General features: G+C 42.2%; 6 protein-coding genes across 8 annotated transcripts in view; 2 read left to right on the top strand and 4 right to left on the bottom strand.

Annotated features, from left to right (window-relative positions):
- The window catches only part of rab3gap1 (RAB3 GTPase activating protein subunit 1), a 30847-nt gene extending 30173 nt beyond the window's left edge, over nt 1-674 (bottom strand). For all 3 annotated transcript variants that reach the window (XM_054601306.1, XM_054601304.1, XM_054601305.1), the window contains exon 1: nt 587-674. The gene's annotated coding sequence lies outside the window, so the exon portion shown is untranslated. The remainder of the gene's footprint in view (nt 1-586) is intronic.
- Nucleotides 675-4770: 4096 nt separating this feature from the next.
- On the bottom strand, nt 4771-42386 carry fasn (fatty acid synthase). The gene is made up of 42 exons (XM_054601860.1): nt 42166-42386; nt 36834-36969; nt 32587-32739; nt 32281-32454; nt 31276-31476; nt 30616-30738; nt 29532-29647; nt 29272-29406; nt 28461-28923; nt 27710-27897; nt 26955-27144; nt 25817-25911; nt 25125-25259; nt 24640-24843; nt 24386-24501; nt 24107-24282; nt 23806-23997; nt 23629-23709; nt 21196-21381; nt 20888-21067; nt 19943-20146; nt 19351-19667; nt 18826-19227; nt 18477-18641; nt 18158-18273; nt 17641-17795; nt 16780-16983; nt 16455-16605; nt 15924-16102; nt 15718-15837; nt 15426-15548; nt 13866-14089; nt 13456-13657; nt 12924-13075; nt 12086-12177; nt 11580-11974; nt 10453-10644; nt 10109-10336; nt 9526-9737; nt 9201-9299; nt 8219-8470; nt 4771-7455 (listed from the first exon to the last, which is right to left on the bottom strand). The coding sequence occupies exons 2-42, from the start codon at nt 36958-36960 to the stop codon at nt 7318-7320; spliced, it is 7557 nt and encodes a 2518-aa protein (XP_054457835.1). The 5' UTR covers nt 36961-36969; nt 42166-42386; the 3' UTR covers nt 4771-7317.
- Nucleotides 42387-45235: 2849 nt separating this feature from the next.
- ccdc57 (coiled-coil domain containing 57) lies at nt 45236-78401 on the bottom strand. Its single transcript, XM_054601886.1, has 19 exons — nt 78165-78401; nt 76820-76983; nt 74671-74793; nt 73697-73819; nt 73052-73160; nt 70949-71050; nt 70464-70621; nt 70226-70300; nt 68347-68547; nt 68077-68235; nt 66819-66981; nt 65890-65982; nt 62830-63112; nt 51595-51695; nt 51088-51325; nt 49342-49442; nt 48840-48977; nt 48400-48565; nt 45236-46533 (listed from the first exon to the last, which is right to left on the bottom strand). The coding sequence occupies exons 1-19, from the start codon at nt 78165-78167 to the stop codon at nt 46316-46318; spliced, it is 2718 nt and encodes a 905-aa protein (XP_054457861.1). The 5' UTR covers nt 78168-78401; the 3' UTR covers nt 45236-46315.
- A 50-nt stretch (nt 78402-78451) lies between these two features.
- Nucleotides 78452-98691, top strand: LOC129093335 (monocarboxylate transporter 4-like). Its single transcript, XM_054601333.1, is given in 7 exon segments — nt 78452-78522; nt 95990-96256; nt 96346-96489; nt 97190-97788; nt 97996-98176; nt 98342-98568; nt 98570-98691. Coding segments are annotated over 6 exon segments (1485 nt in total). The 5' UTR covers nt 78452-78522; nt 95990-96033; the 3' UTR covers nt 98681-98691.
- Nucleotides 98692-100543: 1852 nt separating this feature from the next.
- Nucleotides 100544-113197, bottom strand: csnk1db (casein kinase 1, delta b). Its single transcript, XM_054601125.1, is given in 10 exon segments — nt 100544-102324; nt 105423-105562; nt 106026-106127; nt 106130-106193; nt 106355-106503; nt 106617-106787; nt 106909-107137; nt 108484-108632; nt 109821-109931; nt 112964-113197. Coding segments are annotated over 10 exon segments (1242 nt in total). The 5' UTR covers nt 113040-113197; the 3' UTR covers nt 100544-102273.
- Nucleotides 113198-119127: 5930 nt separating this feature from the next.
- Nucleotides 119128-142044, top strand: c1qtnf1 (C1q and TNF related 1). Its single transcript, XM_054601829.1, has 4 exons — nt 119128-119214; nt 134559-134698; nt 138125-138243; nt 141485-142044. Exons 2-4 carry the CDS (start codon nt 134559-134561, stop codon nt 142033-142035), a joined length of 810 nt encoding a protein of 269 aa, XP_054457804.1. The 5' UTR covers nt 119128-119214; the 3' UTR covers nt 142036-142044.
- The last annotated feature ends 2135 nt before the right edge of the window (nt 142045-144179 follow it).

Below are 144179 nucleotides of genomic sequence, written 5' to 3'. Positions count from 1 at the left end.
CAAGGGAATTGTAGTAACTTCCCAAAATATACAAAACCTCCTTCTCTGGTAGTGAACACATTTTCCTTCTGTTAGTAAGACATATTTGGATAATAATTACTGTATATATGTTAGTATATATACTTTAATATTTTTGTATAATGGATATCATTTAATTAGTGTCTGCCTCAGAAAGATAATGGAAGAAGTGATGTTTGATTTTTGTTCGTGGAATACCTGAAATAAGCCCCAAACAATCAATGTAAATACAATAACGTATTCGAACGCAAACAATGCAAATACAATAACTTATTTAAAGACAATAAATGTAAATACAATAACGTATTCAAACAAACTATGTAAATACTATAACGTAATCAAACACAAACTATGTAAATACTATAACGTAATCAAACACAAACTATGTAAATACTATAACGTAATCAAACACAAACTATGTAAATACTATAACGTATTCAATCGCAAGCAACGTCAATACAATAACTTCTATTCACACACACTTTATAAATAAAGCGTTACAACCGTTTCCAAAAATCAAATAACAAAAACATAGTATAAGTTCGACAGCCTGATTTCAATTGCATACCTAACTGTGTGTGGAAGATACAGTGTGTCTCTTAAGCGGTTAGGCTTGATTGCATAAAAAAAAAAGTTGATAAAATTTGATTCATAAAAAAAGTACAACCTGTTTATGATTTTATAATATATTTATTTTTATATATATATATATATATATATATATATATATATATATATATATATATATATATATATATATATATATATAGCTCTGGAAAAAATTAAGAGACCACTCCAAATTTTTCTTAAATCAACATCTCTACGTGTATGGCAGCCATTCCATTCCAGTGTCTGTTGAATTCCAATACAGGCACACCTGATTCTTCTTAATGAGGTACTGATTAGGTGATCACCTGAACCAAATCTTATTTAATGAAGAAAAGTATAAAAACCAGTGCTGTGGTCATCACTATCCTCTTGCAATAGGACCAGCTGGATGGCAGAAACAGTGCTAGTAGTACCTAGAAAGTAATTGGAATAAAGAAAGTGACTATTGACCATGCCAACAGTTTTGCGTGAGGAAAAGACGGGTTCAATTCTGGTTTTACTGGGAGAGGGATACAGTGAGCGTAAGGTTACTTCCATCCTTAAAATTTCAAAGACGGCGGTTCATAAGAAAAAGGTCAAGCAGCAGACATTAGGGACTACAAAGCTACTGACCAGCAGAGGACGAAAATGACTCTCCACTCAATGGGATGACCGCCAACTCATTTGAATGTCACTCAACAACCGTAGGATGACATCAAGTGACCTCCAAAAAGAATGTCAAACGGCAGCTTGGGTGAAGTGCATGGCGAGGACGGTTAGAAACAGGCTCCTAGGGGCAGGGCTGAAGTTGTGCAAAGCTAGAAAAAAGCCCTTCATCAACGAGAAGCAAAGAAGAGCCAGGCTGAGGTTTGCAAACGACCATAAGGATTGGACCATAGAGGACTGGAGTAAGGTCATCTTCTCTGAGTCCAATTTTCAGCTTTGTCCAACACCTGGTTGTCTAACAGTTAGACGGAGACATGGAGAGGCCTACAAGCCGCAGTGTCTCGCACCTACTGTGAAATTTGGTGGAGGATCGGTGATGATCTGGGGGTGCTTCAGCAAGGCTGGAATCGGGCAGATTTGTCTTTGTGAAGGACGCATGAATCAAGCCAAGTACAAAGTTGTCCTGGAAGAAAACTTGCTTCCTTCTGCTCTGACAATGTTCCCCAACTCTGAGGAGTGGTTTTTCCAGCAGGACAATGCTCCATGCCACACAGCCAGGTCAGTGAAGGTGTGGATGAAGGACCACCAGATCAGGACCCTGTCATGGCCAGCCCAATCTCCAGACCTGAATCCCATTGAAAACCTCTGGAATGTGATCAAGAGGAAGATGGATGGTCACAAGCCATCAAACAAAGCCGAGCTGCTTGAATTTTTCCACCAAATATTGATTTCTGACCTCTTCTTAAGTTAAAACATTAGTATTGTGTTGTTTAAAAATGAATATGAACTTGTTTTCTTTGCATTATTCGTGATCTGAAAACACTGCATCTTTTTTGTTATTTTGACCAGTAGTAATTTTCTGCAAATTAATGATCTAAATGACAATATTTTTATTTGGGAGAAATGTTGTCAGTAGTTTATAGAATAAAACAAAAATTGTAATTTTACTCAAACACATACCAATAAATAGTAAAACCAGAGAAACTGATCATTTTGAAGTGGTCTCTTAATTTTTTTCCAGAGCTCTCTCTCTCTCTCTCTCTCTCTCTCTATATATATATATATATATATATATATATACACACACACACACAGCGGGTAAAATAAGTATTGAACACGTCACTATTTTTCTCAGTAAATATATTTCTAAAGGTGCTATTGACATGACATTTTCACCAGATGTCGGTAACAACCCAAGTAATCCATACATACAAAGAAAACCAAACAAATAAGTTCAGAAATTAAGTTTTGTGTAATAAAATGGAATGACATGGGGGAAAAGTATTGAACACATGAAGAAAGGGAGGTGCAAAAAGTCATGGAAAGCCAAGACACCAGCTGAAATCTATCAGTAATTAGAAAGCAATCCTGCCCCTTGTCAGTGCAAATTAATATCAGCTGGTTCAGTCCCAACTGATGGCCTATAAAAAGGTGTCTCATTACCAAGGTGTCACACAAGAAACATCTCATGATGGGTAAAAGCAAAAAGCTCTCTGAAGACCTTCGCAACCTTATTGTTGCAAAACATACTGATGGCATTGGTTACAGAAGGATTTCTAAACTTCTGAATGTTCCAGTGAGCACTGTTGGGGCCATAATCCGGAAGTGGAAAGAACATAATTTCACCATAAACCAGCCACGACCAGGTGCTCCTCGCAAGATTTCTGACAGAGGAGTGAAAATAATTATCAGAAGAGCCAAGGACCACTTGTGGAGAGCTTCAGAAAGACCTGGAATTAGCAGGTACAATTGTTTCAAAGAAAACAATAAGTAATGCACTCAACCGCCGTGGCCTGTATGCACGCTCACCACGCAAGACTCCATTGCTGAAGAAAAAGCATGTTGAAGCTCGTTTAAAGTTTGCTGCACAACATTTAGACAAGCCTGTGAAATACTGGGAGAATATAGTCTGAGACCAAAATTGAACTCTTTGGATGCCATAATGCACACCATGTTTGGAGGTCAAATGGCACTGCACATCACCCCAAAAACACCATACCAACAGTGAAGTTTGGAGGTGGGAACATCATGGTGTGGGGCTGTTTTTCAGCATACGGCACTGGCAAACTTGGAAAAATGTCAGACATTCTTGATAAAAATCTGCTGCCATCTACCAGGATGATGAAGATGAAACGAGGGTGGACATTTAAGCAAGACAATGATCCCAAACACACAGCCAAGGAAACTCTCAATTGGTTTCAGAGAAAGAATATAAAGCTGCTAGAATGGCCCAGCCAATCACCTGACTTGAATCCAATAGAAAATCTATGGAAATAACTAAAGATCAGAGTTCATAGAAGAGGCCCACGGAACCTTCAAGATTTGAAGACTGTTTGTGTGGAAGAATGGGCCAAAATCACACCTGAGCAATGCATGCAACTAGTTTCTCCATACAGGAGGCATCTTGAAGCTGTCATTACCAACAAAGGCTTAAATAAATTTCAGTAAGCGTGTTCAATACTTTTTCCCTGTGTCATTCCATTTTATTACACAAAACTTAATTTCTGAACTTATTTGTTTGGTTTTCTTTGTATGTATGGATTACTTGGGTTGTTACCGACATCTGGTGAAAATATCATGTCAATAGCACCTTTAGAAATATATTTACTGAGAAAAATGGTGACGTGTTCAATATTATTTTACCCGCTGTATATTATATATAGATGGTAGCAAACTAAAACCATATTGGGCGATTATCTGCCAACAAAGGTATACTTAGGCAGGTTTACTGGCCCGACTCAGCAAAGCTGTCAACCAATGCTATATGTGTAACCAAGTAGTTATATGAAAATGTCATTGAAATACACTGCACAGCCTTACAAAGCGCCAAAAACAAGGCCAAGCCCTACTCCAACAATTCCAATTTACAGCATTATCAAATGTTGAATGAAGAAATGTACATCACCCTTCTGTGCACCGTTTCTATAAAACCTCGGTTTTATTAGCTTTGCATCCCCTTCATCAATAATGTGTTCAATCATGTTCGATCAAAGCATACCCTGCTTTATGGTCCATTTGACTCTGAATGGGACCATCATTTACTAAATGAACATCATGCTGTATTGAAGAATACTTTAAACTAGAGATTGAGACCATAAACTCATGTTTACCATGTTTACTGAGGGAATAAATCAAGAGAGAAGTAGTCATTTTATCATATACTTCTATACAACCAGAGGAGTCGCCCCCTGATGGACATTAGAAAGAATGCAGCTTTAAGGCATGTCAGCAGTAGCTTCAGTTTTTGGAACCAGAGGTCGTGAGGGGCAAACTGGAAAAGTACAAGGTCCTCTACTGGAGCAATAGTGTGATGGGAGAGTGATTAAACGTCTTTGATGTATTTTCCTATGCTGTCACTAGAATGAGTCGCCTGTAAGTCCCATAGTGTCTCACCCATCCAGGATTTACTGAGCTGTTTTCACAGTATACATACCGAGTGACATTCTTATGTGTTTGTTATTCCTGTTTAACTAATGAAAAAAAAAAAAATCGTCAGAATAAAGTGATTAGCGAGAGACCTTTATTAGCAATAACAGTACATACTGGAAATATTACAATACAAGAAGTGAGCATACGGTCTCTTCCTTCTCCTTTTCACTGAAATCAATCAGCACATTTGCCTGGAGTCAGCTGACTCTTCATAGACCAGATCAGAGGTCTCAGAGATCAGGTGGGCTATGTTGCTGCTGCAGTGAGGGTCATTGGAGTCAGAGACAGCTCAGCAAGGATCCCAGGAAAGTTCACATCAGTTATGTCCACATACAACTTAGTAGTCATTCACAACCTAAATGCTGATTTGGGAAAGGATGCAACATTTACAGACATATTTACGTACCAAACCTATTCAGTTTATCTCTATGTGTCTAACTAAACACTGGGACTGTCACTAGTTCTTGCCCTAAGAACACCTTGTGTTCACAAGAGAGCCGGTCATTTGTTTCGGGGCAGAGCAACCAATAAACTGAATGTGTTGGGCCTGGACTCTGTCACCTATCAGACTACCTACAGTTTATCAGTGGAACGGTTCCTTATAATTCAGAGTAAGCCCTGTAACAAGTTCTCTGTCTGGCAAATGCAACATCTTCCTCTCTAAAAATGTTAATTGAATTACTGCAGGATACTTATAGTAACTGTTGGTTACAAACATTAATAATTAGATGTTATTAGTATGGGGGTATTTTTGTGGTTTTGATAATTCTTAAAATTTAAAAATAAAAAACGTTTCCCCATGTCCTGTAAACAGCATCTTTTTTATAGATCAGTGTGGTCTATAGAGGTCATTCAGCAATATTACTCTTAATTATACTACATTGTGATAACACATGTTTTATGACATACTGTGTTCACAGCTGTCAGAGTTTTGGTTTGGCTTGGCTTAGGAGAAAAGAGTAACAACAGTTCCTGCTTCGCCTCGAGGCAAAAGATGATGAAAACAAACAAAAACTAAAACACAAAGTGATTGCGTCCCCTGATACACAGGTAAACAAACTTATTTTTGACAAAACAAATAATAAATACAAAATTAAAACAAAACTAAATCCAAATAGTCATATTACCAATACTATCAGGTTAACTTATGCGACAGTGCTAGGTCAGGAGGAATTTCACCACGGCAGTTTAACAGGTGCGTGTGCGTGCGTGTGCGTGTGTGTGTGTGTGTGTGTGTGTGTGTGTGTGTGTGTGTGTGTGTGTGTGTGCATATACAGTAAGAGAGAAGCCTTCACTGGGTAAAGGACATGGACAGGTCATTTAGAGTAGAAGACACAAGCCCTCCATGCATTAGTGTGCCGTTATGAAATAACCCTGTCTAACGGCTGAGTAGCACGGATGTGTACATTGCTGAGAAAGAGTCTGCATTTCATGCTATGCAAAGCTACATTATTTTTCTAGTTGTCTAGATGTTAGAAGTACAGGTGGAACATGCTGTGTCAGACATTCTATTACAATCTAGAGATGTGAATCATTGATAATAGTTAATCATTGAATTGATCAAAACATTTACTGACGCAGCACCCTCATTTATTTCAGTTAATGCAAAAATGGAGGGCTCCGTAAAAAACACGGTCATAGAGCAACAGATAAACCTGGCTCTCAGTACAATGTCATCCAGCATATCACTCCTAATGGATACTTTGGAGCGTGGACTGGGTATTTGTTCCGTTTACCTGGTGGTCAAGTACCAAGTTCACTAAATAACTAACAGAAGCTGATAACCGTCCTTACTTCACTAGATGGAAAACCCATTTACTCTCAGAGGGGAATATCAAAGATTTCCAGGAAAAACACAGTTGGCTTTACATGATTTAGACATCTGTGGCAGACTGGTTCTACTTGAGCAGACCATGTAGCAAATGGACTAGCTTCAATAAAACCAGTTTGAGTGTTATTGGGACACTGAACTACTTGATAATGTTGCTTGCTAACAGACTACAGATACAAGGGGGGGGTTAGCTTTTTTCAGAGTAAATTAGTCTAATCTGTGTGGACATTGAAGCCTGTCAGTTTTGAATATTGCTTGGTCATTATTTGAACACTGACAGATGGAACGGGAGCATACACAAGCAGCTATTTTAAGTAATGAATCATTTTGTGTTCTGTAATTCATAGTGCAGATGTTTTACTTCTATTTATTCTTATATACCTAATGAATATTGCCCATGTAAATATTGAAAGATGTTGCCTTTTATTAATGACCAATATTAAGGAACTACGGGGCTATAGCTGACTTTTGATTGGAGAGATTTCTTAAACTGGGATCCCTACTACAATCCAAAACAAGGCTGAATGAAACATGGTAGCATAATGAGACAACTTTGAAGAGCACATTTCATTTAGCAACAGGAAGACGCCAGCTAAGAGTTCTGATAGGTCAGGGAGAGAGTCCATTGCTTGAATTGACCAATGAACTTAAAAGAGGTGCAGTAAGGTGCATTTGGGATATCAGGGCAAAGTGGCACTGAGCGTAAACATGCTGTGTATTATTCTCTGCGTATAAAACAAAGTTGGGAATGTTGTGATGTTAGTGGGATGTTCAGTGGGACATGTCTAGCCCTCCCTTGCTGTGACCCGAGGCTCAGCCAGTGAGCTGTGGATGATGCTGCTGATGGACTCCACCCCCTCCCCTTCCAGGAAGGTGCGGTGGTCTCCCTCGATGACGTGGACTGACACCTTGCCATCGCAAACCTGAAGAAAGACACAGCTCATTCAGCATTTAAGTACACAGAGATCCAAAGGTCATATGAGGGATGGGATGGTCCAGAGGATGCAGCAATGATGAAAAAAAATCCAGTAGAGGGATTATTTCAGTTTGGGAAAAAGCAAGAAACCTCAAAACTCTCAAATTACCTTAAAAACTCATGCAGTGATACAAATAATGGCTCAGCTCTAAGTGACCGACTGTTGGTTGTCACTAGCAACAACACAAAGATACATGGAACATACTTTTTACCTTCCCTTTCTGGACATTTTATGATCTTTAATACATGAATTTAGCATCCTTTTTATCCGTTTATTGCAATGAAATGACAGGAAAATCTGTGTATTTTGGGTTCACACAGCTGTAGTAAACCAGCAAAATTCACAGAGGGCCTCCTGAGGACGTTATGAACCCAGACATGACTCCCTATGTGGGACTTCCATAATAAATAGTTGCTATTTTGGCCCCTCTGGTGTGTCTAGTGCGAGTGATGCAAATAAACACCAATGATCCCGCAGTCAAACTCGGGAGAGTAAAGCAATGCTACAAATACGCTTCATGTTTGGTGTGAACACAGCATAGTCTAACTATAACACAAGGATTCTTGTTTTCGGATGATTATACACTAATGAAAACATAGTTATGAATTTATATTCCATTTCTGCTAACAAACCTCCCTTAATCCTAAACACTGAACATAAAAATAATCTTAAAGTCACGTATGTGTGAGAGTATTCGTATGGACGTTACCTCGCTGAGCTTGTAGTCAGCTCCCAGGTTCTGCTCGTATTCGCTGCTGGTCTTGGCACGCAGTAGTGTCACGTTGCCATGAAGCTTTGACGCGGGCACATAGCCGTCAGCGGCCTTCAGCTTGTAGTAGAAGGCGGTGGCTGCGAAGTGCAGCGAGTCTCGGCTGATGTTCTTGTGGCTGGAGGTGATCAGGTCCACAGCGGCGTTGACGCGGGCCTCCAGGTCCGGCAGCGGTAGAAGAGTCTCCAGAAGCTGCAGAGTCAGAAGACACTTGGATGGAGAGCACTATAGGAATGTACTAGTAGATCAACATATATAGTGATGAGCAGACCAGGATGTAAACAAGGACAAACCACATCGGAGGGTAGCACATGTCTGCTTTCCTTCCTCTGTCCTCTATGTTGTACTCTGGGATGTCGGAGCCTTCTAATAATATACTAATTTTAATCTATATTGTAGTTTATTATGCTGTTGTACAAGCAAACCCGAAACTCAGTCAAACCCTTGGCCATAGCAAACGTCAAGATGTCAAATTAAATTCGCTGCCATTTGAGTTCATCCAATTGTTTGATCAGAATTTCAATGCCAACTAGAACAGAGAGAGACTTCCTGTACGTAGTCGAGGATCTAAACCAGAGGTCGGATTCAACCATCTCTCTTCATTTCAGGTGCAAGGGATTTTATGTTTCCTTGGAAGTCACATCAGTGTTCAGAGCTACACTTGACAAATGTGTGGTGTCATCAGGTGTCACACGAGGCTGCAACTAACACATGTGAGTAATGTTAAATGATCACCAGGACTCATAACTTTAAAACCTCCAAAGTTTTCTCAGCAAAGTAGTCCTTGTGGATGTTCAACATTCTTCAAGCTCATGGAGCCTGGCTAGAATGTAACGTGTGTGTGTGTGTGTGTGTGTGTGTGTGTGTGTGTGTGTGTGTGTGTGTGTGTGTGTGTGTGTGTGTGTGTGTGTATGGGGCGTACCTTGTTGTATGCGAGGCCAGTGAACTGCTGGATGAAGGCACACAGGGCTTCGGTTTCAGCCTCAGACTCTTTGCCTGGTGTCAGCTTGGCCCTGTAGCTCTGGAAACCAAATACTGAGTTAACTTGCCATGACCCAATCGAGTTGTCCCCAAACTACATCATTCAATGCACATGTTCACCTTTTTATTTAGCTGTGTTCTTAAACATCAAATCACAGTTGAGCTAAACTACCCTGATGCAATAACATGTGTAGTTAGTTAGTAGTAGTAGTAGTATGTATGTATGTATGTATGTATGTGTGTGTCTGTCGGCTCTTCGCTCTCACCTGCGTGTACGCTGCCACATAGGAGTGTGACCCATCGAACAGAAAGAGGTACTCCACAGGTAGATTCTGGGTCTGAAGCTGAGAGCACATTTCAAACGCTACGCAGGCACCAAAGGAGTAGCCGGCGATTCGATAGGGCCCGTCAGGCTGAACCTGTCTGATACAGTCCACATAGTAGGCTGCCAGGGACTGGATGCTGTCCAGAGGAGCAGCTGGGGGAGAGACAATCTCGGTCATTGTATAATCACTTCAGTGAAAACACTCAGCTTTATGTTTATTATGTTTATTTTGTTGATATATGTGTATATACACACACGCACACATTAGGTCAAACCAGTCAGCAACAACAAACACAAATAAGTATGATTCTGAATGTAAAATATGAAAGAACAGTATTACAAACAGTAAAGACCAGAGTCAAAGCATCTGTGACTCTGAGATATGTGTCTCAGCACAAAGTGATATTCAGGACTGAGCATCAGCAATTCAAGGACTCAGTTCTGTTGCGACGGCTCCGAGTTAGCGTGCTAGTATACTGGCTGTTATCTTTGAGCCTTCATGAGTTTGTTTGTTCACACATTACCTTGGGTGCACTGCAGTCCGTAACAAGGCATGCTCAGCTTGAAGGCGAGTGTCTTGAAGGCGGAAATGGAGCCCTCGATGGGGTGGACCAGGAACAGGGGCCTCTCCTGGCTCTGGACCTTGTTGAGGGGCGTAACCGTGGGGCCGCTGGGGTTGACCAACAGCTGAGTCAGATCAGACTCCAGCAAAGAGCGAACGGCGTCCCTCTTAGCTGCAGCGCTCTGAGACTCTAGATAGTTGGAAGTAGAAGAGACAAAAAACTCATTCCTTGTGTAAGGAGTGTCTCTTAAAAAACCACATCCTACAGAGAAGCCTCAACGAATCTAGAGGCGCCTTCTGTCATACCATTTGATCCGCCTGGCTTGCTGTTGGCCAGCTCTCGCAGCTTGTTGATGGTGATCTGCCGGATCTCCCTCATGGCCATGACGATGTCGTAGTCGCGCTCCAGAGTCTGGCGAACCTCAACACCCATCAAAGAGTCCAGGCCCAGGTCAGCCAGGGAGGCATCAGCGTTCAGGCTGTTCACGTCACGCACGCCTAACAGAGAGAAAGGCACGGTAAACGTTCTGCCAGCTCATCAAAGTTAAAAAAAATGCCTCTCTCTTGCTGACAAACAGAGAAGTGGCATGAATGAATGAATGATCTATAACCATCATTTACTACAGTTCAAAATGCTATAGTGTTTTATAATACATACTTATAGGCATATCAAATATAATATACAGTAGAATGTACATGTACTAATTTTAGCATATTAAGCAACCTCTGTAATTTACTATTCATCCTGGAAAGTATGTTCCATCTTTTGAAAATAGAGACGTTTGACATTGGAACTCTTTAAGTTATTTATTATATTATTACCTCTAATCTCAGTGTTACCTAGTGAGTCTGTTAGTCAGTAAACAGCAGCTCAGCTGCAGTATCAAAAGTGAAGATTGGCAGGAGAGCGTACAGTTCAACGTGAATATGAATACTACATTAATAAAATTAGCAGCAAATTAATATTTACTTTTGTTTAAATTGAGCTGTTCTTAATTCCTCCGGAATTAAAAATCCTGGTTATAACCTTTTCCCTTTCACAAGTACCAGACTACGTAGTTCTCTTCTGGTGGTTTTAGAAAGACATTGATTTAGATACAAATTAGTGAATAACATATACCTTTAGCCGATATCTGCTGGGCTCAATAGTAAACTAAACAAGGTCCAACACATGTTGAGAGTTCAGCATTTTGAAGCAGACATGACATCCACGACATCAACAGGTTTGTTTAGGTTTTACACCATCAGCCATCACCTTGTTAAGTATACTGGCACTAAGTGTTTTCGGTCTATGTACTTTAACTCCTGTATGCTTTACAACACCTTTTCCATTCATCTCAGTACCCGTCAAAATCCACTTCAGGTCTCTTGAACTGAACTTATCTTTCACAATAAAACAGCCCTGCTTTTCCTAAAGCAGTTTGACAGCTTACCAAGAATGTGAGCTACAGCGTCCACCAAGTCTCTCCGGCTTCCTGCCTCGCTCTTTACCGTCACCCTCTCTGCCAGCACGAAGCTGGACATCACCGGCCGCTGCTGGCATAGGAAAAGGTCGAGCACATCCAGGCAGGAAGTGATGCGCTGCGGCAGGGTGCCGCCAATCACAGCGTCGTTTCCGCCCATGGTCTCCAGCACCACGCCCACGTCACCGATGGCACCCCACTGCACCGCCAGTCCAGGTAAGCCGTCGTTGTGGCGCTGCTCACACACGCGCTCCATGGCTGAGTTGGCGTAACCGTAGTTACTTTGGCCAGCATTGCCGCGGCCGCAGCTGACTGAGGAGAAGGCCACAAAATGGCTGAGGTCTGGACACGACTCTCTTGTCACTCTGGAGAAGGAAAGGACATGAGTGCATCAAGATCCAGAGATAAGCAAAGTACTCTAGTACTTTGTCCCAGTCCCCTGATTCCAACAGAAGATAACTGAGTGTGTGTCTTACTTGTCCAGGTTTATGGTGCCATCATATTTAGGTTTGTTAACATCAAGGAAGAGCTGAGGAGTCAGATTCTCCAGCATGCCGTCTTTTAACACCTGAAAACGACATATCGAACATGCTGATTAAATTTAGATCAAAGTGAATTTAAATGAAGAAGCAGTTTAAGAGGTGCGTCTCAACTGGGACAGCAGTGCTGCCATGGAAACAATCCCAGTCAGTGGTACCACATTAGTGTCATAACACACGTCTATAGCCATGCTGTGAGGCTGCTCCTAGAGACAGTGGTGCTTTGAGTCAATGAATGGCTGATGGACATTGTTTTAGTTGTCAAGACATTTAACTTAAAAAAAAGGACAAAATATGCCAAGTCAGCAGGCAAATAAATAAACAAAAACAAATAATGGAAATCCATCCAATAATTACAGAGATATTTCAGTTAGTCCGTGTTAGACAGACAGACATCGCCATCAAGCCACGATGCTAAACTTGAGTCACTATTTGAGATTTCTGTATGGGAAAAAAATTATTTGTATTAGTTTTGATCCATGTGAATCTTGGACCTTAACAGTACCTTTAGCAGTGTTAACACACTGATGATTAATCATTACATTTCTAAGTCATTAGGAGGAACTTTCTATTTTCACTTCAGTTTACCTGAAACAAGGATGACCGCTCAAAGTGAAACACAACGTATCCATAAAGCTCAGCTTCACGCTAACCCTGAGAGGTTTTAGCACGGTTTGATGGTAAATAAAAAAACACTATATAGCCAGTATTTTCTACATTTGAAACAAACAAAAAGTTTATGATATCAGATTTAGTGGGTGTGATGATGTGTTACCATGGCAAGGTGGAAGACACCTCCCACAGGGCCCAGAGCGCAGGCCTCAGCGAGGAGTCGCTTTGCTCCCTCCAGCGTGCTGACATCGTTGGTCGACACCAGCACCTCCACATCTCGACTCTGCCATTCACGCACTCGCTTCGCCTGGTAACCTGGCAACAATTACAAAAGTAAAAACTGTAAAGATGATAACTAGTCACAGCACCAAGAGACAAATTACTGCCACATAGTATACAGATGGATGGTTCATGATTCCAGAGCAAAGATTCAGGTTTGTATTGTGTACAGTAAAGACGGAATGATCTTTTAAAAAGCTGTATAAAAATACATTCGTAAGACAAAGCATTAAAGATTGTGATTTTCACTTGAGATCTGCCAACACTTCATATCACACTGTGAAGAGGTTGCCCCTCTCCTTTTTACGAGGCTATGTTTCCAGACAATACCGGGTGTGTTTGTGTGTTAAATCCTTGATCTCAGTCCAACGTGTCACTGAGCAGCTCCTTCTACCGATCCCGTTATTGTGCCTCACCGTTTCTGATGCCGGATCTGGAGGTCAGCACCAGTTTGCGGGCTCCTCTCTCTGTCAGCCACTGAGCAAGCTCCAGACCGAAGCCCCCCAGCCCACCGGTGATGATGTAGGAGTGGGAGGAGGGGCAGAAGGTGCGGCAAATGGCTGGAAAAGACAAAGGGGGAGCAGTTTGGACTGCTGAACCCCTCTCCTCCTGACAGACCTGTGTGAAGAGATGCATGCTGTAGTCATAGTCACATAACATTTATGTAATCTTAATCAGAAACAGAGAACATCTAGGATTATTCACTTTTCATTCAACCATGTTTTATTCATTTATTTACAGGACTGAGTTATTAAGCCTTTTTTATGAACAGACTAGAAGCCCCTCACACTGACATCATGGGCTGAAGCTCAGATGTTATACTGACCTGCAGGAGGACCTTGCCAATGTGTTTGCCCTGAGCCATGTATCTGAATGCTTCCTCCACTTGGTCCCTCTCAAACACTGTGGTCTTTAGCGGCTGGACCACACCTCCCAGAATGCCTTCCTTCAGAAGCTGGGACACTTCCTCCCACTCCCGGTTGCCCTCTTCAAAGAGAGCATCCAGCAGGATGCCGTGGAACGCCACGTTCTTCAGGAACAGAGCCATGCCTGTAGAGAAATAGATCAAAACAACATGATGCTGCAGATGAATCACAGCCGGGAAAATCTACTGTCATGGCAACTGTGGCCATGGTAACACTTCAATGTGTCGTCTGTAATCCGATCATGCCGGGATGCATTAACTGTCTACGCTGTGAGATCAGATCTCGCTCATTGGGATCCGATTGGCCAGACCACATGCCTAGTTGGCCCGGCACGCACTGAGTTTGGATCTCAGTGAGGTGTGGACAGCATGTGGACACAAAAGGGACAATTCATCAAAACGTAGGTCATCTTCATCTTCCCCCCACACAGGAGTTCCTCTCCTGAGGAGTGCCAAAGGGAAGAGAGGAGGAAAACTAGACCTGCTGTCTGAGTCCTGTTCAGGTGCCACTGATGAAAACACAACATTTCCTGATTCTGCTGTACCAAAATAAAAGCTTTTAACTAACTAAATAACAGAGGACTTTAACTGAAATGTTTTAATCACCTTACTAACAGAGCTTGGTTAGCGGCCATTTCTCATCAAAACAAGTCTTAAATACTGCAGGGAGTAAGCAGCAAAAATAAGGCGAATTTACAGGAAATAAAACGTGTTTATCCATCATTTTACAGCTGCACATTTGTCCATGAAATAAATCCATCTTCAATCCGATCAGGCAGGTTGCGTTGAAGTCAAGTGTGGACACACACTTGCTGACCATTGGAAAGACAAGTGTAACCACAGAGCATAGAAGGGGTTGTGGTATGAAATGATGCCCACCATGAACACTGACACAGGCGCACTTATTATTTGGTGTGCAGAGCTTCAGCTTTTGTTAGCACAAGTCTTTAATTTGAACAGATTTTTCTTTTTATAGTATTAGTAACAACCCTTGTTACAACCTGAGAGAAATAATTTGTTAAGACTAATTGTTTACAATGAAATCTCTAACTCCTTCCTCAATCTTTCTATTCAGATTTGACTGAGTTCTGACTCAAGAGTGGTTCTCAAATGGTTATTTTTTATTAAGAAGGGCTTTCTCCACCCTATTTTAGTAGAGCTGTACATAGACGGGAAAGGGGACGAGAGACTTGTATTAAAGTGTATCAGTTAATGACTTTATTCATTCTTTTACCTGATCACAAATTGAAATAGCTGCAATATTTCCCCCAGAAACATTTCTGCTATTCCTGCTTTTTCCTCTGCAACTAACTATAATCAGGATAAACAAGTGGAATGTTCCTTCTGATGTATAGAGGAACATGCAATCACTTACTTTTATATATTAGTTAGTCTATTTCAGAAATGAAAGGAGTAACTGACACTTGCACTGAGTGTGTGAGCCTGAGGCCTCCTACTGACCCAGTGGGGAGTTGTTGGACAGGTCGAATTTGCCGATCTCCAGGAATCGTCCATGTCTGGCCAGGCAGCGGATACTAGCCTGTAGCTTCTCCTCAGCCAGAGAGTTCAGCACCACATCCACACCTGAAACACACACACGCACACACAGAGTGTTCTTGAGGGGTTATGTCAAAGCTGTTGTGTTTTGTTTTTTTCAAGAGGTGGCTCTTATTATAGAAATCCGACAGAGAGAATATGTTGAAACTGTGCGTTTGTCAACCGCAACTTGATGCAACAGAGAGAGGAGTCTGACCTTTGCCCTGTGTGTGTAGCAGGATGTGCTGTTCAAAAGAGGCGTCTCTGGAGTTCGCAAAGGACTCTGCTGAGAGCTGAGGGAACCTCTCCTGCAGGTAGGCCCTCTTCTCTACTGAGCCTGGAGATACAACACAAAGGTCAGGGTTAAGGGACAGTGACTAAGAAACCCATATGACAGTGTGTAATGTGAGTGTTAATACTTACCGACGGTAGTGAAGACTTTACAGTTCTTGCTCAGTGCTATGGCGATGGCAGCCTGGCCGACTCCCCCTGACCCTGAGTGGATGAGAACAGTCTCTCCGGGGCGGAGCCTGCCGCGCACCACCAGAGAGTAGTAGGCCGTGGCGTAGACCACCGGCACTGAGGCTGCCTGCTCCAGTGTCCTACACACACACGAGAGTTATCGCCTTTAGTTAGTAGGGAGTCAATATCCTTCATGCACCAATGCAGAAACTTAGTTAATTGGTCCTTTATTGACATGATGCATTCCCTAGCCCCTTGCCCTAACTGTCATAACTAAATGCCTGAACCAAACCCTTAACCTATCTCAAACCTAAACCTCATTCTAACGTGTCCCTTCAAACCAAGTCTGAACCCTCAAACACGACTTTGAAGAGTTTAGGACCGGCTCGTTTTACGAAAGTGTCCTCACTCTGAAGGTCTATAACTCAAACAATCTGTGCTCACAGATAGATCTAAAAGTACACACAGCATATTTAAACACGTGACACTCACCAGCTGGAGGGAACATCCCAGAGAAAGCGTTTGTCAGCGTCCACACTTGTTGCAAGGCCTTTGGCCGGCAGCAGCCCCATCACACGTTGACCCGTCGGGTCACGACCGGAAAACTCCATACCCAACATGCACTGCTGCAGAGCTAGGTCACCTATGGTGTGTGATAAACAGAAGTAAGGGAAGGGGACCAAGTTGGCCGCAGTTATTTCACATTCTGTGTAGTTTAGTGCAACAACGGCGACCTACAAGATGTTGAGGGTTACTTTTGTAATAAGAAGGAAGATTGAAGAGCTAGATTTATTGCTGCGTCTTCTACAAACTCTACCTGGAATAGCGTCTGGTGGCAGTTTGCCGGTGGCCAGCATTATATCTCTGAAGTTGAGTGAGCTGTAGTAGACGCGACACAGCTGCACATTGGGGTTGCTGGTCACAAAGTGGCGGAGCGGGGAGGCGATCCAGCGCAGAGAGGACAGGTCACCTCGGGTCAACACATTGACGTAGGCCTGCTCCGTCAATTCCTCATTTAAATCTGACGAGCACAAGACACAGACAAAATCTTCAGTGGAACCATAAAGCTGTGAGCACATCAACCATTCTGAGGGGAAGTTAAACACATTCAGCTCCTCTGGATAAATATATTCTGTCAAATACTAACACACACAACATCTCAGGGAAAACCAGTTAGTGTTTTTTGGAATTATGCGAAACACAAAGTATATCCATTTATTGTTGTCCACAATCAAAAACACTGCATTCATCTTAGCATTTAGATGGCCCATGGCCTGACAACTGAGACTGTCACTGTTTATGCTGCGCTGCATTAGGCCACACAGTGGGACATGTGCAGACCAGTACTGCTGCAACAGTTATGTCCCATGTAGTGTGACTGATTGTAAGAAAAACCTGAAAAATATAAAGAAATGAATTCCAAAAAACCCATCTGCTATCGCTCCACTAGCACTCCTAAGACAGAGCTTGGTTCACCACACAGTTGGAGTTTGACAGGTGAAAAATGTCCCCCTCCAAAGTTGTATTATTATTTAGTTAACTTTATTCATGTCTTTTTATGCCACCACTGTTGCACTGTTCTACAACATGTCTGTAATCAATCAGATATAACAGACTGCAGCGTCCACCACTTCAGTTTAACTACATCAGAATGAGGGGCCGTCTGATATTTCGGTACCTTGAGTAATGAGCTGGTGCCTGAAGACGCCCCAGTGTCCGTCTCTGAACACGTTCATGACCAGATCCCCCTCCAGCACCGACTGCATGGACTCGTGGGCCGGCTGGAGGCTCGGCGCTGATGAACACTCGTTTAAATTGGACACGAAAGCACAGCTGGTAAAATAAAGAGGAAACACGGTACAAAAAACATTACATTAAGCCAACACATGGCAAAATAAGTAATAATAACAAGAGGCTCACACAGTGAATGGTGGCATGAATGATGTAATGATATAATACCAAAGTATGTACTGATGATGATAGAATACCAAAGTATTTACTTCTCAGACCTGCATGATCCACAATGTGAGTGAGGCACCACTAACGGACTAAACTGCTCATTAAGCAAAGCTTAACCAAAGCTAAAGAACACTTGAAATCAGTAAATAAAAAAATAAAAAACTATTTCACATTTCAGTTAAGTCTTAGATTTGGAACACATTGGGCTGTGTGTTATTAAACAGGATGTGTCCTACCGTATTCGGTTGCCACCTGACTCCTGCCGTAGACAATTGACCAGTCCCACAATGCCACAGTGGGCCTTAGAGGCAGTCAACCACACTGGAGAGTCTGATGACTCTGCCATCTTCGCCTGCAGCACAGAACAACACAGGCACACACAGTTAAGACTAATGCGACATTTGTAAATGATGACCGGAGTAAAAGGAAACTGTATTCTGACACATTCGTTACAATACAAACTGTTACCTGTCATTCTGACTGGGTGAAAGAAAAATGATTTTCAGGACACTGTTGTACAAAAGCCACACAAATACAGAAGAATATGGAATTCACCTTTAGTGTTTCCACCCACTTGTAGTCGGTGGCGTCCACAGGTAGGAATATGGGCTGTTTGCTTGGCGGCTGGCAGCGACACAGAAAAAGGGCCGCACCATAAAAGGACTTCCTTAAAGCCACCAGGCTGAGGGAGGCCTCGGAGAACACCTTCTGCCACTCAGCCTGGGGAGAAGAGGGAGACTGTATCAGCACAACATCCCCCCTCACCAACATATTCAACGTGGTCAGCTCACTTCACAGATAAAATGATGCTTCCATCAAACTGACTGTCTATAAAAGTGGCACAAGAAGGATCACAAGTGTTTAGAAGGGTAAAACAGGTCATTTGGATGCTGTCTCCACTGACCTGTGTGAGCAATCCTTGCCGGCTGCTGCTCTCAGTGGTACTAGAGAGGAAGGCAACCGTTTCCCCCAGGGTCTCTCCCTTCAGCAGTGTGTGGAGGAGAACAAAGCCCCCTTGTTTGGCTCCGGAAGCAAGGTTGGCCACCAGGAGTCCAGGGTCCGTCCTTAGAGGGCCCCAAGCGTGGTTACACACCACAAGGTCTGCTCCGCCTAGAACGCCTTCGGGAGCCGGGCCCGTCGCAGGGTCCCACTGAGCCGAGGAGACCGCCAGCTCCTCCAGTGTGGCCTGGTGGGGGGTCAGAAGGTCCAGGTTGGGCGCCGTGGCGGTGTAGTCCACACGCAGCATGGGCTGGATGTTGAGGAGCGCTACCATGCGAGAGAAGAGCTGGCCATCGTTGGAAAGGGCCTGGTATTGGTCAGAGAGGTGGGGAGGGTTGAAGACTTTATGTATTCTGAGATTTAATATTGCATCCTGATTAAATTTGCCCGATTTCTTCTGTTGTGATTTTATCTAGTTTTCCCATCTTACCTCCAGGACTTTGATCTTGCCGGGCGTGCTGTTTTCTATGGTGGTGTCCAGGCAGTGTCTGAGGGCTGGGCTGTCTAGCAGGCCCTGCAGCAGGCCATCCTGCAGCAGACACGCCCTTTCCTTCTCCACAGTCTGTTCCAGTTCAGATCGAAGGTTCCCGTTCAGCTCCAGACCACAGAGCAGGGCCAGCAGCCGCACCAGGCCCGGCTCCGAGGGCTCGGGGCTGGGAAGAGGGCCTTCTGACTCCCCCTGTAGCCCGGGGATGGAGAGCTTGACACCATGATGGGCCAACTTTTTCTGCAGTCTTTGGGTTAAACCTGGATAGAGAGAGTGGGACAAACACTTAGAAGGACATGGGGATGCAGATGGAATCTCAAAATTATGCACACACTCCAGACACTCAGAATCCAGCCTCCTCCAGTATACATGTATCTTCACTGTATTAAACTCACAAATATGTTCATGTTTTTTTTTTTTTTTTAAATCAAACAGTCAAAAAGAGTGCACTAAATACCTATTTTAATTAGCTTCAAAAATGATTTAATAAAAAGGAATCCGTCAACTAAAGCGATGAAAAGTGAGTCAGTTGTACCTTTACAGAGCCTCAGCTGGTCTGCAAGTTTCCCATTAGCTGTCAGGCACTCTGTGTCCACATAGGGAACAAACACAAACTCCTCCAGGGTGGGGGGACTCTGCTGCTGCTGTCGACGGGGGGCCACAGTGGCGTGAAGACCGCAGATCTGGACCCCACCAGCAACAATGTTGTCGAGGCAGCGGTTTACGTGGACATCCATGGCTATGGGAAGAGGAGGTGAACAGAGGAGTATTCAATGAATGCAATCTGCATCGTCACCACTAGATGCCACTTAATCATACAAACTGCTCCTTCAAAGCAGGGGGTTGATGGTGGCTGTGACTAGTGGTCAATAGAGCGGCTGTCAACGGTGGAGAAACACATTGCATTTCCTTTAAATTGTCACAATAAAAGTCTCCCGTTATTTTGTTATTTGAAAGCTTTTATTATGAAGCAGCAAAATGCAGGAAATGGTAAGTTTTCATCAGCAGCAACTTAACACCACTCCTATACAGCTGAAAGCAAACATAAAACCGTAAAATTAGGCATAGACCTTAAAAGTACAACAGGGACGCAGGAGAGAAACTAAACTTCAAACCAGAGAGATTCTGAGCCATCTCGGTGTCGACACAACTCGGTACACTTAAACTGGTAATGGAAACGCCAAACAACGTATCATGGTTTTACTCTGCGTCGCCTTAAGTGCTAATTGAATAGGACTAACGTTCTATCATTAGTGTGATGGTGAATATATATAAATATTCTGTTTGTAAAACATCATCAGAATTTGATGACATATGATCCCTTCATCAACATGTGACCCACTAAAAGTTAACCAATGATTATATAGCCACATAAGGCTGACACTGAATCAGCTGTACTAGAAATGATGATAAACAGGAAAGTTTGTCCCTGTACATTTATGTGCAGGGAATGTGTTTGGACTAGAATGATAACACAAACCTGGCTGTCCATCAGTGTGCTGGCAGACCTTCTCCAGATGGACAGCCGGATCAACACACACTGAGCGGATCCTGGTAGGCAGACGCAGACTACGACCCGACAGCCCGACCACGATCATCTGCAGCATGTTGTCCAGGAAGGTCACCCAGTTCCCTGTCCACTGAAGTTTGCCCCTGTCTCCTGGGAACAGCCAATCACATGACAGCAGCTTATCAGGAAAACACTGTAGAACCCCAGTGATGTAGTAAAAAATTAGCGATGCAACAGTAATACCTGACAGACACATGCACACAGACAAACTATGTTACCTGCATTGTTGGACTCCAGGATGCCTTGGAAGGTCTTTCCATAGTCATAGCCGCGCAGTCGCAGCTCTTTGTAGACATCATGTGCTGTAAGCTTCATTTTGGGGTCTTCATCGTTGTTTGCAACATGCTGACCTATCTGAGTATGGAATGAATCAAGGGCTGTGTCCTCCAGAATGCTCACCTTACCTGAAAATCACATGCGGAACAAGAGTCTAGAGTTAGTGGGACACTCGACTGGGGGCTGACGCTAACGATCATATCGTTCATTTGAGCTACTGACACTTATTTTGCTGCATGAAAGCCGGTTACTTATGTTCCATGGAAACATAATAATGTGATCCACGCCAGGATAGAACTCGTACCTGTTACCGGCAAACAAATATTATGCGCTTCACCAATTATAATGTAAGCCAAAAGAATGCACCGTCAAATATGTATAATACCTGCACCTCAGCACAGAAAAGACATAGTCTGGAGTGTTGAAGCACTGATTATCAGAAACCTGGATAATGTAGGAATCTTCTTATGTTTCTTATTATATCCCACATTTGATCAGGAACAGGACAACTCACAACAGAGACTCTGGTGCTGGTAAAGTAAGGTTTGTGAAAATATTGATACACTTGAGTATCACGATATTATGTTTTGTGAAATTGTATACATTTAGATACTTTGTATTTTTTAATGATTCAATTATATGCAAAGCCTAGTGGCAGACAGAGGCTCAGATTGCACATAAAGTGGTGCTGTGATGTTGTGATAAATGATGTTGTGATTAATGATGTTGTGATAAATGTACAGTGGGGCAAAAAAGTATTTAGTCAGCCACCAATTGTGCAAGTTCTCCCACTTATAAAACAGAGGTCAAACGTTTTCTGTAAGTCTTCACAAGCTTTTCACACACTGGCCTGGTATTTTGGCCCATTCCTCCATCAGATCTCCTCTAGAGCAGTGATGTTTTGGGGCTGTCCTGGGCAACACAGAAACTATCCACAGATTTTCTATGGGGTTGAGATCAAAATGAAATGCTTCTTAAAAAAATCATTGTCCTGAAAATCACATTGTCTGATTTTTAAAGAGTTGTCCTGGTCCCCTTGCAGAAAAACAGCCCCAAAGCATGATGTTTCCACCCCCATGCTTCACAGTAGGTATGGTGATCTTTGGATGCAATGCATTCTTTCTTCCAAACACACGATATATTTGCAAATTATGGAGGAAAATAAGTATTTGGTCAATAACAAAAAATTTTGGTTCATCTGACCATATGACATTCTCCCAATCCTCTTCTGGATCATCCAAATGCTCTCTAGCAAACTTCAGACGGGCCTGGACATGTTGGCTTAAGCAGGGGGACAATGACAGATTTGAGTCTGGCGGCGTAGTGTGTTACTGATGGTAGCCTTTGTTACTTTGGTCCCAGCTCTCTGCAGGTCATTCACTAGGTCCCCCCGTGTGGTTCTGGGATTTTTGTTCACCGTTCTTGTGATCATTTTGGCCCCACGGGGTGAGATCTTGCGTGGAGCCCCAGATCGAGGGAGATTATCAGTGGTCTTGTATGTCTTCCATTTTCTAATAATTGCTCCCACAGTTGATTTCTTCACACCAAGCTGCTTACCTATTGCAGATTCAGTCTTCCCAGCCTGGTGCAGGTCTACAATTTTGTTTCTGGTGTCCTTTGACAGCTCTTTGGTCTTGGCCATAGTGGAGTTTGGAGTGTGACTGTTTGAGGTTGTGGACAGGTGTCTTTTATACTGATAACAAGTTCAAACAGGTGCCATTAATACAGGTAACGAGTGGAGGACAGAGGAGCCTCTTAAAGAAGAAGTTACAGGTCTGTGAGAGCCAGAAATCTTGCTTGTTTGTAGGTGACCAAATACTTATTTTACCGAGGAATTTACCAATTAATTCATTAAAAATCCTACAATGTGATTTCCTGGATTCTTTCCCCCCACTCTGTCTCTCATAGTTGAAGTGTACCTATGATGAAAATTACAGGCGTCTCTCATCTTTTTAAGTGGGAGAACTTGCACAATTGGTGGCTGACTAAATACTTTTTTGCCCCACTGTAAATGCAGATATCACTGTTCTGATTGCATTACAATTGTTTTACTCTGATGTAAAGCACATGGTGGTGTCCTCTTTATATTATGACAGTTTTCCTAAAATTAGATAATAATCTAATATAATATATCACCTCGCTGACAGTATCACAATATATTGAATGGTAACCCCTGTATAACAATAGGTTTTGTGTCACTAGGTTCTCTCCAATACGCAGCCCTGTTGTAAAGGTACTAAATGATGTTGATGACATTACTCATCCCAGAAGGAAAGTTGAATTTAAAATTAAATATTATGAATTCTAATCATTTCTATGAAACATTACAATAAAAAAGGGGTGGATACATGTCTGTCTGTATAAAAACTACCTACCACTGACAGCCAGGTTTCCATTCTCTGAAACTTCAAACCTGTTGGTGGCAGGCATGAGATGCACCTTCAACTGGACAGAGCCTGAGAGAAGGAGACAGACAGAAAGGAAGTCAGAGAGGCCATCAGAGGCTCAACACCCCCCTCACCCTGCTCACAGCCCTGCTGCTCAGCTCTCACCACTCTTCGGCAGGATGGTGGCCCTGTGGATGGTGACGTCCTCAAAGATCACAGGGGTGCTGTCCATGACAACCCCCAGACTTCTCACCAGGGTACGCCAGGCCAGTACCAGGTAACCCGTCGCTGGGTACAGGACACGCCCATCAATGCAGTGTCCAATCATGTAGTAGTCTGTAGACTCTGGGTTTATGTCTGTTGGACAAATGATAAAATGAAATGAGAAAGCACTGCTCACTGTATCTTAATATGACACAAGGGGGCAGATGCAGAACGCCTTTTAATCCCAATGGGAATTTCTTACCGATATTATACACAGTGGCAGAATTGGATCCTCCTGAGCCACAGGAAAAATCCTCTACCTTGGGGACATCCCAGGTCTGGGCGTGGTCCCACTGCATCAAGGGGGAGATCAGAGGGGTACCGACTGGTACGGGGTACTTCACCACTGGGCAGAGGCCGTTACCATCCACATTGATGCTAAAGAGGTGCATTAATAAAATAATTTGAATCTCTCTGAAAGTGCTTCCAGAAGCGAAAACATAACGTCACCAAATGCATAGAGCGTGAGGCGTTTACTGACCCGTTCATGTAGATTTTGCCAATGTTTGAGAGGAAGAACTCAAGGTTGTTGGTGTGGCCTCTCTTCATCAAGGGCAGGATGGAACATGTGTGCTTCAAGCTACGCTTCAGGATGGCCTGTGCAGAAACGTGAAAAATATCAAGTTGATAACATGCAGGATCAGTTTTAAACACTGTCATTGAGGTTCCCTGTCATTAAGCGGTCACAGTACAGTTCAGTAGCCAGGATGTGCTAATGTGCTTAGTGGTGCGTACCTGCAGCAGAGCATGAGGAGCTATCTCCACCACCACGGCGTTTTCAGGCACCAGACTGAGCCCCTCGTGGAACAGAACGGGGCTCACCAGGTTGTTGACGTGGTAGTCGGCCGAACTGTACTGAGCCAGAGGAGAGTCCCACTGAGACTGAGGGATGCTGGTGCTCACCCAGCGGGGAGAACGCTGTCGTGGCTCCTTGATCACCTACGCACAGCATGACATCAATATTCAGAAACGTTATGAGAATGATGAGAAAGCTGCCAAAATAGAGTTAGACCCTTATAAGAATATGTGCAAAAAAAAAGAGAAATTAATTTAATAAATAAGCCAATAAAAATAACACCCCAAAAATAGTGCATGTCATATATAACTACACCAGATGGAAGTGAGAATGTGTTTCCCAGTCTCCCCAGTAAGTGTCACTGTAACAGCAGGAGTCAGAGCCACACTGCTGCATGCTGTAGAAACAGAGCACAGCTTCGTACCTTCTTCAGGGCAGCCAGCAGGGTTGGAGCGATGGAGGCCATGTAGTAGGAGTGGAAAGCCACACCAGCACTGCGCACCTCCTTTGCAAACACTCCCTGCTCTTTCAGCTCGGACACAAATGTACTGATTGCCTCCTGATGAAACACAAACACCCACACACCTGTCAAAACACAACACCCTGCACCTGAAAACACCACATGCTTATATTAGATGATAGAGCTGCTATTGTGCTGCTACAACCCGACATTGTTTTTACATCGTTTAAAGCATCCTGTCATCTTTTGTGTTGTTACTGCAATGATAGTTCACAACTGACTACATTCTTCTTCCTGTTGTTCTCTCTCAGAAAAAGTTACAAATGTAATCTAACAGTGAAGCTCTGGTAGGTTTGCTAATCACCTAGCTATGTGCACAATTATTCACCATAGCGTTTCCAAACCTGCAGCGTTCAGTTAAAGCACCAGGAACATTTAAAGTCTTCTCATGAAAGCCTCACATACATAACAAAGTTTCCCTAACCTTACAATTTCTAGGATACAGATAAAAATCCTGAAAAACAAGCATAAGTACAAAGCAGACACCATGTGAGCAAATGGAAATGAAAGCTTTGAGTTCTGATTGGTCAGACTGTGTGAGACGCAGGTCCTCTGTTTGTTAACAGGACTATAAAAGACAAAGTTTGATGTTTGACCTGAGGACCGGAGATGGTGACGGTGTCCTCAGAGTTGTGGCAGGCTGGGACCACTCCCTTAGGACACTGAGCCATGCACTCCTCCCAGGTCAACCCTGGAACACACACGCACCAAGGGAAAAGATATCTAACCATGCTTCAATCAAAGAATTGTGTTTTGTGTAAATGAGTTTATGGTAAATGAGGCAAGCGAAGAAAAAAATGCAGAGGAAAAAAAAAAAGAGCTTCCGACTATGCTTCACACATAAAAACATCATTTTATTTTATGAAAACACAAAATAATGAGTCCTATCAACAGAAAAATAAAAGCTTGACCGATACCATAAGCCAGGCCGATATAACTGGAGTTGTTCTGATACAGACACGAGTATCAGAAATTCCACTGATACAGACTACAATGCTGTATCTGGTATGGGTGAGTACCTAAGTGTCTGCACCGATCAGACATCATGTTATCATATCATTCATCGGCTCATTTACACTACACAGAAACAACAACAACAACAACAACAAGTGTCACTCGTTACCCGATTCTTTAATTCTGCCTGATAGCTACTGCACATGTGTGGTGGAGAGCTAGTTAAAGTTAGCTGTTGGCAGCCGGTGGCCAGCACACTGCTGGGCTAAATAACTGAGCTAACAGCTAACATTAACGCTACATGATGATGTGTTCAAGCTCCATTCAGTAAAATAAGTATTGCGTGAAGGTAAATTACAACGTTATGTGTTCAAATGTAGTCCTGTAATATGTAGTTTTGGTGAGAAACTTGAATAAATCCTTTTTTTTTTTTTTTTTTTTTTAAAAGAGATGTTTTCAAAGCAGCATAAAAAGATTTTAGAGAGAGAATTAAGAGTTGTTTAACTGGAATCGGATCAGTACTGGAAGGAACAAATGTTAAAAAGGGTCATCTTGGACATAACCTTTTCACTGATCTCCATAACAGCTTTATCCTAGACATGGTCTTTCTGTTGTCTCAAAGCTTGAACAGGTCAACATAACATGTCAACTGTTAACCCTTATTCCCAGGCAATTTAAACTGAATTCAACTCAGACAGACAATTGACATACTTAGTTTCTAAAGGTTTTCATTCAGATGTCATGATAGCAGCTGTTGGAACACAGTAAAGAATCTCTTACCAATAGCAGCCATGCCTCCAGGAGGAAGGTTGGCTTCCTTGATGCAGCGGCCTCTCCAGTAGGCAGCCAGGATGGCCTCAGTGTGGCTGAGGGAGCCGTCAGCGTAGCCACAGGCCAGCTCTCCCACCGAGTGGCCCACGATGCCGTCGGGCTGCAGACCCATCTTAGTGAGCAGGTCAATCTCAGCTATCTGGAATGAGCCATATAACACGCATGTTATTAATGATTTCATAATCACACTTCTGTTAATCGGCTTTTGCTTTATGTTGTTTGTGTGTAACTCAAAGTTATTGTTGCCTCTCTGGGCCATGAAACACTTGAAAAGTGAAAAAAAAAATTGAAATTGAATTTGAATCTCAATGAGGCTTAAATAAAGGCTGTAAAAAACAGCTAATATGACAATGCCTCAAAATGAATGTGATAGGGATTGATACATGCTACACACAGCACTTTTAAAGATCCCAGTTAGTAAATTAAGTTTTAGATAATAAGAGGGAGCAGAGGAAAAATAATATAAATAAGAATAAAACAGGTGGCAAAACCCTTTCCCCTAATGTTTTCCTCTCACACATCCCTTCATTGTGGTTGATGTAACCGTTGAAACAGAAGAACATGCTTTTTGAATGGCTGTATATAATTATATTATTTCCGGATAAAGCCCTTGATGATAAATAATCTCTGAGGTGTAGCGGGATATCAGTAAGCTGACCTCTATGGCCCAGATTCCTACACTAAACAGGGCGTCCGTACTCTACCTGTATGGCGGCGAGGCCGACAAAGGCGTGAACAGTGTCCTCAAAAGTGGCTTCGTCTGCGTCCATGAGTAGGCCAGACACAACAAGGCCAGTGTCCCTCAGGGCTGCGTCTGACCGCAGGATGGACTCCCTGAAGTCCGGCAGCTGCATGAGACTGCGGCCCATACCGGCCCACTGTGTTCCCATACCTGTGAATGCAACACATTGTCACGCACACGCACCTTCATCCAGCAGCAAGCACGCCCATCTGTCTGAGGAGATCTGAATTCATCAATAGTCCCATTGCAGAGCTCAATAGTTATCATTGTCTGAGTGGCCAACAATCGCAACAGACAAATGACAAATAGAATGCTTGTTATTCTACTCAGTTCTACAGAATCGTTTAATGGGTCCGTTCACCCAAATGCTTATCATCCCTTTTCACTGGTGGTACGAATGGCTCCACGCAGACAATTTGGTTTTATGTGTCCAGATTTGAGACATTGGTCTCTGGGATTTATGCTTTCCCTACAAAACAACTGAGGTGAATGGAATTTCAATTGTGTTACTAACATTATAAAAAAATTAAGAAGTAAATACAGATACTATGGATAACTCACAAACTGAATGGTTTACAGTTTTCATCGGGAAATCTTTCTTCTGAATAAAGTCCTCATAAAAACAGAAGCATCTTGCTCTACAGATGATAAAACCCCAACAACAAACTGGAACGTGTTATTCATCCACCTGTTTAGTTTGTCTGATGACTCACCTGAACAGACGTACCAGAGCGGCCTGGCGGTAGCCTGCACCTGCTGCACCTCCTTGACGTCGCTCTGAGAGCCAATCAGAGCGTAGCCCCGGTAGGGCATGCTGGCAACAGGAGCTCCTGAAAGCTCATTCAGCAGAGACAGGAAGCTGTCGTCTGATGCGTGTTCCTTCCCCTTTTGGAGCATGGCCTCCACGGCGGCCTCTGTGCGCCCACAGGCCTGGAGCACCCTCGGGAGAGTCCTGGGCAGTGCGGGCGCTTCAGTTGGTTTCTCAGCCGGACGAAGGATCACATGAACATTTGAACCTCCAAATCCGAAGGAGTTGATGCCTACGATGCCGCCTCGGACGGGAATGGGCCGGTCGACCACTTGAACCCGCCCATCGGAGAGGGCTGGAATGTCAGGGTTAGGACAGCTGAAGTGAAGGTTGGGAGCCCAGAGTCCTCGCTCTAAAGAAAGCAACACCTGCATGTGGGATGAAAAAACAACCAATAAAGTACGAGAAGACAAAGTCGAATTTTAGTAAGGCAGGAAGAACTAAAGCTGATCATTATCAGCCATTATTTTTCTCTTTAGTCGCATCATCTCCTATGAAGAATTAAGGAAACACTTGGACTTGTGTATTTATGGGGTTTAACCTCCCTCTCAAGTTCTCCTCACACATCTACTTATGATTTTTTGTTTGAATGTCTCCCGGAAAGGCAGTAAGAAAGTGTTTCCCCAACTCCAGTCACAACATATCAATAACAATTACGTTGCAAAAGAACAAAAGAGGATGTTGTTGTTCTGAATCTTCAGAGCAGCCACTCTCACCTTAGCCACAGCAGCCAGACCAGAGGCCGGTTCGGGATGGCCCATGTTGGACTTGGTGGAGCCCATGAGCAGAGGCTCTCGCGCCGATTGACAGAAGACACCGACGATGCCGTTCACTTCCTGGGGGTCGCCAACCTGCATGTAGAGAGCAGAGAAGCCACAAAGGTAAGACCCTCCTGGACGGTGACTTCGTCATCTCCTTATTGTGTATCCGAGCAGCACTGAACACAGGCTGAACCTGGACCGCTGTGAGCACTGACCTTTGTTCCCGTGCCGTGGGCTTCCACGTATTCCACCTCCTCGGGTGATATATTGGCCTCCTGGTACAGAGAACGAACCAGCCTCTGCTGCATCTCACCTGAAGGGAACGTGACACCTGAGGGGCCGAGAGCAGGGGTCAGGTCAGATGTGCTGCACCGTACCAGAACTGTTACTGTACCCACACGTTCACACCACAGACCTGCTCTCAGATCACGGTGTCTCACATGGAGCCCGATAGAGACCTTACTGGGATGTTACAATAATGTGTGCAACTCAAGATGCTCATGTTTTCTTTGCAGTGATATTGCTTTAAGGAGAGAGTGAATTTTTTTACAACATGAAGTTTATTTGAATCTCTGGCTAAGTTATTTGCATCAGTAAAATTAGGGCCAACAAGTCAGGAAACACAACAGTCCGGTGACCAACAGTTTATCTAAATGACTCTGGAGATAAACTGGAGGGGAGTGCATGACACGTTGGTAATAAATAGAGAAGGTGAAGGCAGCTAAGCGCCACAAGGGAGCGATCACACAGAGGAAACCAGAGAAACCAGCAGCTGAACTCCACCCTTCCCTGTGATGCTGGGGTTCATACATAGCATAAGAGTGATTAGGAAAGTCAGAGGAGGAGTAGCGTTGGTTCAATTTATCTGGTAATGATAAATCTCTCATCCACTTGAAGCTCTCCTCTATTGCCCAATGTTAATCCATTTTGTGGATAAAAAAAAAAAAAAAAGGTGATAGCATGGTTTGTGTGTACAAAGCATTAGGGTAAACGTTAGTGTTACCTCCAGCTTGAGACTTAATTATTTAATTGGCATTCATTTCTCTTTTTGAAAGGCGGTGCCCAAGTTGAATTGAATGTAAGTAAAGTTGACTTGTGTTACTCAGTATTAATCCTGATACAATCACTCCACAGTCTTTTGTTATGCTACATAATGACCTAATTATTAAAAGAAGATATTTGGCAATCTCAAATTGAAGCATTAAAAATAATTCTCTCTGGATCATCACTTCTCTTACTTGACTATCTCTGTAGCATACAGTACTCTACAGGTTCTGTGCTGGATGTCAGTGTCCTCACCCTGCTCTTTGTATCCGTCTGTGTTGTTGCCAGCATTGACCACTGTGGCATAGACCCTTTTAGCCGCCGATCGCTTGGTCAGCAGCACCGCCACTGCAGCCTCAGAACGGCAGTATCCATTTCCTGTCCAACAACATAATACAAGTATAAACCATATATAGGTATACACACACATATGTACACACATAGAAGCGTAATCAATAAAATCAGTATGACTCTATGAGGATGGTTACATGAAAGAAACACTGCTCTTGATTTAAAAATAGTGAGGCTAGTTACACATTTCACTAACAGTGCATTACAATATTTTAAAGGGGACCAAAAGCAGAGATCAAAACCAGAAAAATGCCAGCATTATTTGTCAGTTTTAAACATATATTATGTGTGTTTAATAATAATAATAATGTATTCATGTTAATGAAACTAATCAGCCAGCCAGTATCGATCCAATTCGAGGACTTGGTTCTCAAATTCATTAAATAAATATCAATTTTATACAAGATTATAACCTAAGCCACAGATCTGAAAACAAAAGCCTTATAGATAGCAAGAGACGGTGGAGAGATGACAGTAGACAGGAAGAGACCAAGGGAACTTAGCGTACATGGCTGGCGTCTTAAACCACAAAGCAACGCGGGCACCCTCGCACTCTTTTTTTACCTGATGAGTCGAAGGACTTGCAGGTCCCCTCAGGACTGAGCATGCCCAGTTTCATGAACTGCACCGAGGTGTTGGGCTTCAGCAGCAGGTTGACCCCCCCAACCAGTGCTGCATCACAGTGGCCCTGGCGAATGGCGTGGAAGGCGTTTTCTAAAGCCAGCAAGCTAGAGGAGCAGGCTGTGTCGATGGCCGTGCTGGGGCCTGGAGGAGAGGAGAGGAGGTCAGGAGAGGAGAGGAGAGGAGAAGAAAGAGGAGAATAGAGGAGAAGAAAGAGGAGAGGATGTCAGGAAAGCAGGTCAGGAAAGGAGAGGAGAAGAAAGAGTAGAGGAGGTCAGGAGAGGAGGTCAGGAAAGGAGATGAGAGGAGGTGGATTAGAGCTAGAAAGAATACACAGGAGTAGATGAGGGCATTCAAACTGTGGAATGGAAAGTTGACTGGATAACATTGACTTCTAACTAGTGAGCACTCAAACAGGGGATGTCACTGCTAAAGTTTTACCACATGGTGGCAGCGTTGGATCCAGGTGTGCACTGATGCAGGAGGACCATCGCTAAACACGGTTCTAAGCTATACAACAACAAATTAAAAACAACGGACACTGGGAGAATAGCAGATAGAAAATATTCTAACAGTTCATATCTTTAAGAAGTACTAGTTGATAGTACTACCTAACAATACTAACAGTGAGTAGTCATGTGTCTGAGGTAATGTCAGTGTGATGAGGAGAAAGAAAAACATGAATGCACAACATGGAATCAAACCATGAAGAGAGATCTCTTAAGACATAATGTGCTGGGTGAGAGAGCAGGACTCTCTTTGAGTCTGCTGTCTAGTTCTGATAATATATTCCTGATTTGAGCAGAAAAAAGGTGTCAAGACACCCTTTGACATCACCACGCTTAGTCTTCTGGTGTGTGAGTGTTCCAGAGCGGGGCCGTTACTACACCAGCATCAAACTAACAGCCAGAGAAGGAGTGTGTGTTGGAGCTGGCTGTGTGAACGTACCGCTGAAGTCGAAGAAGTAGGAGAGTCTGTTGGCCAACATGGCGCGCTGGCAGCCGGTCATGCTGTAGCCCAGCAGCTCCTCCGGATCTCTGCTGAACGCCTCGCCGGCCTCCGAGCCGCTCACCCCAATGTAGACGCCCGTCTTACTGCCACGCAGAGCGGCCGGGTTCAGTCCTGTGTCACAACATGTCATCGCTTTTCAACAGTGTTGACTCAGATAATGAGCTATTCTTTATTCTTTGCTTTCCCACAGTTTCTACGCATTGTCACTCGTACAGGTGGAACTATACTCTCCAGTTTCCTTACCTCCATCCACGATGGACTCGTAGGCCACCTCCAGCATGAGACGGAGCTGGGGGTCCATGGTGTTAGCCTGTTTGGCGTGGACTCCAAAGAAGGCTGCATCAAAGTGGCTGATGTCCTTCAGTTTACCGTTCCTCTTTGGAAGACCGTGAAGACCTAGAAAAGAGCAAGAGTGGAGAAAAGGCTTTTTCAAACAACAACAACAACGAACAATTCTAGGTTTTGTTTGAGGTCTATAAATGACTTTAACATAAGGTGGAGTGGCCCGTTTCAGACGGCTGTCACCCCTGTTCACCCCGCTGAAGTAAGTCACAGGTAGACAAATCAGTGTTGAATGGAGGCACTTTTTAGTGCTTGACAGATATTTGTGAGGATTCGGGACACCCAGCTTAAAAAAAAAAAAAGAAAAGAAAAGGGACAATCCCAGGGATCCGGGACATCTGGTCAGCATACTCACTGACCTCCTGCACCGACACACTCCTACCCACAACCTCCTCACCCCTCTCACCTGGCCAAAGCACCGGACCTGGGGGAGAAAGGGATTTCTCAATTGCTCCCCCCTCCCTCTTAAAACTCTCTCCCCAAACGCCTCAGATATCCTCCCTCTCTCCCCTCCTTTAGAACCACTTCAAAACTACCTTTTTAAAACCATTTCCCCTTCTTCATTGTTAAATGGATTGTTTTTATACGGTTACTGATTTGACGGTTTCTGCCCTTGAGTACCTTTTAGAGCGCTATACAGGTGAAGATGTGTAATTGTTATGGTCATTAACAAGAGTTCTTTCCAACCAACATTGACTCCAGCTCAAAATATAGACAGGACAGCTTCTCATGTCTCATCTCACTTTCAGAAAGATGGTGAAACATTCATTTCCCGGGAGGTTGAACAATTTATTTTATAATATTCAAATTATGTTTTTAAAGAGCGATGGAATGAGGGTGATCTTCTAATCTACACAATGAACCTGTCATCTTTAAAAACAATGTTCAACATAGTGAGGGATCACCATGCACACACTTATTTTACTGCTACGTTTAGGCCACGCAAAATCTCCATTTTCTCACTGAGCTGCACACTGAGCACGTCCTGCCAGTTACTCTTCTACTGCTGTTCAAATAGACAGAGAAGCAGCTAATGAGAACCTCAAAAGACTAGCATTTCTTCGGAGTGGGAACTGCCTCTAGTTACACATAGGCAGCTTGCTGTGCGTCGGACCCTAATTTTCAGTTTGCAGGGACTCCGTCGGGCCATGAACCTCTGGTTGCTTTCTCCGTTTCCTTTCTATTGGCTCTACTCTCCCATGATGCCTGTGTGTGGTCTGAACTGGCCCAGTCCAACTCTTTCAGCACATGAATGTGTGCTCAAGATGGTTGCCGGGCAATGAGGGACGGTTATATTCACAAAGAGGGAAAAAACTGCAAGCTAGAGAGGGAGGAATAGAAAGAGTGGGACAGCAGAGCAGGAGGGAGAGAACAAAGCTATGTGAATAATACGTTAAATAGGAAAAGGGTGAAATGATAGAGAACATCAATTTTTTCAGCATTTTTTTTTTTTGCAACTTTTCTTAGAGAGGCCAGTTCAGTTGCGTGTGAAAAAAGTCAGCCCCCTCATTCATATGAATGAGTCCGGTCCGGTAACAAAGGGCTCCAGGCCTCTGGCTGGGCGCCGCACTGGCCTATCAAATCCATGCAGGCACACATTCCTGGTGGATCACTTTGTAACTTTAACCGCAGAAAAAAAAATTATTTCTCTGGTCAGCCATCTGATATAAAACGTCAGTAAATCACACACTCAGCACATCCACACACCACCAGCTCTCTGAGAGCATCAGTGACAACATGTCGCCTTTTGTTCCAATTCATTCAGCTGTTTTTGCACAGAGCCACCTCTCAATGTGAGTGTCATTTCCCATCCAGAGCAGCCCTGCAGCTAAACACACCATTGGACAAGTCTATCACAGACGCCATATAGGTTTACAACTTCTCCTGCTAAGATAACAGTCTCAGAGACACAGTTAAAGACTCTTATCTTCATAAGTGAGAAAAAGAGTTTAATCTTATCAACGGGACCAAAAGAGGTAATCAGTATGTCACTGATTAAAGCTTAAACCATGACTGATGGAGGAAACTGCACAGAGGTACATTGTGGAAGGATACTCTGAGTTTGAGTTACGTGCCGTCATTACTTATTTCTTGATAAAAAACAAAGTGTTAAGAAATGAGATATATGGTGTAAATGAGTCAGCAGTGTTAGGTGTATTGTTTAACACTGGACAAGTTTCCCCATGCTTCCCGTCTCTATGCTAAGCTAGGCTAAACTTAACCTTACTTCATGCCACTAAATGTTTCAGTGTACATTCAGCGTTACTCGACGAAACACACTGTGTTTTCTAACAAACCTGTTGAAAGCATTTCTTTTATCATAAAACACGTGCACAGACAATTTTTTGGAACGTTTCAAAACATTGCATCCATGTTTATCATATGTGTTCCAGGAAGAGCGTCAGGCTCATCGTTATTAAAGCATCAAGCAACAGTGTGTTACTGATTTCTACACATCCAACAGTTGAGACGCTGACCTTCATGAGTGGTTTACTGTCGCCTCCAAATGATGCTGGAGTGAGGGAGTGTGTCCTGTTTGGTAAATATATCCATGGCTGCTCTGGATTTAAGGACAGAGATTAAGGAAAGCTGTCTAACGAACTACTTTTAACAACTTTATGGACGGTCCATGCTGGCTCCTGCAGTTTAGTACCCCACCCTGTCCAGCCTGCATTCTGCCGGTACTCTTCACTGGGGGAAATCAGAGGCCTCTGCTAGGAAGCAGGATTTGGGGTGAGCACGGTAACGTCAGGGTTAACTATGGGTTTTTCAGTCCTACGAAGGAGGTTCAAGTCTTACCGGGTAGATCGCCATGGTAACTGGTAAATGCTCCAGGGCAGGTTATGTTGGAATTGAGAAATGAACTCATATAAAAGCACCTACTACTAATCAAAGCTTGATACATGGTTCGTTAGATAATATTACACAAATATGAAGAAGTTAAAACACATAATCCAGACTGAAAGAAACACAGTTTAAACTGACAAATGCAGGAAGGACAACTGGCAATAAATCACGACTGTGTGAATGTGTAAAATAAACATAATATTATATATATATTATATTATGTATAATTCCACTGCTTCATCTAGAGCACCACAGAACTGACTATAGATACATGTGTGTGTATTATATTAAGCTCATGTGTTGCGGATCTATTCTTATGGTGTGTATTATGATATTTTATCCTTACTCTTTCATCGGTTATATTCACTTATGTGTGTCAAATTGTTGAGCTGTGTGTTGTAGAGTGACATGTAATAGCTGTGTCTAACAGTCAGACTGGATACAGCTGCGGTTACGTTTGCAGTGGGTGACTATAGGTTATGGAAGGAAACCTTCTTACCATTTAGAATCATGTTTTTACATTTATTCTTTATTTGCCCCAAGTCTGTTTCACACCGCTGGAGTAACAGATGAATGAATAGGGCTAAAATATTCTCACTCTTTTTCTTGGTTTGTTAAATGCGCTGCTCTGCTGACAGCAGACAGCAGGAATTGAGAGCCCTGGTTGACTTGCAGAGTTGCTAAGCAGTGAAACCAGTGAACCAGCTTCGTAGTACAGGTCTCTGGTCGGACTGATCCTTCCAGGTATTCTATCTAGCATTGTTGGTTGCTCTTTGTAAAGACACAGCATTTAAAGTTGGCTCCTCCTCCCCGGCTCAACGAGCAAGAAAGAGAGAGAGAGAGAGAGCACACCCTCGACTCTGCACAACCATGAGGAAAGGTGCAGCATTGCCAGATTTTTATTGAATGCAGCCAAAGTGACGACTCATCCTGTGTGAGTTGTGTCTGTCTGCTGTGTGCGTGGCTCCTCTCCACCAAACTGACACAGATGGCAGCACACAGCAGAGAGAGAAGAGCAAAAACACACTGAAGCACATTTTATACCTTTAAAGTAAGAAGTCGCTGAGCGGAGTGATGCAGACTCTGCTACTCTACCGGGACTTGGATAAGAAAATCAATGCTTCCCTTGGACATCTTGGACGGTTAAGACGCCCACCGTTAACCACGACCAATGGTGGGCTATAGTGTATCTTATATCTAATTGCCATTTAGTCCGAAGGGTCATTCTCTGTTTCATGCAGCACAGAAATGCATTTCTGACCTGAACAATCAATCAAATCCAGCTGTATGAGGGGCCTCACCTGGTGTCCACCGCCGGTCGTCCTCCGTCACCATGTCCACACCATTGATGAGGTTTTCCCAGAATTCCTCCAGGTTGTTGGACTCGGGCAGACGGCCCGATATCCCTGCTATGACTATGTCATCCATGCTGAATTACTGTGAACACAGAGAGAGAGAGAGAGATGTGAACAATAAGAGTGGTAGACACACAGACATTAGCTGGACCCCGTCAAGTCCTCAATTCAACTAGGCATGCTTTTCTATACCATCAACATTTTCTACCATCAGTGTACATCACTGGAACAAAAATCAGCTCAAAACCAAATGTTCCACTAAACAGCATGCTGGAATGTGGGAAATCCTTATTTGAATTTCAGACAGAGTTACTTCTATAAATTCCTGGGGCCTGTCACCAAATCTGTAACAAGCAAGCATCATTAACTCTCTGTCACTGATAAAACAACCCATGCCATGTAGGACTCACTCATTTATTTGCAATTTGTAACCCAGATTCATCTATGAAACACACTGCCGTTACTTGTTTGGGGTGGGAAAAAAATCTTAAAGTATCTGTATAATTTGTTCAACATATTATTGATTTTAAATGTCTGAATTGGTATACCTGCCTCATTTTAGCCGGTGCAGAAGTTAGCAGTTACTGATTATATTGTTTTAGTTCTATGGGCAACGTGAGGTCATATCCAAAGAAGCCAGATAGCAGAAAATAACAGACGGTCTGAGATCAGCAGGGATACAACCTTCCTGCACGCTCACATTTTAAATCCAAAGTAAGTTACCTATTATTATTATTGTTATTATTATTACTACACACACACAGTAAAGTATAGGGTTCAGACACTGCCGGAAAAAGACGAGTTAGACATCATGCCTAAAGCACACTCTGCCATGTACAGGTAATATTATCATAATTTCGAAACGGATATGTCTTTATTCTTTGTTTTTTCTGGATACGGGAAAAAATAAATCAATAATTCCTGACAAAAACTGATATGTTTGACTCCCGGAAATCTAACATTTTTCTGAATAAATCAGAGATTTCTAAAATAACTGTAGGATTCAACTTCTTGCCATCCAGTGTTAAACAAGCAAATAAAAATGACAATGAATAGTAATAGTAAATTATGATACTTCACAATGCATATTGAATCGGCACATAAGGACTATTAGGGCTATTAACACTAACTAACTAAATGATGTTTGCTCCAATGCAACATTGAAGAAAGATCACACTAAACTCCTCTACTTTACCTTAAATCTCTGATGGTTCAGTGTTACTGAGGACAAGCTTTTGACCAATACCTTAATGTTTTTCTTGGCCTCCTTTCTAGAATACCCCTATTTTGTAGGATAAATATGTAGTTTGTAAAAAAAACAAAAACATTAGATGTTATAATAGCTAAGGTTTTTTATATCTGCATCTAAATGCTTGGAATTAAAAATAAATAAATAATTGAATTTCGGAAAGCATGTGTTGCTTTGCAGTGAGCTGAAATTGAGGCGAGCTGGTTCAGTGAATGCATACTGCCAGTCACATTTTATCAGTGCAACACCAAATGCTCTTTATTAGAGCAAAACATGAAATTTAAGAAAAGGTCCCTGTGGCAGTAATCCAATATTTCACACTATACATGTGTCCCTATTGAAGCATGTGTAATTGTTGCATGTGTACAGATTGTAAAGCCCTGAGGCAAATTTGTAATTTGTGATTTTGGGCTATACAAAATAAACTGAATTGAAACTGAATTGAATTGTGTTGCCGTTGATTGGCAGGTTTGGGGATGAGGAGTCCATCTGAGCACGCATGAGAGAGCACGTAGAGCAGACAATGTGGTCTGCTGATAGAATACTCTGTGTACATGAGTGAGCATACCCATGCCGTATGTATGTGTGTGTGTGTGTGTGTGTGTGTGTGTGTGTGTGTGTGTGTGTGTGTGTGTGTGTGTGTGTGTGTGTGTGTCTTTGTTCTGGTTTCTAGGCCAGGGACAGACCTGTGGACCAATGGGATAGCAGCTTGGGACAGAGCCACTCTGAATGAAAGTGTGTCACCAGCTCAGTGCGTAGTGCTCAGACCCCTCCCTCATGACATACTGTACACACTGCAGCCATGAGCACCAGTTAAGTCCCTAGTCTGGTGTTGTCTGAATGAATATCCAACATGTCCTTAATCTTTAGTACAATCTTCAATACATACAAACTGGTTACTGACAGTCAGGCTAGCTAGCTTAAGATTCTACTTAACATTAGCATTTGAATGCTGTGCTAGTTTCGGCCCTCTCCCGTCTCACCTGTACTACCTGTTTTCCTGTCTGATAAAGGAATGCTTCAAGTGAAGTACTAATATGATGCAACCTACAGGAAAGTAATCAAACAACTCCTTCTGGGCATTTTCACATTTCACAAACAGGAGACACAATACCCGCCTCCCCTCCTCCTTCATTCTAGCCACCCAGCCTCAGGTTCATCATTGTGTTTGTCAGCCTCTCTTGTCCTTACCAATCAGTTTACCAAACTCTATAACTTAACTAACCAGCCAAGTGTACAGGGATAATGGGGAAAATGTGTGATATGTCCATTGTCTCAATGGACACTGCCAACATGACCCATAACAGACTGTGATAACTGTCTGCTAAACATGTAGCTGTGATGTAACATTCAAAAGGCCATGAGAGTGAGACTGTGAGCCCAGGTAGAAACAGGATGACCCCAGTAGCTGAAGGGATTTGGCCTCCAGGACACACAAGCCAGGGATTAGAACTAATGTAGCACCTTCAGGACAACATCTAGCCTCACCTGACCCAGATCACACACTAACACCCTGCACACTGTTTGTCAACACGCATACAGTAGTTACTCAGCACTCTATAAAAGAGTCCGCAGCCCCATGCTGGACTCAAAGTCAGCCCCAGTTATATTCAATAAGGATGAGTGACTGCATTGTCTTCTACAGTTAGTACGGGCCAATTCAGTAGATGGTCAGCGGCTCACATCTGGCCCAGGAGTAACCTGCGAGTGGCCCACAACACATAAATCTGATCTTGAATTTTGACCACGCTTGGTAGATTTAAGAAACATCTGGCTACTGACAGATAGAGATGGGGACGGACGGACTGGTAGAGAACGAAATGGAGTGTTACTGTCACCACTTTTTTTATTTGCACAAGTTTGAAATGTCTGTTTACAAAATATCCGGCTCATGTACATTTCCCACGTTTAAAACCTGGCCCTATTGAAATAGTTAGTGAATAGCCCTGCCTTGTTGCATTCAAGTGAGCCCTGAAATTCTGGATGTCAGACCGCTGAGCTCAACCTGCAGTGCTCAACAACAAGACCTGACTCGTCACACCCTGAGGGTGAAAAGACACGGAGACACATGCCAAACTATCGTTACTCTGCAGGCAACTGTATGACCCTCTTCCTCGAAGTTACAAAACTACGAAAACAAATCCTTCAAATCACTGACATGAGATGAATGTCTCTTCTACCAGGTCAAATTTGAATTTACTTAAACTTAACTTTTTCAGCAGGATTGGTAGTAAGATGTTCATAACAAAAGATGGAGACATCAGAGAAATACCTTTTAATAATAACATCTGATTATTTATTCAAATCTCTCCAGTCATAATATTTTTTAGCTGATTATGAGGTTTTGTTGTTTAGATGGAGGTCTTTCTAAATGTTTTTATTATTAATATCAAGCCTCTTATCTAAGTTGACAGAGAATGATGGTGGACTGTCTGGCAGACCTCTGCCCCACACACACAGTAAATTCCTCAACCACATGGAAAAGTTAGCAAAGTACACTCAACTTATTCTTGTATTCATATCATCATTCATTTCCTGCTTTGTCTAAACCATGTCATAGCTAGAGACTCTCCTTAACCGGTCAGTGCCTATACAAGAGAGAATTCCACATTCTAATCTCAATACAATGGCCTTCATTTGGTTCGTTTCTCATCCAGCAGCCATGCCCCTGCTGTAACACACAACAAGAGAAAGCCACCTTCAAATCAGAGGAAGGCCACGGTGAGTTCAAAGACCGCCATTCATTCTCACTTCAGTTTGTATGGCTGAGGTCCAGGCTGGCTGCTGGCCCCAGAGACCTGCAAGTCCTCATCCTGGACTAAGGCCTTGCAGCAGAGTAACGTTCGTAGTCATGACTTATCATCAGGATGTCACTGCTGTGACAAAGTGGCAGCGAGGCTCAGCATCTGATTGCAACAATAAGACAATAACACAGAGCGGCCCTGATGACCTCTGAGCTGACTGCTGCGCTGAGGCAAATACACACCAATCTTTTTGTTTTTAAGTGGGCAATTCAATTCAATTCAGTTTATTTTATTTTGTATAGCCCAAAATCACAAATTTGCCTCAGAGGGCTTTAAAATCTGTACACATGCGACATCCTCTGTCCCTGAACCCTCACATCGGTACAGGAAAAACTCCCCTTTAAAAAAAAAAAAAAAAGAAAAAAAAAAAGAGGAGGGATCTTTCTCCCAGGATGGACAGAATGCAATAGATGTCATGTGTACAGAATGGACAGCATAATAGAGATACAACACATTCAATGTATTTGATATAAATGATTCATATAATGAGAGTAGTAAGCAGATTAATGATGTAAGAAATTAAGACTACTTATAATAACAGCAAAGATTAATATAGTAGAATAATGATAGTAAGAGCAGTAATGGTATTGGGAATATTAACAGTAATATGACTAATAATAATAATAATAATAATAGTGGTAGTAGCAGTGGGTGTCAGCAGGGCCACAGCAGGAGGCACGACCACGGTCCAGATATAACCACGACTCATGGAAACCTGCGGCCTTTATCACCGAGAATGGTTTCTATCCCATAATGCAATGCATTCTATTTGGGGGTAAATAAATAGCAGGCAAAACTCTTGTATAATCGGTTTCCATTTGGGTCCGAGTATGATCCATCGCCATAGATATCATCTCCATCAATAGGACGCAGACAAACTATGCGAAACCCCTTTTGCAAGTTAGAAATCCACGCTGATACAAATGTAACGTCACGCTGAATCACGTCGAATACTTCGCTAGGTTAATGTAGAATAATGTAGAAAACTATAAATATCATACCGCTTACGAAATGAGTATCTTTTTTTTGGGGGGGGGGCGACGACGACATAACGCTGCCATACACCGGTGTTAACAAAGAACAAGGACACGGCGACCGGGAAGTCGTTTTTTGGTTGGTTTTTTTAACGGAGCCTACTATTGTTCCGTCTCGATACAATTAAGTCACGCAAACCGGCAGCGACGACAGCGCTCAGCTAATTAGCCCGTTAGCAGAGTTAGCTTACCGGTGTTTCCCAGGTTGAGCTCCTCTTTACTGTAACCGCAGCGGGGAATGTCAGCCTCTGTCGTGTCCGCTGCCTGTAGGGTTAACGCCAGCCTCCCAGCTTCTTTGAGTCTCTTTTTTTGCCTCTGGTGAATTTAAATGTCTCACATTCTGCCTGGCCACGCCACATGGGCTGACAGTTTGGCTTGGCCGCGCAGTCCAATGAGAAAGGAGGCAGGGCTGTCGGATCCAGCCAGTGATGGAGCAATCCGTTGAGCGCCCCTTAGTCACACAGAGAGAGAGAGAGGGGGGGGGGAGAGAGAGAGAGAGAGAGAGAGAGAGAGAGAGAGAGAGAGAGAGAGAAAACGAATGAGTCGGGGTTACTGGAGTTCAGACCGAATCTGTAGCCCCGCCCCCCCAGGCCGACCACTCTGAGAAGAGCTAATTTGCTTAGATAAAATAGTGAAGTGTGCATGCATTAAACTGTGCAGTTGTAGGCTATGTAGTACTATTGTATAGTGTTTTAATATCTTTTTTAACGTGTTGATTTGAGAGTTAGTGAATTGACAATCCCTGGATGCATCCTCGGCCAGCTGCAGCAGCAGCACCGTAAACCCTGGATGGGTGGATGGATGGATGGGTGGGTGTTGGGTGTTGAATGCTGCTCACCAGCATACCACGCAGCACTAACCTTTCCTTCTCTCATGTACTGGCACTTCAAATGTTCGTGGAATTCACAGTACATGTTAGCAGAAGTTGTCCTAGCAATGTTAGTTAGTTAGTGTTTTTTATTCAAGTCTTCACACATAGGTAGTAGTTCTATTTTTCCTAAATCCGTACTGATGTTCACTCAATAGTTTATTTTTTACCAATTGTTGCACAAATCATTTCTCTAATTTTTTGGGAAATTGAGGAAGAAGGGATACCGGTCTATAATTATCCATGTGGTGTTTATCTCCATTTTTAAATATTGGTATTACCTTTGCGGTTTTCATATTATTAGGAAAAACACCTTTTTGAAAAGACTGATTACATATATGGGTCAAAGATCCTACAATAAAAGCAATACTTCTTTAATAATTACCATGTCAATAGAATTTATGTCAGATGATCTTTTGTTTTTGATTTTTTTACAATGCCGATTATATCGACTTCATTTACTCCACAAAGGAACATGGAATTGATATTATCCTTAATAAGGTTATCAAACAAATCTTTTTTGATATCAGGCACAACAATTTTGCCGGCTAAAGTAGTTCCAACACCCACAAAATAATCATTAAAATCATCAACAATGCTTTTTAAATCATCCACGGTGTCATCAGAGCTGTTTAGAAAATCATTTGGAAATTCAAATTTGTCTATTTCAAAAATCTATTTTGAGTGATATGATTAATTACTTTCCAAGTCCTTTGAATGTTATTTTACTATCCTCTAGTATTTTATTCTAGTATTCCTTCTTCTGTGATCTTATAGTGGAAGTCAGCTTAGTTTTATACAATTTATATTTTCCTTCGCTTTCACTGATTCTCAGTTGTAAATATTTCTTGTAAAGTACATTTTTCTTTTTGCATGCCCTTTGCAGACTTTTAGTCATCCATGGCTTTCCTATATATTTATCCTTCACCCGGCAGCTCCTAATCGGACAATGTTTATTGTATAACTCTAAGAATGTGAACAGGAATGCATCATAAGCCTGATTAGGATCATCAACATACACCTCACCCCAGCTGTAATTTTTAAGTTCCATCTTTAAAAGCCTCAATTCTCTCAGGTGTTCTTATTCTTACTAATTTACAGGTGGGCTCACCTACGCCAACTGAACAGTTAACCTTTAAATGATGTAGGATCACAAAAATAGGAAGGTTCATGTTCAAAGACTTCCTGTAAGTCGCTTTGGATAAAAGCGTCTGCTAAATGACTGTAATGTAATGTAATGATCACTGATGTTGACCATCTTAGTTTAGTGTGTTAACAATGCTAACATCTGCTAACTAGCACTAAACACAAAGTACAGCTGAGGTCTGTGGAAGTGTCATTAGTTTGAAAAGAATTCAGTCATAAATCAAAGTGAGGGGCAACATGAAATTTAACAAATGCACTATGTTAGAGTTGATCATTAATTATCATTAGAGCACTGTCTGGAAAAAAACAGAATATCTGTACATGATTTGGTGCCATCCATTAGTATAAGATAGTTTAGTCCCCAAGTAGTGGACTGACTGACCAACATCTCTAGAGCCATGCTACCGCATCATGGATAAAAACAAGTCCAGGTTACTTTGTTCAGATTGGTTAACTGTAGCATTTTATTTTGTAATATTTAATGTATTTGTGTTGGGACCCCTTCTGGTATGAATATTATCTTACTTTAATAAATACCACTATCTTTGGAGCATCTAACTGGTCATGTAAAACACACAGTCATGGTGTGCTTTATTGTGCCATCCGTCAGCGGTTATATCAACATCGATATGAATAAACTCTGCCTTTTCTTTTTACCCTCAAAGTCTACTGGGCTGTGAACCTTTAACAGGTTCATGTTCAAATCTCCTGACTTAAAAGTGAACGTGAACTTGCAGACCGGCGTCAGCACACGTGGGTACACACACACACCAGAGCGTTCTGTATGACATGCAAACAGGCCAATCGAAAAGCGTGGGTGTGAAGCGTCGTCCAATCACAACAGAGGGGAGGGCGCTTTTCGGAGATAGGGTGATTAAAAGGCGGGACCCAAGCCATGACGTAGCCAGGAAAGCTCGTCTGACTTCTTGGGGGTTACTCGAGTTCATTATGTCAGATAGCATGATGTTCTCAGGGTAGTTCTTTTTTCTACTGCCCTACTGTGGTATCCGTGATAAGCTTTAATAGAATCAGTGACCTAGGGATCAATAGTGAAATAGACTGATGGTTTCTTTGGCTGAAATGAGGTAGCCTTTCTTTTTTTATGGACTGGCACATTAATAAGAGATAAGATAAGATAAGATAATCCTTTATTAGTGCCGCAGCAGGGACATTTACAGGATTACTGCATACCAATAATGCATACCAATTAAAACACTTGAGTTTATAGACATAGTTTTGAATTTGCTAGCACATTGGAAATTAATTTATTGCCCATGTTGTTTCATATAAATTCGTAGGATGGCACATTGTTTATAGGCTATGTGCAAAATAACAGAGCAGTGGATTGAACTCTGCAGCATCATTTCAGTATGACAAGAGTCAGATTTCTGAGACATCACACAGCTTTAACAATGTGGAGTTTCTGATAATATTAGTGATACCTACAGTCATGATCACTTTCACCTTGCTGGTTTTATTTCAAAGGATTCCCATGGTATTTTATGTTTTTATTGGATAGTTCAAAGAAGATAGATGACAGCAAATGAGTGGAGAGAGAGAGCGATGGGGAATGACATTCAACAAAGGTCCCAGCGGGGGACATTGCAATTCTTGGCCGGCGCTTTAACTGTGAAACACCAGGGAGCACAAACTTTGGTCAAGACCCCATTCACAACTTCATTTGACTTAAGGGGCAGCTCCTATTCTCTGGTGGGTCATTTACTTTTGTTGCAGGCGAGTTAAATCATACAAGAGAGAATTTGACAAAAAAATCTTTGAACTGTTTTTAGGAAAAGAAAAGAAAAACTGTTAGTTAACTACAATGCGATGACGCATACAGAAGGGCCTTTAACAATACATACATCAACAAGTTCAACTGAGAATAACACACAAGATACTTGAAGCCGATATGTCTGTTTTTGTCGTGGTCCCTTAACTGCTCAGACAGGTCAGTTCTGATGTTGAAAGGAGCAGTAGATTTTAAGAGCATGCTCTTACCATAAGTTTTATTTATGTAATGAACAATATTATATTTTATTTTTTTGAAGCCGATTTTGATTTGGAGTGCTTTTACTCGTGTTTGTACTCATGCCACCAGGATTATTATGAAGAAGCTATAATTAAATACACATTCTAAAATCCTTCTCCTCATTAGACCCTCCCCTCCCCCCCTCATTTGTGATGCAGGCTCTCTGCTGTGAATCTGTGTCTGAGATCATCCTGATGACATAATCAGGGTTATTTTCTCAGACATGACAAAGCGTTCTCACAGGCTGACTTGGACTCCCCATGAGCAGCACACTGACACATTGTCCTTTATGTTTGTGTCAGTCTTTAACATTGTAGTTTCTGATCTTGCAGGTCCTGCCAGTGGATCCAGGTCTGCTGGTCTTGGTATTGTTTATTGGGTTTTTAGAAGGGCCCCTCCTCTGCTGGGCCTCGGCTGGGGGCTGGCCATGGATGGGAGTGCTGCTACGGTGCACCTTCATCTGGACTCCAGCATCACCAGACTCAGCCACATCCTTCCTGCTCAGCTCACCCTCGCCTGTAGGTGCAGACAACAGAGATACCACTTTAATGGCCATTAAGATCATATGCTGATGTCTTTAACCAGAGGCAGGTTCAACTTTATGGGTGTCCACGTGGGGAACTATGTCTAGTTATGTGTGTCGTAATAATTGAACGACAAAGATGAACATAAAAGGTGAAGATGTGCCAGGATGCATCCGGAACTATCGTCATTTTCCTTGTTAGACTTGAGGCACGGGCCGAAGTTTGATTTCCATGCAGATGTGGATGCAGGTGTGGACCCAGTACTGTTTTTCAATACGTTAACATCACAGATATTTTCTCATTAACTGCTGCACTTACTTGAATAAAAGAAAATCAAGAACCTGAACATAAACCCATGTTTGCCTAACCCTGTGTGCAAAGTAAGGAATAGAGATGGAAAAAGGATACATTTATATATCACTTTTATCCAAACACTTTACAAGGCTAATGCAGCTCATTCAAACACACACACACACACACACACACACACACACACACACACACACACACACACACACACACACACACACACACACACACCACACACACACACGGCTATCACCATCAAGAGTCATTTGAGGTTGAGTTTCTTGTGGAGAGAAGGAAGTGGAGATCAAACCACTAACCCTGTGATCAGCGGACGATACAGCTCTAGATACAGATCTAGATACAGATCTAGATACAGATCTTGATACAGATAGATAGTTTTGAAACATCTCTTTCTCTTGCTCAGTTTCCAAGTTGCAACTGTAGGCTTTTTACATGCTCACAATGACATGAGAGGAACTTTATCCAACCTTTACTCATACTGTTTAATATCTGTAATGAACTATTTGAACCCAGTAAGGACTGTTATCCTGAGTGTACTGAAACCTTGTGCAAGGTTTGTCTGGTTTCACAATTATCAGATGGCATGAAGCTGATTGCTGCGAGTGTCTGAGCCTAATCGGGTTGAGAAACTGTTCCCTGGACACCTGACAAAAAATACAGCCACAAATTGGGCAACAACCCTCCCTCCATCAGTCCATCGCTAATCCAACTACTGCAACAGTGTTCATACTGGAGTGAGAGTTTGATTTTTTGGACAAAGTGATATTGTAAGGATGTACTGTCCCTAACACAGGGACGAATTATTGAATGCAGACACGACTATTAAATCCCTGTTCACACAGGACTCCACTGATGACTTCATGTATGAGGCTGGGTGAAGGGTCTTTAGGATTCAGTGCAGCCAGCCTGAGACTACAGGAATAAGCAGACATTGCGCCACTTCTTCTTAGATGGATGAATACCAACCTTAGTCTCTCTAACTCTGCTAAGCGAAGTCCGACTATAAGAAAAAAAATCCTAATGATTAGGCCTATGTATACTGTGTAAGGCATTACCCTTTCAACCATGAGCTTTAAATTCTGCTTAAAGCCCAAAGAAGACTTTTAGAGTAATAAGTTATAAAACATTGTACTAGTTATCATATTATATTTGTACAATTTTGTTCTTTAAAATGTACCAACGTGACATTTACTGTAATAAAACGTCCTTCATGTATATTCATGATGGTTGAACCTGCAGGAAGTTTTATTAACACCACTGTGCCCTTGAGAAGGGGCTAACAGATGAAGCCAACTTTATGAAATAGTTGGGATAGTTAGGATTAGTTCAAGATGATAAGATTTAGGTTTTTGTTTTAGCACACTTATCAAAAATCATCCCTCAACCAAGCCTTTGATCTCACTTTGCCATGACAACATGTTGTATGTCATGTCATTATTTAGATTTAAAAAACAATCTGATATGCAGTTGTAACATACATGCAAACAGGTTATTAGAAGTTGAGCTCTAGTTATTCTTGTGGGGTTACCTTCTGAGAAAATGGATGGACTGAGTCCATGGTCCAGTATCTCCCACAGCTCTTTTAAGGAGCGCAGTGACTCCTCTGATGACAACTGAGTCCTGGACAGAACTGAGTGGGTCTGCAGCCCCACGTCCATCGAGCTCTGTGACTGGCTGAGCATGTTCTCTTTGTTCTGGAAGGACAGAGATGTTTTACTTTCAGGGGTGAGAAAAGTCTGGAATCATAGAGATAGCTGGACCTTAATTGAAAAACAAGAAAACCTTTTTTTTTTTACTTTGTATACTTTACAGTACATTATTATTATTATAAATATAAAAATATGAACAATTTAGAATGAACTCCGTAACAGTTTTGCACCGACAGATATCCATTTAATGTGGGAAGTGAAGTAAGCAGCGGAACCTACTATCGCTCATCAATGAATGCAATATTTAGTCTGCTGTTACCTCAGGCCTGTCTGTGGTTTTGTGCCCCTGGGACCAAGGGTTGGCGGCCCCTCTTTTGGCAGGAGCTGGGTTGTTGGTTTCAGGTAGGAGTTGTTCAGCCAAAGTGCCAGCTCTCTGCCTTAGTGCGTACTGCAGCTCCTGAAGGCACAAATACATTAGTGGACCTACAGCGCTCTCTGGAGGAGGCACAGAGAAGTCCACACCTTTCAGACAGTGTTCTGAGTGGCTGTCTGTGGTTTTGGACATGGGTGTAGAGGGCCAGAGGTGATTCTGGTTGCAGGTGCATTCCCTGTTGCTCATACACAGAGTTTGCCACAGTGGATGCAGCTTATCACATACAAAAGGTTAGTGGTACCACTCGGGTACTAAAATGAAACCTCTTTCCTCGTGAACCTGAGGAGGTACAATATGAGGGAGATAGGACTGTGTGATGTAGAGGAGCCTCTGAAAGAAGTGGGAGGAAGAGCAGTTTATTGATGGGAAACTGAGTTGGAGCAGATACCTGTGTGGTGAGCTGGTACTGCAGCTGTTCCAAAGCAAACAACCGGTTTTGCTGATCTGCTGGTTCCTCTGTAGAGGAGTCTCTCTCTGGCTCCACTGGTTCTGTTGGACACACAGAGTTGTTTTCCATTTTGCTAATCATGCTTCTTACTTCCCTAGCTCCTCCATCCTCCGACCAAACACGGAATCTGATCTAGGTCTGATATCATCGAGGATGTTCCAGGAGATGTCTGATGTGGACGTTTTTTATCAGGTGGCAATACCGGAATGATCGGAAATTGTTGTGATTGGTGATCTTTTGACGCAGTAAAAGGAAAGGCCGGCTCGTGGAAATGGATTTACTCTTATACTATTTACTGTTATTATGTTTGTATGATCATGTATGATCTAATAATATAAGCCTGAGCCTGAAATGTATGTTGGACCTACTGCACCTTAAATCTTTGACAAACAAATGACTAAAGATTTTATTTAGAATATTGATAGCTGTTTTTATTGGTCCCTCCTGTACATTCTGTTCTTTCATATTATGAATATTTGAATGGTCTCTTGGTTTACTATCGGAGTGACGCCCGGATACATGCAACAGATCCATATTAGGTCACAGTACTTAATTCTTTCTACACATTTGGCAGCATGGTGTGAGTTTGCAGTAATTTGCTGTCTGTTCAAAATGACTGAAGAGTGAACCAGCCTGTCCCATTGGGTAAATTCAATGCATGCATCCTCTCTGAACTTAGCTAGGTATACCTAATAAACTGGCAACACAGAGTCATTTTTCATGTGGTGGTTCTTCTTGTTATTGAGTGGAGGAGGATCAAGGGAGGAGGGCTCTGCAAGCCTGGGGGCACTCTGGGCCGACGGGTACGAGTGAATGAAGTGGATGATAAGGACTTGGACTTAAGACCAGGACAGGACCAGAGGGGACATTCATATCCGATGCCAGAAACTGGCTTTGCGTTCCAGTACCCATACTACCATACTAATTAGTATGCCAGAAAAAAAGATTCAGTATGTCCCAGTAAATAGTATGCTAAATGCAGTATTGTAAAATACCAGGATGACTTTTTCAGTATGAAAGCCAGCAAGCTTTTCTGACCCACAATCCTCTGCACAGTTCAAGGTTGACTGTTATGAGGAAGTAGTTTGTTCCAATTGAATGCATGCTGCAGCTGCAGAAAAAGTATGCGAGGAAAAAGTATGCGAGGAAAAAGTATGCGAGGAAAAAGTATGCGAGGAAAAAGTATGCGATTTGGAAGGCAGTGCATATTTAAACAAAGGCAGGGATTAACATCTCTCTCCACATATACGACCACCTGTTATCATTTGACCAAAATCTTACATTTAGAGAACTCAACTCCTCTGTTGGATCAGTGTGATAATCAACTCATCTCCGATTCCAGTTCAGCAAAATTCTCGGCTAGTGTATGTGTAGTGTAAAATGTTTCAATCGACTCTTACATTTTCAATAATGTTAAATTCTGTGTCCGTTTCATTCTTTAGTTTGGCATTTGAAGGATGCCATTTGATTTGTTCTAAAAATGGAGCTCGTTAACATTTCAAATACGATATATCAGGCTTTGGATAGAAATATAATTAGATACTTGCTGGAATATTTTAAAAGATATAGAAATGTCAGCAAATGTGTGTTTGTTTTTTTATATATGTCAGCTGGGATACTGTGCCAATAAATAAAACCAAAAAAACAAACCCAACAGATGGGTCATGTGTGTGTCTGATGTTGTACCCTGTGGACCAGCAGTGGTGATCTGGGCTCGGAGGCGGTTCCCCATCTCTATCAGCTGTTGTTTCTCTCTGCTCAGACGGGCGATACAGGACGCTGCCTGCTTTAGCCTGGTGCGCAGGAGAGGAGGGTCACTTCTAGCACCCTGTACATTTTCAAACAAACCACCAGACATCAGACCTGAGACCTGCTGACGTCGCAGAGACAGGTTCTCCTCCTGGAGCTGCTGCAGCAGTGCACTCTAGAAGGAAGAGGAGAGGAAACTTGAAGGAACTGGGTTGCTGCAGCATCCTACACAAAATCTTCCCATCATCTCACATAACTGACTGGTGAAGTGACCCTTTTATGAACTACCATTGTTGCTGGGACAAAGTTATACAGTACAGAGATACAATAGGAGGGAATTATCTATTCCCACAGTCAGCACTAAAGAGGACAGTAGGTTAACTCCACATGACTGGTCCAAGCAGCCACTAGGAAATGACCTGACAGGTAAACTTCTTTCAGCACCTGTTCCATGAGTTTGGCCAGAACAGACTCCTTAGGTTCCACTCTGACCTCCTGCTTCACCAAAGCAGAGGTGTTGGCACTTTTCTCCAAGCACAGACCGCCTGAGGATAACACAAAGACCAATGAGCACAAAGTTACTACAAAATGCCTTTTTTAAAAATACATCTACAGGTTAAAGTTTAAGTAATTAAAGCTAACACTAACTTTCCAAAGGACTTCTTTATAGCTGTAAAGCATTCAGCCACAATGCTGATGTGTGTGTTAAAATTAAGAAAATTAAGTAAAATATAAACAGTTTTGTTTTTTTTAACTGAAAGCCGAATCATGCGATCATTTAAAGTGTCACTGTGGGTGTATCCCAGCGGAAAAATGTATTTTTTAGTAACGTAAAAAAATCCAAAAGATTACAATAGCTACATGTGAAGTACTATATTGGAATCATGCAAATGTTTCACAGTAAAAGCTTGTAAGAATTGAAGGTATTCTGTCACTGATATGCTGCTGACATTTTACGATTACATCACAAGACACTTTTGAATAACCACCAAAATCCCCCTTAAAAAAATAAAGCACTTTATTCATAGTCAATTAAATGTAAATGTAAACGGGTACACATAATGCAACGTAATGTTGCATGTCCCATGCAAAGTAGCAACATTAACTTCCGTGTAAATAGTCCACATAGTGTCCTCCATTAGAGTAAAGGGTTTCATATACACAGAAGAAATAACATTTATTTTTACAATCAACACTTGAAATGATGGAGGCACTTGCAAATGACAAGGTAGTACACAATGTAAACAATACTTTGCTGTTTCATTTTTACTTCTTTACTTAAGATTTCATTAAGCTTTTTTTTTTTCTTTTTACAAAATGTACCAAAACACTGGCAACGAGAAAGATCTTGGGTAAGCTCATGTATACTGAAGTCAGCTAGTGATGGAGCTCTGAGATCACAGCGGACATTCTGATGTGTCTCCTTCGGGATACTGAGACTTTCTTGATGCTGCTGGTAGCTGACTTGTCTTTATTCTCCTGTTTGACTGAAGCATGACACCTGTCCAGCAATAACTTCCTCCTGTGAGGGTTCTCATTCTGTGAGAAGAGTCACCTCATCAAACAGGAGCTTCAAGGACCATGTTGTAAATTCATGTTTTATCAGGAACAATCATCTACGTTTGTAGATACATTTTAATGATAGAGAAGCATGTATTTAACATGGCGTTTGGTGATTAAAGTGTGAAAAGAAAATTTAAAGTGTGAAAACAAAATTTATAGTTTACTACAAATTTATAGTTTACTACAACTGGGTAGATAAACACTACAACTCGAAAATGTGACTCTGTGTTTATTGTAACGCAATACGAGATAACATGGCTGCACAAATAGAGACCAACAGCTTCAGACAGTATTCCAATAAATGTTACACTGGAACTGCAACAGAGCTGCTATACTGACACTAGTTTTATAGTAACACTATAATCTGTGAATCATAACGGTCATATAGTCCTCAGTGTACCTTACACACACTGTCCAGCGGGCCAATCAAAGGACTCAATGTTTTTGAATTCCTTACAATTTGAAGAGTTCAAAGTCTGTTTTCACACAATTATAGTCAGGGCAGGTCTATCAAGTAAATCTACATACACACAATACAGCGGGTAAAATAAGTATTGAACACGTCACCATTTTTCTCAGTAAATATATTTCTAAAGGTGCTACTGACATGAAATGTTCACCAGATGTCGGTAACAACCCAAGTAATCCATACATACAAAGAAAACAAAACAAATAAGTTCAGAAATTAAGTTATGTGTAATAAAATGGAATGACACAGGGAAAAAGTATTGAACACGCTTACTGAAATTTATTTAATACTTTGTACAAAAGCCTTTGTTGGTAATGACAGCTTCAAGACGCCTCCTGTATGGAGAAACTAGTCGCATGCATTGCTCAGGTGTGATTTTGGCCCATTCTTCCACACAAACAGTCTTCAAATATTGAAGGTTCCGTGGGCCTCTTCTATGAACTGTGATCTTTAGTTCTTTCCACAGATTTTCTATTGGATTCAAGTCAGGTGATTGGCTGGGCCATTCTAGCAGCTTTATTTTCTTTCTCTGAAACCAATTGAGGGTTTCCTTGGCTGTGTGTTTGGGATCATTGTCTTGCTGAAATGTCCACCCTCGTTTCATCTTCATTGTTATGCAGATGATACCCAGTTGTATCTATCAATTAAGCCAGACTAACCAGTTCTCTAGACTTCAAGCATGTCTTACGGACATAAAAACCTGGATGACCTGTAACTTTTTAATGTTAAACTCTGAAAAAACAGAAGTTATCCTACTAGGTCCAGATCACCTTCGAATTCAATTATCTAACGATATAGTTTCTCTAGATGGCATTGCTCTAGCATCCAGCACTACCGTTAAGAACCTTGGAGTTATCTTTGACCAGGATCTGTCTTTTAACTCTTATATAAAACAGATCTCAAGGACAGCCTTTTTTCATTTACGTAACATTGCGAAAATCAGGCAAATCCTGTCTCAAAGTGATGCAGAAAAACTAGTTCATGCATTTGTTACCTCTAGACTAGATTACTGTAACTCCTTATTATCAGGCTGCTCTAATAGGTCTCTTAGATCTTTACAGTTGATCCAGAATGCTGCAGCACGTGTTCTAACAAAAACTAAGAAAAGAGATCATATTACTCCAGTATTAGCTTCTCTGCACTGGCTCCCTGTTAAATCAAGAATAGAATTTAAAATTCTTTTACTTACCTACAAAGCTCTAACTGGTCAGGCACCGTCTTATCTTAAGGAACTTATAGTTCCATATTACCCAACTAGAGAGCTGCGCTCAATCAATGCAGGGTTACTTGTGGTTCCTAGAGTATATAAAAGTAGGATGGGAGCCAGAGCCTTCAGTTATCAGGCTCCTCTTCTGTGGAACCAGGTTCCAGTTTCAGTCCGGGGGCAGACACACTCACCACTTTCAAGAGCAGGCTTAAGACCTTCCTTTTTGATAGCGCTTATAGTTAGGGCTGGTTCAGGTTCGCCTTGGTCCAGCCCCTAGATATGCTGCTATATGCCTAGACAGCCGGGGGACTACCTAGGATACGCTGAGCTCCTCTCTCCTCTTCTCTCCCTCTATCTTTATGTATTAATCTCCTATTTATGCACATTACTGATTTTGCTTCTTCCCCGGAGTTCTTGTGCTTTCTCGCCTCGCAGGTTCCCAGGAATCGGGGTTATATTTGGACTGTCATCGTGCCACCTACTGAGGCCCTGCTGACACCCACTACTACTACCACTATCATTATTAGTCACATTACTATTATTATTGCCTGTACTATTACGCTTATTGACTTGCTTCTACCCTGGAGTCTTTGTGCTTTCTCGCTTCGCAGGCTTCTATAAATCGTGGCTGTACCTGGACCGTGGATGTGCATCCTGCTACGGCCCTGCTGACACCGACTGCTACCACCATTATTATTATTACTAGTCACATTACTATTACTATTACCTGTACCATTAAGCATTTTAGCTTTACTTCCACCCTGAAGCCCTTTTGCTTTCTCGTTCTGCAGGCTTCCATGAATCGTTGTGGTACCTGGACCGTAGTCGTGCCTCCTGCTGTGAGCCGACTGACACCCACTGCTACTTCGATTATTATTATTAGTCACATTACTATCCCTATTTTCATGGCTATAATTCTACTGTAATAATTGCTGCTGTTATTATAAGTAGTCTTATTATATGAATCATTTATGTCATATACAGTACATTGAATGTGTTGTATCTAAGAACTGTTATGCTGCTCATTCTGTACACATGACATCTATTGCATTCTGTCCATCCTGGGAGAAGGATCCCTCCTCTGTCGTTCTCCCATAGGTTTCTTCCTTTTTTCTCCCTGTTAAAGGGGTTTTTTAGGGGAGTTTTTCCTGTGCCGATGTGAGGGAAGGACAGAGGATGTCGCATGTGCACAGATTGTAAAGCCCTCTGAGGCAAATTTGTGATTCTGGGCTATACAAAATAAACTGAATTGAATTGAATCATCCTGGTAGATGGCAGCAGATTTTTATCAAGAGTGTCTCGGTACATTTTTCCATTCATCCTTCCTTCAATTATATGAAGTTTGCCAGTGCCATATGCTGAAAAACAGCCCCACACCATGATGTTCCCACCTCCACACTGTTGGTATGGTGTTTTTGGGGTGACGTGCAGTGCCATTTGACTTCCAAACATGGTGTGTATTATGGCATCCAAAGAGTTCAATTTCGGTCTCATCTGACCAGACTATATTCTCCCAGTATTTCACAGGCTTGTCTAAATGTTGTGCAGCAAACTTTAAACAAGCTTCAACATGCCTTTTCTTCAGCAATGGAGTCTTGCATGGTGAGCGTGCATACAGGCCACGGCGGTTGAGTGCATTACTTATTGTTTTCTTTGAAACAATTGTACCTGCTAATTCCAGGTCTTTCTGAAGCTTTCCACAAGTGGTCCTTGGCTCTTGGACAACTCTTCTGATAATTATTTTCACTCCTCTGTCAGAAATCTTGCGAGGAGCACCTGGTCGTGGCCGGTTTATGGCGAAATGATGTTCTTTCCACTGGAAAGAACAACAGTGCTCACTGGAACTTTCAGAAGTTTAGAAATCCTTCTGTAACCAATGCCATCAGTATGTTTTGCAACAATAAGGTTGCGAAGGTCTTGAGAGAGCTCTTTGCTTTGACCCATCATGAGATGTTTCTTGTGTGACACCTTGGTAATGAGACACCTTCTTATAGGCCATCAGTTGGGACTGAACCAGCTGATATTAATTTGCACTGACAAGGGGCAGGATTGCTTTCTAATTACTGATAGATTTCAGCTGGTGTCTTGGCTTTCCATGCCTTTTTGCACCTCCCTTTCTTCATGTGTTCAATACTTTTTCCCTGTGTCATTCCATTTTATTACAGATAACTTAATTTCTGGACTCATTTGTTTGGTTTTCTTTGTATGTATGGATTACTTGGGCTGTTACCGACATCAGGTGAAAATGTCATGTCAATAGCACCTTTAGAAATATATTTACTGAGAAAAATGGTGATGGGTTCAATACTTATTTTACCCGCTGTATACCGGAAGAGGCCTTCATGTAACAACAAAGCCAGCTGAGCTTGTTGCAGCTCAAAGTTCCACAAAAAGCAACATGAAAGAACAGTAACACAAATCCAACCTACTATTGTAGATATTTAAAGGTGCATAATACCAAATTGGGGGAATTTCTAGTGCCTCTTAATGGCTCCCAAGATGGCGATGCGGCTCGAAGCTAACGGTGCTAACATCACTAACAGCGCAAACAACGGCAAAAGTGCTAACAGATGTCGTGGGTCGGAAAGGTGTTATCAGCTGTAACCACTGTATGATAGCAGTGCAGAGAGCGGTGGCCGTGAGCTAACCAGCGGGGAACGCTCACATGCACGAACATCAAATAATAACAATGGTACAGACTGCTATGCTAATATTAATATATATAATGTATAATAAATAAATAATAGCACTCAAAGAACAGAAAAGCTCTGATAACAACACACACAAAGGAGAGGGAATTCATTCTCTGCTCAGGTAGTAATTACACTTCTCTATCTTTACATAGACAGCAGCTGTTTGATGCTCTATTAATGCTCTGAAGCTCATATATTGCTCCTTTAACAGTCTTAAAGCAAGGCTTAACGTTCACACAGTCTCTCTTAGTATTATATAACTGTTTCTTCAACAACTGATCCAGCGTGTGGTCTGACAATCGAAGCTAGTCACATTAGCAACATGCTAACACTAAGTTCAACAGGCTAACCTGCTAAATAAACAGTAAAAGAACATAAAAATGGAAAAAACGTACAACTTCCAAGTTTGAAGATGGATCACGGACAGTTGGTATTGATCCATCTTTGAGCTTCAGTTTGGAAGTGAATCCTGCCGTGTGCTAGTCCTCATTGAGAAGGACTTCTCCAGTTGTTTTGGTAACATGTCAGTCAACAACAAATGTCTTAACCTCACTATCTTCAATAGGGATGCAGCGATACTGATATCAGATATCGGTCCAATACTGACTCAAAAAGCATAATCGGGCGTCAGATCTCAAATTTTTTGTTGCATACATTTTTTTCAAAGCTTGGAAAGCAATGGTTAAGTCAAGCCTGATGTTGCCTAATACATAGAAGACCTGTCTATTCCACACAAGCAGTGGCGGTTTTAGACACGGGCCACCCGGGCGGTGGCCCGGGGCGGCACTTTTTCAAGCCACGTGGGGGGCGGAACGACCAAGTAAATAAATAAATAATAATCTGGGCTGCGAAGCGGTTTTCTATTATCTATCATATCACTGTGGGGAATTGGCGAATTGGCGCCCCCTGCGGCTGCAGGCGCTCCTGCTTGCGCCCCTGCTTGCTAAGAAGGTGACATCTATGTGTGAAAACGGGGAAGGGGAGGGAGGGCGGGGGAAAAGTTCACCTTGGAACAGACAAGTGGGGGGGGGGGGATCCACTGTAGGCTATAGAGCAATACTATAATACAATAAGTGGGCGCAAGTCAGTCACACCTCGACTTTCTTGCAAAAAACGCACATTCATAATATTATAATTACAGGCCTATAATTCCTGCACGTTTTTTGTTTTTCTGAATTGTGTGAAATGTCTTATACAAATATGTAATGCTGAACGATTAAGTGTCACCAAGGGCAAGGTGAATTGGTTTAGTCTAAACTTCTGTACGAGTGACAGTGTTGGGGGATGGGAAATTTGTTGATTGTCGAGTGCAAAATAAGCACAGAGATGGATAGAAAAAGGCAAAAGCCATCAGGAGCGCAATTTCGAAAAAAAAGAAAAGAAGAAGAGGAGAAACGATCAAAACAAAAAGGTATGCCACTATGTTCTTTCTGTATGATTATTACAGTATCCATGTCATGATGAATGGCTAATGTTAATTGGTGGAATAACTCTTACATTTGTTAGCCTGCTAATATGCTGCCTATGATATGATTATACAACAATAATTCGGTTTTAACTCAATAAACACGAGTTCTAATTTCACGATAAGATTGTGCTTTGCAACAAAACTGTTACACGTTCAGTTATTATTTATTTCCATCATTTCGGTTGACGTTGGGCCGTGTAATAAGCCAACGGAATGTTCATCTTCTGAGGGCAGTTTCAAAGACGGAACATTTGCCATTCGCTCCATTTCGTGACAAAGTATAGTTTACCAGTCATAAGTCAAATCTATAGAATTATATGCAGTAATCAAGCAGCTAATTGTTCCTCCCTGAAAGATAGGTTAATATAGCGTCTTATGGCAGATATTTAGCATGTAGGCAGTAAGGGCATGTTTATTTAAATTTGTTTATTTGAATTCATGGATGTTTTGTATAGAGTTATATTGTAGCCTCCGGTCTTTTGATGTCAATTTCAGGGGCACTTCTAAAATATTTTGGAGCATCCTCTGCCACTGGTGGTCAGGATGAGCCACCCACCTCCCCCGCTAGACAGGACTCTGCTGAAGATCAGGATGAGGAGGAGCAGCCATCTACCTCATCAGCTACACATTCTGGAATGGTCTTGACCCTTCAGGATGAGCCACCATCTATGTCGTCAGCAGTGTCCCCTCAAATATCTGACATTGAGGATGAAGACCTCTTTGCCTCTAGGCCTACTTCTCCCCAGCATGAGCCTTCAGGTTGGTTTTTGCATATCTCTCTTTGTGTGTGTGTGTGTGTGTGTGTGTGTGTGTGTGTGTGTGTGTGTGTGTGTGTGTGTGTGTGTGTGTGTGTGTGTGTGTGTGTGTGTTTATTTGTGGAGGGGTTGCGCCCAGGCTAGAAGACAACTGGACAATGCTCGGGGACATTTAATTTAAAAATAGATATGTGTTATGTTCCACTGGCTTGTGCTTTGACTAATGTGCCAATATGCTGTCTGATAGAAACACCTGGAGCTGAACCCCCACTGAGCCCCACTGAAGATGAGCCTCTGTCTACTGACCCTGCTAGCTGGCCCTCACCTCTGACTGACAGGATTCGGACTGAGCTGGTTCGAAGAGGACCAAGTAGGTTGCCACCTAACTTTGTTTTTCGGAAGAATGAGAGTGATGGGAGAAGTTGCCACCACCAATATTTTACGAAAACATTAGTTAGTGGTGAAAAGATGGCAAGAAGTTGGCTGGTGTATTCAATGAAGAACAACAGCCTCTTTTGCTTCTGCTGCAAACTGTTTTCAAAGAGGCTCACTAATTTGACAATGTCAGGAATGTCAAATTGGAAACATGCAAGCGCAAACCTCACAGCACATGAGGGTAGTCCAGAACACCTCAATTCCATGAAAGCATGGAAGGAACTGTCAGTGAGGTTAAGAAGTGGGGAAACCATCGACAAGCAGGAGATGGCATTTGTGGAGGCTGAGAGGATGAGATGGAGAGCAGTGCTGACCCGTCTCATTGCTATTGTGCAGTCACTGGCAGTTCGTAATTTGGCTCTCAGGGGACACACAGAAACACTCTTCACCATCAAATGGGAATTTCCTCCAAGAGGTTGAATTGATGGCCAGGTTTGATCCCATAATGAAAGATCACCTTAACCGTGTCACAAGAGGAGCAAGTCACAACAGCTACCTTGGCCAGCATGTGCAAAATGAGCTCATTGGTTTATTGAGCAGCAAAATAACATCTACTATGGTTGATGACATCAAGCACGCCAAGTTTTTTTCAATTATTCTGGACTGCACACCGGACATTAGCCACACAGAACAGTTATCAGTGGTAATTAGAGTGGTGTCACTGATGGAGAAGCCCCATATCAAGGAGCATTTTATGGGATTTTTGGAGGCAGAGGAGTCCACAGGCCATCACTTGTCATCCATGATCCTGAAGAGACTTGAGGAGTTGGGAATTCCTTTTGAAGACTGCAGAGGACAGTCATACGACAATGGAGCCAACATGAGGGGCAAAAATAAGGGAGTTCAAGCCAGGCTCTTAGAAAAGAATCCCAGAGCTCTGTTTGTGCCATGTGGGGCGCATACATTGAATTTAGTTGTGTGTGATGCTGCAAAGGGATCTGTTGATGCCATGAGCTACTTTGGTGTCTTGCAAAAGCTCTACACACTATTTTCAGCCTCCACCCAAAGATGGTCCATATTGAAGAAATATGTGAGCATCACCTTAAAGATGTGGGCAGAAACAAGGTGGGAGAGCAAGATCAAGAGCGTCGAGCCCATGAGGTATCAGGGAGCTGCCGTGAGAGAGGCTTTGATCGAGGTGAGAGACCACACCAAAGACTCTGCTATAAAGGCGGAGGCCCAGTCTTTGTCTGAGGAGGTGGGGTCGTACCGCTTCAGCATCTGCACGGTTGTTTGGTATGACATGCTATCTGCAATACAGCATGTCAGCAAACTCATGCAGTCTCCTGGTATGGATGTGGACATAGTTGTGGGTCTTTTGAAGAAGACTGAAAGAGGTCTCCAGAGCTACAGGGCAAGTGGCTTTGTGACTGCACAGATGGCGGCAAAAGACCTCTGTGAAGATATGAATGTGGAGGCTGTTTTGAAACAGAAAAGGCTCAGGTCTACAAAGCGCCACTTTTCATTTGAATCGCATGATGAGCCTATCAGTGATGCACTTAGGAAGTTGGAGGTTGAATTCTTCAATGTTGTTGTCGATTCAGCCATGTCAGCCATTAAGGAGAGGTTTTCCACATTGGAAAATGTGGGAAACAAATTTGGATTTCTGACGAACTTCCCAAGTCTTCCAGGTGAGGAGCTGGCAGAGCAATGCGAGGCACTAGGCACCACACTGCACTTTGAAGGGCACTCTGATCTGGACAGTAGAGAGCTTGTTCAAGAAATTAAGAACTTCCCTGAACTGCCATCAAAATCAATGAGCCTCCTTGAGCTTATCACTTTGATGTATGATAAGGATCTAACGGAGATCTACCCCAACTTTTGGACTGCCCTCAGGATTGCGCTTACTCTGCCAGTCACAGTGGCTCAAGCAGAGAGGAGCTTTTCAAAGCTAAAGTTGATTAAGACCTACCTTAGGTCAACCATGTCTCAGGAACGGCTGACTGGCCTTGCTGTCATCAGTATTAATCACTCAATAGGGGAGCAAATTTCATACGATGACATTATTGAGGATTTTGCATCAAGGAAGGCCAGAAAGGTTAAGTTTTAGTTTCTTAGTGTTTCTTAGTTTGTGTTTTCTGTTCTTAGTGCAATAGTGTAATAATTAGATTTTCTTAAGTGTGTTTTTACATGTGTGTTTATTTATTCTATTTTGTATTTGTATATTATCCTTAATATTTTATATTATTGTATCTCTGCTCTTTTTTGTATAGTATTCTTAATGTTCTCTGCTCTTCTTCATTTTTTTCTATATCTGATATTTTTTCCACTTGTATGTTGTAACTTATACTGTGTTGTGCATAATTGTGCACATTGATTCCCTATTTAAAGTTCTATAAAAGGTTTTTGCAATTGTGCACAGTTTGTCTTTAATTTATTTAGTAAAAAAAAAAACGCGGGGGGGGGGCGGACTCGGAGGGGTCTCGCCCGGGGTGTAATTCCATGTAGAACCGCCACTGCACACAAGGAGGCAAACAGTTCATTACACAAAGCCAAGGCAGTGCTATATGTGTCAGGCATTAAAAAAAGTTTGAGCGGAGCATCCCTAGTCTTCACATCCTCAGTTGATGAAGACTTTTTTGGTGATTCTTGCAGCAAACAACAGAATAAGTAGAGTGCTTTGCTTTTTTGAAATCAAATGGCAGACAGCGATATAGATTCACTAAGTACTCTGTCAGTGAGGATGGACACCTGCAGTAGGTGGTTCTATGGTACAGTGATCCTACAGGACCTCGTATGTAGCTACAAGATTGACTAGCTGATCGTTACACATGTTTTCTAATAGAAGGAGCAGGAGAAAAGGAGTGATACTTTCTCATACTTTGGGGGTTTGTAGACACAGTGGGGACACGTTTCTATGTTGAAAAGCCATGAAAAAGTGAATTTTACATAATAGATCACTTTTAAGATGGTCAAGAACTAGACAGAGTTCGAAATCTTTGAGAAACTGGTCCCCAGAGCTAAACAATAAAAGGGTCAGTGTAGCTTGCCACAGTACAAGCAGTAATAAAGTTTTTTTTTTTTTTACTGAAATTTGCTGTATGATGAAAAACATCAACAATGTTAGTGTAGACAGTTGCTTTCCACACCTGCTGGGCTGATTTTGAAGGAGATGTTAGGGGATTGGTCCGGTGGTCCGGTGGCCGTCTGAGTGTTAGATGTAGGTGGGATGGAGATGGCTGGAGGGGCTCCTGGATGCTGAACTGGCTGAGGAGAGGAGGCATGTGGCTGGACCTGAGGGTGGGGTAGGAGATGGATGAGACCCTCCATGTCCTTCCTCATCTGAGCAACCACAGCCTGCAGGACGCTGTTCTGCTGCTGCAGACAGTGGATCTCCTCTGATGCCAGAGAATCTACCTTTGGTGTGAGACCCTGTGGGTAGATAAATACAATCAGAGTGGTGTACTGTATACAGTACAATTTGTACACGGTTTTGTATCAAGTTACTTATGTTTTACTGCATATACCACATTTATCAGGACATATGGCCTTCTGTCATTGTTTGCTCATCTCTGTATTCATTGCATTCATTCATTAACACATTTTTTCTTTTTCTTTAGTATGTTTAGTAGTCTTTAGTTGTGTGTGTGCGTGTAGGTCACAGCTTAACAACCTTTCCTATGTAAAGAACTTGCGTGTGTTTTGCATGTATGCAAATGAAAATCTACTTGTACTGCCACATATAGTACACAGCACAGCACAGAATGAAATTTAGCCTCTAGTATTAGGAGCAGTGGGCAACTACAGCGCCCAGGGAGCCGTTATAGATTCACAGTGCCTGGCTCAAGGCGAACTGGCACCTCCTTATTATACTACAGTCACTGTTCACGAGACAACAATTTAGTAGCAACCTCCAGAATTGAGATTGAATGAATTTATGGTGAATAAATTCATTCAATCTCAATTATTTTGAGATTGAATGAAGGTGAATTTAAGGCATGTTATGTTTGAGTGGTTTAATCACTCCACTTCATTCGTTTGTACCAATTAAAATTGTTTACAATGCATATTTTTGGAGTCTCTTTATGCTCATTATTTTTGTATAATACAATTTTGTCAGGTATTTAATTTGCTAGATTAACCAAAAGAGACATTCCTATCTGGTTATCTTATCCATAACTGTTTTTCATATTATTTTTCCAGAAAAAGAATATATCACAATATACATTGATGTCAGGATATAAAATAACATATATGGTGATAGAGGATTTTATCCATCATTCACTCCAATTAAAAAATAAAGCTTTGATAAAAATAAAATTTGTGTAGCAACTAACATTTATCTGAGCTCTGTGCTCACACTCTTCTCTTCTCTTCAGGTACAGGAGGTTTAGTCCTTTTCAGGAAGCTGTGATCACCTGATGGATTATGGTTCTCTCACTTAAGTGTTCTGCTTCAACCTCCAGTTTCAGTTACAATGACCGTGACATCTGATGAACAAACAGACATATACAGTATGTTCTCATGATAAATCTTTTCTGCAGAAATACCAGCTGTGAGACTGTGTGTATCTGATGTTTGTGCTTTAAAACGGTCACTTTGGTTCCGTTCTCATTGTAACATGGCGGATTTGCTGCAACATCCAAATCAGTATAATTTGAACAAGGCAGATGAAATGTTTGAATATTATCACACAAGGTTTGAACATGCAGCCTAATGTCTTTAAATAATATGTCAACAGATCTACCATGCCTTCTAATGCAGAGCGTCATTCCAGGTATTTAACTTAAGAGTTTTTGGAGTCATTTGAGAAGGTTTACACAGACAGGAACTTGATACGTGTTTCCTCGCACAAAGGCTGGCATGTTGGCACTGAGCCAGACTGAAAGGCCATGGTACCCCTCAGGATGCTCTAGGAAAAGGCCAAAGGCCTAAAAACAGGACAGCTCTGAGACACTCTTAGAGAATTTAGTATAGCAAATACTCCCACGTTGTATATGGTTGTAAGGGAGGTTAACCTGTGAAAGGTCAGTTAACCCTTATGAGGAGGATTAAAAGGGACCTCTACCCAGCAGTACTATCTCCTCATACAAAGTGAGAAACATCACATGCAGATATTCTTTAAAGGAACTGCCTTTGCCCAGAGATCTACAACATGGGCTCCCCTGTCCTGAGATCACCAGAGTGAAAATAGTGCATGACTTTAAACCAAAGCTGGTATTGCTCCTTAAAGGAACACATTCTGTGGTGGCTGCAGGAACACATTAGTGATGGTATCCTGATAAGTAAACCTACAGAGTAGAGAAATGGGAGGATGGTGTTTCAGTCAATGAGCAGAATGTCCTATGTGCTAAGTAAAGCTGGTTAGTCAGCTTTTCACTGAGATGTCCCAGCAACTGGATTATGTCTCATTTTACCTATGCAACGGATAACGCAATGTGCAGAGGTGACATTTTGGAAGTGGGACGGTCATGAGTTCGTCATGACAATCTGCCGAACCGAATATGATATTTATTTTGATCATGTGGAACTTTCAGCCTCATATCTCACCTCACATCCTCTGTAGAACATTCAAAATAAATTTCAGACCAATCCAGGACTCAGGATTATTTTCTCTGGACCAAAGTCCACGCTCAAAAAATGGCAGCACAGACGATGCTGAGATGGCTTTTCAGTTAAGAATTATGCTGAACATGATTTGACATGTAGCTGTGCCATGTATAATTGACTTTTAATAGAACTGATAATCAATGATGTGGACTCAAAGAGAGACTCAGAACCATTTATGGACAAACAGGCCAAAAATGTCACTTTCTGATAAAACCCCTATTTTAGACATGGAGTATGTAACATCATCATCATCATCATCATCACCACCATCATCAAATATTAAACAAATGTTTTTTTGTCCTGCAGACATACATGTCTGTAACATGAATGTAGGTAGGAGGAATAAGGGGGTAATACTGTGAGAATGTATATTGTAGGTATTGTTTAACCACTGGTACCTTTGCTAATATTACGGTCTACAGAATATAACTACTGAGCACCAAACTGATTTTCATCAGGGTGTTCTTAACGACTTGGTGCAAAGTCTTTTCCCTGGGCCTCTAAAAAACACAGAGATTCTGTGTGTTTCTGTTGGTGTGCCAGTGTGAAAACGTAATGGTTCTATCAGTCTGCACAGTGTGAGGTGGACGTTTTCTCACCTGTACCGCCTGGTCTCTCTCTGTTTTTACAGAACGTAGTAAGACAGTCAAGTCTTGCAGGTCTTGTTCTCTCTCCTTCAGCTCTGCTTTAGCCTGAAATAAACCACAATAAACATTAGTGTTCATATCATTATCCACTAAATCATCAAACCAACTTAGCAACACCACTGGCTCGATTTCTGCCATTTTGGGATAAAAGTAAACATCATCACATGAGAGACTTGGAAAAGCTTTCTAGCTCCATATCATGGTAGAGAAGTGAAAAATAGAGTTTGATTTTAAGAAATATAGGAAGCATCATGTCAGAAAGAAGAGACTCACACAATGTTTCTATTTTGTTATTATCCTTAATTTATGCCGGAGAACTTTATGACTGACTCTTGCAAAGTGTGATGACTTCAGTAAATCCAGCTGAATATATAACTTTCAATTGTCATATACATACAAGTACATACATGAAATTTGACCTCTGCATTTAACCCATCCTAAGCATTAGGAGAAGTGGGTTGCTGTGAAGGGCACGGGTTCAGTGTCTTGCTCAAGGACACTTCGACATATGAACAGTGACCCGTTCCACCCACTGAGCTACAGCCGCAGCAGGTGGTTATACACCTGTATAACCACCTGTTAACCACCTGCTATCTGTACCATCCTCCCTAATATGCATAATGCAATAAGTAGAGAGCTGCACCTTGCAAACAAACAAGCTGTGACTCCACCTGTGTATGCCTCGTAGTATACGTATATTGTATAATGTGTCACATTTGACCTGTTTCCTGTGAAAACGCAGGGTCTTTGTCAATCAGCAGCAGTTTCAGAATACAGGCAATCTACATACACATACGAACACCCAGAGCAGGTGAGCACTTGCACCGCTAAAGCCACATGCACTGAGCAGAGGGGGGTCGTGTGGTGTATGAGAGGCTGACCTGGTCTCTAGCCTGGGTCAGGTCTTGAATAAGCTGCTCGTTGGCGAGGTAGTGTTGGGCCTTCGTGTCCTCGCAGCGTCTCTGCCAATCCACCTCGACCTGGACTTGCATCTGCTCTAAAGCCCTCTCTCTCTTCAAACCAGCACTCAGCTGCTGCTTGTACCTGATATAAAACACACACAAACACACACACACACACACACACACACACACACACACACACACACACACACACACACACACACACACACACACACACACACACACACACACACACACACACACACTTTATAAATCATAAGGGAAACTCAGACTAGGTTGCATAATCTTCAAAGATATTTTTTTTTTCACCCTCAAATGTCTTCAATGTACCGTATTTTCCGCACTATAAGGCGCACTTAAAAGCCTTTAATTTTCTCAAAAAACGACAGTGCGCCTTATAATCCGGAGCGCCTTATATATGGATTAATTCTGGTTGTGCTTACTGACCTCGAAGCGATTTTGTGTGGTACACGGCGCTTTGTCAAAATGTTTTAGTACGACTTTGGTAAATTACAAAGCCGCACCGCTTGCAGCATTACGGCCACCGTAGTCAGGAGCGTCGCGGAGTAATACATACTGTGCTTCACCATAATATTACAGTGTGTGTGTATAAGGACCCCAACATGGCTCCTGTCAAGAGACACTCTTACGACGCGGACTTCAAACTCAAGGCTGTCAGTCACGCAGTAGAACATGGGAATAGAGCAGCTGCGAGAGAATTCAACATTAATGAATCAATGGTACGGAAGTGGAGGAAGCAAGAAGATGACCAGCGCCAAGTAAAGAAGACCACACAGAGTTTCCGAGGGAACAAAGCGAGATGGCCACAGTTAGAGGACAAAATTGAACAGTGGGTTATTGAACATGATTTAGCGGTTTCATACTGTTTTTTTTATGTGTTACAACTGAACAGGGTTGGGAGTTATTGTGAATACGCTCATTAACGTTTGAACAATGTTGAGAGTTATTGTGAACACGTTTAATAAAGTTTGACTGACTGACTGTTTTGTTTCGCTTAATGCGCCTTATAGTCTGGTGCGCCTTATATATGAAAAAAGATCGAAAATAGACCATTCATTGACAGTGCGCCTTATAATCCAGTGCGCCCTATAGTGCGGATAATACGGTAACCTCTTTGTTCTCTTGGTACTAAATGAATGTGTCTCCCCCTCTTCATTTCTTACTATCTACCTCCATGCCCCTGCTCTCTACTCGCCTCTCCATCTCCTCCCTGCTCTTCTCCCGCTCAGTATTAAGTTTGGTTTCTCTCTCGTGCAGGGCGATGATCTCTGTATCCTTGACAACCATCTCACTGGAGATCTGACAGATGTATTTGTCCCAGCCAGTCTGGGTTGCTTCCACCTCTGTGCGAAGCCTTTGAAAAACACACACAGACTCACACACTGAGTGAGCAGCAGCATACACCAGGTCTGTTAATGTCAATAAGATGATTTTTGTTTTTTTTCCTTCCGTGTGTCTGTCTCACCTCTGGATCGTCTCATCTTTCTGTTGCACGGCCTCCTGTTGCTTCTTCTGTATGCAGCGTAGCTGTGCAGCCAGAACTTCTACTTCCCCCTGTAGTTTGACAATGTGTTTCTCAGCCGCCTGCAGCCGCTCTGTGTGGGCCTGATGCTGAACCTCCAGCTGAGCATCGCACTCCTTCAGAGCCTGGACCAACTCCTCATATCTGTCCACAAACAGCCAAATAGACATTTGGAGACATTTAGAGGACCGATAAGGTCGTCTATGCACAAGGTGACTTGAAGAGTTATTGTCACTGTAGCTGAATGAGAGAAACACTGTAGCTGAATGAGAGAAACAGGCACAGCTTCCAGCTGTGTGAGGCAGCAGAGGAGCTTAAGTCTCTGTTTGTATAAACAATAAAAACAATTACTAATGAGATCAGCAATGTTTTAGCCTGATATTTTATTTTGATTGAACCTTTATTTATACAGGATTTATACAGGAGTACGGCCTGTAACAAGTACAAGGATGGACAGTCACACTAATGAAACAGAGATGGGTGTTCTAAGGCCAGATGTCAGACTAAACCAACAGTGTGACATCTGAGTCACTAAGGTAGACCAGTTGGAGACTGAAATGGGACCGTTTCCCTCAGAAAGCTGTGTCAGACAGTTCATCATTGCATATGAAAACACAAGTTAATCATTGTGGGTAAATGATTACAATCACTGCTCACTGGCTCACAGGAGAGAGGGAGGCAGCAGCGTTGCATCTGGTGATGTGATGTGATGTGGTTTAAAGCTTGGTGAAAAATGATGCAGTCTGGAGATAAAGCGCTCAATCACTCATACCTCTAAATCACACATCACACCACATCTATTCTGTTTAAATTTCTTTCACAATAAATATCAGAAGGGAAGAAAATAATAAAATATATAGGTTGACAAAAAGCGTAATGATTCTACTTGCTTTCAACCAAAATACAGACAAATCTTCCTCAAGCAAATCAAATATAATGTTTTCTACCATGCTGCTGTCACAGCGATATTTTCCCTGTTTTCGCACAGATATGCACATGCATACACATGAAAAGGTCAGGTGTAAATGACCAGGAATTCAGCTTTAACCCAGTAGTTAATAAAAATTAAAATGCACTGAATGGCCTTCTGCAGAGTACTCATAAACCTGTTTTGTTGAGACTAACCTTGTTGACTTTCTGTGTCTGTATATGTAAACCCTATAAACCTAAACCAGCCATGACGCATTGCACATTTTTCAATGTGGCAGAGGACACAAAGCCTGGCTTCAAAAATTGTCTTTGACAGATGTGGCACCACTGGAGGATGAAAAAAGCTAAGGCAAGATGTTCAATTGTTTTTTTTGATTTGCCAACAAAATGCACTTGTTACAGGAAGTTAGACAGAGGACGAGTTGGAGTTACTGTGGTAAAACTCCAAGTCCCAATTACACAGAGGATGCCCCAGTCTCCAGGTCCTGTTAGAATCTGATCCCTGACCTGAGATCATCCTTAAAAGCACTCCCTGGCTGCAGGTAGGATGTTATTGTTGCTGTTGCTATGGTGATCATCTCACAGGATATTTGCTAACCACGTCCGATCAGCACAAATAAAGCTGGGGTTTGGACACAGCCGAAGCATCTTTATTTTTTATTTCTGCTACTAATAGCTACAGGAGTTTCCTACATTCTACAAACACGTGTAGATGACACTACTGATAACAACCAGAAACATAATATTTGATAATTAAGACCTTTTTTTTCTCTCTCTCACTCTCTCTCTCCCTCCCTCCCCAGGCCATGTGTGCTCCTATATACAATACTAATAGCCTAGCAGCTGTCACTGACTGACCGACAGGGAGGAGCTTGTCTTATCAATGACTCACTTCGTGATGTTGTCTTCCTCCTCTTTCTTCAATTTGGTCTCCATCCATTTTAGCTCGTCCTCAAGCTCCTTTATACTGAGACAGAAGATAGTCACAAAATCTTACAGACACACACATAGACACAGACACACACACACACACACACACACACACACACACACACACACACACACACACACACACACACACACACACATAGACACAGACACACACACACACACAGAGTACAGGTGCATACTTGTGGTCCTTGACAGCAGTGATGTCTTTGAGCTCCTGGTCTTTGTGTTGCAGCTGGGTTTGTATCTGCTGACAGAACTCCTTAGAAGCCTTGAGAGCCTCTGTGGACTGATGCTGAGCCTGGAGGTGAACTTCAGTCTCTTTAGACAGCAGCTTCACCTAATTATGACAAATTATGATGATAACATAAGGTGCGAAGGACTAGCCATGGGAAGATTGAAGGTCAATAATAAAATGTTATCTGCTTTCATTATTTATATGGATTACTTAGATTGAGAATACTTCTATACTATATATATACAGTATGGATACGTATACAAGTTGTGAATTTTGAATAAAATAACTACTCTGTTTACAGTATATGTTCATGAGAACATGAGTTTTTCTGTCCAACTTACTGGTATTTATACAACACAAATGGACTTGTCCCTAGAGTAAGAATACATGTTTGTTTACAGCGAAACACTGTTCTTTCACTCTCCTCACCTTGAGTTCACAAGACAGCAGCACAGCGCGCATCTCATCCATTTTCAGATTGAAATCTTGTTCCCGCTGTCTGAGCTCACGGTCAGAAGCTGCTCTCGTCTCCTGATGAAGAGAGGAGAGTGATTACAGATAACACCATTCCATTTGTAATGAAATACAGGTCAGAACTCAACACAAATACAACATGACTAAGCGTAGTTTGGTCCTAACAGCCTCCTCTTTGTATTTTTTTGTTGTGTGGTACTAATTGAGACTCTGTTTTGTTGCTACACAGTGCAAACTTAAATTACTTTACAGCACAAATCAAGAGTTCACTGCTCTCCAACATTTCCCAAGCAATGACAGATAGTGGATGGAGTGTTGATGAAAACTACGTACACAAAACACTCCTCTTTGTGTCAGGAAGGAACAGAGTATATAAGAAATGACACTTAACCGACAGCAGTTTTTGTTCCCCAACTAGTAAGTTATTACAATTAAACACATTTTATTATATGTTTTTAATATCAGCTAAAATTGTGTAATTATAATATTCACCTAAAGGACACTAGAAATGAACATTAATCAGAGTTATAGCAATAACTGGAAGGGCTCTTTTTTTTTATATCAGAACATAGTATCAGATCTGTTGGGTCAGTGAATTCATGATGAAACAGTTGACATGCCATTCCCACTAATTTTGTCAGAGTGACATTATTTATTGATATAAGTTATTTGCCGTGTCAAAACAGTCTCATTCTTTGCTGTTATTTTATAGTTGAGGAGAGTGTGCCTCCAATGCATCTATAACCTCTGAAAGCAAATCTACAACCGTAGTCAGATCAAGCTCATGTGAGTAGGTCAAGAAAGCAAACTCGGGTTGAATGAAGGTTTACTAGAGCGTTTTGTACGGTAATGAAAAAGATTAAACAGCTGATCTATCCATCCATCCATCCATCCATTTTCCGTAACCTGCTTATCCAGTTAAGGGTCGCAGGGGTGCTTTATCTCAGCTGTCAATGGGCGAAGGCAGGGTACACCCTGGACAGTTTGCCAGTCTGTCGCAGGGCAGACATATAGAGACAGACAACCACTCACACTCACATTCACACCTACGGGCAATTTAGAGTCTTCAATGCACCTAAGCTGCATGTCTTTGGACTGTGGGAGGAGAGAACCCACGCTGACACAGGGAGAACATGCAAACTCCACACAGAAGGTTGTCCAGCCCGGGAATTGAACCCCGGCCCCTCTTGCTGTGAGGCGACAGTGCTAACCACTACACCACCGTGCAGCCCCACAGCTGATCTAGTTCATCACAATTTGTTTGCCCTAAAAAAACATGTTAAACAAACTTGTAAGCAACAAGTGATGAATACACTGCGATTTAAATAATTGTACACAATGAGTCATTCTACATTAGTCCTTTCCAGAATAACCGAGCTCCCTCTTTATTTTGGACACAGTAAAGGGAGGATGCGAATGAATCTTTTACGCTGTAATTTAATTAGTATCAGAAAAACAGCAGATTCATAGAGGAAACACTATCCCACAATATTCCCTCCTATTTATCACCTGCTCATCTCACCTGGCAGCCAGATATGTAGCATCACACACACAGACACTCATTACTGGACATGTACTGTACGCATGATAACAAAGGCAGCGTGTGTAACAGACACCAGCGAGAGTCAGAGCTCTTTTATCTTGGTTCATCCTAAAGGTCTGCTGTAGATCCCCTCTGAATGTCTGGCTGCTCCACCAGTTAGTTCAGTCCTCTCCACTTGACACAAAAAGAACTGTAACACAAGATATAGAGTTGCTCTCTGGCATAGCTGCCCGTATTTGTCAGTCGCCCTATGTCATTTCTACAGAGTCATATCGATTTTTATTCCGGAGAGAGCTAGCAGAGGCCGAGATAGTTTTATTCACAAAAGGGTACAACAGATATGGTCATGGCCAACTTTATATGTATATATGTAGACATGGGACATTCAGTCCTTCAGAGGGGTGACAGAGAGTGAGTGTGTGTGTGTGTGTGTGTGTGTGTGTGTGTGTGTGTGTGTGTGTGTGTGTGTGTGTGTGTGTGTGTGTGTGTGTGTGTGTGTGTGTGTGTGTGTTCACCTGTCTCTGTAGGGTCAGCTCTTGTTCCACCTCTTGTATCCTGCACTGCAAATCCCATTTCATCCTTTCATACTCCTCTTTTTGCTTTTGAATTTCACCAGCCATAGAGCTACCATCCAGTAACGACACGCACGCACGCACACACACACACACACACGCACACACACACGCACACGCACACACACACAGTTACAGTACCATGACATTGATCAGGTAGGAAAAAGGCTCAATGTTGATATCAATTACCATTTGAATCCACTACGGCAATATACACACACTCCGCTATTATGAACAATTACTGTATCAAAACGTTACTTCAGTCGGGTGGTCCTAACACTCACAACACTAGTGCCATAAGGCCCCGCCCCCAAGGGAATAAAACACAGACCTGTCAGAGACTTTGTGCAGAGTTGGAGGCTACTGGTATCTGAAGCAAATACAGTCTCCAACTTTGTTAGGTTGTCTGTTTTTACGTTTTATTTAAAACAACAAAACTACTGCATTAAGCTAAGGCATTCCATTGCAAATTTCCCCTTCTTATCTTATTATCTTTAGTGGCCATGTTATGATGGTAAATTCAGAGTGTGCCATCACTAATCACAGCGGTGATGGTTTCGTATTATCAGTTTCTTCCCTCTGACTCACTGCTTGAGCTCCTCCAGCTGCAGACGACTTCTACTGAGCTGCTCCTGCCTCTCCTCAATCTCTCTGTCTCTCTGCTTCTCCAGCTCAGAGACCTGCATACGGAGCCGCTTCAGCTCCCCCTGCCTGCAGATAACACAGGTATTTCAGTATCAGTCCATTGAGACAGTCGCTGTGTCTGCTGGGGACATTACTGTAGACTCTGGATTTATTAAAATGCATTTCCAAGGTGAGCTCTGGTTCCAGTAAGTCACCCCACCTGCATCTTATCAACACAAACTGAATTATTGCTTCTGCTGAAATCTCTTTACACATAATAATAATAATAATAATAATAATAATAATAATAATAATACACTTGATTTGAAGTGCATTTCACATGACCAGAACACTTTCCATACAAAGAACAAAGCAAAAAGAACTTCACTAATGTAAAACTTGACAAAACAATGAAAAATCTTAACTGTATCATTAAATACACATTGTCATACGTCTGGATTGGCTGTTCTTTTTGTTAGCTTTAAATATTTTCTTTACAACTATTTACAAGTATCTCTCACTCTTCACACACTGTCCTCTTTACCAGCATCAAGCTCAGTTAAAACAGTTCAACAACACACACACACAGACAAATCACTTTATACACATCTCAGCATCCAGTATACCTATAAACTAGAACTATAAGAGCTCACTGTTGTTTGACTACATCAACCAGTCAAGTTGCAGTTTGCATCCATGTCTTTCAGTAATGTCATCACTTCATAACTTTGTTCTATTAGACATTTGTGTCACGTTGTCATAATTAGAATAATTAGAAAATTCTTGAGTTATGTTTCTCACATTTTTCTCAAATGCTTTTTTCTACTGATATTTGACATGCAAATATGTTCCTTTTTTTAATTTCGCTGTCATATAAATGCTACACATGAACTAACTTTTCCATGAATTTTGACTGAAGAGGGTGAGATGAAAAGTACCTGTCGTGCTCCACAGTCAGAGCTCTGGCCGTCATGACATCGTATCTCTCCAGCTCTCTGTCTCGTTCATCCAGGATGGCCAGGTTGAACTGGAAATCTTCCCTCAGTTGCTGGTAACGTTCTCTGACAAATTAAGCATTACAAAATAATTCATAGGTCATCACTGTACTCAAAAAGAAAGACATCACCTCATGTAAGTAAGGGTCAAGTCACTTTTAGTACAAAAACAAAAGGCTCCACTAATCCAGTCTGGATGACAGGAACACACTGAGTTCTTTCCTGTGGGTAAGACTTTAACCACGCAGGAGCCAGGCCAGAGACAGCAAATTGATTTTCCAGTCAGTCTACGAGTATACAATGATCAATGGTGTCAAAAGCTGCACTGAGATCCAGTAATAGAAGCAGTGGAATCTGAATCCAGAGTAAGCACAAGTTATTTTACCACTTTAGTAAGTGCAGCTTCAGGGGAGAGCACGCCCTGATGGCACACTGAAAAGGTTCAAAAGATTACTCTTAAATATATGGGCTAAAAGTTGAAGAGTTAAAAAAAATGAATGGAAGGTTAGAGACTGGTCATTAATTATTTAGAGTCCATGGATCTAGGTGTGGTTTCTTAAGTAAAAGTGTAACCACAGCAGATTCATGGCTGGTCGAAATGAACTCTATTCTGAATTTTAAGAAATGACCACAGATGTTTAAAAAGTTAAGCCTGTAGGGGTCAGGGAGGCAAGTGATTGGTTAAGAAGTTTATGGTGCGTTCCATTTCAATTCTGAAGTCAGAATTTCAACTTGAATGCCCCCTGAAGTTGGATTCCCGCCTCAGAAATTCAGGAGATCATCGTAAAATCCAAGATGGCTTGGTGGACAGTAAGTGAAAGCTGTATATAGTGTTTATTCACTTCAAGCTTATTTGTGTCTCATTAAAACCATCGTACAGACAGCACTGTCCAGCTTCCATTTGTGGAAGAGGCACAAAGTGTATGCACATCCAGGCAGAGATACTCAGGTGAGAGACAAAAATACTAAAATCAATAGTTTGCTTCTCTTTTTCTCTTTTCAAGGTAAGTAGTTTGAAACTATGCCTTGAATCTGCTACACCTGCAACGATCCTGTCTGTGGACTTCAGCTTGGCCCACAACACCATGTACGGATTACTTGGGTTGTTACCGACATCTGGTGAAAATGTCATGTCAATAGCACCATTAGAAATATATTTACTGAGAAAAATGGTGATGTGTTCAATACTTATTTTACCCGCTGTATTTATAAAATGTCTGTATCACTCGAGAATTTCGTTCATACATAGAGTAAAAGAAAATTGGTCAATGACACAAATTCTCGCTCGTACGTGCAGCTTTTGAACCTATATGTTCATAAGAGTGGGTCTTGCATGAAGCCCAGTGGTTTAGTTTGTGTTTGTTCAGACTGTGAAATATCTTTCTCTGACATTCCTGCCTTCACCTCAATACAATGGAGGAGGATGGACAGTTAAACATTTCAATAGCATGCAATAGCAATAAGTCTTCCCAGATACAATGTCCTGGTTACTCTTGATAATCCACAGACCTCCATTGTATTGGGCTGGAGGCTGATATCTCCGACACACATTTCAAAACAAATAGTCAATCTGCATGCATAGATAGAATCACAGGTAGGTGAGCAAACAGCATTCTGGGGCTGAAACGACTAATGGGTTGGTTGATAGGCAGAAAATGTATTTGGTACACAATTCATCTTTTAAGTATTGTATCAAGCAATTATTCCAAACTTTATTTTTAAATAAGGGTTTGCTGCTTTTCTCACTTTAATATCATTGTAAACTAAATAGATTTGGGTTTTGCAATGCTGATCAAATAAAAGAACATTACTGTAGACTTGAGTCTACCGTTTTACCATTTTCTGATATTTCACATGCTTAAAGATGAATCAATTAACTTCAAAATAATCATCAGATTAAGTAAAAGTGAAAATAATTGTGTTGCAATCTGACAAAAAAAACCAAACAGCTACATGTACTGTTCCTATTAAAGTCAGAGACTGGGGTCAATGGGCAAACACTACATTTTTAAAGGACTATTTCCAGCTAAAAGCTGAGGCTCTCAGTCACATTTATTGTTATTCTGATGTGAGGTGGACGTAGAGCAGGTACCTGAGGGAGAAGCACTCCTCCTGGGCCTTATTGAGGGAACTCTCTTGCTGATGATCCCTTTCAGCCAGGAGCTCCTTCCACTCCCTCTCTTTAGTGGCCAGCTGGGCCTCCAGGTCTCCCAGTGCACCGTCCCCGTCTGACTGCATGGTGGAACTGGGATACACCTAGGAGCCACAATATAGGTCCTCATGCGGTGCAACATGCTGTATTAATGTTAATAGTTATCTTGTTTCATGTAGCAATGCTAACGTTGTTTCCATCACATCGTAGTGAAGTTGGTGAATTGATATTACCAAGTTTTTTTTTGTAATTCTGGATTCTGAGAACAGATGTTTTTATTTGTATTCATGACTTATAAACCATAAAATAAAAGGGCCATCAATCCCGATCTCTTCTGAAACTAGACATTTAAATCAGAGGATCTCTATCTCTAAGATGATAAGTATTATAACTATTATTATTGCCTGTACTATTACGCTTATTGACTTGCTTCTACCCTGGAGTCTTTGTGCTTTCTCGCTTTGCAGGCTTCTATAAATCGTGGCTGTACCTGGACCGTGGTCGTGCATCCTGCTACGGCCCTGCTGACACCGACTGCTACCACCATTATTATTACTAGTCACATTACTATTACTATTACCTGTACCATTAAGCATTTTAGCTTTACTTCCACCCTGAAGCCCTTTTTGCTTTCTCGTTCTGCAGGTTTCCATGAATCGTTGTGGTACCTGGACCGTAGTCGTGCCTCCTGCTGTGAGCCGACTGACACCCACTGCTACTTCGATTATTATTATTAATCACATTACTATCCCTATTTTCATAATTATAATTATACTATAATAATTGCTGCTGTTATTATAAGTAGTCTTATTATAGGAATCATTATGTCATATACATTGAATGTGTTGTATCTCTGTTATGCTGCTCATTCTGTACACATGACATCTATTGCATTCTGTCCATCCTGGGAGAAGGATCCCTCCTCTGTCGTTCTCCCATAGGTTTCTTCCTTTTTTCTCCCTGTTAAAGGGGTTTTTTAGGGGAGTTTTTCCTGTGCCGATGTGAGGGAAGGACAGAGGATGTCGCATGTGTACAGATTGTAAAGGCCTCTGAGGCAAATTTGTAATTTGTGATTCTGGGCTATACAAAATAAACTGAATTGAATTGAATTAAGTAGCGGTGGACAGCAGCATCATGGGACATAAGGACAAATGTACGAGAAATGATCAAACAAAACACACGTTTTTGTATTACATGTATTCATTTACAAATAACGGGGGAATGTGACACTATGCCATTATGAGGTGTAAATACAAACATATTGACGAACATTTAGTTAGCTTACCATACTACAGTAGCTTTAGCTTTGGTAGCAGTGGACGGGTATCTGCAGACTCAGTACGGCTGTGGCTCATAAGTCTTCATACTGCACAGTCCACACTACACGTAGCGGTCAAACAGAGACATATTCAACGCTTAACGCAAGCTGACAATGTCATAAAACGTCAACTAAAACTTCTTAGCCTCGTTCCCGGGTGACGCAAATGTTTCCCATGGCAACCGTACGTCTTTCAAATTGTTCCCCAGCTTACAGTGCTAGACGATGGTTCCCGTGCGCCGTCGTATGATAAAGCCAGCGACGGAGGCTCGCTCACGCGGTTATGTAGAAGCGCGTGTGAAGGACGAAGACAGCATCTCAGCAGGTAGGTCAAGCATCTTTAGCTGCCCGGTGATTACTTCTTTTTTTTTAAATTTGAAACAATGGTTCTTGTTCATGTTTGTCTGTGTTACGGCCGTCTCTCAGTCTCTTTTAGACTGATGTTCGCCAGAGTAACAGGTAGGCATAACGGCTGATGCGAGTGAAGAGTAGTATATTAATGTAATGTAAAAATGTATTATTATAAGTGTGATAGAGATGCTTAGCCTTGGGATAGTTCAAATTGTTAAAGCATGTTATTATTGCTGATGTCGCTTGATGGTCAATCAAACTGGACCATTATAGTCTGCTGGGATGCACATTGAGACCTACGCCTCGGTCCTCACGTAGGCCACCAGGCTTTGAAGTGAATTTTGGATCCACATCTGTTCTTCTGTCGCGTTACACCCAGGATGAGCAGTAAACCCGCCTCAACAAGTGAAAGTAGGTGGCTATGTCTAATGCAGACATAACACCAATAGGAGTTATTGAAATACATAAACAATAAGTTAGAATACTTATTGTTCATCAGTCTAACCAACTAACCAACTCAACAACAAACTAAGACTAACTCAAGTTATCAAAGCGGACGTTCTTAAAAGCTGACTCGTTTCCTGCTGAGGTCGGTGATGATGCAAACGTCCTTCTACGGCTGTAATGAGTCACAACCAGTCGCACTGCCTACGTGCGCTCGGCCGCATACCTGAAGATGATGAATTTCCTCTGTTTTACTGTCCTATAAGTGATAATCACCTACACTTCGTAACAAACGCCGCCGCCGGTATACATATTATATAGCCTTTATTGAACATACAAACCCTTTTAAACTATGATTGAACTCGCGGAAATATGTAATTGCAAATACTTTGACTGATATTCCAGTTGCGATATGATTTGTGATATTAATGAGAATGAGAATGAAAGAGAGAATGATTTTACACCATTATTCTCATATCATGAAACCCATATTAAACTAATTATGGTGTGATTTTTGCGGCGATCTGTTCCAAACAAAGACGTTTTCTTAAGTCTGTATATATAAATATGATGTAAATGCCAGAACATACACAATATTTCATCGAAAAATTTAATTTGTCGCAAATTTGGCCTTAAGCAAACACTCTGTCAGCACTGTCAACCCTCTAAAGGATAAGCAGTTAGAGATAACAGAAGGACTTATGTTTACTGTGATCATAGTAACATAATATGGTAAAATACATCAGAAAAATAAACTTTATGACTCCACTTGACTACACAGAGCTGACACTTTGAACACACTTGTGGGAGTACAACGTATGAATGCCATTAATGAGAGACAAATGAGGACTGTGAGGAGAAACGGCAGAGATAAAGGTCTGTGGAGGAAACGAGAGGATGAGACTGCATTTAGGGGGTGTATCTGTGTGTGTGTGTGTGTGTGTGTGTGTGTGTGTGTGTGTGTGTGTGTGTGTGTGTGTGCGTGTGTGTGTGTGTGTGTGTGTGTGTGTGTGTGTGTGTGTGTGTGACAACTTGGCTCATGGGTGTACTTAATGTGCGACTACTAAATGGTTGACTATTGGTTGTTGCATTAGGCTGCTCATTGATCTTCGCTGCCTGTGTTCACATGCTTTATTGCTTTGTTTGTAAAGCCCTTTGGTCAGCTCATGTTTTAAATGTACTGAAGGAAAACATTAGATTTGCGGATTGTGTACAGTAACTAGTTCTAACATGAGCAGCTGGATGACCAATAACTATGCACTGCTCTGCACTGATGAATGTATCAACCACACACACATATGGACATATTGTTTGACCTCCTAGTTTTAAACCATAGTAAGCATGAAGCGTTCTCAGACATGACTACGCTCTGAAATAATGTGAAACATTATGAAGTAACGTGAAGTAACGTGAAGTAACGTGAGTGACAGCACGAGTTAAAGGATAAGTCTGTGTCTTTTCAACCAGAGTGTTCATAGCCACTGACCTTGACATAGCAGTCAGAGAGCATCATGGGAGGAGCAGGCAGTGGTGGACGATGGACCTCCCGGGTGAAGGCCCCGGACGGCGGCTGGGGTTGGGCGGTGCTGGCCGGTGGCTTCGTCATCACTGGCTTCTCCTACGCCTTCCCCAAGGCCGTAATGAGTTGTAATGGCCAGATATCTGAACATTATAACCCACAAAATGATTTAGGTTAAACTCTTGGCAGACTGTTGTATTTGTTAAAGAAATAAGTTAGGCGCTCAAAACGGATGGTGTAGTCAGGCGGGGGTTGGATTGTTTCCTTTTTTTCTGCTGTGTCTATTACTCTATCACACAATGCAGGACAACATCCAAGTGCCTTTCATCTGCTTATCAGTGCGTGCGAGCAGGGCGGAATGTAAGGGTCTTATTTTAGTATGGGCGGTGATACGTGGGTCTCCTGACAGAATGTTGCATGGATCACACTGGGGTCATGGAAACCGTGGATGATGTGACTGGGTCTATGCAGGCCCGGATTAAGCAGTCACAGGACCCTGGGCACAAATGTTGGATGCCCCCCCCGAAAAAAACCCCAGTGCTGTGGCAGGTGTTTTTTATTATTAATGATTAGGCCTATTGTAGCCTATGTCACAACAGAACAGAAATGTTTCTATTGCATATTATCAACAAAGCATTATATGCTAAAACAAGACAAAGAAACATTTAACAAAGCTAAATGATATGCTAAAACCATCACCATCAAAATGAAATACTTTAATTATTTGTTTATTCGATTTGTTTATTCAGTTTATACTAGCCTAGCCCTATCAACTTATGAATTGCTGAATGAACATATGAACATAGAGTTTTTTAATGTGACTGGCATCATCCCTTGGTCTCCTTTCTTCACTCAGGATCCCCTATCACGGTCTGGTTGTCTGTCTTTCTGATTTCCCCACTTCTGTCCTCTCTTTCATCTTGATCCTTAAACTAGTACTCCTCTCCGCCAGGGTATGTCTATATAATGAATGGCAATACATTACACGTAGAAGTTAGTAAACAGAAGTAAGTCTGAATACAAATATGTAACATTAAATGAGAAATAATATATATATGTTTATGTCTCCCTCCCAGACGCACCTGTTAGAAAAACTTCTTACGGGCTCTCCTATTAGCAAAGTCAGTGATAACTTCATCGAATTCCAGGCTCCTGAGTAGCTCCGTCTCGATGGCCATGAGTGACAGCGCGCTGAGGCGCTGTTGCGTCTGTGTCGTTCTAAGCTCATTTTTAATTCTGGCCAGATGTGAAAATGATCGTTCCCCTTCACAATTTGTCACAGGCAGGGTCAAAAAAATACGGAGAGCTATAAAAACGCTTGGGAAAGTTGATTGCAGACCATGTTTTAAGATCATCTTCAAAAGCTTTTGAGGAGACTTATCCTGTTCGTTTTGTATGAAGCTTCTGAACTGGATTATTTCATTGGCCAAGTCGACATCTAAATCAGATGGGTATGACATGCAGAGCACTTCTGCCTGTTCACGGATACTGGTCAAATTGTCAGTTTCCATAAAGAGCACCTTAAATTTGTCCAAAACATCCCGATATGCGTCCATTCTGTGCCCCAGGCAGCTAACCAGTTTGTCAATTATGACATTGAATGTTGCTACCTGATATTGCTCTTGGCCTGTCAGTGTTATTTCGTGTCGTGTGCTTTCGTCAGAAAAAACTTTGCGCTTTTTGCTACGATGCAGTTCATCTCTATATGACTGGCAAACATCGGGAATGGTCTTTGCAGAGTTTTCAAATTGGTGAAATTGGTCGCGAAGTGACATAACCCATGATCGTAAAGAGTCCAGAAGGCGTATAGCTGTCATCAGATCTATGTCAACCCTTTGCAATGACTCACTTGTGACTTTGAATCTGCTTAAAATACAGTTCCAAAACTGCGCCATGAATGCCATGTCAAGACTGCCTAACTTCGACCACAAAGCAGCTGCCTCATCCCGTGTTTTACGATTCTCACCCATGTCATCTGACATACACTTAAGTATGGCCCTAATCTGTGCATAATTTCCACAAAGTGCCTTGGATGAATCTGCACGAGCACTCCATCGAGTGGATGAAAGTGATTTCAGCGTCGAGTCAACCTTAATGTCCGCGTTCTTGAAAAAACGGGCCCATCTATGTGTGGAAGCTGCGCAAAATGCGTACAGGGACTGTAATAGATCAAAAAAACTACTTGCAACTGGGCAGCAGTCTTCTACAGTATTTGTGCCCACCAAATTGAGTGAGTGTGCTGCACATGGTATGTAATGGATTAAAGGATTTTTGTTTTTTAAATGAGCTTGCAGCCCATTATAACGCCCCGACATGTTACTGGCATTATCGTAGGCCTGACCTCGACAATTAGCGAGGTCTACGTTTAGACTATCAACCATAGCTAGTACAGTGTCAGCCAGACTTTCCCCTGTGTGACTCTCAATTGGCTCAAAGCCAAGGACTCGTTCGACTACGCTGCCCTCTTTACTGACAAACCTAAAGACGAAGGTCAGCTGGTCAGTGTGTGAGAGATCAGGAGTAGAATCCACAATCAAAGAGAAATACTTTGCCTCTCGTATCTCTGCAGCTATAGTGGCTTTGAGTTTTTCGCCCATTTGCTGAATTAAGTCCTCGCACGTAGTGGAGGACAGGTAAGACACAATGCCCCTACCCCTCTGCCCATATTTGCTAATATGCTCAGCTAAAAATGGATCAAATTTAGAGATGACCTCCAACATGCCTAAGAAATTGCCATTGTGTGGCGAGCCAAGTAACTCGTTATCCCCCCGAAAGGCTAGTCCACGTTCAGAGAGGAACTGGATCACTGCAATCACCCGTTTCAAAACCTCTCGCCAATATCGTTTCTCACCCTCTAGCTGCTGCACCAGTTCTGCATTTATGGCCCCCTTGCCACCAGTGACAGAGCGGTGATGGAACGTTAACATGCATTCTGAATGCTGGCAGCTCTTTTCATGGTCAAGAAGACGTTCAGGGTGTTTCCAATCCGAGAAACCAGAAACTAATTGGTTCTTTTTCAGAGAAAATAGCATGCATGGAAAGCAGAATACATTTCCAGTGGAAGGCGAGTACACTAACCACTCTCTTGTAACTTTCTCGCCATTGTGGAGAGCACACTCAAAGATGTCATTCGTGAGCGAGCGAACCCTACCTCCCAAGCCCCCATCGCGGACTGATGCGGGATACTTTTTCCCACGATTCTGGAACGCTGCAAGCCCCCTGTCAATCAGAACGCCGCGAGCTTCCTCTGTTATCGTCCCCCATATAGCCGGATCAGTTTCTGTGTACATCCATGTTTTAGGCTGAGGCTGAGAGCAGTTATCGTCAGAAGAGGGGAGCGAGCTGCAGATAGGCTCCTCAGGTGGTGGCGGCGGTGGAGAGCTGCAGTTAAAGTCCATTCTGGCCTCTTGGCTAACGGTTTGGTCTTGTAGTCTGACATCTTGCTCAACCACCACAGAAGTATTCTGTCGTGTAAAAAAGGTGTTTATTGATGGCAGGCTCCTTAGCATTGACGCATTCTTTTCTTCTTTTTCTCTTTTCTTTTTTCGTTTGCTCCATCCACTTCTTTCACTCATGTTTGCACTAAGTTTGTTAAGTTTTGCCGTTAATGTTAGCAACGTGAGAGAGAAAAGGGGTGGGGGCATGTAACTATGTTGCACCAGCGGAACAGTAGTAAATACGTTGCGGAGATTTGGCGGGAGTAAGTTCATACCATACCCATTGATAAAATGTCAGTGCAACCGTATTAAATTCCCCCCTAAACAAACACCATCTGACACACAACATGAATGTAAAGTGAAGGCGCAGAGATCTTTACTTATGATGTACAATATACATTAATATGTGTTAATGAAAACACCAATGAACACAGTATTTCATCGATCAAACTGATTTTTAGAGAAACAGTGTAGTTTACAGCCTGTACAGTACATTCCGCTACACTCAAACAGGGGATACTTGGTAAACGTTTCTAATTGAAACCGAGGCAACCGGCGTGCGCTGATATTGACTCATTCGCAACTTAAAGGGGCCCGCCCGAAAAAAATAAAAAAATAAATAAAAATAAAATTCGGACGAGTCTTGGGCCCTCTGGCTGGGCGGGGCCCTGGGCACGTGCCCATAAAACCCATTGGTTAATCCGGCCCTGGGTCTATGGGAGGGGATTGGAGGAAAGCAGTTGGAAGCACTACGGATAGTAACTGGTTGTTGTAACGACTGCACAGCGGAGGGTGAACTGGTGGGATTATCGTGATTGTCCCATGCAGTTTAGTCAAAGACGATGAACATGTCTGTCTTAAGCCTCCACAGCCAACAGCAGGTTTAGAAGTGCCAATGACTGCAGTGCAGAGGCTACTGGACATTCTGAACTACAAGAAAATCGGATTTGAAAATCAACATTTCCAAAAATCAATACAGCATATTATCACGATATTTTGGATAGCGATATTGTATCTGCACATGGACGCCAACCCATCGTATCAATCTTTTTTTATATAAACTATTAATATTGCAAACACAAATAAAGCTTTTGGTAACAATTGTTTTTTCAGTCCACTCGCTGTTACAGAGTTTTTTTTAGGTCCAGTCATGGCTTAAATCAGCATAATTAAGTGAGTAAAAACAGTATCTTATTAGATAAAACAGATGTTGACAAACTACATAATTTGCAGTTGAAAAAAAAAGTAATAAGTAGCAATATATGTTATATATGTTGCATATCGCATAATGTTTAAGATCTCAATGAGATCTTACTGTGATTTTGTATCACAGCTCGTTCAACGTCCGTCTCGGAACCCCGAGTTGGGGTGCTGGAACGTTATGCTGGGGATCCTGAGGGTTGCAACGCATTCTTGACAAACTGCTCCATCCTGTTTGCGTTGCAGCCCCACACCTTCGCTTCAGAGGATGCTAGAGTGGTATTCACCATTAACCACCTGACGGGGAGAGCTGGACGCCTGCCTGTGCTTCCTTCCGGACCTTCTCCGACGAGCTACGCAAGGTCTTCAGGATGGTTTTCTTGGGACTGGACGCCGCCGGCGGACTACTGGGGCTTCAGCAAGGTAACCAACCTGTCACAGACTATGCTATCGATTTCCGGACCAAGGCACGTTTAAGTTCTTGGAACATGGCCGCTCAGTGTGACGCATATTTGCTTGGTCTAGCAGATTACGTCAAAGATGAACTGATCTCCTTCGAGTTACCCCCTTCTCTGGATGGGCTTATCGAGGTAACCTCCAGATTGGATGGCGCCCGGAACATCCCAGCCGAAGCCCACCTTCTCGTCTCACTCGTCCAACCACCCCTGACTACATGCCAACCCTCCTGCCTCCTCGAGAGACCGACCCCATGCAAGTGGGAGGCACCAGACTTTCCACGGAGGAACGAGAGCGGAGTCGTCGGGGTAATCTCTGTATGTACTGTGGCCAGCCCGGCCATTTTGTTCATAACTGCCCAGTGTAAGCCTGGGCTCACCAGTAATTAATGAGGTACTGGTGAGTCGAGCCGTTTCCCTAGCCTCCTTCTGCCAAAGACCATTATTCCATGCCAAGCTACTTCTATCCGGGGGTCCTCAGACTATTACCACCTTCCACGACTCTGGAGCAGACGCTTCAATTATGGATGAAGGACTCTCTCTACAGTTGGGGATCGACCGGATACCTCTCTCCCAGTCTGTTCCTGCCAGCGCCCTCGACGGTCATCTTCTGGGGGCAGTCTCACATCAAACGGTTCCGGTCCACATGCTCCTGTCCGGCAACCACCATGAGACCATCAGCTTCTACATCCTGCAATCCCCTCGTATCCACCTCATTCTGGGATATCCCTGGCTTCGTCGACACAACCCCCACATTGACTGGTCTACGGGGGCCTTCCGGGGTTGGAGTCCCTCCTGTCAACTTGTCTGCCCTGAAGCAAGCCGCCGCACCACAATATCCTCTCACCAACTCCACGCCTGAACTTACGGGGGTTCCTGCCGAATACTTGAACTTTGAAGAAGTATTCAACAAGTCCAAGGCCATGTCTCTGCCTCCCCACCGTCCATATGATTGTGCCATTGACCTCCAGCCTGGTACTTCCCCACCTAAGGGACGTCTCTACTCCCTGTCCGCTCCAGAAAGAGAGGCTATGAACGACTATATCAACGGCTCCCTGGCTGCCGGTCTCATCTGCCCTTCGTCGTCTCCTGCAGGGTCTGGGCTCTTTTTCGTGGAGAAGGACAAGACTCTCAGACCCTGCATCGACTGTCGTGATTACCACTCATCACGACAGCCTTTGAATTGCTTCAGGGGGCCACCATCTTCTCCAAGCTCGACCTCCGCAACGCCTATCACCTGATCCGGATCAGAGAGGGGGATGAATGGAAAACGGCATTCAACACACCTAAAGGACACTACGAGTACCTAGTTATGCCCTTCGGCTTAACCAACGCCCCCGCTGTCTTCCAGGCCCTTGTGAACGATGTGCTCCGGGACATGTTGGACCGTCCCGTGTTCGTCTATCTCGATGACATCCTCATTTTTTCCAAGACCCAAGAGGAACGCGTGCACCACGTCCAATCCGTGCTTCAATGTGTTACGGGTCCCAGGATTGGTACCACAGCAACAAAGTATGTCTGTAAAATACAGCATGAATGCAGCAGCAATAACGACATGGAGCATTCAGTTCATCATCCAGACTGCATCTGGCATGTGGGCGGAAGTTACCCCCAAAGAGACAGTACGGGGTGCAACTGCTCCCATGCCAACCGTTCCACCTGAGTGCTGCTGTCATTTACTGATCTCTCCATAATGCATATGAAACATTCACCCACGTGACTATCACGTATATTATAGTTGCAAAAATGACTATTAAAGTAGTTAAATCAAATATTTTGGAGCATACCACACACTCCCCCACAAACAAAAAGTGGCTCCTGACACTTGCTATTAGTAACACAGTTTTCAATAACTCACAATAACATTCGAAACATCAAATACAAAGCTTATAATTACTCAAAATCTGAAGGCACATTAGTAATGATAAACATATGTAAATGTAGGTGTCTATCAATCATTCAATAACAGTGGATAGGATAGATGATTGGCAAGTATGTAGGATGAATGATAGGTGTGGAATGAAATGGTTGTAAGTAAGACTGTGGATACTGGTGAGTGTAAACTATGGGCTGAGTCCCTATTGCATTCACAGTGACACGTGGCTGGTAAGTTGGTTGACCCAGGGAGGTGTAAGTGAACATCTGGCCAGGGCGTCTGTCTCTAGTAGACCTCCTCAATGTAGGCTGAGTCCCTTGGACCTCTATGTTTGAGTCATAAGCCTGAGACTGCTCCTGCTCATTGTAAGGCTGGTGTTCCTCAGTGCACGGCACTCTGTCATCTTGTCCTTGTGCTTCCTCAACGACACTTCCCCTTTCAGATGCAGGCTCATCGAGAACAGGTTCCTCCAGGTAAGCTCCGATCTGCTCAGGGTGGTTTTGGGTCTCACAGCTGACTCTTTGGTTCGGTATGTCATTTCCAACTCTTAATACTTCCCTTGGCATCCGTAGCCAATACCGTGGTCTTTCCTCTTCGTCATCTGAGTCTGTTGTGTCATGGTTCTGCATCTGTTCACTTGTTCTCAAGGGTTTTGAGGTTCCCTTTCTTGAGGTTGGTTGCTCTACAGGCAAGTCATTTACTTGAAGCAACAAGTTTCGGTGGAGAGTGCGGATGGGCCGGCCCCCTGTCTCAGGACTCACTTTATAGACTGGGTTATCACCAAGCTGTCTATAGGTGGCTGGCAAGACTAGCTGTTTGCGACCAAGTCTTTTCCTGTATAGGAGGCCATTTTCTATATACAGCCTGCTCCACTCTCTTGAGAGTTTTCTTGTGTGTTTGTCCAAAGACCTGCGTCTGTCGTCAGTCAGTTCTGTGTCATTCTCTTTTAACTCATACATTTTCCCAATGACAGGATCTTTTCGCTGCTCGTCTACCAGTTCATTATGGTCAATTACAGGGAAAGGTTCTGTGTGTGTCTGTTGTTGAGAGGTGATGTTAAGGCTGGCTACCCATGCTACTTCCCCCTGCTGGGCTGTTCTAGCACCCTCCCAGGTGGCGCACACTGCCTCCTCTGACAATCACTCTGAACACTGACTCATGTAGGCATTGATATCATGGGGACAACGAGAAAGGGTATCTGCATCAATATTCAGTTTGCCTGGCTTGTATCTTATTTCAAAGTGAAAGTCTGAAAGCTGACCAACCCAGCGATGTCCTACTGCATTAAGCTTAGCCGTGCTCATTACGTAAGTCAAGGGATTGTTATCGGTGAAGATAGTGAAGTGAGGGGCATAAAACAGGTAGTCCCTAAATTTATCACAAACTGCCCACTTTAAGGCTAAGAACTCAAGCTTACCACTGTGGAGATGGTAACTCTGCTCTGCTGGTGTCAACGTGCGAGACCCATAACCAATCACCCTCATCTTCCCGTCCTGGTTCTGGTAGAGGATTGCTCCCAGACCTTGTTGAGAGGCATCGGTGTGAAGTATAAAGGGTTGGTTGAAGTCTGGGTACCCTAGCACTGGTGGGTTTGTTAGAATGTTTATGAGGCGCTCAAGAATCTGCTGGTGTTGATTATTCCATTCCACTGGGCTACGTGAAAGCAGTTGAGGGCCCTTTGTTTTCCCCCTGACAGGCTTGGGTTGTGGCGAATTGGGCTTTACCTGGAGCAGCTCATATAGTGGTCTTGCTATACGTGAGAAGTCTTGTACGTATGCTCGGTAATAGCTAAGGAAACCTAGCAGCCTCCGAACATCTCCTACTGTCCTTGGAGTTTTCTCCTTCAATGCTTGAACTGCCTCAACATCTTTTGGATCCACTCTCACTCCATTTGCAGACACCAGCCTACCAACGTACCTGACCTCGTTGCGGAATAACTCACACTTTTCTGGCCTCAACTTAACCCCGTGGCACTGTAGGGCTTGGAGTACACGGCGCAGCACCTCAACATGCCCTTCGAATGACCTCGAGAAGCAGAGGACATCATTGAGATAAGGGATGCAACACTCATCCCTCAGCGTCTCAAGCATTTCCTCCATGCTTCTTTGGAAGGCTGCTGGTGCATTTGACAACCCGAACGGTATTCTGACCCATTCGTATAAACCCCAAGGGGTCCTGAAGGCAGTGAGATGTCTCGAACCTTCGGCCATAAAGGCTTGGTGGTAGGCTTTGCCCTGGTCTAAGATGGAAAACCAGCTTTAGCCCCCAAGCGAGTCAATCAAGTCCTGAATACGGGGAAGGGGATGTCTGTCTGGCACAGTCTTTTTGTTAAGCAGTCGGTAGTCAATACAAAGGCGCAATGATCCATCTTTTTTTCTGACACAAACAATAGGGGCGGCATATGGTGACTTAGACTTTACAATCCATCCTTTCACTAACAACTCCTGGATGTATTCTTTTACTTCCTTGTAAAGTGGCTTAGGAATGGAAGTATAAGCTTTCTGGACGGGAATATCATCGCTGAGCCGGACTGACATCTGGAGAGAGGGGATGCATCCAATATCACTGCTGTCTTGGGCAAATGCTGCTGCCTCCTCATGTAGCATCTCCTCAACTAGATGTTGTTGCTCTAGAGTAAGATGACTGAGGTCAACAGGTGGTCGCCACGGCTCATTTGTGGGAACCCTGGGAGCGGTGACTTTATGGACGTCAGCCCTTACTGTTGTAACCTGTGGTGTCTCTACTTGTGGTGTCATTGTCTCACCCATCTCTATAACTTTAGCTACATGTTCGATGGAGCCCAACAGAGTTCTCTTTGGGAGGGTGATTTCATGCTTAGTGTGATTGGAGATGGGCACATGAACAAGAGGCCACCTATTCTTACTGATCTCTAAGAGGCCTTCCCCCACACTCAGCTGTTCTAAGCTAGTACTTTCTTCTGGGGATTCATATAGGACAACAGAGTCAGAGGCGTTGAAGCTAGGTGGTACTCTGCACCGTACACATAATGTTTTTCCAGCTGGGATAGTCACATCTTCCCTGCCTACTCTGATTGTTGCCAAACTGTGGTCTGGTGTCTTTTGGGCCTGGGAATCAACCATCGCTTCGGCTTGTTCTTCTTCCACTCCAAGGGCTCTTCGAAGAAGACCTATAATAGTGGTGTGTGCATCAGTCGAAGACTCTTGTCCATTTATTATTTCCTGGAGAACATTAGCTCCTAATAAAGGCTGGGGGAGACTGAGCTGGCTGACCAGGAAGGGGACCTGAATTGCAAGGTGTGGGTTGTCGTTTCCAATGAGGTTGACTGTAAGCTCCACCCATCCGTCATATGGAATTGACTGTCCATTGGCAGCATATACATTAAGGCTTTCCCCTTGGTCAAGGAGCTCTTCTAGTGGTCGTGCTGGGTAGTTGGGGATAAATGTCTCTCTCCACGACCTGTCAATGATGCTTACTTGTGAGCCAGAATCAAGCAACACTGTAGCTGCATAGCCACTGATAAAACATTTGAGCAAACTTTTTCTGCCTATCAGTGGTGCTGTGCGTATGGTCATGTCAGGGGTTTCTGGTGTTTCTTGGGGGAAAGTGTCACCAGCTCTCTTGTCACATCTTTGGCGTTTTGAGTAACGCTGCTTACACATGGGGGTTATTGGGTGGGACTGGAATTCTGGAACGGCCTCTGGTTGTCCCTCAACAGAGGTCGGTTCTTGTTTCCCTGCTGCCTGGCTCTTTTTAAGCAGCCAACAGCCCGATGTCCTGGGTCCCCACATACAAAACAGTGGTTACAGTTCTCTAAGCCCTGGTGTAGACAGTTAATACAGATGGGTATTTTACCCTTCCTTGTGAGAGAGTGTTGGCCTGGTGTGGAGGGAGGAATTTTTCTGGGAATGGATGTAAGAGGGCAGTGTGTTTGACCAAGCACTTGGACAGGTACAGACTTTGGGTGGGTTATGTGCATAGCTGTCGTTTGCTGGTCCATTAAAGCTGCAACCATGTTGGTCAGAGTCTCAACCTGAGCACTGAGCTGTTGTATTGTCTGGTGTTCTTCATGACTGTAATGTAATCATTACAGTCATGTGTGAATGTGTTGCTTTCTGTCGGAGACCATAACCTAGCCTGCGCTGGTGCTCATTTTCGTCGCTGAGAATCTTCATAACTTGACTGACAATGTCTTCATCAGTCACTTGATTGTTCGAGAGGAGTGGTCTCAACTGTTGTCTGATATCCGTGTGTTTAGACCCTAGGCCCTGGTAGATGGTGTGAAGGAAAACTTCCTGGATGGTTTTCGGGTCATAGTGAATGTCTGTGTTGGCCTGCTTTGACTGAAAGAGGATTTTCTGTTTGAGTCCAATCATGCGATACAGAAACTGTTGAGGCGGTTCTTGTTCACTTTGTTTTGCACACATTAGTTCCTGGAACAGTTCCGTACTGGCCTTCTCACCAAGATGAGGCCTGAGGAAGCCCTTGAGTTCACCGATTGTGATGTCATCTTTATGGGTGAGCATGTCTTTGAAGGCACCTGGTTTAACTATCCTCAGCACAGCTCGGATCACTTCTGTCCCTGTGAAACCCTCCCTGACTCCCTCGTCTATCTGCTTACAGATACTGCTATATGTGATGTCAGAGCTTTAGTCCCCAATCTGCCCCCCATGTATCTTAAACTCCCTACGCTGGAGATGGGAGAGGTCCTTCAAAGAAACCATCTTCTCAGTATCGAACGTAGCTGGGATATGACGTGGCAGTTGGTGTGGCATGGGCTCACCTAGACTGTGATGTGCTGCATTTGCTATATCTTTGTAGTATTGTAGCCTCTTGCCTAGCTCATTATGCATTACTTGGAGCTGGTCCACACTTTGACTGGTGGTGTCTGTGCTACGGTTAGTGTCCTGTATGTTCTGGACTGTGGCTGCTGGAGTAGCAGTATCGTGTCTGGTGTTTGACATATCACTGGTAGCGTAATGTGACCATGGAGTTTGATCTACGATGTTATCTGATGTAGTTGTGAGTGTCTCATGTTCCTGAGTTACCCCATTTGCAATGACAACTGTATTACGATCATTAATTATCTCACGTACCAAATCGTTCAACATTAACAACTGACTCATTCCCCCATCCTCAAAACTGAGTAAAGTATCAAGAGTTCATATAGTCAAGGATATAATCAACACAACCTTCTTCATCTGTGGACTTCAGATCGGGTGTACTTTGATTGTCAGTTGCGATGTCCCGTGCCAGCCGGTATACGTCGCTGTCCGAGAGTTTGAACAAGTTCTTTTTGATGTTCCATACAAGTTCTTTGCGTGCGGTGGACAAGATGTGTGTGATGAAACAGCAGTGCAGTTCCCTTGGAAGAATGAAGACCCTCCTTGGACTCTGATCTCCCCTCGTGGACACCCACCAGCTGTTGTCACGGCTGTAATCACGTCACCTCGCCTTGGCCTCGTGGTTCTGATATCACTGGATCTGCTCCCCTTGATGATTCTTATGGAGAGAGATCCCGGACGAGCCCCCAAAATTTGTTACGGGTCCCAGGATTGGTACCACAGCAACAAAGTATGTCTGTAAAATACAGCATGAATGCAGCAGCAATAACGACACGGAGCATTCAGTTCATCATCCAGACTGCATCTGGCATGTGGGCGGAAGTTACCCCCAAAGAGACAGTACGGGGTGCAACTGCTCCCGTGCCAACCGTTCCACCTGAGTGCTGCTGTCATTTACTGATCTCTCCATAATGCATATGAAACATTCACCCACGTGACTATCACGTATATTACAGTTGCAAAAATTACTATTAAAGTAGTTAAATCAAATATTTTGGAGCATACCACAAATGCCTATTGGAAAACTCCCTTTACGTGAAAGCGGAGAAGTGCGACTTTCACATACACACAGTATCGTTCCTGGAATACATCGTATCCAATGGCAGCATCAAGATGGACGTGGGGGTTGGGGCTGTACTGTCCCAACGCTCTGCCGCTGATCAGAAGCTCCATCCCTGCGCCTTCTTCTCTCGTCGGCTTTGCAATCAACATAAGCCTTCTCACCAGGCTCCGGCCGGCTTCATGCTGCCTCTCCCAGTGCCTCATCGTCCACAGTCTCACATCTCCCTGGACTTCGTCACTGGTCTGCCACCATATGAGGGCAACACCACCAACCTGACAGTGGTCGACAGGTTCAGCAAGTTGGCTCACTTTATTCCTCTGCATAAGCTCCCGTCTGCTAAGGAGACGGCAGAACTCATCTCCCTTCACATTTTCCGCCTGCATGGTATCCCAATCGACGTAGTCTCCAACCGAGGTCCTCAGTTCACCTCCATCTTCTGGAGTTCTGCGATCTGCTGGGGGCCACCGACATCCTGGTCCCACCAGCTGATGTGGGTTGAATACGCCCACAACACCCTGAGCAGCTCCGCCACAGGCCTGTCACCCTTCCAGTGCGCGTATGGGTTCCAGCCTTCCCTGTTTCCCGCGTTGGAGAGGGAGGTTTCCTGCCCTTCGGTCCAGAGCTTCATCTGCCGCCAAACCTGGACTAAGGCCCGAACAGCCCTGCTCTGTTCTGCCGATCGCTACGCAACGGCTGCTAACCGGCACCGCACTCAACCCCACCTACCAGGTGGGCCAGAAGGTGTGGTTTGTCGACCCGGGTAGAGTCCAAAAAGCTGGGTCCCAGATTCATCGGACCCTTCGAGATCCAGAAGATCATCAACCCGGCAGCAGAGAGGCTCAAGCTCCCCAGATCCATACGCATTCACCCCACGTTCCACGTATCCAAGGTCAAACCTGTCCGGGATAGCTCCTCCTCCGCCACCCCCTCGCCTCATCGAAGGAGGTCCTGTCTACTCGGTTCATCGCCTGCTTCGCTCCCGCCACTGGGGATGAGGCCTTCAATACCTGGTCGACTGGGAGGGATACGGTCCGGAGGAGAGGTCAGGGGTCCTGACTCGTGACATCTTCAACCCTCAACTCATCGCCGACTTCCATCAGCCTGATTTCCTGTTGTGTGTACTGCCTGGAATAAAGCTTCTTCCTACTACTCCGTGTGTCTGTCGTACTGCTTTTGGGTCCTTACCACATCCGTTACACAATCTAGCAGATCAAAAGTGTCTGATATGTGTGTGCTTGGGCTAACAGGGATCTAGTGACAGGTGAATAAGGGACACGTGCAGGGTGGAGTAGAGTCAGGTGACTGGTAAATGACAGACAGGAAATGTCAATGTCTGGAAAAAGCAGGGGGTTAGAGGACCAGTGTGGGGCGGTCACACTGCATTTCATTCCCATTAATCCTTTTTGTCACAGGAAACTGTGATGACCTCAGGAATGACTGTTAGGGGAAGGAATGACTGTTTCTTCCTGTTTCTTCCTGTAAAATAGTAGAGTAGAGTTTGTTTTCCAACAAAACCAGAGTTCTTTTTAATTTAGAGGGTATGATTTAAATTTTGTGTCATATTCATTCTCATTATTATCTACCCAGAATCTTCCTCGTTGCCAGTGTTTTGGTTCTTTTTGTAAAAACAAGTTTAATTAAATCTTAAGTAAAGAGGTAAAAATGAAACCAAAGTATTGTTTACATTTTTTACTACCTTGTCATTTGCAAGTGCCTTCATAATTACAAGTGTTGATTGTAAAAAATAAATATGAATCTAATAACAGCTTCCCAGTTGTCATCCATGACAGGTAGGGCTGAACCATGTTGAAAAAATATGTAATTGCAAATTACATTTTTCGATATTGTGTATGTTCTGGCCTTTACATCATATTCATACAGACTTAAGAAAACGTCTGTATGAATATGATGTAAAGGCCAGAACATACACAATATCGAAAAATGTAATTTGTCGAAAATTTGGCCTTAAGCAAACACTCTGTCAGCACTGTCAACCCTCTAAAGGATAAGCAGTTAGAGATAACAGAAGGACTTATGTTTACTGTGATCATAGTAACATAATATGGTAAAATACAGCAGAAAAATAAACTTTATGACTCCACTTGACTACACAGAGCTGACACTTTGAACACACTTGTGGGAGTACAACGTATGAATGCCATTAATGAGAGACAAATGAGGACTGTGAGGAGAAACGGCAGAGATAAAGGTCTGTGGAGGAAACGAGAGGATGAGACTGCATTTAGGGAGTGTATCTGTGTGTGTGTGTGTGTTTGCTTTATTTATTTATTTTATTTATTCTGCCTTTGTTTGTAAAGCCCTTTGGTCAGCTCATGTTTTAAATGTACTGAAGGAAAACATTAGATTTGCGGATTGTGTACAGTAACTAGTTCTAACATGAGCAGCTGGATGACCAATAACTATGCACTGCTCTGCACTGATGAATGTATCAACCACACACACATATGGACATATTGTTTGACCTCCTAGTTTTAAACCATAGTAAGCATGAAGCGCTCTCAGACATGACTACGCTCTGAAATAATGTGAAACATTATGAAGTAACGTGAAGTAACGTGAGTGACAGCACGAGTTAAAGGATAAGTCTGTGTCTTTTTAACCAGAGTGTTCATAGCCACTGACCTCGACATAGCAGTCAGAGAGCATCATGGGAGGAGCAGTGGTGGACGATGGACCTCCCGGGGTGAAGGCCCCGGACGGCGGCTGGGGTTGGGCGGTGCTGGCCGGTGGCTTCGTCATCACTGGCTTCTCCTACGCCTTCCCCAAGGCCATCAGCGTCTTCTTCAAGGAGCTGATCCGAGAGTTTGATGTCGGCTACAGTGACACAGCCTGGATCTCATCCATACTGCTCGCCATGCTGTATGGGACAGGTACATCAGGGTAGTGATGAGCTGTTAGTACCGTACTACACGTTTGTGTGCACCGTGTGCTTACGGACTGATGTGTGTGTTTCTTTCAGGCCCCGTGTGCAGTGTGTTGGTGAACAGGTTCGGCTGTCGACCGGTGATGATGGTTGGAGGGCTCTTTGCCTCGCTGGGAATGATTCTGGCCTCCTTTGCCACCAGTATCATTCACATCTACCTCTGCACTGGAGTCATCACAGGTGCGTGCGAACAAAGGACAAAACAAATCATCTGCTTCGTTTTTATTCCTCATTTTATAACAATGGGTTCCTCATACTAGGGAGGCATACTGCTCAACTGCTGTGCCTGCGAATAACAAAATAAATGTGGAAATATAAAGAGAAATAAATAAATGTGGAAATGTAGAGACAAATGTCAAATAATAAAGGAATAATTTAGAACTTTAATTCATTTTAATTTAATCTAACTATCTGACAGTGCTGTAAGGTGGTATACATGTTTGATTTTTATGACAACATAATATCACTAGAAGACTCTAAGAATATCAAAATTCTCAATATAGTTATTTTTAGACACAGAACCTGAAACGAGGATATCACACTACTTTATTGAACCATGTTTTTTTGATACAGCCTGAAATTGGAGTATTTAAAAATATTGATTTCTTATCTGTTGTTTATACATAACAGACAAAATTAATTATGGAAAGATACAAGGAATGCAAAGTAATTCTGGTTTACTGTAGCCCATTAACAAACAAAACAGCAATAAAGACTTCATTCTCTCCAGATTTCCTGTTTGAACATGTTTCTCTGTTCTCCTGGCACATCTCCCCTCGGATTTCTTCACACCATAAAACCTCATGCAGAGGCTGAGAAGAACACATTTTTGCTAGACAGTGTTACTAACATATAACTCTGCCGGTGCCTCTCTCCTCAGGTCTGGGTCTGGCGTTGAACTTCCAGCCGTCCCTGATAATGCTGAATCGCTACTTTAGTGAGAAACGTCCTCTGGCCAATGGCTTGGCAGCAGCGGGCAGCCCTGTGGCGCTGTGCTGTCTCTCCCCACTGGGACAGCTTCTCCAGTACAAGTATGGCTGGAGGGGCGGGTTCCTCATACTAGGGGGCTTACTGCTCAACTGCTGTGCCTGCGGGGCCCTCATGAGGCCCCTGCTGCCTCCTAAGAACCTGGAGGAAAGCACTCCCATGGCTGCAGAGGAGAAGAAGCCCCAGCCAAAGAAGAAACTTTTGGACTTCAGCGTGTTCAGGGACAGGGGTTTCCTCATCTATACCATAGCAGCTTCTATTATGGTACTGGGCTTGTTTGTGCCCCCTGTGTTTGTGGTCAGCTACGCCAAAGGCCTGGGCTATGAAGACACAAAGTCTGCATTGCTGCTCACCATTTTGGGATTTGTTGACATGTTCGCTCGGCCCGTGTCGGGACTCATAGCGGGCCGGAAGTGGGTACGGCCCAGAATCGTCTACCTGTTCAGCTTCGCTATGCTCTTCAACGGGTTCACCGACATCATAGGATCTCAGGTAACAATGCTGCACAAGACGAAAGATGCAAACTAAAAATGAAGAGATTCTGTCATCTAATTTATATAGAAATCTGTTGATTGTTTCCCTGGTCGGTTCACTAACATGAATAGTGAATACTGTAAATCTGACTGACGGTATAGTTGGGCTAGGTCTGTTTGTCCTCTATAAACCATACTCAGGAATCTCCTGTTGCTCTTCGTGCAGGCGAAGGACTATACAGGTCTGGTGGTCTTCTGTATCTTCTTTGGTATGTCCTACGGTATGGTGGGAGCACTGCAGTTCGAGGTCCTCATGACCATCGTAGGGACGGAGAAGTTCTCCAGCGCCATAGGCCTGGTGCTGCTGATGGAAGCTGTTGCTGTTCTACTGGGACCTCCTGGAGCAGGTCAGTGCATGGAAGGAATGCATGAGAATGTGTGATACAGTGGAATACGTCATCAAAATATCAATATCCTTCTTGTGGTATCTGCTTCACTTCATGGGTCCAGCCTGTTGAGAACAATTAACCACTAACCAGTACTCACACTGACATCATTGTACTCTCCACCAGGTCGCCTCTTGGATGCCACCCATCAGTACATGCACGTCTTCCTGTTGGCGGGCTGCGAGGTCACGCTGTCAGCCATCGTCATCTCCCTGGGTAACTTCTTCTGCCTCAGCGGGAGAAAGCAGGATCCAGAGGCTAAGATGGAGATGGCTGTCATTGCTTCAGAGAAAGAGGGGCTTAACGGTGGGGTTGAGGGCTTGGAAGATGCTGAATGTGAAGAGGAGCCAAAGGGAAAAGAGAAGGGGAAAAGACAGTGCTCTGAAGGCAGGGGAGGAGGTGATGATGGTGAAGGAGATGGTGGAGAACGAGGGAACACATCGTTATGAAGAAAAATGTGAATGAAAAGTACTGTGGATGATGGGGGGGGGGGGGGGGGTATAGACAAGTAGGGTAAGAGGAGGGGGCTATTTATAGAGCAAATGGAGTGCCATAAAAATAATGAATCTGTAAAAGAATAACAAAATAAATGTGGAAATATAAAGAGAAATAAATAAATGTGGAAATGTAGAGACAAATGTCAAATAATAAAGGAATAATTTAGAACTTTAATTCATTTTCACATGTATTGGTTCATTTAAATAGGAGAGATAAAGCGATATGAATAGATACAAAAATGAATGAGTTAATATATGCAGATTTTGCTAAGGTAATGCAAGTTTATAAGTAACAATATATACAAAAATAAATGAGCAAATTAATGCGAAGAAATGTCATATTTCCGGATTTGGTCTTTTATTTATTTCCCTTTATATTTCCACATTTTAATTGTATTCCTCTATTTATATTCCACGTTTTTTTATTAATGTATTTATCTTTTGTTTATTAATCTATATATTTTCACATTTTGGCAAGAAGGTCTTTCTATAAGTCTAGCTAAGATGTCTGTGAGACTGCCTCTAGACTGTTCTCCATGTAGGCCTGTATTCTTATTCTTTTACAGATTTGTTCTTTTTTATTGCGCTCCTATGACTTCATAGATAAAGTGGATACGGAGCAGAGTGGAACAGGTTTTACATTCTGATCATATTCTGTACACAACGGTTAATTAATTAGTAAAATGAAGTGACTGTCTAAAATACAGCAACTCCTTTTGGTATGAAAATATCACACCTTACTGGAAACAGTTACTAACTTTTTTGTACCTTTATCTACACACATCGCATTTTAAAACAAATATATTCAATTCCAGTTTTGTGCACCTTTTCTCAGCACCTTATTTCTTGAAAACAGGATGACAAATCACATTGAAAATATTGGTTGTAAAAATAAACTATTTAAAGGACCAGTGTGTAGGAATTAGGGGGCATTATTGGCAGAAATTATGCATTAATTGTTAGTTGAACGGACAAAGCTAACACTGTAGAGATATTTTTTTTTACATCACCTAAAGGCCACCGTAGTCCTCCGACACGCTCGTAAAGGGAGGGGTGAGTGGAGGGGTATTTGGTCGGTTGCAATCTGCTACCTATCCACTAGATACCACTAAATCTCACACACTGCTTCTTTAATATTTAGCACTCAACATGCACCCTGGCAGCTGAATGTCATACTGTAGCTGTTCTATCCTTGCTGCGACTTAAAGGTCTGTTCTGTTTTGTTGTTTTGTTTCTCGACTGCTTTGAGCTACTTTGATACTTTAGTCTGTAGGATACTTGAACAAACTTGACTTGTTAGCATCAGTGGTGTATACTCAGCTGATGAATGATTGTCCTATGTTAACTCTACGTCTCGTGTGACGGTCTGCTTACTGCTGTCACACTGGGACCTGCTGTGTAACGTGTTGCTGTGATGCCAGGTGACTGTAACCTGTGTGCTCCATGCCATCTGGTCCATTTTATGTTCAACACTGAGATCTGGCACCACCTGCTGCACTTCCACTGCTATTTTTCTGAGTGATGTCTAACACAGCATAGCTATGTGATGCCTGTTTGAATAAATACATATATTTTCTGTGGAGAAATGTGACTAAATGACATATTTGTTCCATTCAGCGACATACTTACATCCACACATCTTTTTGACTCTGACCACATTCATCTTTACACTGCTTTTTGAAATCTTTGAATATTCAGTGTTATTTGGAGACAGCAGGATCTGACCCGGATTCAGTTTAAAGGCTCTCTTGTAGCACGGCCTTCTGCTCACTGAGACCAACTGCTTCATCCACAGGAACTATTTAGTGACACAAACAAGGTACAAGTAATTCATTTATTTACAGTTTAAGTACACAAATACAGTGGCAAATATAAATGTGAGAAAGTGAATCTTGCTGATCTGGTTGCTTACATAATTCACAAGGTGTCGAGCGTCTGACCAAAGAGGTCAAGGGTCAAAATCCAAAACAAGAGAATGAGCAGCAGCAACAATGAACTACAACAGATCATTTCAGTCTGATAAACATGGCAGAGTTATCCAAGCCAGAAGATTCAGACCAGTTGTGTTAATTATAAAAAGGAAAGAAAGGGAAAAAAAAAAAAAAAAAAAAAACTGCTGCTGTGAAAGGATGTTCAGCTTTCCTCTCAACAAAGAATCATTTCCACAATCGTTTTTACAGGATTCACAAAGGATGTGTTTTCAGTGACGTGGCAACATCGCAGTTTGCCGGTGCAGGATCACTAAACCTCTACTGCTGAGAGCGAAGCGAGTCGCACAAAATGTCTTTCACATTCAGTGCAACTTCTGTGGCCCCCTGCACTGCTTTCTGTAATGACCCCATGGCTCTGAAGGGGGTGGACTGACGGGAGACCACTACATGTACGGCAACAGCTCGGTTCCTGGTCCGAGCATAGAAAGTCCTGCTCAGATCCATCCCTAACATTTACACATCAATATTACAGGTTATTCACAGCTTGAAAATTATAGAAATAAGAACAATGAGAATGTTTATCTGTACACAGTGAATGAACACCTGGTCAAACATGTCTGATGATGCCCTTGCCCCGCCCCGCCCCACCCCACGTAAAGTGCACTTCTTTTGTACAGAACACTAGAAGGAGAACAGGGCTCATGGGACAGTACTCCAGGGGCTGGAGGTCAACAGACAGAACATCCTGCCAACTGATGGGTGAATACACAAACCTCCTGCACCCGAGATACCAAAGCAAGTTTTTGGTACGTTCGTGGGTTTAACTAGCACTCGAGTCTCACACACACCTGACGCTGAAGACTCACCTCTAAAACATGCAAAGAAGTACTTTCTTTTTATTTAATACACATGGCTATATAGTTACTGAAGAGAGCCATCAGTGGTCATGATAACTAAAAACAGGAAAAATGAGAGGGAATGAAACCTGCAAACACCAGTGAAAAGCATCACACCCCAAAAAACTACCCATACATGTGTGTGTGTGTGTATATATATATATATATATATATATATATATATTTATAAAAAAAAAAATGAAGAGCTGCTGGTTCAGCGTCATACACTTTACTGCACAAAAGAGAGAAAGCGCTTTTATTGATCAGGTATGAACTAGTGGACAGTGACGGTGGAAATGTAGGGCCGCCATGACACTCGTTTGGGCGAAGGAAGGAGCCTTAATTGTTGTTTCATCAGTCAGTCAGTGTCCTAAAAAAGACTGGCTGCTATTGCCCCGGTCAAAGCACTGTCCATTTAGAATCTGGTGGTGGCAGTGGGCGGGGTTGTGGGAGGATGGGGGTCATGAGCTCCGGTGCTGTTTAATGTTTTGGTAGGTTGGACCAACACACAGAAACAGGGAGGGTGGGAGGGAGCAGAGAGAGGGAGGGAGGAGAGAGAGAGAAAGAGAGAGTGTGCAAGTCTGAAGGAGGCAACAGAACTGAGAGCAGTCAGTCAGAAAGCAGTTTGTCCCGAGCCAGAAGCTCGCTGTGGTAGTGATGATGAATGGTAGTATTAGTATGTCGGATTGCTTCTGAGTGAACAGGGCTCTGTCCCCAGGGTGCATTGTGGGGGCTCATCGAGGGGCGAGGAGATGGAGGCCAGCGGTGGGTACAGCAGACACCATCTAGAGGAAACACAGTAAAGGAAGCAGGAGGGTCAAACAAACAACAAGCTACATCTGCTCTAAATCACTGGATGCATCAAGCTCTCCGTGCATGCTCATGTCACTGCCTCCGAACATGAATGAAGAGCCTTTAACTCGTCTACGGTCTCAAGCAAGCCACAGAATCAGAAAAGCATATAAAACTTATGTTCAGCCCATCGCTACATTATCAAAAACAACACACTCTGTAAACTGAGGAAACAGCTGCAGGGATGGAACTAGGGACGGCTGATTGGTGCTTATGACAACATCCCAATATTTTCTAGCATTGAACCATATGTTTCAACTTATTTTACATGTTCTAATTGGACAGTGAGGGGACAAATTCATACCATTGAATAGAAAAATATGCTTTAACACTGCTGATGCAGGGAACAAGCTCCTAGAGGACTTACAGCATTGGGCAGGAAAATTGCAAAAATATATCAAATTAAGTAAAAAAAAAAATCAGAAATACATTAATATGGATAGCCCAATCATGGTTTGCATAAAGCCCATGCCTGGTGAAAACCAGGAGGAAAAACAACACCTAAAAGGGTTGGTTGGTTCACTGGCTGTGTAGAGTCACGGCACTAAAAGTAATCAGTCCTCATTCGCTGTGAAATGCTTATATAAGCGCTTTCCACTACAGGACCCCAGCAACCCATAACCTGGAGAATCCCATACCCTGACCCTGTGGGAACCCATCAGGTCTAGGTTCTAGGTTCTGCCTCGTTTCCCACTGTGTTTTACAAACCACAAAGTTTTGTTTATACAGTAAGTGAGAAGGTTACACCGGGACGAACGTCTTCATTCTTATGCACCGTTTGGTAAGCAGGTGTGCAATGCAAAAGTGGCACCAATAAAGATTTCCTTTTATATTTACATGAACTGACTTTTAAATGTCTGTGTCGTTAATAGAGATGGGGCCGATCCAATACCAGGTACAGACCTTCCACAGTCTGTTTTTAATTCATTATAAATATGTCAAAATGCAATTTTAAGGGCATAGCACAAATTAATTAATTTGTAAGTAATTTTACATTTCTATAAAGATATGAAGTTATATTTTTTTGTCATCCATAATATGAATTAGCGCACAGGCAGAGCTTGCCTGTAATGTAACATGAGACGGTGAGCTAACCGAGTAAGCTAATAGTTGGCTAACTCAACATGTCCTCAGTTTGGATATATTTTAGTCTGGAAGCACAGAAAAGTAGAACAGCAACTTGTAATGGGTGTAAAGCCAACATTGTTGAGGGCTGGAAGTTGAGCTGTATCGTAGTATACTACCAAATGAATCAAGCATCCGCTAAAGCATCATGTGAAAGAACACCAGGATGCTAATGCTAGCAGGCAGCAGACACTCAGGGATATAATTAATATATCTTCTTCTCTCATTCAAGTAAAAATAAGGGCTGGATTTAAAAATAAAAACACATAAGCAAGCTTTTGAGAAATGTGCATCTAAAAAGGAAAGTAATTCATTTTAGAAAAATGAATAGAACTGAATTGTCCCTGCCCTTGACAAGGAAGTGAAGGAGCTTTTTGTTTCTGTGCAAAAAATGTGAGTTTATGAAATTGTGGAAATAAAAGCAGAACCCCGTGACACTGGCTACACCTGAAGTTATGGCTTGTCAAGTTCCTGCAGTGGAAAAGGCCTATCAGGGGATTCAGCTGTTAGACCACCACACTGGCTGTCTGTGTCCTGGTGGTTGTGTGTGGGTTTATTGCCAGCATTTTGTTCCAGCAACAAACCCACAGTGCAAGGAAACCCTGTCTGGTCCTTGTCTTTGTGTGAGTAATAGACTCATTAGAGACAGACTTTGTCCCCTTTCCCCTTCTGAACAACTGATAACATGCCCCGAGCCACAGCTGTGACAAAGCTGAACACTGAGTAGCTTCGTATCATGCAGGTGTTTAGTGTGAAAGACCAGGGAGGCAGAAATCTGCAGGAGAAAGAACAGTGAACTGCACCAAGCAGGGCTGGAGAGCTGGGTGTAGGTAGGCACATTCCTTTTGGATGCTATAGCTGTAGGCCGGCCATCTAAGCATCACACCAACCGTGCAAGCAACAAGCCACAGGCACAGAGCTGATTAAAGGGGCATTACGTCATACCCTGAGTAGGCAAAGAGAGAGTTACATTCTCAGACTCTGCACAGCGATGCATCATCCCCTCCAGTTCTCAGAGGACCCTCCCGCTCAGAAAATACACAGCATCTGACCGTTCAATGAGACGTGGGCTGGCTATGATGTCATCCACAGCCAAGTGGATGGGATGGCGTTGTGCATTATGACATCAACAACGGTTTGCTCAGGCCAAGTCTCATTCACAGCTCGCTGCTGAACGACTGGCGTTCACCCCTGATTCCAGGCAAAACTACATGAACTGTTCATGCTGCTGATCTGATCTCAAGCACAACACAGTTTTAATTCTCTTGTCTGGAAGTGAAAAAAATGCTGGAACCAAGGCTGAACGCAAGACTCGGAGACGGCCCAGTGCAGAACTTGAATCTGGACCCATGCATCCCTGGTGCTTTAGGGACAGGACTCACCCAGTGTTGCCGCCGTCACACAAGGACGTGGCGAGCGTCTACTTGGCGTGATGCTCGTAGGGAATACTATTCTGAGGTTGGGGGAAGGGAGAGAGAAGGCCCAATTTGTCAAGTCAGAACCCACATTCTGCACCAACCACACAACTGGAGAAAACTGTCAGCAGCACTGAAACAAACAAGTATTGAGGATTTCTTCTGCTGCTCGGGACTGGATTCTTTTGACATCATCATCACTCATGTGACCAAAACTATCCAGTATCAGAGACTAATGTCTATTGATCTTACGAAGTAGCAAGATACAGACTTCCTTCCAGGAAGTTTAATGAATTTAAAAATGAAATTCTAACTTCTACTGGTTACTATTAAACTAGTTCCTGCATATGTGGAACAGGGCTGCTTCTTCTTCCAGCCTAGCCTGGGGTGAGGTGGAATTATATATGATAAGTTTCCTCTTTCTGCTCATGCTAGTGGGTTAAGAGACACTAAAAGAAGAGAGCAAATGTGTCATCATGGTTGTCTTTTACCTGTGAGGTGGACATGCGGGATGTGTCCTGCCGACCTGTTAGATCTGACGATGACACATTGACGGGAGCGCCGCGGTGCAGTCGCATGCTGACCTTCCGTTCACGCTCCATACCGGACACTTGTCGAGGGGACGTGTTCGCTGGAGACCAGAGAGCAAAAACAAAGACCGCCATCAGGAGGGAATAGACATGAAGATAGTTCACTAATACTTCCCTATATGCATCATATTCCATATAAAAAGGTCTGGCTTTGCTTTTTGATTCAAATGCCAGACTATATGCAATGATATTTTTTCACATCTAATTGTTAAGGAAAAAAAAAAGCCTGAAACAAAATAAGCCAAAGTGCATTATTGCTTTCAACTTTACAGTAACTATATATAAATCCGAGAATAAATTGACAGCAGAAATCAGGAAACTTGTGATCATGAAATATCATGAAACCCTAAATAGAACTTATTTCCACAATTCTACTGCTGACAGTCATATCAAAGCACGTTTTGTAAAACCATTCATTCTAGCCTTGAAATCTTAAAATCTTGAAACACACTGCATTGGCATCAGGACCAGGTCACAAGAGACAGATGGCTGGAGTGAACTGACCTGTGTGTGAGGTGGGCGTTAGAGGGGTGGGCGGGGCTCCGTCCTGGGCTCCTCGTGGTCGTCCTGATGCAGCGGGGATTCCTCGGGCCACTGGGTTCCTGCGTGCCTCAGCCGGTCCTCCCGGTCCCGGCGCTCTCTCTCTGCCTCCTCTGCTGCACGGTTGGCTCCCTGTGTACAGCAATGACAAAGACTCAACAGTGTGCCTTTTGCTAATCAGAAAAAAAAAAATACTTGAATCACAGCAGGTATCTACCAACACTTATAAACATTTGAAGTACATATTGTAGCTGATGTTTCAAACCCACATAGACATTGTGATTAGCACTTACAAACTTGAGCATGTTCCAGTCAAAGACATAGTCATAAGAGAAGCCCTGTCGGTGGAACAGGTTTCTGAAGAGCTGCCGTAGGTACGAGTAGTCAGGCTTGTCATCGAAGCGCAGGGAACGACAGAAATTCAGGTAGGTTGCAAACTCAGCTGTGACAGAGAGGTAGAAGACACTTCTCAGCTGATGGGAATGACTGTTCTTGATTGCTATTGGAAATTATAGAATTATGCAGTAAGTAATAAAAAAATAAGTTGAGACTTACAGGGGTATCCTTTGCAAAGCACCTCGATGGGGGTGGACATTTTCTTCTCACTGATCCGTTCATACTTCTGCCTCTTGGTGGCAGCCTTGAGGCCTTGCCAGGGCAACGAGCCCAGATTAAAATACATGAGAACATAGCCCAAGGACTCCAGGTCATCGCGCCTCGACTGCTCTGTAGAGGGAGGCAACAGAGGAGAGGGATGATGAAGAGACAAAACTTAAAATCTTTAAATGGTCTAATTGCAGTAATGTGTTTATGTCAAACAGGCCAGTTCACTGTGTTTTGTCTTTACCAATCCCCAGATGTGTGTTGATTGAGGCATAGCGTGCAGTGCCAGTCAGGTTCTTGTTCTCGCGGTAGGGGATGTGCTGGTGTGTGCGAGCGTCACGATACTTTTTAGCCAGGCCAAAGTCGATAATGTAGACCAGGTTTCCCTTTTTGCCAAGTCCCATCAGGAAGTTATCGGGCTTCACATCTCTGTGGATGAAGTTCTTGGAGTGAATGTACTCAATGCGACTGATCTGTAGTGGAGGAGAACAAACTTAATGTTTCACTACACCACATTAATATGAGGGTATTCAGCTGTGCACTCAGCTCTGTCTGACCGCTCCTCCTGTACACCAGTCAAGTCCCATTAGATGACCAGGGCAGATTAATGAGTGTACTGACTGAACTTGATAACCATGATGTAAATGTGAGCAAACTACGAGGATTATGTTGACCTGTGCGTTGAATGCTGATGATGCGCGCGATGCACAAACAGGTTAAATTCATCATTCACAACCAGCTGTGGTGTATTTGCCAAACTGAGCGCCCAGGTCACCCGTATGGTAGAGTTAGAAGCCACAATATTGTGTGCATTGTCGCAGACTCCTGCAGACCCTTCCAAGTGAGGCTCCTAGTTTAGATGCGAGGATCAGCTCAGCTCAGCTTTGTGTCTGCCTGTTTATAGCAAGCCTGGCATAATGTAAGCGAGGGGCTAGTCGAGAGCCAGAGCTTGCTTGACGATGAGTATGATGTACGCAGTAATGTTATAGCTGTGAACCTGGCAGTGCAGTGTGTGTGAACCTAGCAGTGTGGTGTCTGAACGTAGCAGTGCAGGTAGTGTGAATCTAGCAGTGGCAGTGCAGTGTGTGAACGCAATAGTACAGTATGTGTACAGTTTATTTGTCGTGAATAAATGCTTCCAATCGCCAGGACCTGAGCCAAGTTTATGTGTCTTGCCAGCAATCAGCTGATTAAAGTGAAGGGGGTTAGCTCAGTATAACTTGTAAGATGCATAATGTAGATGGTTGCAATAGAGCTCATCTTGTTCATGTTTTATACTGTCGGTGGTTTAATTTACTGTAAAACATTGCATGGTATTTCATTTGCTGATTGTAAATAAATGTAGCAGTATATTAAGTTAAAAGTACAATATTTCCCTCTGAAATTTTGTTGAATTGTACTGTAGCACCGTAGTTGGGGTAATTTACTAAGTAACTTTCCACCAGTGATTAATATAGTACCAAAACAAGCATGCGACCAAGCATATGCTAGTGTGACCAACTGAGAAAGTTGGTAGCACCAGTGTTACCAGTGAATTCATATATAGTCGACACATTTCAAGTTAAACATAGGACATTTCATTCACAAAATTGATGTAACAGAAAAGATGTAAAATGGTAGTAGCAAGTGAACTGCACATATGTCTCAATGATGTGCCCATATAAACACTAAAACTCTATGACTTTATGGATTACTGGTAGAAAGTGAAAAACAATGTGGAGTGTGTGTGTGTGTGTATATATATGTATATATATATATATATATATATATATATATATATATATATATATGTGTGTGAGAAGTGAGTAGGCAGTCTCACCATCTGATCAGCTAGCAGCAGGACTGTCTTAAGGCTGAACTTGCGGGAGCAGAAGTTGAAGAGATCCTCCAGGCTGGGCCCCAGCAGCTCCATCACCATCACGTTGTAGTCACCTTCTGCTCCGCACCACTTTATGGTTGGAATGCCCACTGCAACATGGGAGTAAACGCATTTCCAATAGTGAGAACCCAAAAATGTTGTCTGAGGAACACCTCCTGATGATGCATTTCACTTGCTGAAGGCAAAAAAGGGCTACATGCAAGTTACAGTTTACCCCACTACATAAACCGTTTATCCCTCAGCTGGTGATACACTCATATGAGTTGAGGTTGTCGTCATATGAGCCCATGCTTTCAGGATTAAGACTAAGGATAATTTCCAGTTGTGTGCCTTTACCCACAGGTGTCGCTTCAGGATCAGAGTAACTCTAATGCTGTGTTCACATCAAATGCTAAGCAAATGTTTGCGACGCGTTACTGATCGGTGGATCATTTGTGTTTATTCGCGTCACTCAGGCTAGACGTGCCAGAGAAGAGCCTGGGCTCCCTCTGCGTAGATTACATTTTATCTTTCACGGCTGTAATAGCAATGGCAATAAACGGTTAAAAAAGATGCCGAAAAAGTCTGACTTCATGCTTTGTCATGTCTATCAACGAGAGGAAAAAGCAAACAAATTTTAAAATGCTTGTTTTCTGAATGGAGCTAGGATTGATTGATGCTAGGCTTTGCTCACATTGTAGCTGCTCCATCATCACTCAAAATAATCATATTGGCGTAAATACGGCAGCGTCGTTATTGTATGTACCATATAGTTCATGCACATACATTTAAACACATAGTTTCGTCCGGTCTCTCTACCAATATGAGGTATTGTAGAGCTCTAGGGCTACAATATTGTTTTCCTCCATTTCTGATACCTCGATTTCTGATTCAACAACGTCAAGACGGCAGTGATGACAGGAGGAGAATCTCAATACTGAAAGGCTTTAACGACAGAGTCACGCGTATTTCTCCCTCGATTTGAAATAAGCGAATGAGGCGTGTTCGCTTAGTTTGTGTCCATTCACGTCTTTGCATCGACTTTGTACGTAATCTCGTCACACGGGAAATTAGCTTTGCGTTTGGTGTGAACACAGCGTAAGGCTGTGAGCGGATTTAATGTTGCAGCGGATGCAATGTTTGGTGACCCATTTAGATCAATAGCCGTTGAGTAGGAAGACCATGGAGGGTCGAGAAGTCAGAAATGAGTGCGAGAGGAGATGGAAACTGAGCACACTAGTCCAATGAGAGATGAGGATCACTGTATTGAGTAGCAGTATTGTGAGCTGATACATCACCTCCTCCTTGCATCATCTTGTAGATCTTGCTCTCGATGTGGAGCTGGGGGTGTTTGGTCTTCACACATTCCAACTTAATCGCAACCTCCTCACCCACGGAAATATCTGTGCCTGGAAAAGGACAAATGTTAATACACCTGGTAACCTTAATCCATCAGTTCACCCACAGTACAAGAAGAAATACCACGTACAAACCTAGTCATCTAGTTATAAAGATAGCTTAAGTTTTGAAATATCCACTGCAGAATTCTGTAATTGTTTCTATGAAAACTGTTACCAAGAGATAACCTTGAATAAGCTGACACATTGTTTCTAACAGCTTGCTGATTGATTTTTCAAAAGTATATTTTAATGCCGTGAGTAAGGATGTATTCATCACATCTTCTATGCTTTCCCTGGATTTCATACCAGCTCCCTGAAAGATCTAGTGGTGTAACGCAATTACTGATGGTCCCCGATCTTTACTGAGCATGCGTTACTCTCAACAGAGATGAGAAGAAAGCGAGACAGCTCACTCTCCAGAAAAAAAAAAGTTTAATTAAAAATGTTAATGATGTAAAAAAAAAAAAAAAAAAAAAAAAATGTTTAAACACGTTTTAACGTCTCCCGGATGCAGTTTGAGCTTTATGAGAAGAAAAAAATAAAATAAAAAAAAAAAATAAATATATATATATATAGTGACTTACAGTAAGGACCATAAGTATTTTGCCTCTTTACACGACATGTTGATGTCATTTACTGCAAAGGATTTTTTTTCCTCCTGTAACATTTTTGAAATTCTACACTTCTACCACAAGTTGACTGCTATATTTCAAATCTATTGGAGTCGTTCAAAGATGCAAATATAGAAAAACTGTGTCAAAAAACGTATGGCCCTGACTGTATATACTCATATCCTGCAGCTGCTGCTTGGTGGGAGACAATAGTGAAAGAATTGTGTAGAGCTGGCACATTTTTAAATTTGAGAGTCTGGGTCAGAATTAGTTGGCTTATTATCAAACAAATTTGAAAATGTTTACACCGGCCTAACTGTTATACCTTGTGTTCGTTACATTATAAAAGGGTGAGTCCGATGTTTCTATGTAAAATACAGTTTACTGGGTCTGAGGTTTCCCTGAGGGAAGTTGCTATAGAATGTTCAAATCAGATTTTATTGCCTGATTACATATGATTCTGTAAATCTGATGCTATATTTTATTTAGAACTAATGTTTGTTTTATGACAAAGACTTAAAAAAAAAAAAAAAAAACCCCACATTTAACGAATTTGTAACAATAGGGAAAAAAACATGTTCTACTTTGGAAATGATTAATGGACTTATTAACTGACAGAAAATCAATCAGTCAAATCAACAATTAAGATTGTTTGTTGCACTAGTTTTAGTTGTTTATCAAGCTAAAACGTCAAACAAACTCTTTTTTAGATTGTCTAAAATGTTACAGGTTAAACAATAGGCCTACTTAGAACATTGGCAGAAAAAAGCTAAATTATAATTGGTAGCCCTAAAAACAGCTTTTGTGTTTGGTAACTGCTGGGAGCACAAGCGGTGCCAAACAACTTGTGGGACAGAGCCCAAGTTCTTAGTTCAGTAACAGTAAGCTAACAAATAATGTGCAAATACAGGTTTTGGTCATAAAACAGAAACATTTCAACATCTAGACATCATGTTACAGGCTCTGTTACCGCTCATAAGAGACGTCAACTCCTCCAACATCTAGTTATGAAATGGCAAGATCAAACTGAATCTGAGAAGTCTCCTAAGCCTGCATATTAAAAGGCTATTTACCCGAGCACTAACTGATGCCTTCGTCAACTGGAAAAACCAGTGTGCCCAGTGTTTATGTGATCACAGGCACATTCACAGGACTACTCAACAGTAAATCCATGTCATACAATCAAATGGCTGATAGAAACTAAAGAAGCCACCTAGGAAAACAGAGATGGTGGTGTTTTGGGTTCTGTTAATCCAACCCAGAGCACTCTATCTGCTGCCATCCTCAGAACTGGTATCAGCTGACAGAGGACAGGGGTCCCGCTAGCTTAGGCTGCTCATTTATTTAGATGACCGATTTGAAAAAGCTAAACAAAATGACAGTGTTATTGTGTTATTTGGAATGTCAGGGTGGGCTGTGCTTTAGCTGTACATAAAGGGCTGAGCCTAGGGGAAACCACAGGCGAGATTGCATCACATGGATTTTCAGACAGCTTGTTGCAGCCAAGAGATGAACACAATAACAACAGAACAATGAGAAGTATTCACAACAACCCAGTTCATCTTTGCAGAGTAATCATTTAAATACTGTGAGTGTATACACTTTATAGCTCTGAACTTGTGATGTGTTGGATTCATCGGTTTGTGAAATTGACTTTGAGTTGAGGTGTAGCTGAGGCTGCGTTACACTGTCAACCGGAGCTGAAGTATCCTCTGCGGGTACAGCTGTGCTTTACGGCATGTCCGTCGGGTATCAGGACTGTCAGACTGTACCGGCGTCCTGTCATTGACTAGCTATGTCACTTTAGCGGTTAGGATACGAGTCCACGTCGGAACGACCGGGGGAATTGTTCGGTGTCTCGGCCGACTCGACCAAAAAAATGAAAAACCGTGAAGCTAACGTTTCTGGCAATCAACTATCATTTAGGATGAATCTGCTTTTTAATCCATCTTTGCTATTCTAAAGTAACATTACACAATGTCAAATGACCGCTGTATGTTCAGAGAGATACATCTAAAAAGGCAGCATTAGTAAGCAAGTGTATAAGTAAATAAGTTGCCACTGCTTGTGTCCAACATAACGCCAGTTAAACAGGCTAACGCTAGCTGTGTCTCACCTGCATACTCTATAAAGCCTGCAATGCTACAAATCGGTCAATGCATCTCAAATAACATCTTATTGTTAAATATTTACAGTGGACACTTGTATCGCTACAGTAACGTTAGCGTTAGTTGACTTATCAAGACAGCGGTATCTTCAATGATAAGTAACGACTGACGTTAGCTTAATGACATGAACTGAGGTTAACACAACCATGATGCGTTAATGGAGTTCGGACTCCAACATGTTTTAAAAGCTCGCTCATAAAAGCATAGGTAATACATACAGGATAACGTTTGGTTTGTGAAAGTACGCTCAAATTTAACTCACCTAAATAGATGTCCCCGAAAGAGCCACTTCCGATTTTTCTGCCCAGTCTGTATCGGTTCCCCACTCTCAGCTCCATTTCGCTAACAGCAAACGTTGACTACGTCTGTCGATTCGTTTGTGTATCTCCGTAGTTAAACGTATCGTTTCGTTAGCGTTAAGCCTTTAACCTTTTGTTTACGTTACCTTGGTTAGTCCACCTTCCTTGACTGGTTTACAACCCCCCCCCACCCCCTAATTCACATTCCCCCGCCCCCCCCAGAAGCCCAGTTCCTATTGTAACAATGTAAAATGTCACCATCCCTTTTTAATCTTTCTGCAGAACGAAGACGTAAAATATTGATATCATTCGATAGTGCGAAACACGTAGTTTATGTTCTCCGTATTTTGGGGGTCATTATTGCCCCAAATCAAAAGGATGGAGGCGGATTTTGCTGATGGACTTAACACCAAATCGGTCGCAGCGTCACTCCACTGTCCGATTTTTTTCCTAAACCATGAAAGCTGCAATTCGCTGCTGGCGTCACTTCCCCTAGCAACTACAGGCAGAAAAGCACCGGTACAGTATATGGCAGTATGTCAAGCCCAAAATTGGCCTTTTGAAAATCTGGCAATGCGATTAACAGACAATTTCATTATAATGCATATGGAAAAAACAATATAGCATTTTCTTTTCATTAACTACAGCAGGAAGTTCACCAGGTATAACAATTTATTTCATGTTATTTAAGAAGATTTGGTCAACTGTATATAGGATAACATAGTGGCTGCCTTATACTGACATAATGCAAAAATATTGGCTTTTGCAGCAGACTGCCAATGAATCTTTAGTAAAACATTATCAGGCTATCAAGTCACGCTTACTCGAGGGAAATACAAGCATTTGTGACTGATTCTTTAAGTCTCCAGGCTTAATACAATATAAATGCAAAAAATAAATCAAGCCAACATTTAAGAAAGACAAACCGAACATGTTTGGATCACGGCTTGAGCTGCTGATGATACAACAAGTGTGTGTGTTGGCACATATTGTAATGAAAACAGAAGTAACTGAGCATTTTGAATTACTGTTAATATTGTAAACCATATATAAAACACAGTAAAACTCAACATCCGCATTCGCGTTGTGCCACAAATTAATTTTGTAGTGTAAATTGACAGACTGGTCTGTGTTTTGCATATGAGGATGTGGTTACCAAAAACACCTGACCTCTTTCCTATCAATGTAGTTTGATCTGCTGTTGGCCGGACCAGCTCCGATTGTCAGACGGACATGTTTGGATTGTAGAGAGAAACGTACATTTTGTGTGTTGTTACTGCATTCACACAAAAACGTGTCCATAACAATAATTAGACTGTATTAATAAACAAGGTGGAAAACCGAGGTAAAATTCTGTATTGGTTGTTGCGTTTATTAGACACCTCTGTACGTCAGTCTGTTGAGAAGTCCACCGTGTAACTTTCCTCTTTGCACGCTTTAAATGACAGGACACATCCAAGGTGGAAACATCCCATGGAAATACATTCAAATACAGTCTGAGTCATGACCTCATTGTCAGACACAATTTTTACATCTAATATAAAACATATTTTCAGGAGAAAAATGAATAAGGTACTCTTACTGGGGGATGTCGAATTAGGCATAATTAATTTATATGTAAATATATATGTATATATAATAATAAAACCCACACACATTCACATGATATAAATGTAAAAATAAATAACATTTTCTTTTTACAATCAAAGCTTGACTACTTAAGATTTCATTAAACTTACTATTTATTTATTTTTTACAAATTGTACCAAAACACTGGCAACGCGGAAGATCTTGGGTAGATAATAATGAGAATAAATATGAAACAAATTTAAATCACACTCTTGTTTATAAGCTTTATAGCTGAGGCTGATCTATAGAGGGAACCATGGATGAACATTATGGTATATATGTGTGTGTGTATATATATATATATATATATATATATAAGATATAAGACAGATAGAGGAGGTCATACTCAAATCCAAGCTAGGTCAGCCCTGGCCACGCTCACTGATTTGAGATGAGGTTTTTTGATTGGCTACATATGGACCCGGCCATGCAGGATTTTTCTCATTGGTTGCCTTTGGGCCAGTCAACACAGCGCAGAGGCAGCTCACATGGCAGTCCTGTTGTTCCACAGATTGAGTAACCGGCTAGCACGTGTAGACCAATGCTCTGCATGGAGTCTGCACTCTGCATTGACATCCTGTAGGGAAAGGGTGGTCAGTTTAAGACCACCTCACAACGTTCACGATGTTAGAAACAGGTCATCTTTAGACTAAGACCTCTTGGTTGGAATTGTTTTTTTACTTGTCAGTTTAAAAAATATGATTTCAATAAAAATCAAACCAAACATTAAAGTGTTCACTACAAGTGAAATACAGAAATAAGCCATGTTATGAAACTGAATTAATTAGTTTTTATGACACACTGCCAACATGATTGTAGTTAAGAAGAATAACCAAGGATGTTTGCCTCTAGTCAAATTAGAAACTGACAGTTTGTTCCTTCCCACAATTGACAGCAGATGTTTTGCTCCAGTTTCCTCCCACAGTCCAAAACATACACATCATAGAGTGGGCGTGGATGTGAGAGTGAATGTGTTTGTGTCACTATCATAGACTTGTATTGGGACGTGTTCATGGTGAATCCTGCTTCCTGTCATAGGATCCAGTTGCAGTGTTTACCTCGTGTAAACTGAAGTGACTTGTTTTCAGTAATGGATATTATATTAATTACTATTACTATACATCCAGATAGATGAACAGACTCCTGGTGAGTTGTTCGGCTGAACGTGGAGGCTTTGAGTAAAGACTGATCCAGGAACACAATATGTGCTGACTTTCCAGTAACTGGGATTTTTTAAAAATGGTGAACATAAAGCACCTCACACTTCAGGACAGAGCATCCTCTCAGCTGGTTGGGGAGCTGCCAGTGTTGAGGAGGTTTAATCCAATCATTGGGGGTTACTGTTCTCTATCCCTGCATCAAAACAATATCCAGTCATGTGCCTACAGAACACACAGTATGAGCCTAACATTTTTTTTTTAAACTTCAAATATTAGGCATTTGAATTATTGAGTTGTGTTGTTCGGACTTTTAGATTTCCAAAAATATAGATAATCTTTTAGATTATGTATCGGATTTTGAATGTATTCACCAATTTGTTGTATTAGTTCCTAAAACTTTCATATGATGTGACATGAAAGTTATTGTATGTACAATGAAAATGGGGTATACTTTTCTTTAATAACTCACTTTATCATAAGTCTTTATCTTGAAATCCAGAATTTCTTGCAAATTCATTACTTTTTGTATTATTTTTCTTAATAATCGCAAAAAGTTAAGTCCAACAAAATCCAACACAGCAGCACTCAGCCGGGGGCCTGTGAGTAACCTCTCACCAGCTCCACACCTCTCACCCTGGGCTACTCCACAAAAGGTCTAGCCTCCGTCCAGGATTTTGGTTCCAGATCCAGTGCCATGCGTCGCAAGCACCAACTACATCCATTTTGCTCTGGTTCCTTCCTCATCACAGAGGTGAAGTTCCACATCTCTGGAACCAGACTGCAATGCCGGGGGTCAGCATGATCTGGTCGCCGTGCATGCCTGTCAGAAAACCCTACTGCCTATCCCTGTGGGTATTCTTTTGGCCTGTGCCTGACCGGGCTTCATGGATCAAAGCCTGGCTGCCAGGTGCTTGTTGGCCAGCTTCCCTCCCAGGTCTGACTCCATGAGCCAGGTTCCCTAGTCTGTGCAAGGTGCTACAGCTCCTTTCTGGCCGATTCATTGGGTCCGTGAATCGTTCTTAGTCTGGGCTCTCTCCTGGGACTAATTGGCCTCGGTGAGACCTACCAGGATCTGTTACGCCAGACCACAGAGCTCCCAGGATGGAGGGGGCACAAAGACCCCTCCACCACGATAAGGTGGCGACTCTTGGAGGGGCCACATTACAGCTAGATAAGTTGTTACAATTGAGTTTCATCCTGTAAATAAAATGATTATCACAAAAAGCAGATAACAATTCATGATAATTAATGCAGCACGACAAAAGTGAGAAGTTTTTAAATATACATACACATTTTAGAGATTGAGTTTATGTGAAAGAAAGTGATTTAATAGAGAGACAAACTGTATTAACACGTTTACATTATGATGTCTGCAGAAAGCCATATGTACAGAGTGTTCAGGATAACAACCAAAACGATCGATGAAGATCACAGGAAGAAATTTAACAGCTGAAGCTGATCATTCAGGAATTGTTATTCTAAAACTATTATCCAATGATGAATAAGGGCTGATGCTGTGATCGTGATTATGATTGTCTTGTGACCAGAATAATATTAAGCCTCAATGAGCTCTTCAGCTGTTAGATTGCAACCTAAGGGTGACATCTAGTGGATGTTTGGAAATTGTGCAGTGAATGGGTGATGGTCCTGTGGGAAATCAGCTGAAGAGCTTTTCAGGTAAGATACAGTCAGTGTCACCAAGAACTACAGATAACTGATGACATTGTAGTGAACATGGTAGAGAATGTATGACCATACAGTATACAACATGTAATTAAATAGGATACTGCTCTTCAGTTCTTGGGGATGTTTGGGACTGATTAAAGAACTTCCCTACAAATCTAATATACTAAATGGCGATTCATTTACAGTATTTACCTATTATATAAATAGAGAGGTGTACTGGTGAAACATTGTCAAATGGGATTTTGGCAACAATAACAAAATCCACTGGTATGTATAGGTTAAGAATATAGTCAAAGGATTTATTGACATTATGCGACACAGAAAAGAAAGAAATGCAAAAAGAAATGCAGGTCCATGTGCATTTTCTTAATTTGCATCAGGAGGATTATAAACAGCAGCAAGAAAACAATTTTCAGGGCAATATATCCGACATCTTCACAAAAAAAATTCAACATCAGGGAAACATAGCAAAAGATGTATAGAAAAATATTATATGCAATATAACTGAGTAGGGCTCCACCGAAATGGCATACTACTGATGCCATTTTTATTTTAGCTTTTAAGGTTAACACACTAAGAGTGATGGAAAATAATAAGTGGTGTTGAGTAATAAGTGATACAAACTGAATCTTTGTTCAGTTTGTATATTTATGTAAGCCCCGTCCCCTGCTGGTACTCCCTCAAGCTGTCAGAGTTACAATGGAGCCCACACTGTCACTAACTGCACTCACTTAAAAAATATGATGTAATTTATTGAAACACAGAAAGCGATTTCAGAGAGAAGCAGCCAGAAGGGTCTACAATATGTGCTTGAAGGATCTATCCAGGATGAGAAAAGGTTAAAATGATTAAGATAGAGGCTAAAGCTACATATCACAGTGTAAAAGTGAATCACTACATCACCCGGAGATCCAGACAGAAGAACCATTGTATTTTACCATATAAATCTGTCCCCCCCTTACATTTTCACTTATTACTCCACACCACTTATTATTTTTCATCACTCTTGGAGTGTTTTAACCTTAAACGCTATGACTGTGGGGAACATGTGGAGCCGGGTGGAGGTACCAAAACACCGAAACATTTAGCCAGTACTCCCTGTGCTTTGACAACATGCAACATTGACATGCTATGCAGATTTGTTTTGTCAGTATCCTGTACACTCATTGGCTCATATCCACACCTGAACATTAAAATGTCACTTATTTTTATTGTTAATGCTATTTAGGTACCTTGTGAAACGCTTTGGCTGAGAACCAACTTTCTTCTTACACTTAGTTTTAAAGCAGCTGTCTAATGTTAACAGAGGCTGAGATAGACATAGAGAAAAAGCTTCTGCTGACACAGGATGCTATGTGCCACGCTATGCTCCTTTCTTTTGCTTCTATTCTGTTTTCCCACACACAGGACTCATGGGTTTCTTCTCTTCTGTGTTTTAATGTTTTCCCCCTTTGGGTTAGAGTTGTGTGTAGAGCTCCTCCTCTTCAGAACCATTAAGCTTTGCTCAACTCACTTTCTCTCCTTCATTTTGTCACTTTTTCTCCCCTTTCCCTCCCCCTCTTTGATACGCCTCCACTTGTTTGGAGGAGCAAGACTTTGTGGCTGACTCTCTGTATGTTCTGTGTGGGAGGAGATAAAGAATGACCTGAGGACAGGACATACGGAACAACACCCTAAGAACGACAGGGACGAAGGGGAAAGACCTTTCAGAGGAGGAAAACTGGACTATAACAACAAAAGTAAGATTCCTCTAATTTGCAAAGAACCTTCTATTCAAATCAAACACTAGTATTTTGTAGTTGGATATGTTAAATATATCTAATGAAACAGGAACCAGGCTGCCATCATCTTATTCTGGCTGCTGTTGTGTTCTGACATACAGCTGGCCTGCACACACACACACACACACACACACACACACACACACACACACACACACATAGACACACGCACGCACACACACACACACATAGACACACACACACACACACACACACACACACACACACACACACACACACACACACACACACACACACACACACACACACACACACACACACACACACACACAAAGAAAACACATTCCACTTTCACTATAATAAATATCCAGATACAAACACTCGGGGCAAATGTTTACCAGATGTCAGACCCTGAATGCCCCGTTCTTCCACTGATAGATTCATGAGACAACAGGACCAAAATAAACAGCAGCCTGTCTCTGTTCTTCACAATCAGCTTTTGTTGAGGCACTGAGTAGTTTTTAAACAGGAATCAGTAGAAAGGGATCCTGATCCTCAGCTGTCAACTGCTCCTTCCACCTTAACAATTCCTTTAAAAGCACATATATAGATTCATTTATTCAACTTGATATGGCAGCAAGTGTTATGAGCAAAGGCTGTTGTTGATAACATGACTGATTTTGCTTTGTCGGATAACAGCACCGCTTTGGCTCGGCACCAACCTCACCATGCCAGAGGGTTCTCACTCACTTTCATGTCAACAACCCCAAATCAATCCCTCTAGGAGTTGATGATTTTCATTACATTTTCATCAGATTTTACATAATGACCCCAACACTTATGAAAAAAATTAAAAAAACAGCAGACACAGTGGTTGTAACAAGTTATGCATGAATAAACTGTGTTCCAGTGTATTGCCTGCATTTGCTTTTAACCTCTCGTGCGTGGTGTATAATGAACACTATGGACTTAGGTGAGCGACAACCATTTACTGCCACATTAGGAGGTCCCCTTCATTGCATTATGGGTACTCTTCTAACACACACATTTGATATCTCTTTGACAAGTTGTTTTGCTTAGCTTACAAGCACTTTTTCCTTAGATGGATCAAGTCTCCCAGGAGCCCTTGAAACTCTGCCTGATCTAGTGACTGGTGGTTGTTCATGATGATTCCCTGTGTCCTAGTCCTAATACAGGTCATCTATACTGGTTTCTGACCTAAGGTGAGCTCTGGTAGTGTTCTGGAACAGCTGCAGGAAGTTGTAATGTGCAGCATTTTAAACTTTTTAAAGTATTCAGTGAAGTCCCACTGAGAGGAAGCCTGAACATCCTGATCATAGTTGCATGCATTGACACTTGGAAGTTGCACTGTACAACCACAATGTGATCTGCTGCCCACTGAGCAACTCCACTTGAGTAAAGAGTATTGCTTCTACCACCTCAGTGGTGGGGATGAAAGAGGTGTGTGTGGCTTTCACTTTCCCCACCCAGATGTAACCTGCCAGTCTCCTGGTGACAAGCTTGCTGTTCTTTCCTTAAACCTACTTACCCTCCCTGACCTTTTCGGCAAAAAGCTTGCAACTCCGACCATTTAGGATCCAGCTTACTTGAAGACTTGGGAAGTGATGTGCGAAGGTTCCTACCAGGCGGCAACCTCTGGTTCTGAAGAGTGAAGCCAATGAGAAAGTGTCTTAAACTTATTTCAAATGACCATCAGGGGGCGACTCCTCTGGTTGCAAAGTCAGATTTTATAGAAGTCTATGAGAAGAAAGTGATCCTACGTCTCACTTTATTTATTCCCTCAGTAAACATTGTAAACATGAGTTTATAGTCTCAATTTCTAGTTTCAAGTCTTCTTCAATATAGCATGATCATGTTCATTTAGTACATGATAATACAGTATTAGTATGCTTTAGGACGTGGGTACCTTGTGAATGAAAGGGCGCTATTGCTAACTGAGCCGTATAGGGCGTCTATACGTCACTCCTCCGCTGTCCAGATAGGGTCACTTCTACTCAGTGGTTGCAAAAACACAAGATGGCGAGGGCCGTTATCCAAGATGGCGTCAGCCAAATCGCCGAACTCGAGGCTTCAAACAGTCATCAAACCAATGGATGATGTAACGACTGTGCTGGTTAAAACCTATGTGCCAATAGTTTGGCTCTATATGCCTGTAGTGCTCTTATTTGGTCAGTGTCTTTTTCCAAAGACGCTTGATAGTTTGAACAGCACATTTAAGCTCGCTTTTTGATTGAGGATCAGGAGGAACTGTTCATTATGTGTGTGTGTGTGTGTGTGTGTGTGTGTGTGTGTGTGTGTGTGTGTGTGTGTGTGTGTGTGTGTGTGTGTGTGTGTGTGTGTGTGTGTGTGTGTGTGGTGCGTCGCTTGTTGCAAATAGTTTGAATGTCTCTGATGAAAAATCTTCCTGCACAGCTGGAATTATAGCCTCAGCTGATTTGACCCTGAGCTCTGCTACCTTGATGTGGCTTGGAAAACAGTCCACATCAAACAGGTGTCTTTAACAAATCCATCCTCACCTTATGCCTGGGCCACTCCGGGACTGTGGTCTGGATCAGTGGCTCCCTGTGTTGTGTTCCGTGTTTCTGACATATTTCACATTCATCTACTTTCTATGGAATTTGGGCAGGTATACCTGGAAACCATACTTATTCCTTGGCTCCAACACAGTATTTGGAGATCCCTTGATGACCTTTGTGGAGTTTATACATTATCTCCCCTCTGAGTACCTGAGGTACTATTCTTTTCCCTTTCATGAGAAGGTCTCCTGCTAAATATAGCTCCGTTCTAACCTGCCAGTAGGTTGCAACATCTGGTCCCATAGTAGGGATCCTCAGAATTATTTAATATTTATATTTCACATTCAGTACGTCAGTTTTACTTGTTGTTGAACAATAAGAATTCAGAATCACAACAAAGATACTTGTGTCTTAAACCTTATGACACGAAAGAGTCAGAGAAGACAACATGAATGTCTCTGTGGCCGACGGGCTTATGATTTAAAGAAGGGCATTAAGGTGAGACGTGGCCGTCAGTGATATTTCTGCCCTGCTGACAGGCCTTGTCTGACTGTTTGTATTGTTTGACCACTGCGACAGGCATGACACTCTTTCCATACAGGCTTGAAGTTGAAAAACATTTGATTCTTCTGGCAATGTTTGCCCTGTAAAATCATATTCTGTAAATCAAAAGAGCAGATTCAGAAAACTTTTAAATATTGTTTCAACTAAGATTGTTTCACAAATAACTTACAGAACCATCGTTCACCCCCCTCTCTCCTCCATGCTGTATGTCGTCTTGTCCAGATGCTTTCCACATTGTGTTAATGTTTAAAAATGCTGGCGCTGGTAAAAAAAATAAAATAGTTTATGCAACAAAAAAAAAGAATAAAAAGCTGCAAGTCATGACGAGCCGTGGTGGGAGGTCCAACATTTGGTTGTACATCATGTGGCCTGCAGTCTAGTTGAGGCTGTGTTCCTGTTCTATAAAGGAGCTTGCCCCGGCTGTGTCCAACACATCCAACAGTCTTTGAGAAGCCAAAAAGTGAGCTCTGCGGCGCCTGGGCATGGGCGTGGCCAAGATGCACTTCTTCAGGTGTTACACAATTGCCAAATAGCTTTCAGCCATGTTTTAGGCCATATCCACGGTCACCTAAACAATCTAAAATACTTCAATAATCTGAAGCCATCTACTTCTCACAGCTCCTGCCTCCAAACGCATTCCCACTGTGCCGCTGTGTAAAATGAAGAAGTGGTGGCTAATTATGTGGTAATTATTTTGGTTCATAAAATGTTGAGTCTGTAAATAGAGCTTTGATGCACACTTGGGTGCAGTCTATTGTGCCAATAGTATTTTTTTATTTCAGCAATACCCCCAGCAGAACCCTCTTCTTATCTGATGTTTTTTATCATAAGGGAATTTAATATGGTTGGGCATTAGCCTTATGACGCTATTTAAAGTGTCTTACGCTGTGGCTCACGAGGTAGAGCACTTGTCCTGCAACCACAAGGTTGGTGGTTCGAACCCTGGGTTAAATGCAGAAGGGACATTTCATGTGTGTATGTATGTATGTTCATGATCAATAAAGCTGATATTCATTCATATTCATTAAAAGCTTTGGGAAGGCACAGCCTAGAGAAAGTTGTGAAATCCCTGCGTGATCTGCTATTTCCCTCTGAAATGTTCCTGTAGCCAGGAAACCCATGACGGACAGTATGAACATTTTCGTTTGGTGGACCACAAATAAAAATACAATTCAATTTGATGATGCAATCCAAACATTCCATAGATATATCTCATTGAACCATACTCTCACACAGTTGGTTGTGAAACTGCGATTGCTTTGACAAATTTATCACCAACAGCAGAGATGACAAAATGTAGTTTTTTAGTTAGGTTCAGGGTTCAAGAGATGCTAGTATGGCATTTGATAGGCCAACTGCAGTTTTGTCCTTCTCCTCAATAAATTTCCCAAATCTCTCAGTCACTGGGTTGTGATCAATATAGTGCAGTAAAAAGACACATCCGTGGTCTCATCTGCCTGCAAAGCAACGAAAGGTGCATCTGTTGAGCAACCTCATCCTTGTAAACATTGTTCATGCAATCCAAAAGTTTGTTTTAATAATGGCGGGAGAGCCCTTAAAATAGGGTTGAGCATCGTATTGGTTCCTTAGCCTGGCGTCTCCCTTGCACAGAGTCTTAAAAATGCATCTACAAATGCCAGGGTTTAACAAGCCAGCTACCTCGCCATGTCTACTCAAGGCAATGTTGCACTTTCCACAAAGTTTTATACCGGTTATAATTCTGCCAAGAACATACCTGCTTTGTCAATCAGGTTATAATTCTGCCTAGAACATACCTGTTTGTTCTTCCCAGTAAGCATAACTTGATGGCATTATACACATGCGATGCACAACGCATGTTTTACCAGCCTTTCTGAAAGAAGTTCCATGTCTTTAAATCCACTTTCTGTCAAAACATTTTCCTCTCCGAAAAAAAGACATGGAAAGCAGAACAGGGCTTTAATATATGCTTGCAGTTAACCAAGTTTTCCTCATGGTTTAATTATCTTTTTTTTATCTTGAGATCTTGAGATGTTATAAACTCAGTAGGGCCAGTTCTGCCGTGCCACACCAAATGAAAACGGGCAAGCATCATCAGGCACAAATACACATTTACACACACTAAAACAATACTTCATTCAGAATATGATGTAAAATTGGAAAAATGGTATGAAGTAGACAAAGTAAAGTTTCCAATATTGTGTCTGATAAAGAGAGAAGCCTTGTCTTCAGCACCCTCTGATGGGGCCGTGCCCCATTGGCCCCTAATGCAAAAACGCTGATGGTGGACAGGACTTGAACCTGTGAAGGTGTCGGGTAACAGCGGTGTGTCTGATGACTTAGGTGTTACAGGGACTTGCGAAACTTCAGCAAAACTAGCAGTTAGAAAGGGCTGATAAGCCATTCAGCACTCTCTTCCAACACGTTCTGTTGGTCTCACACTCTGCAATATCTTCCAGCAATGCTAGATAGGTGTTGGGCTAGATATGTGTTTTTAACACCCTCTTGGGCATAAATTGCAATCTTTTATATACCCTGCATACTGGTTAATAGGCTAACAATTAACCAGCTGTCTACCTGGCTACATAGCCATAAAATCCATGGGCGGGCTTTTGATTTCTGTGAGCAGGCTTAACGTACCGCAAGCATGTGAGTAGATTGATCAGGCTGATTAAACAATTATAAGCACATCCTCCCTACCTATAAGCCTAAAGAGGCTAGCATGTGTGTGTCGTGTAAAGGCTTAGTCCATTTCCTGGGCAGCAGAAAGCACCAAGTAGGGCTGAAATTCTACCCTACCCTACCTTTCTACCTCTGTAGGGGGTCCACGGGGGTCTTCCGCGGATGCTCTATTTTGATGCTTTTCAATGCATTCTTGCACTTTATTTACATTCAAAGTAGGCTACAAATCTTAATAGTCTTATTTAAAAACAAACAAACTGCTGTTTACTTTCCAGTTTATAAATAAATTGTGTGATCCTTCAAATTTCCCCGCTGCGGGACGAATAAAGGATTATCTTATCTTATCTTATCTTATGTAAAAATAATTACACTCTGTAAGTTGGGTTTTTCAGCGTAAACCACCAGATGCACACAAACACAGAGTTAGTTTAGAGACTTTGACAAGCGGATTTGTTATGAGGTCTGGCTCACATCCAAGCTTCACATTGGCTTACATGAAAAATTACTCTCAGGTAAACATTTAAACACTTCCGGGTGGAGCCCCGGTAAAATTACTTGGCAAAACCGATGCCTGTAACCATAGTAACTCACTCCTGCCTGCGTGCCAACGGTGGGAGAGGAGACTTTGAGCAGCTAGTCGCTGAAAGAGTCTGACAGTCTAGCGAGAAAGTGGCCAAGTTGGCAACTCTGTGTGTGCATGCAATATCCATTACATTAAACTAGTTTGTCTTTGGGGATGGTGGCTCATCATCCCGAGGGAGTAGCAGCGGGAATAGGGCTTAGCGAAGGCTCAATTTCATAGTTATTTAATACATTTGGCCAATGCTCCACGAGAAGATTTACTTGTTTTTTCTTCACAACATCAATCAGATTTTCATATTATAATAATAATAATAATAATAATTTATTCGCACATATATTGTACAGTTGGAAGAAACAAACATAATCACATGCTCGCTAGGAGACTGATCATGGTCTTGATGTCAGTCCCCTCAAACCCATAATCTCTCAGACCATCTTGAACATCACATAGCTCTTGTATACAAATAGCGACATCCATACAATCAGCAACGGTATCATTACATATTAGGCGGCGCAAAACACGTCTGTTATACGTCAACATATTTACATTAGTTTTGTACATGAGAAACCTTTGGTTAATAGCAACAGACGTCTGACTATACATCAATCCATCAGAACATAGGCGAACTAAGGCATTATCGCTATTATGCACAGTGCATAGGAACATAGAGAAGCGAGATAACAATTGACATTCAATATTAGATGTTGACATAAGACTGGGTAACAGATTGCAATGAATAGTGTTGGGGACGCGCCAAATGCGTCGTACCAATTTACGCCATGTTACATAAATACGCTGTATATGGGAGGAATCGAGTCTCCAAAACACAGAACCATAGAACGAAGTACAATAAGTTTGAAATAATTTCGCTTTTGTGCTAGACGCACACATATTGAACCTGGCCATCGTAGTATTTGCACTACAAATCAAATTATTGGTACCTTTTTGTTATGTTTTCTACATTACTGTTCTGACCTATTACATGTCCCAGATGTATGGTGTTATCAGAATGTGTGATCCGCACATCACATATACGAAATGAAGTGTCCACTTGACAATTAAATGACAGACTAACACTCTTCGATGGGTTTCTCTTGAATACCTATGTTTCTCTTGAATACCTATGTTGAATACACTTCCTGTAAGTCGCTTTGGATAAAAGCGTCTGCTAAATGACTGTAATGTAATGTAAATGTAATGTTAAATTTAACATTAAACTCCAGAGCAAACTCATCACAAATAGACAATAATGCATTCATAGAATATCGTGAGGGAGAAATGAGAGTCAAGTCATCCGCATAACATATAGCACCAGCAAAGTAGAACATCCATATAAACACAGAATAATATTAGTGACAGCACACAACCTTGTTTTACACCATTGAGACAATCAAAACTATTAGTGACACACTTGCCCCATTTCACTCTGAGGCCTTTGGTGGTATACATGTTAATAAGTAGTTTGATAGTTTTGCTACATATGTTTCTCTCTATGAGGATGTCAAAAAGCCTACAATAGTGAACCCTATCAAATGCCTGTGATGCGTCTAACAAAACAAGATAGACAGCAGAGTTGTTTCTAGATTAATAACCTAATTTAACACATAAGTACATTGTGCTGTTGAGCTTTTGGCCTTAAACCCATATTGCAATTCCGATGTACATAGTTTATCGAGATTCCTAAAAAGTACAGCATTATCCAGTACTTTTCCTATTACACTACCAAGAGCAATGGCACGATAATTACTATCACAAACGGACTTCTTAGTCAGAAATATTCATGTCAGTCGGTGTGTAGCTATGATGCAACATAGCAGAGAACAACATACTAATATGTTCATACAATTAATCGGTTCCTTGTATCAAATTATTCGAGAATAATTCAAAATTTGCATCACCTTTGTACATTTTCATTTTGGCGATTGCATCACGTACATCAGATGCTACAATAACATGATTGTCATCGCAATTGCCACATGAACATTGAGACGTTATATTACTATCCACCCTGTCAATCAGCTGTTCCATTTCTATAACATCATATGGGACACTGCTGTATAGTGTCTTATACTTGTTCAAAAACACGGAACTTATGTCTTGGTCACCTTGGGCACCGTCTACTAAGGTGGCAGCACTATTGTTTGACCGCAATACATTTTTAACCTCCTGCCAGAAACTGCGTGAATTATTTGACAGAAGGCCATCAGCCATACGTTCCATTTTCAACTTATTTTGAGACCTGATAACACTGCGAGAGACACGTTTGGAATCTGCTCGCGCTTTAAGCATAATGCTGTACAGTACACCTTGCCTAACACAACCATTCTCTCTCCACAACTAGTGCCAAAAAGTAGATCTTTCCTTATGGGGTTGTACACGTTCGGACCATCCGGCCACTGGTTTACGATTTGAAGACATTGGTATAGATAAGCAACTACACTCAATACATACCTGCACAATCGCCTTATAATACACATCAATATCACTAGTGTGTACACAACACTGTCACAGTTCTACTTCCAGACACTCCTGTCATTAGCTCCATACTCCCCTGTCAGTAGCTCCATACTCCCTGTCACTCTGTCTCACTCACCTAATCAGCCTTACTCAGTGCACCTGTCTGCCACACCCACCTCATCAGCACAATCCCTCTCACCTGCTCACTCTGCTGCACCTACTCCCTCCAGTATTTAACCCCAGTCAGTCACACACTCACTGCCAGATCGTTTGCCGCATTCATGCCAGACCTTCCAGCAATTTCCCTTGGACTGATTTCCCGTTGCCGACTCTGCCTGTTTGGACTTCCCTGCCTTGCCTGTGCCCCGGTCAACGACTCAGCCTTCTATCCCCGACCACCAGATTCTTACCTTGCCTTTGCCCCGGTTAGCCGCCTTAGCCTTCTGTCCCCGACCACGAGTATAGCCTCCGCTTCCTCTGGTTTCCGTCTGCCTGATCCCCTGCCTGTTTTCCTGACGGCTTGGCGCACTCCTGATAGGAATTCACGACGTGAGTCTGATCCTGCTTGTTTATCTGCTGTATGTCCCGCTTTCAATAAAGCTGCTGCATTCTCGCTGTAGCCATCCCCTTCTGTGAGGCTGTAAGGAACCGCTTTTGGCTTGGTTTGGCTAAAATTGACTGGCCCTGGCTAGTGGTACAACGGATCATAACACGATCAGAGTAACAGATCTGGTCACAGATGGGCTCGGCACAAAAGAACCGTCCTTTCAATTAAAACACAGACTGGTTGTTTACACATTAACATTATCATAGATCAGAGACTGGAAAAGCATAAATGCCAATGTCTTGATCTCCTATTTTATTGAATATTGGCGGATAACGATCGTCAGTAAAATGTACTTACTGCGATGGTTAACGTTAAACTGTGTAATTAATCCCCGGTTCACATTGTGCCGAACCGTGAGGGGGTTCCGTACGGATCACGGATTGACGACGGTCCTTTACACCATTAGCCCTGGCCCATGCGAAAAGAAGGTTTAGTGTGTTATGGTAATAAAATGGCAATGACTTTAAAAATTCTTTCTGTTTGGACATTTAGACAAAGAATCCCAGACGGTCGTTAGTAAAGATTGTAGGAAGCACTTTGAGAGTCACAGAACGCTTTGGGTGAAATGGTTCTGAAACCAAGGCCGCAGATATTCATTTGTAAATCAGGAGGTTGCAGAACACAGAGAGTACTGTTGAGTCCAAAGTCCTGTTAAGTTCTTATTTCTTGAACCGAACCATGGCTCAAAAGTGGTCTGAGCAAAACCGTCAATTTGGAGGATTGTTTCACTCCTACTGGTCACGGGGATAACCATAACAATCATTGCATTTCATGAGGAAAGCAGGACATTTCTAAAATGTTTACTTAAAATACCAAAAAGTTTATTTTCAGATGAGGATGGAAGTCAAGGCTGCCAGTTTCCTAGGTCTAATGTTGTTGGAACCAAACAGTGTAGACAGCCATTTAAGGTGTAATTTCCAACTAAGTTGGGGGTTGCCATTCATTTGGTGATAGTTCTGAGATCGCAAAACACAAGGACATGCATTTAGATCAAGATCAAAGTCAAATAACAATAAACACTTATTGACATTGTTTTGCTAATACATATATTTTAGCTTGTAGACTGAATTTATTCTAGGATTCTAAAAGACAAATCACAAAGTCAGCACCAATGACCATACCATATTTAACATCTAGGGTATCTTCTCAAAGGGGAACATCACCTAAGTTAAAGTATGATATGTTATTTCCATGGCTTAGGAAAATGTAATCAATATTTGTGAATATGAGCTACTCTCTTCCAAAGCCACAAACCAGAGAAGTAACTGGTAATATCATCAAGAATAAAGTCTGGACCTGCTCCACAGACAATGAATAGGATACTGATTTCTGGACCCACAGAAATGTTCTTTTTTCTTTTATAAAAAGAAAACTTCCGGTCCTTGATTATGATTGGCTGAGCCATGTTCAGGCCACTGTAAAATGCTCTACAAACACACAGCTGTGACCGTATTACAATAGTGTTACTGCACCAATCAAATTGTTTAATGGGTAAGCGAAGTGTGGATAAATGGATGGACGCGATGGACAGGATAGAGGAGGAAATTATAGAAAGAAGATACGCTGGATTCACAGAGATTAATTGAACGTTCAAAATGCCAGCTTTAGTGCTCAAATCTGATTGATTACTCAGATCCCATTTATTTTTGTGTCCAGGTTATTTTTTAAATGTGGCCAATATCAGATTCCGCTATGAACTGATCACGGCCCTCACCTGACCCACATGTGCAAAAGAACAATAACAAAGACGTCACATGCAGCATCCTGCTGTACAGAAGTAAATGTGGCGGCACTGAAGTCAGCGTTGATGGTTTAATTCTTAAGTTGATGTCAGCAAATTTGTGGAAAAAGAGAGAAAAATTCAAAGTTATGGCTCTTTGTGAAGCAATGCTTGCTACTTCTGTATGGAGATGTGTGAGGATGCAAAGTCGGATTTCAACTACATTGGTCAGCTCAACTCCACAAGACGCACCAGCACAGAAATGTGAAGAATGTCAAGAATGAGTCATATAAAGTCAGATGAATGTTGAGATTGAGGTTGCATTGAAAAAAATTATCCAAAGTCAGAGTTGAAAAGATGCAAGTTTTTATTTGCAGCCTTTTAAGCTCATATTTCCTTTGTTGTGTCAATTGCCAGCACACTGTAACAAAGTGGCAACAGCTAGGGGAAAGAGAGCACAACAGTTGCCGATAGTAGATACAGTGTGGTTATGATACAACTGCAACATGAGGAGAACCATTTTTTCTTGTTCTCCAAGGTATAGAGCCCGTGGGGGTAAATGTCCCTGGCTCCATGTTGTCCTCGCTTCTGGCACCGCATAATTCATATGCACCTATCCAGAGACAAACACCCCTGTACCAGCAAAGAAAAGTGCTGACACAACTGAAGTCTACTTACACAATTAATGTGGCTATCCAGATAAATGTTAATATCACCCCAATCTTTGCAAACTTTCCACTCATTTGCAACCGCTATTCTAGGTGACGCTTAATAACTATTCAAATTAAAATTCTTCTCCTCACCTACAAAGCTCTTACTTGCCAGGCACCGTCTTATCTAAAGGAACTTATAGTTCCATATTACCCAACAAGAGAGCTGCGCTCCCTCAATGCAAGGTTACTTGTTCTTCCTAGAGTATATAAAAGTAAGATCCTGAAGCCAGAGCCTTCAGTTATCAGGCTCCTCTTCTGTGGAACCAGGTTCCAGTTTCAGTCCGAGGGGCAGACACACTCACCACTTTTAAGAGTAGGCTTAAAACTTTCCTTTTTGATAGCGTTTATAGTTAGGGCTGGCTCAGGTTTGACTTGGTCCAGCCCCTAGATATGCTGCTATAGGCCTAGACAGCCGGGGACTACCTAGGATACACTGAGCTCCTCTCTCCTCTTCTCTCTCTCCATCTTTATGTATTCATGTCCTATTTATGCACATTACTGACTTTGCTTCTTCCCCGGAGTCCTTGTGCTCTCACCTCGCAGGTTTCCATGAATCATGGTTATATCTGGACCGTGGTTGTGCCTCCTGCTGGGGCCCTGCTGACACCCACTGCAACTACCATGATTATTATTAGTCACATTACTATTATTATTCCCTGTACTATTACGCTTATTGGCTTTGCTTCTACCCTGGAGTCTTTGTGCTTTCTCACCTCGCAGGTTTCCATGAATCGTTGTGGTACCTGGAGCGTGGTTGTGCCTCCTGCTGACACCCACTGCTACTTCGATTATTATTAGTCACATTACTATTACTATTCCCTATATCATTATTATAATTCTACTACAATTATTGCTGCTGTTATTATAAGTAGTCTTAATTTTTTCCTTCACTACTCTGCTTACTACTCTTATTATATGAATAATTTACGTCATATACATTTAATGTGTTGTAACTCTGTTATGTTGTTCATTCTGTACATGTGACATCTATTGCATTTCTGTCCATCCTGATCCCTCCTCTGTCGCTCTCCCATAGGTTTCTTCCTTTTTTCTCCTGTTAAAGGTTTTTTTAGGGGAGTTTTTCCTGTGCCGATGTGAGGGTCCCGGGAAAGAGGATGTCGCATGTGTACAGATTGTAAAGCCCTCTGAGGCCAATTTGTTATACATATATAATTTGCTATACAAAATTAATTTTATTTAATTGAATTGGTATTTCTTTCTAAAATCTGGTTGCAAATAATTTGGTGTCCTTGACTGCCGAAAGTTACGAATTGAGTCGAAGAGACTTGAGCAGACAGCTGTTATGTCCCTGCGATGCTCTGTCAGCCCTGTTTTGCGGCTATCTTCACTCCTTGCTTTCTTAAAGACATGGAGTCTAGACAAAAATCTGTCTGAATTGCTATCCCTGCACTGCTGCTCTCATATTTGGATAAGCCCCAACCCACATGTCTGAGTAAGTAGTCTTTTCTATCCTAAGGTCCGGCGTTTACTTCCTCATCAGGCATTGATACTTTGGCCACCACAGTTGCAGCAACTAGAAAAAATGTGGTAAAGGAGGAAGTACTGCAAACTCATGGGTTGAAAATGTGTTACTGGGATGATGCTTTTGTAATTTGTTTGTTACACTGGACTCCAGACAGGGGTTATGGTTGGTTGAACAGTAGGCAGGCATGCTGTCTTCAAAGTCCATAATGTTTGACCTCATGGATTCTTCTGCTATCTTACCCACACGTGTGTCAGGAATGTCCTAAGATGTGAAGTTCAAAGACTCTTGGGTTCATGGTGGAAACTTTAATCCTCAATGAATCTCATGTTCTCACTCAAGTGACCTCTGATTCTAATCTCTGCTTTATACACACGGACCTGCGGACTGTCCACATTCGTACGTGGGAGGACCACATGACAAAGAACTCTTTGAACTTTCAAGTCGTTTCATTTATACAAGAAAAAAAAGAAGAAGTGGTAAAGCTTCTCAAATCTTTACCTTCTCTAAAAGTATCATTACCACCATGGAATAATAATTTACACGCTCCTTGTGACAGTCCAAAAAGTACAGCAATATTTGCAATAAAATATATTAAAGTATCAAAAGTCCATATCTCCCTAATTGTTCTCCCCCCATTTTTGCTAAATGATATGAAGCCTTGCTAATTACCCATGTTCCAAAGTATTTGGACCAGGCATGTTATTGCATTAGGGGAAAGGGTTTGTGTCTTCACATAGCAACTAAAGGAAACACTTTAATGCTAACACCCTATTATGCTTTTCCACTTTTCCCTCTCCTTTAGTGTGATATATATTTTTTTACATGTAAAAGGTCCGTAGTGTAAAACCTGAAGTCCACTCCTAAAAGGAGTTGCCCTCCCCCTCAGACACACTGCTCCTGAGCTGCCTGAAACGGAATTGAATTATCTCCTTCACTTCCGTAACATTATGAGGTCATAATGTTACGGAAGTGACGTAAAACTCAAACAACAAAAGAGAGAGCTGGAGCTCCGAAAGGAAGATTTACATTTTTTGCGGCCGTCATGTTGAGAAGACACTGTGCTCTGCTCTGTGAGGGGAAATGTCCTTTGTTTGGACTTCCGAAGGCAGAAGAAATTAAGAAAAAGTGGCTACATTTCATTTTCAACACTTTGCTAGAGACAAAAACTTAATGTTGTGTTCGCTGCATTTCGCCGAGCCCACGGGGCTGAATTCTGTTTATAAGGGGTGGGCATTTCCGACGCATGCGAAACATTGACCAATCACAACAGAGCGGGCTAGCTGACCAATCAGGGCAGACTTTGCTTTCTGGAGGGAGGAGAAAGCGCTCCAACGGAGCATTTCAGAGAGAGGGTGAGAGGAGGTGCTGCAGGACAGCCAGGATGAGAAAAACAAGGAGGATTATGAACATTAACGCATGTAAACATGTTGTAACTGTACTTTGAGATAAAAATATGGAAAATAGCATAGTAGGGCCTGTTCAACATTGTCTTTTTGACTCTGTGTCCTGTGTGTTTGCTGCAGTCAGCTTACTTCTGCACTGAATTTGGTCATCTTTATGAGGATTTGATGATGTAGCTCCTATAAATTAAGTCTGAGATTGGGGATTAAAAGTTTTACTCTATGCACATCCTCTATTCACTCTTTATGGTAGTATCTGATAAATACCAGACAGGGAGTTCCATGGCATTGCTCCTGTTATATGTCATATGTGCATTGTGTTGACCCTCGTTAAAATTCATATAATATGTTTTTGGAATAGTTTAAAATGTTAAAGCTCACTTCAGCTTGTTGGTGCAAGATAATCTAAACCACCACTGTACATTAAGCTATGCTTTTCCCCACAAACATTTAGTGAATGGGAATTCTGAGTTATTTTCAGCAGTACAAAATAGAAAAAGTTGAACACAAACCACCTAAACTTTACTCACGTCTGACTTAAACTGAACAGTTTTAGGTATCCGTCTATGATATATGTGTGTGTATGAAGGAACACTGTTCTTGTGTATTGTAGATGACCACAGCTTGTGTGATGGCCCTGCTGCTCCTCTGGGCCTGTCCAGTGGACCCATACCGGACCCCCTATGATGAGAGAAAAGATCGAGATCCCAGTCGGGACCAAATGGACACGGAGAACCACCATCAAGATGCCAGGTAACTTTCAATCCAGCCCGCTGCATACATTTGCACTTCAATCAATAGAAGATGTTGAGATCACAACTGAAATATTTATGCAAAAACTACAGACTGACAAAAGTCAGCTGGCTTTGACTTAAATTTCTCTTGAAAATGACATGAATTGTTCATTGTACAACACAGGGCTGCATAATGAAATGCAGTTGTAATCCCTTTATGCCTCATTATTCTATGGTGGAGTTGAGGAGTCTTACAGCCTAAGTAAAGGTTCCACTCTGTATCTTGTTATGGCTAGAGAGGATCCGTCTTGTGTAAATATGACGTCACATTCTCGTTGTAATTAGAGCGACTTCAGATTAAAGCAATAACATAAAATCTGAAGGAATTGCATTCCGAGATGGGCTCGATGACCTTCACAGGGCGAGAAGACTGTAACAGTTATATTTATGTTGTATGTCGATTTTTTCATTTGTACTCTGAGCTGAGGAGGAGAGCTCAGTGTCTCATCATCCACCCAGGAGCAGAGCTTTGCCTCAATGCTCCGCCTGTCCCCGCTGAGAGCCAACACCGTCACCCAGTTGCTTGAAGCCCAGGCCATATTGCTGGGCCAGCTTGTGGCAGACTATTAGACCCTGATGCAATATCATAAGAGGTACAGTTCCTCGTTGTAACTTAAGATAATACAAAAATTTACTTGATTCATGACGTCATTACATTACTACAACCTTAAATGAAAAATAACCACCTTTTATGTAACTAACCTATCAGTGCTGAGGGTAAATGTAGTCCACTGAAGAAATAAATTCCACTGTGAGTGCCTTATTGACTGATATAGCTGATCTCTGCTGAGGAGCTGGACCAGCTGTGCCTACATGTATCAGGATGCATTGCGCGCTGATATTATTACACCTCAACAGAAGAATACAACCATGTAATTTCTAAATTCAAGTTTCCCTCTTACAGTGAATTAAGATAGGGTTTATTGCCTTGTTAACTCATCATAAAACACACTTCATTCAACCTGGACAGAAACGAAATGAAGCTCTATAAAACAACAAACAAAAACTGCCCACGAGTACATTTATTACTTTAGAATGATTCTGTTTGGCCAACTTGAGCAAAGGCTTCACCAGTCGGTGTTCTCTAACTGCAGCTCAGGTTCTTGGGGGGTTCCCGTCAGCCATATCCTCCCCGCTGCAGCAGCAGCCTCGAGCGGCCTTTCTCTGGCTGAATATGGCTGAATATTGAAGTCACCACAAACACTGCAAAATCTACACTGTGATTGATAATACCATCCTCTGCATTCATATTTTGGGGTGCCATTTTCACAAGTGACGAGAACAAGTCATTTTTTGAGTGGCATTGCTCCAAACAGCTACCAAAGTTGGGAGTATCACTCTGTAGTTCTTCCTCACCCCAGCTACTTCACTGGGATGAGGTACAACAACAGATTTCGCAGCTGCGCCCCAGAGACACAGAGAACATCAACAACAACCGCAAGGGTTTTTCTACACATTTTTCACACTATATACCGAACTCAGATAAGTAAACATAAGGTTGCAAATCTACAAGTTGTTGTCCTTTAATCTAAAGCAAATTACAAGCTGCATTCAAATTGCATGCAATTTAATTGCATGTATACATATTACAAAGAACTGCAAATGCAACCTTTCTACAAGTGTAGAGGGTTCAGTTACAGGATTACTCAATGACTGCAGGGCTGCCCGACGAACGTTAACACAGGAAAACAAACTTTTGTGAATACATACTGTACAAACTCTTGAAAGAGTTTCACCCAAGACGGATCCTTTCTAGCCATGACCCTGTGGTACAACAGCGCCCAGATACTTCTGTATAGCTTGCCAGACAGCAGCAGTGTGAACAGGCTGTGGCTGGGTTGGTTTTGTATTTTAATATCCTTTGGGCTCCTTGCAGGCACCTCACCTCACCGATATCACTGATGCTCAGTAGATGGATGCAAATGATGTAATGCTGTAGAGCCCTCCTGTCCTGGGCCGTGCACAAACCAGGCCAGGTTGTAATATATGAAGTCAGGATGCTTTATATTGCTCCTCTGTAAAATTGAACAAGAACAAGAACTTGGCACGGGAATTATACCCTTTTAAGTTTCCTTAATGGGTGACTGTGACTCAGTGGTAGAGCAGGGTCGTCCTTCAATCAGAGGATCAGCGGTTTAATCCCCTGCTCCGCTGGTTCATGTCAATGTGTCCGTGGGCAAGACACTTAACCCCACATTGCTCCTGCAGGCTGTGCCTGCGTTGTATGAATGGGTATGAATGTTAGATAGTCCTGATAGGCAGGTGGCAGCTTGCATGGTAGCCCCTGCCATCAGTGTATGAATGGGTGTGAATCGGTGAATGATGACATGTAGTGTTAAAGCGCTTTGAGTTGTAGCAGACTAGAAAAGTGCTACACAAGTACAGTCCTTTTGCAATTTAATAAATAAAGTAATCTGTGAGCTTTCTTTATCAGTATGGAGATGTGTGAAGATGGCGTCAGGTTGTTTGTGATGCTGATTCCCAGCAACTTAAAACTGTTCACTTTTTCCAACTCAACTCCATTGCTGTTGACGAAGGTGTGTGTTCGCCTTCCTTGGTTTTACTGATGTTTAGCAGTAGCTTCTTTCTCTGAGCATCAGTCTGAAGATTGTTGATTTACTCTCTATATGAAGTCTCATTGTTGTTAGTAATCCAGACATTGATGGTAGTGTCATCTGCAAACTTCATGACAGAGTTATCTTCATGTTGGGGTAGCAGCTGCGGGTGTACAGCATGACCAGAAGGGGGCTAAGCACACAGCTCTGGGGGGCTCCAGTGTTTAACACTAGAGTTGAGGAGTTGCTAGGGTCCGTTTGTGAGGAAGTCTAAAACCAGTTGCAGATTGAGGTACTAGAGCCCAGTTTCATGGGGGAGATTGTGTTGAAAGCTGAGCTGAAATCAACTAACAGCATTCTGATGTAGGTGTTGTTATTTTCAAGATGAGTGACGGCTGAGTGGAGAGCAGCGGAGACGGCATCCTCTGTAGATCTCATTGCTCTGAACGCAAACTGGGGAGGGTCCATGCTGGGATGTTGTTTTTGATGTGCTGGAGAACCAGTTTCTCAAAGCACTTCATCAGAATCGGGGGGAGTGCCACATGGCGATAGTCATTTAGACTAGACACTACAGACATTTTAGGTACAGGGAAGATGGTGGCTGTGTTGAAGCAGGTGGGAACACTCTTCTGTGACAGTGCTATGTTGAAAAAGTCATTGATGACATCCACTAGCTGGTTGGCCCACAGTGTGAAAAGTTACATTTTAAGAATAATAGACTAAAAAGACTGTTGGAGGTAAGAGTTTTACAACAAGTTTGAACTTAAATTAGAAAGACAAAAGCTCCCGTTTGACTTGCATGCCTTGGTTTGGTTGTACTGTATGTAAAGGAGTAGGGAGATGAGGGAGTGTCGAAGATGCTGCGACCCAGGAGAGGAGACTCCACATCAGTACCAGCACTACCCGCAGTACCAGATAGTACCACAGATCAACATTACTCTGCTCAAAGGTAAGTCAATTTTAGCACAGTGTTGGACTTGTGTTGGTTTCTGATACATACAACATTTTAAATTGAAGCTGCTGATGGTCAAGGAAAGTATTATTTTATTAATTCTAATTAGAAAAGTCCTGGCTATATTTCAAAGGCCAAGTGGCCAGTCAAACAAAGCCTTCAAATCTTATTTCTGTCAGTGCTCAATAAACAGTATTTAGACTGTCATAAGACACTATTAAAGCTGCTCTCAAACCAATAAAAAATAAAATATCTTTGACTTTATCATCCATTAGGTTATTTTTAAGGCTGTGCTTCCTCGCCCCTGTGCTACAGACTGGTAATGGAGTATTTTTTACAGTGACACAAGGAAACCATATGATTCAGCAAAATAGATAAATAATAACAACTTTAGGCTATTTGTGTGGTAAATTACTTGGCATAGCCTACATCTTTCCTTATCATTCGAAGGAAGTAAAGGAGACTAAAGACCTAACGTGTGTAGAAGTCAGTATTGTCTCAATAAACTCTATAAAAAAATGGAAATAGGATCATTTAAAACACAGAAAAAAACAACAAAACAAACTAAGGCCCTGTCTACACCTACTGTATGAAGACATTTTTTTAAATGGATATTTTCCTTTATGTGGTAAATAAAATTCTGTCCACACCACCTCCGTTTTAAAAAATATCTCTGTCCACACTAGAGCACAAAAATGACCCAGAATGCTCGCCAGCCAGTAGGTGGTGATAAGGCTACATCAAGGATGTGAAAGAACATAGTGGTTCACTTCAGGTCCGTTTTACAGATTTTTGCTGGTTGTTGGTGGAGTGAAACCATCTGCTATGTTAAGATGTCATTGTTTCCCAAACACTCCACTTTAAATGTCCTCACAGATTTGAGTTTTTAAAAATATACACTTTAAAAACATTTTCAAAACGAGAGGCCAGAGGCCAAAATGTAGAGGGAAATATCCTTAAAAATATTGACAGGGCCTAAATTACAAGTTCAAAGAGAATTTTTTTTTTTTCTTATTTAAACTTTCTTTGGGGACGTCCATCACAACCATACAACTACCGATTATAGACAAAATAAACATTTTAGATTGCAGAACACTTACACGTGGTAGGTACAGGTAGGTGAGGTTTATTTATGGGTGAAGATGAGGATGAGGTAACACAGGGGGAAGCTTTGATTTATTACCACGGTAGCTGAGACCGTGATCTGGCACTAGATGTGTGGAGAACGGGTCGAGATACTGCAGGTCTGAGAAGAAGGTCAAACAGCTTGGCAGCTATCAGGGAACCAGGAGAGTGAATGGAGAAGCCACGCCCACACAAAGAGACAGACAGGGAGAGAGACAGACAGCCGGCTTTTAACAGAAATTCAGTTTAAAGGATTATGATGTTGGGTCCAAGCAGACCATTACTGGACGGGGATAGGACGACTCCATAAAGTCTGCTGACAACAGTCTATCAACCAAACACAGACTTAACCCAATAGTTCTTAGAAGGAGAAACTGAAACATATATGTGCATTATAGTGATTTTTACTTCACAGTGACAAGTTCTCTTGTTGGAGGTTTCAAGCCTGTTTCGACTCTGACCACAACACTTTTGACTGTCTTGCTTTCATCAGTGGCGCGTCTGAATCTTTGGAATCTTCTGTCTTTAGAATTCATTGATTCTTCATGTGATCAATAAACCACCATAGATACTGTACAATACATTATCATTCTTTTCTTCAAAGATATTTTGAAAATATTGCCTTTAGTTGACACAAAAGTTGCAAGAAAAATATTAAAGACCATCAGTATAGATTATAACATTACAATCATCTTTTCACAATATTCTTATGAAACTAATCAAAGGTTGAATATCCATCTCTCCCTATTAGTAAACAAATTAAAAATCTTGGACAGTCCAATCTAATGATGCTCATTATTGTCCATATCCAACAGAGATTAAGACAGCTCTAAACTATTTCTCTGTAAAATAACAGACAAATACTGGCAGCAGAGACATCAGTAATTTATTTATTTTGGATTACAATTTGTGATAGTAGAATAACTGGCTTTTGCGGTTATTTTACAGTATATACCTGCATGTTACCATTTATTTACAATGGGTTATACAATCTGCTACTTTTGCATTTAATTCCCCACAACAACAAAAAAGTTGAAAACACAAGAACTCATATACAATACAATATTGCTAAAATGTATTACCTGTTCTTAATCATTTATACAGCTGGCTTTGTAAGAGAAATAATATTAATATATATACACTGAAGAGGTACTGCATGTTTAGAAGAAAAATAGAAAACTTTTACAGATGTAAATGTGAACTGAATGAAAGACATGACAGTGAAGAACAGAAAGTGAACAGTGAGAGAGGATTTGACCGCCTCACCTCTTGTCCCATTCCTTCTGGTTACGGTTCTACAGTTGGCTCTATAATAGCACAAAAAAACCAACACTACATCTTCAGACTGTAATTGTCTATTAACTTTACTCACGTTAACTTTGCTGGCTATGCTGTTTGCTAGCTAACGTTACTACAGCTACTTGAGCTTGAGCGTTAACTTTGCTTGCTATGCTGTAATCTAGCTAACGTTACTACAGCTACTTGAGCTCCAGCTAGCTAACGTAACAGAGCTTGCTTTGCCAATTATAGCAACCTGATGTAATCAAACAGACCAAATGAAACAATATCTGAGATGTTAACAGTTCAATCATCATAAAGACAAGTGTCAGTTTATGGTGATAGATGTAACCTTACTTCGGCTGCTCGGTTGATCTCCACATGGCTCTGCTCAGGAGGATGACTACCAAAGCTGTGCTGTCCAAAGTCAGGCTCAGGAACAGCTGGTCCAGTCTTGTCACTCACTAATGATTAGTGGGCTATAAGCAATTTGATTAATAAAAATTAGCTATCATCAAAGCAGAAACATTAGCCTATAATCAACAGTAAGATGTTGATGGATAGTGACTCACTGAAATAAGAGAAGCGTATTTCACCAATTTATTTTGATAAATTACAGTTATCCGCTGCTATGGTTAACCGACGGCATTAACTGTTAATTTACATGCGAAGGATGAACATTTGAAGTATGTTACAGTTATTATGAAATACTGTGAGATACTGTTGTAAATCCACTGTAAATTTACAGCAACTCATTACATTTAAAATGGCCATTCAGCACAGAGGAGACTCTCCTAAATACAAAACTCAAAGCATTGCTTTCCACTCCTCCTAGGTGAGAAGGGTGGTATTGGTGAACGAGGACCTCATGGTAAAGTAGGCAGAGCTGGTCAGATGGGTCCTGAAGGTCCCAGTGGCCTAAAGGGCAGCAAAGGCAGCCTGGGCCTCCCTGGTGAGCCCTGCAAGTCCTACTTTGCAGCCTTCTCTGTTGCCCGCAAGAAGGGTCTCCATTCCAATGACTACTACCAGACACTGGTATTCGACACAGAGCTGGTCAACCTCTACGGCCACTTCAACATGTTTACTGGTAAGTTCTACTGCTACGTGCCGGGCATCTACTACTTCAGCCTGAACGTGCACACGTGGAACCATAAGGAGACGTACCTGCACGTGATGCACAATGAGCAGGAGGTGGTGATCCTCTACGCCCAGCCCAGTGACCGCTCCGTCATGCAGAGCCAAAGCCTGATGCTGCAGCTTGAGAGGGATGACCAGGTCTGGGTGAGGCTCTTTAAAGGCGAGAGGGAGAACGCCATCTTCAGTGACGATTTTGACACTTACATCACCTTTAACGGACACCTGATTAAGCCCAAACATGAGCTGTAGGTAGGAGTCTGGACATGTGTGAGTTGGTTCCTTAAAAGGTTGCAGATATTATTGGGGCCGCTAAATAAATTTGCAGAATTTCTTTCCAAAGTCTTTTATTTAACATTTATATCTGCAGTACATCTTTAAGCCACATGAAGGAGCCTGGATGTTGTTATTGTTCTAACTATTGTAGCCGACTTATAACATTAAATCAAATATGAAAGACTAGAATACATTCTGTTAAGAGAAAAAGAAACAGGAGCCTGTTAACTCCACTTGATATTTATATTGTCTTCCTGGTGAAAGGAAATGAAAAGAATGAGACAGCCTGTTATCTCCTACTAAATGCATGTATTGCATCACTTTTAGATGCAGCTTTTCTGCTGCAAAAAGACGTTTCAGCCTGAAAATACCCCAAAAGTGTCTTTTCTGACAGGAATTCATACTTTACATGAGTTTCTTCAAGTAAGGGCCTCTGGACTCATAATAACAAGTTTACTTGTGTTTTCATGTAAATGCATCACTTTTAGATGCATTTACAGCTTTTCTGCAGACTCATGATAACAAGTTTCCTTATGTTTTCATGTAAATGCATCACTTTTAGATGCATTTACAGCTTTTCTGCAGCAAAAAGACGTTTCAGCCTTAAAATACCCCAAAAGTGTATTTTCTGACAGGAAACCATACTTTACATGAGTTTCTTCAAGTAAGGGCCTCTGGACTCATGATAACAAGTTTCCTTGTGTTTTCATGAAAACATGATACTTTCATCACTTTTAGATGCATTTACAGCTTTTTCTGCCAAAAGACGTTTCAGCCTTAAAATACCCCAAAAGTGTCTTTTCTGAACCTTCAAAATACTTAAAATACAAAATGTCTTTTCTGACTTAACATGAGTTTCTTCCTCAGGACTAATGTCAACTAGTTTCCTTGTGTTTTCATGAAAACATGATACTTTCATCACTTTTAGATGCATTTACAGCTTTTCTGCTGCCAAAAGACGTTTCAGCCTTAAAATACAGCCATACAGCCATACAGCCTCATCAGGGATGAAAAAGGTGACAAGGATCCGAACCCCTAGGGGAATATATATTTTTAAATATATATATATATTCATATGCTTCAATGTTATACATACACAGTGGGTTATTTGACCCAAATATGTTCACGTGCAAAGTAAACAACAATCAATTGTTTATGTTGACAACAACTCATGTTCTACATATATATATATATATAATATATATATATATTCATATGCTTCAATGTTATTGGAATGTTATTATGTTATTATTAAATGGAAGAGTTCAATTTGCATGAAATGATAGCTAGTTATCTAACATCTCTGATGTTATAGTCTCTGCGATTTAACTCATGAAATTATAATGGGAAAAGGTAGAAACCCTCAGGGTGCTGTCAATGTGCAAGCTGCCAATTTAATGGTGATTTAAGCTCCTCTATTGGGTTTATATATATATATATATATATATATATATATATATATAGCTATCTATTGGGTTTATATATATATATATATATATATAGCTACTCTATTGGGTTTATATATATATTATATATATATATATATATATATATATTGGGTTTATATATATATATATATATATATAGCTACTCTATTGGGTTTATATATATATATATAGCTACTCTATTGGGTTTATATATTTGTAAATCTGACTCTGAAAGAGTCAGATTTACAACTCATGTTCAACTCATGTTCTACAGACACACCATATAATTCATATCAGCATGTTAACGTTATATGTAACTTATTAGCAGCTAAACTCTGGATCAAACTCCGCTGACGGCCGTGTCTTTTATATAAATGTACATTTTTCTGCGTTTTCCGCTTAGATTTTTCAAAAGTTACCGAGAAATAGACACTGTACTATCCGATAACACCGTTATTGTAACCAGCAATAATGGTTGATGTGATTTGCGAGGCGTCTGTCAGCCAACTGTCTAACATTAGCACGTTAGCCTACGTTAGATAGCCTAACGTTCTTGCAGCGTACCAACGTCACACGTTACCGTAAATGCTATCTTAAAAAGGCCGCTCGAAACCAACGGTTTTTGAAAATGTCTTCACCCGAAAGACATGTCTAGTAATACACCTGTCTATTACGGCATCGAGCAGCTACCTT

Source organism: Anoplopoma fimbria, chromosome 7, assembly GCF_027596085.1.
Source record: "Anoplopoma fimbria isolate UVic2021 breed Golden Eagle Sablefish chromosome 7, Afim_UVic_2022, whole genome shotgun sequence".
Lineage (NCBI taxonomy): Eukaryota > Metazoa > Chordata > Actinopteri > Perciformes > Anoplopomatidae > Anoplopoma > Anoplopoma fimbria.
The sequence above is the reverse complement of the archived record's forward strand: the minus strand, read 5'-3'. Positions and strand labels throughout refer to the sequence as shown.

What these genes read in the sequence shown, in the direction of transcription:
- fasn (XM_054601860.1), bottom strand. Translation starts at nt 36,960, where the DNA reads ATGGATGACATAGTCATAGCAGGGATATCGGGCCGTCTGCCCGAGTCC. An exon ending in CTCCTCATGCTCTGCTGCAG is followed by an intron (nt 24,502 to 24,639) that starts GTACGCACCACT and finishes GTTTCTGCACAG; the next exon opens with GCCATCCTGAAGCGTAGCTT. An exon ending in CTGACTACAAGCTCAGCGAG is followed by an intron (nt 7,456 to 8,218) that starts GTAACGTCCATA and finishes GTCTTTCTTCAG; the next exon opens with GTTTGCGATGGCAAGGTGTC.
- ccdc57 (XM_054601886.1), bottom strand. An exon ending in AGCTGACCCTACAGAGACAG is followed by an intron (nt 71,051 to 73,051) that starts GTGAACACACAC and finishes TCTCTTCATCAG; the next exon opens with GAGACGAGAGCAGCTTCTGA. An exon ending in TGACCCAGGCTAGAGACCAG is followed by an intron (nt 65,983 to 66,818) that starts GTCAGCCTCTCA and finishes GGTTTATTTCAG; the next exon opens with GCTAAAGCAGAGCTGAAGGA.
- c1qtnf1 (XM_054601829.1), top strand. Translation starts at nt 134,559, where the DNA reads ATGACCACAGCTTGTGTGATGGCCCTGCTGCTCCTCTGGGCCTGTCCA. An exon ending in AACCACCATCAAGATGCCAG is followed by an intron (nt 134,699 to 138,124) that starts GTAACTTTCAAT and finishes CTGTATGTAAAG; the next exon opens with GAGTAGGGAGATGAGGGAGT. An exon ending in CAACATTACTCTGCTCAAAG is followed by an intron (nt 138,244 to 141,484) that starts GTAAGTCAATTT and finishes CACTCCTCCTAG; the next exon opens with GTGAGAAGGGTGGTATTGGT.